The sequence below is a fragment of the Ornithodoros turicata genome, chromosome 4 (assembly GCF_037126465.1).
Source record: "Ornithodoros turicata isolate Travis chromosome 4, ASM3712646v1, whole genome shotgun sequence".
NCBI classification, from domain to species: Eukaryota; Metazoa; Arthropoda; class Arachnida; order Ixodida; family Argasidae; genus Ornithodoros; species Ornithodoros turicata.
In genome coordinates, this window is record NC_088204.1 from 54,570,488 (window position 1) to 54,714,666 (window position 144,179).

Here is a 144,179-nt window from a genome sequence, read left to right on the forward strand (position 1 = left end):
AACACCACACAAAACCAGCAAATCACATAATCGTAGTTCAAAGTGCAAGATTGGAACGACGCGCGCTCACACGAGTACAAAATAGACAGGAAATAACACGTATGTGACGGGATTTCACACAAAAAACGTAAGGAACCCAATCACGAGGGATTTCTGCAGCGATCCCCGGCAAAATTTTAGCGAAGCAGCAAGGGAAGCGCTCACAAGCAGCAAAACTTGTCACAGCTTACATGCATTCCTATGGGCTGTAATCGCTCTTTTGAGCACCGCAATATGGCGGCCGGTTGTCGTACCCTTTCCCGCGATACCCTCACCCATCCGCTATCCAGCCTTTATACATAGAGATCAGTGTTCCACGGAAGTCGCTAATTGGATTATCGCAGTTATAAAACTGGTCGTAGATTTCGAAGTATATACATACTTTTTATTTCCGCAGAAGCAGCACTCTCGTCTCGGAACCGGACCCGTATTGTTCTGCTCAGAGGAGACCGCCGTTCAATTCTGCGACGTCTAGTGACACCCCTGGCTTCCCGCCAACGGACAACCGACATTCTTCCCCCCTCTATGTTGAACAGAGTTGATCCCATGCTCGCTTTCCGCATGCCACGAAACACATCTCGTCAGGATACTGCATTAATCCACCGCATGCGCCTCGATGTGGCCTTTACAGCTCAGTGGCGTTACCGCTTGAGACAAATTGATTCTCCCACCTGTTGCCACTGTGGTGCTCTTGAGGATCTGGAGCACATTCTTCTTCATTGCCCTCACTACGAACCTTCCCGAATCACACTCTCCGAGTCTCTTCGTCAGCTGGACTCTCGCCCTTTCTCCCTACCGAAATTGCTTGGTCCCTGGCCCAATCCAGCCCAGCAACGCTCTGCGCTCAAAGCTCTTCTGACATTTCTGGACACCATCGGACTTCGATCGTTATTGTAAAGGGGCTCGTTATTTTATTCCCCCCATTCCACCAAGCACTGGGGTAGAGTATCGCCTGTTGCGATGAAACTCCCCACTCTCCAAGGCCGAAAATAAAGTTGTTGTTGTTTTTTATTTCCGGACATTGTGACAACAGCATATCGGCGTAAAAATGCTGGTTCTTGCTGAAAGTTGTTGTTGTAGTGCTCGATCACGTGACGGCATTCGGCGCGCGGATTGCATGGGCGATTGACGTCATCCCAGTGGGATGACCAGATGAGTTTTCTATATATGCGTACGTTTTCTTGGTTTGACGCTAGGTGTGCCAGCGTCGGCGTGAACCGCGATGTTCAAATTTCGAGTTTACGAAAACTACGAGGTGTTGAGGCATGCATTTTCGTATGTGAAGTTGCTTTTGTGTATTCTATCGGTAGCCACTGCGGAAAAGGCTCTCCAGCTTCTGGTCAGAGACCCTTTAAGGTACCTGCTCACATACAAACTCTCTCAAGACCACCTTGAACTTTTCTTTTGTGCGTTGAGGGGTAAAGGTGGGTGGTGCAACAACCCGACGGCAGGACACTTCATGGCTGCATACAAGAGGCTCCTTGTTCACCATGAAATCGAGCCTACAGCACGAGGTAATTGTATCGCCCAAGACTCCACACGCATACTGACTGTGACAGCAGCAGCAGGAGCTACTTCCCTTGACGAACTTGACATTCATGCATCACGCTATTTTGGTACTGCACAGAGTGAATGTGTTGAAGACCACGACTACGCAGATGTACCTGATACAGAGCAACTGTCAGCCTTTGTTGAAGATGTTGTGGGGTACATCGCGGGGTACGTTGTCAAGATGGTGACAAGGAAGATCTCCTGTGCTGACTGCATTGACGCTCTCACAGACAGAACTTTACACAGTGCTCTTCTTCGCCGAAAGTGTCGAGGTGGTCTGATTAGTGCGTCTCAGAGTGTCATCGCCATTTGTAAAACAACAGAAAAATGTGTTCGTCAAATGCATCATATCTCAGAAGGAACCTTGACATCCAATGCTCAGCTTGGGCAGCTTCTCACAAGGGCCGTCTTGCAGGACATTCTGTGCACGTCTGCAAGACTGGACATTTTTCCTACTTTGAGCCAGCACATGTTTGAGTGCAGTCCAGACGAAAAGCATGTCATTCGCCTTGCAAAACACGTTGCATACTGTTATGGGAAGATAAGACTTTATCACATTGCCAAACAGTACACGGAGAAGGTGACTGCAAGGCCACGTCTGCGAAAGAGGTTGTCAAGAATTATAGTTTTTAACAATCAGTGACTACTCACGTTCACTTCCTAAGTGATTCCAATTTTCATACTTAATAAGTACAAGGGATTATCTTACTTTTTAGTTTTACTTATACACAATTTTAGCTGGCATATGCCTTGTTCTGCATTTTCTTAAGGTGATTTTCAGCAGAATAATTCATAAACAAGTGATGTTATCAGAAAGCTTTCTTTGGCGGCCTCATAGCTAAGTGTAAGAGCGCATCGATACACTGCTCCGTCCAAGAAATATGTACGCCGAAACCAATTCACTAGAAATCATTAAAATGTAAATGCTGTGTTTCTTTGTCTGGAGCAGTTTTTGCTGAAGGTTCAAATCAATAAAACAGAATTACTGAAGGCATTCACAGTAAAAAGTTAACAAGCTTAAGAGTTTAAAACGAGCTTTATTCAATCAATGAGAGCATGCAAATGACTCTCCCACTGCTGAGTTCTCGGCCAACACCTCACGAATGATCAGTGAAATGAAAGCTTTTTGATAGCGCCATCTTGTTTATGAATTATTCAGCCGGAGGACCTTTATGAAGCACCTCGTATACATATGGCACATTTGTGTCAATCTTCGTTACTTGTACCATGTTACTTTCCTGTAGTAATTACTTTCAAGAGGGACAACTGTTAATAAACTAGTGTTAACCCTCTTCAGCACTATACTACCTCTTTCTGCAAAATAAATCAGAGCCCAAAGTTTAGGGTTTCATTCTAATGTTCCCCTTAATTGAAAGTTGCCTCTTAAGGGTGAAATCTGACTTTTCCCAGCAAATTGCCCTTACTGAAATGTCTATAGCGATGCACACCAGCTTGTTCGGCAGTAAACGCAATTACATCACAGTTTGTACTAAACAGCGCAGTCCGTTACAGTAATAGAGCCCAATCCCCCCCCCCCCAATTTAGCTGTTTGGAAGTAGAAAAAATTGTCCCATGCCTTAGGGGACAATTCTGGTGCCTTAAGTGGTTTAGGATTAAGCGTGTGGTGACGCATGCTAAAATAAAATAAGAAAAATAAAAAAATAAAACGGTGAGAGGACAATGAGAAGGCAGACACAATGACAAGTTGGTTGTACTTGTCGGTGTCCATGCACTGGGGTTTTTATGAGTTCCGAAAGTCATGCGCTACGTTTTACGGACAACTGAATTTTTCAGGAGTAGGACATCTCGTTGCAGGAAATCAGACGTGTGTAAGAAGTGACACATCGATATATATTCCAGGCTATTAGTTTCTTGCATGGTCTGATGCTGGGGTCTCCCAGTGCAGCCATGAACAATCATGAACAAGCTCGCATGGTGTAAGCAAGCTGCTGTCTGCAGAGAAAGAGGTAACACTTGCTTGAGCTTCAAACGGTCTTGTGTTGTCGTTATCGACTTATGTGTTCATCACATTCAAGAAAATGTTACCTCTTTCTAAGTAGCCCAACCTAACCCAACTGACGTATCCTAACTAATTATTTGGGTTGCGCTACTGCAAAAACGACTCTTTCTGTTGCAATGGTTGATAACTCATTCCAAACGCAAACACGTCTCTAAAACAAAGGTACTATATAGCCTGCGAATCTATGGGACCATTTCCTTTGTCTCATGACAGTAGAAAAATGTTTTTCGTTACCGCTATTTCGGAAACAATTTTTGCCCAGATCCCAGTATGAGAGATTATGCATGGTTGTTGTGGAACTGACATCGCACCTTACTGAAATATGGGCTGTGAAACGTGCTGTAGTACAATCCCCAGCGCTGCACTGCAGTGACGGTCTAGTTTCGGAATGCAAAACATAACGTAATTAAGAATCGAACGGCAGGACACCTGTGAAACACTGTTAGGATACACCAGTATACTGGCACCTTACAAAATTGTGTGATGACAAACAACGATCAATGCTAGCAGCGCAATAAATACTCACAATCTCTGTTACCTCCCATTGTTTTCTATGGGCACACACAGCACCTTAGGGCCCCCAACATGGCGGCCCGAAGGCACGCCTCTCCCCCACGAGCCCCTCTCCCATGCGCGATCCAGCCTTTATACATAGAGTATCACCATACATAGAGATCAGTGGGCCAGACTCCCTTTTAATATACGGCTCTGGAACGGGCCACAGCGCCCCCTATCTCCCTGGTTACTGACCTTCAGTACGGTGCGCTTGTCATTTTTTCCCCTCGTTTTGTTCTGTGATACCTCTGTCAGACGGGCACGGCCGTAAATGCATACTGTCATTAACTTCCTGCCAGACGGTCAGCAACAAGGCCTTTGCGACAAAACTGAGGTAGAAGGGCAACGGCGTTCCCGCAAGACAGTTTACGGCATCCCATCGAAACTGTCCAAGCCTCGTTACCAAGGGGTGCGTCCACTGATCTCTATGTATAAAGGCTGGATAGCGGATGGGTGAGGGTATCGCGGGAAAGGGTACGACCACCGGCCGCCATATTGCGGTGCTCAAAAGAGCGATTACAGCCCATAGGAATGCATGTAAGCTGTGACAAGTTTTGCTGTTTGTGAGCGCTTCCCTTGCTGCTTCGCTAAAATTTTGCCACGGATCGCTGCAGAAATCCCTCGTGATTGAGTTCCTTACGTTTTTTGTGTGAAATCCCGTCACATACATGTTATTTCCTGTCTATTTTGTACTCGTGTGAGCGCGTGTCGTTCCAATCTTGTACTTTGAACTACGATTATGTGATTTGCTGGTTTTGTGTGGTGTTGTATTTGTTGTGTTACGTTTCCTTTGTCGTCCGTCAGCGTGTTGCTTCCCGTGTTTCTCCCATTTCCTTTCTGCTCGGGGGTGCGGAATGCCAGGGAATGTTTGGCACGTTCTGACGAAGCATTTGTTTTTAAAATGTTTGCTGCAGACCAGTGATGTCGTCGACGGCGTCCAGTCCTTTCGCCTGACATTTACCGCACACTTTGTTTAAATGTTCTGGGCGGCCGTGAGGGAACCTGCATTGAACAATTTATGCCATCAATTACGGAAGGGATGACAAGGCTAATCCAAGCAAGCAATCGTCGATACCGTGACAAACAAACTGAGCCGTAGATATCACAGCTGACAAGCGCACTTCAACGCTTGCTGAGTGCCGAGACCATACCCGTGAACTGCAGGAAGGCTATACTATCACAATGACTCTATGCAGATAACGTACGGCTTAAAGTTTAACGCTTAGATCTTGAGATACGATTCACAAAGTGCCGCGCACATGCATCAACAGCAACGTTTTGTCACTCTGCTCGTGGACTAATAAATCACATTTATTTGTAAAACCATGTCACTTACTTGTGAAATGTCGTCCCCGGTGCCTTGCCAGTACGGTCAGCACACCCATAACCACAGCAGGCGGGCATGACACCACAAAAGTGCTACGCAAAGGCGCATGCACATAATGCAGCTGAGTGGCGGACGGCAATGTTTTGAGCTTCCCAAGATGGCGGCCGGCGACCGTACGGTTGCACCCTCAATCCGCTATCCAGCCTATTACTATAGAGATCAGTGGGTGCGTCCGAATAGTCTGAGATGCGTCACCGCATACCGCACACCGGAAGTGCCGCCATAATGGTGCGCCATCCGAATTCTCCATAGGCGCACATGTGCGTCACAGAAGGCGCACTTTGGGAAGTCTCCTCCGATGCAGACTTCGCGGAGTGCGTTTCGCGTTTCCCGCTTCTGCCGTGTCTCGGGGGAGGGCGCGTTCGTCGAACAGCTTAGCCACTGATCTCGACTGTAAAAGGCTGGATCGCGGATCGGGAGCGCGAGCGTGAAGAAACCGGCCGCCATCTTACGGTGCCCACAACAGCCGCCGCAGCGATCATGGCAACTTCTTGCAATTACGGTCGTACCAACCGTACTGGCAAGGTTACAGGGCCTAAACTTATACAGGTGAGTCACTCTTCATCAAGGGATAAATAGGCGTCCATTCTGTACATTTATTTGACCATTATGAAGTGTTTTTTTGCCCAAAACGAGCACTGGATGCAGGTTGCTTGATCGCTCTTCCGACGTTTAATCGAGCACACTTGCATTTTACCCGGCGGCAAATACGGTTTGAGTGCATAATATGCTTGAAAGAACATGTTACACTACACAGGTAGTGTTGCCATCAATATATGTGCGAACACTCGAGCGCTTTTTTGCATGCATTGCTAGCATGGCACACGGTGTTCTCTGCGGAAGCAAGTGCCACATTCATTTCTTTGAATTACCTTCGCGCACAAGTTCGGTATTACGTCATAATAAGACCACGATTGTCACATTTTTTCATGTATTGGTATTGTTTTGTGCCTTGGTTTGATTTGTGACAAAGGATCCTACGTAACGGTGGTGTGGCACGACTTGAATAACGCCTTTGTGTCTGAGCTGTATCGTCAGCTTGTTACGATAGTAATAATTTGTAGCGTGTAGCGCTATTTGTAGCAGTTTTTAAGGCAAAAGTGGTCTCTCAATACAGGTTTCGTCATGAGGGCTACCCAGTGAATAATCTGTGCAGTGTGATACGGCTGAGTGTACAGGTAAGTATCACGTTCGTCATCCACTGGTTTCTACTTTACAGGAAGGAACAACCTCAGTGCACGCACTGTGGTTAGCCTCTCTCAGTTTTGCATATTTTCTTACATGTTCACATCAGAAACACACCTTACACTTTAGGCTGCTTAACCCAGCAATATAATAATTAGAGATTATAATTCTTTTTAGAAGAGTTCCCCATATTCTTTTTAGAATAGTTTTTAATCTTTTTAATTATTAGAAGATACAGGGATTGTAAACCATGTTTTAAACTGATGTTTTAACATTTGTCCAATGCATTTATTAAACAACATATTCATTTTTAACTGGTTGCACCCAAACCAATGTTCTGATGTATTATTTCCTTTGTTGCCGATGCACCATAAAAGTTGGAATAATCATCATCAATGCAGGTTACTTCACAGCTGCCTCGACATACTCAAGAAATGGGTGCAGAACCTGCGTAATGCCCGCAAACTTTGACTACCACAGCATCTCCAGAAAGTAAAGGGATATGTGTCACATGGGATTTTTAAAGGCATTCACAGTATATAATACCTTGTATGAACTGTTGTAGATCTAAGCAGCTTCTAAGTACACTCTAAGAAATTAAAACTTGTCAGGGAACTGTGATAATTGTTTCGGTTAATAGGCATGCACATATACACTATAAGAAGACAATTATTTATTGAGAATGCACTTCTCTGGCTACTCATGTTGTTTACATCTACTGTTGATCACATTCATTTATCACATATTATATTCTTATATATTATTATTATATTATCACATATTCGATCACATTAAATTTAAAATTTAGCATTAATGAGAAAATATCAGTGGGGAAGTTGCTAACAACAACAACAACTTTATTTTCGGCCTTGGAGAGTGGGGAGTTTCATCGCAACAGGCGATACTCTACCCCAGTGCTTGGTGGAATGGGGGGAATAAAATAACGTGCCCCGTTACAATAACGATCGAAGTCCGATGGTGTCCAGAAATGTCAGAAGAGCTTTGAGCGCAGAGCGTTGCTGGGCTGGATTGGGCCAGGGACCAAGCAATTTCGGTAGGGAGAAAGGGCGAGAGTCCAGCTGACGAAGAGACTCGGAGAGTGTGGTTCGGGGAGGTTCGTAGTGAGGGCAATGAAGAAGTATGTGCTCCAGATCCTCAAGAGCACCACAGTGGCAGCAGGTGGGAGAATCAATTTGTCTCAAGCGGTAACGCCACTGAGCTGTAAAGGCCACATCGAGGCGCATGCGGTGGATTAATGCAGCATCCTGACGAGATGTTTTTCGTGGCATGCGGAAAGCGAGCGTGGGATCAACTCTGTTCAACATAGAGGGGGGAAGAATGTCGGTTGTCCGTTGGCGGGAAGCCAGGGGTGTCACTAGACGTCGCAGAATTGAACGGCGGTCTCCTCTGAGCAGAACAATACGGGTCCGGTTCCGAGACGAGAGTGCTGCTTCTGCGGCGCTGTCGGCCTGCTCGTTCCCCACGACACCACAATGGGCTGGAACCCACTGGAGAACTAGCCTGTGACCTGCGGCGTAGATAGTGTGGTAAGCCATTAAAGGGACTGTCGCATCCGGAACCGTGGTTACGAATCCAATACCAATGTGTTCGGTACACTACCACCGAGCTATTTGCCAAATTTTCTCCTTCCAAAACTGACCGGGTGATGAGGAATCGAATTTAAAAGATCCGGTTTCGTTTTGATCTTCGAAAGCGCCAGCGCCAACAACATCGCGTGACGCAAGGTCGAATCTGGCTAATCCGCTGTGAAGGACGCTGTCGTCTGCCGCCAAGTCTGGGGCTGCTTTGTTTTTTTCCGGCACGTCGCCCGTATTCACATGTGACACTTTCTAGTGACTCGGATACTATCGCTACGCTTGCATCCTTCGCGTGGGATGTCGTTTCGAAACCGACGCAGCGTTCCCGACTCCAGGAAAACTTCCTTAGAAAACCTCGATGTTTGATTTCGCACGCCAGCTACAGCTACAGCCAGACCACAGACGAAGCGAAAGTTGGAAGCAGCTACATCACTAGCGGGTATCCAGATGAAGCAAGGAGTGTTCATGCTGTCCGTGTATGCTCCTCGCATTTCACCGATAATGTGTACCTGGATGAGAACATCATGGAAGTGCAACTTGGATTGACACAAAAAAGGAACGAATTGAAACTTGACGCCGTTCCGACAGTGTTCCACGAACAAAGCGAGCCAGCAACTTCGACAGTAAGTCATAATGTCTATGTAGTGTCCCAATCGGGTCTGTCACTCTTGCGCGTGAGTAACTTAGCAGCAAAAGACAAAATCGGTACAACGTAAGATATCCCCTAACCTATGATTAATAACTAGATAAATAAAATACAATAAACAAGTTCAAGTGATGCCATTCATATGAACGTGATTGACTTTTCTCGTTGTCGGACGCGTTATCATGAAACTTTCACTGTTACTGAACCTGTGACTTTTGTGGAATGTGGTAGACATGATTGGTTTTCATGTGTATTACAGCTGCAGGCAGTTCGACAGGGTCAAGCGCAAGTGGTACGTATATTACTTAAATACATATAATGTGTTTACAATTTTTGGACACAGAACAATTCGCAAACTATGAACCCCGATCACTAAAAGGAAGAACTGACGCTGTTTGTGTGCTGGTGTTAGAAACAGGCACTATACAAACAGTACCTCTGTCCCTAACATAAGCGCCATAACCCACTTCCCAGTTACCTTTTATCTCTCTGTTTGTGTGCTATAGGGCAGCGGTTTTTGCGGTTGTCGTAGCCAACTTGAGGTGCACTTTTGACGTTCTGTGTTATAGAAGGACTAGGTGCTGCTGATCAAGTCCCATCCATCCATGAAACGGCATCAAACAATGTACGTGTGTGCACGGCAATTTTGCTGAGAGACCTGGTTTTTACACTAATGCCTTTACGACGCCTCTAACAAATTAGGATCTTCCAGAACAGTGCTTTCTTCATCCAAGTTCAAGAAGTAAAGAGAATGACTTCATGGCTTCTACTGACATCTCACAGCTACATGCCAAGACAAAATAACTTGACAGCAGGAAATGAAAAGAAAAAAAAAAGGTCTGTTTCAGGTCCACCCAAATCTTTGTGCAGAGGCTGACAACAACAACGCTATTGTGAGATGATGAATGATGCTGATGCAGCGTTGAGATTAAGCCCTTGTTTCCTTTTTTGCAATGCTATACATTACTGCTGGTTAAATGTAAAATGATGCACCTACCTCCAGACATTAAAGGGGCTACCAGAGATGTAGTGTCAATTCAACAGAAAACCTGCATGTTCTACGAGGCACTGTCACATAAGCATTGGCCAAATTTGCTGTCCTGTGAGCTTTGATAGGATATGCCGTAGATAGTAAGAGGCCTCTTACTGTAAAAGGGAGGTGCATTAATCGAGTAGTGGGGTCTGAGGCATGAGGGCCATTTCAGGATGTACTAACCCTTCTAAAATTTTACACTTACTGTCCAATCGTCCCGTTTTCATTGCAATTGAAGTACTTACAAAACTGTTTATTTTATTTTTTATTTTTGTGAGTCCCCGCTTCAGATCCCAAGGGACATTGCCAGTGTGGTGCACGCTGATAACTGTCTGTGCATAGCAAATAATAAATACCTGTGCGTGAAGAGTTGGATGTGGACTTGTGCAATGGCTCTTGAATGGACAACACTCAGTCAACACAAAGATTTATTCACATTTGCGTAACTTATTGCCTGTCATTATAATAATTATTATAATACATAGACAAGAGGTAATGCTCTGCCAAGGATCTCTGAAGTTACAGTCTTGAAAGCTGTTTTCAAGACAGTGGTGCTAAAAAATTGGATCAATGGCAGGTATCAAAATTTGTTTTGCTGTATCAAGGCAGAACAATCTTCCGTGGGAATGACAAATTTTGGACATTCCCAGACAGATGTATCACTTACTATGATAATGAGGTGTAACTGTACCATTAGTGAGTTATGAAACGTTACCTGAAATTATTTGACGTGTTATATCCCTCACATGCTATAATACTGCCAACGATAAGAAGCATTACACTACCATTAAAAGTATAACTGTCACTTATGGCCAGGTAGTTTATTGCTCCTGCCTATTCCTTTGCACTTCTCGGGATTACTGTGGTAACACAGATTCTGTTTCACACTTCTCAATTGGAAACTACGCAAGTCTATTATGGTGTAGGTGTGAACAGGAAATAAGGCACACTAAAGATGATAGTCCTGATAGGACCAGGATGGAAAAACGTTGGCGAATCATGCGGACGACACACCCAGGTATCTGTCGTCTGTTTTTCGGTCCAAGGAATCTCCAAACTCAGCTTGTAAACACACAATAAGCAGTGAACCTGACGTAGCTGTAAAAAGAAAGGACACTTTCCTAAACACGTAGCATAGTAATTTCCTGACAATCATTCTAATTCTAACCCGGCTCTTGAGTTGCACAGTTGGTTAGAGCCTTCGTAACTTTCATGGGGCATTCGTTGTGTGTGCAAACAACGACGACAACTACGAAAATAAGGATTGCTCGACGTGCCTATCTATCGTGGGCACAGTAGGCGAAGACTGTGATCGTCGCTGCAATACTGCGGTAGATACACCACTAGAAGTTCTGGCCGATGACAGGGAGCTGGGAACAGAGTGTGATGCGTGCGTGTTGTGCGTGCCGTCATTGCACAACTCTACCACTTCACCAGCACTGCAGCATATAGGTACTCATCCAGTTCCTGTGGAACACAGACGCCGCACAAACACTTGGATTGTTCCCTGCGTCGTAGTGTGAATGTCACGGGATTAAATATTGAGCACTCCGATCATGAACGTACCTAAAGCAGTGGTCCTGAGGCTCGTTCTGTTGCGCTAACGCAGCTGCGGCACGTACATCACCAGCGACTTGCAGAATAAGCGGATCCGTCGAATATGGGCCGTCATCAAACATGTATATTCATCACGGGAGCTATTACTAAAGGCATTTGAACAGCACGATTCGCCACTTCCGCGTTCCGAGTCCGCCATCTCCGTATGTGCCTTCGCCCCTTCGCCTTCGTCTCTCTGACCTTGCTCATGCAAGCTGCAAGCCGCGGGGACTCCTCTGGCTCGCCGCGTTCTTATTGGTCAGATTCCATGTGACGTTGCTAAAGATTCTCAGCAGGGAGTTCCGCTTGACGCCCGCTTCCGTCGTCTGCTGTAGCGCCGCTTACACACGAATTATGCAAAAAGTATTCCGCCGATCGGAACGGGACTTTCGGAGTCATGGTCAGTGAAGGACGGGGAATCTCATTTCACTGTGGTTTCGGAATCGACCTGTGGTCGATGCGACTGTCCCTTTAACACGTCTGTGACTAGGGGTGCGGATGGGCCTCGTATGCCGGAAGTTTCAATTGCTTGAAGTGCAGATTTGGAGTCTGTAAAGACTGCCCATTCCCGGGGTGGAAAATCAGCGATGTGTTGTAGAAAGAAAAGGATGGCATAGAGTTCCGCAGCTGTGGAGGAGGTTGGATGTGAAAGGCGTCTTCCGTGCACGACGCCTTCGGATGGAATGACGAAGGCTGAGGCGGACTTGTTGTTTCGGGACGCGCCATCAGTATATGCTGCCGTAAACGTAGAAAACTTCTCGTCTACCAGAGCATGAAAATGGGCTCGGAGGACTTGAGGGGGGTCCTGATCTCTTCTTTGCAGAAGGTTTGGGAGGCGTACAAAAGTGGGCGGTACCGGTAGAGACCAGGGGGCTTCCGGCGGTATAGTGTCCTTAGTTATGAAGCCAGTGAGAGTCTGGCGTGTCCTCTGCGCTACTCGATAGAAGTCGCTTCCAGGGCGGTATCGAATTTTCCTGAGTAGCGGGTGGCGGGGAATGTGAGCACGCAAACGAAGGTAGTGCCGAGCCGTTTCCCGTTCACGGAGAACTTCAATCGGGAGCTCACCAGCTTCAGCCAGTACTTGTCGTGTTTCAGCCATTCTTGGAACTTCGAGGCATCGACGAAGGCTTCGAGCAAACAGGGACCGAAGCGTATTCAATGAAGTTGTTGATATCCTGTGCAGAATAGGAAGGCTGTAAAGCACAGTTGCCCTCACCAATGCCGCGTGAACCGCGAGCAGGGAACGCTGATCACAGCCCCATCCTGGGCCAGAAAGATGTTGGATTGCGGGGAGCCATCGCTGCACTTTAGTTTCAAGGTGTTTAATGTGCCGAGCCCAGCGCAAGTCCGAGTCGATTACCACGCCAAGGAAGCGGTGAAAGCGTACTGGTTCTAGCTTCTTTAAACCAAGCCAAAGTGGGAAATTGGCCATAGCTTTACGCGTGAAAGGGAGCTCGACACACTTTTCGGGTGAAAGGTCCATCCCGAGGTGCGTCAGGTACGTATGGATATTGTTTAAAGCGAGCTGCAGGCGGCGCTGGAGAGCCAGGCGTGATTTTCCTACTGTCCAAAGGGCGACGTCATCTGCATACACGGAGAACGACACTTTGCGAGGAATTACTGACTGTAGGCCGGCCATCACCACGTTAAAGAGTGTCGGGCTGAGAATGCTTCCTTGGGGGACTCCTTGGGGAACAGGATGCTGAGGGCTTTGGCCTTGGGATGTACGGACAGCGACAGTTCGGTCCGTAAGGAAGTCTTGGAGCCAGATGAAGAGCCGACCGGATACTCCAAACGAGCGCATGGCATGCAGCACACAAATGTGCGAGACCGTATCATAGGCGCGCTTGATGTCGAGGAAGACCGATCGGACGATCCGTCGATGGGCTCGAGCATGTTGAACTGTAGAGACTAGGTCAAGAACTGGATCCATGGAGCTTCGGTGGCGACGAAATCCAGCCATTTCGTGAGGGAACGCACGTCGTTTTTCGAGCCACCAGTCGAGGCGATGCAAAACCATTCTCTCCATCAGTTTCCCCACACAGCTTGTCAGGCTCACCGGGCGAAAGGAGGATAGGGCATTTGGGGGCTTGCCTGGTTTCAGGATGGGAACAACCAAGGCCTCCTTCCATGTATGTGGTAAAGATCCTTGTTGCCAAGACGTATTATAGACATGAAGGAGAGCTTGGAGTGACCGCCCGTCAAGGTTTCGTAGGGCGGCATAGGTGATTTTATCGGGCCCAGGGGACGAGCTGGCGTTCACAAGCTTCAACGCTGCCTTTAGCTCGATTAGTGTGAAGTCGCGGTCCATAACTTCCGGGGGACGGGGCCAGTCGTGGTGAAGTTCAGCCGTCAAACTGTGGACAAAACTGCGGTGTAGGGGCGTGGTCGAGGCAGCCACCGGAGTCGTTAGTACCACACAGAAGTCCGTCGCAAGCGTGTTCTCGTCTACACGCTGAACGATAGCCAAGGCCGCGAGAGGATTCTTTTGAGGGGGCGCCTCCTTCAGAGATCGGATTGTCCGCCAGATCTTCGTGGCCGGATCGAACGGTGAAAGGTGGTGGCAAAACTTACGCCAACGCTTCCTCTCCTCGTTTTTAAGTTCTCGTGTTACTTTAGCTTTCATCCGGCGGTATTCCACAATGTCCGTGAGTTGCCCTGTCCGACGAGCCGTTCTTTCTGCTCGGCGACGTAATGCTCTAAGGTGATTAATAGCGGGGGAATGGCCGATATGGCCTGTTACCCTTTTAGACATGACCACCGCGTTCTGAATACCGCGGGTAATTGCTTGAGAGAGAGCCTCTGGGGACATACCGGTGTGCACAGATGTTCTGAGGCCCGCACGAAAACGTCTCCAGTTTGTGAAAGAAATCAGTCCAGCAGTTGCTGAGAGGGGCAGTCTGTCGTGCGAAATATATAGAGGAAAATGATCGCTACCTCTAGTGTCGACGTCCGTAGCGCACGACAAGTGGCGAATTATGTCGGTTGAGGACCACGAGAGGTCCAATACATCAAGTGATATTGGGGATCGCAAGTAAGTGGGCTCGCGGTTGTTCAGCAGGCACATGTTATTATTCTCCATTGCCTCTAACAACATCCTTCCCCTACTGTCCGTCCTTCGGCTTCCCCGGCAGGCCGAGTGATGTGCATTGAAGTCCCCTAGCACAAGCGCCGGGGCTTCCAGAGAACCAAGTAAGCGTTCCAGGTCACTCCACGGGACCTGTACCGCGGGACGGATATAGATACTGACGACCGTTAACAGCATGGGGCCAAGGCGGATCCTGCATGTGACGTAATCATAAGAGCGATGACAAACTGAGCCGATGGGTGCAGCAACGAGGTCATTGCGAACGTATAGCGCTGCTCTACTCTCAGGGGAATGATGAGAGCGATAGATTGTGTATCCACTAACACGATGTGTACAATCCATGCCGTGTTCGCATATAGCTATGAAAGGGAACTTGTACTGTTGGAGATGTAATTTAAAATCTGGGAGCTTGTTACGCAGGCTTCGAGGATTCCACTGCATGGCCAGGGCGTTTTTATACAATTCCGTCATGCTGATGCGAAGATAATGCCTCCAGTGCCAGAAGCGCTTGAACCTCGGGCAGTTGCGACGCACCAGGAAAAGCAGAGACAATGGCCTTAAGGGCAGCGAGTACCGCTGAGAAGAGTCCCAGAGGAGGCATATATTGGGGGGCTGATGAGGGTGCTGGTTCCGTCACACTGGCGTAAGTGTTTGTAATCTGTCCTGATGGACGAGGAGGCGGTGCGCTTGTGATAGGCGTAGCCGCGACTGTGTTCAGCGACCCTCGTTTACCTGGTGCAGATCGAGGTGGTAGTGCAGGAAATTCTTGTGCATTTGTACGAGACGGGAGTGTGGCACTAGCATCCCTAGGAGCGTCAGACGGAAGTCGTAGGGTTCGGTCTTGGTGCCTCTTGGTGGCGGCGGTCTTGACAGGACATAATGAAAATGATGCGGGATGGCTGGATTTGCAGTTAGCACACTTTGGCTCTCTTTTATTGTTGCAGTCTGATCTCCGGTGAGGTCCGGCGCAGATGCCACACCGTGTAGAACCTCGGCAATTTCGTGCAATATGGCCAAATCGTTGGCAGTTATAACACTGTATGGGGCCTTCTATGTACTCTTGGACTGTGAAGGTCTGAAACCCAAGGGCAATTCGGGGAGGAAGACGGATTGTAGGTTCAAAAGTCAGGATAACGCTCCGTAACGGGGTGAACACATCACTGCCATCTTCTGCTAGGGAATGCCGAACCTGTCGCCGTGCTGATAAAACCACTGCGTCTTTAAGATAGAGCACGAGGTCGTCGTTCGAATACTCTCTTGGAACAGCATATATCTTGCCCATATTTCTGGCGTACGATTGGGGTATGGATGGTATCACCGGAATGCCAGCTAAGCACTTAGCAGACAAAAGGTTGCGGGCGGCTGCTTCGGACCGTACGGAGACGAAGAGAGAACCATCTCGGTGGAAACGGTGGTGCATAACCTGTTGTTGGGTTAGCAGGCGTATCTCACTAGCGACCGCATTAGGATTCACCTTCCAGAAGGAGTAGTCAGTAGTTGCTGGTCGAAACAATATGGGAATACCGCCGGCTCGGTTCTTCTTGTAGGTGACAGTGGTGAACGGGTCATGAAGTGAAGTGGCAAGGTTGCTATCGTTCATCGCATCTGTCTGCTGAGGAGCTGGCGGTGCCGAAGTGTCCATGGTGTTATCGGGAACATTCACGATCTGTGGAATGTTGGGATCACCAGAGGAAGGGCTCCCTACCCGTTGGCGTTTGGCAGGGCTGACGGGGACCTGTTGACCTGTGGTAAGTGTCATAGAGACGTTGGACCTCCCGTCCAGATTACGGCGGGAGGTCCGTGATGGTTCGATTTCTTTTTCAACGGCTCTGAAAAAGCCTAAAGGCTAAAGGCTGTGCCACTTCACAACGACGGTTATCCTTGTTGCTGGGGAAGTTGCTATTCATTGCTCATTCCAACCTAAAATTGAGTGCTGCAAATATAGAGGGCGTACCTGACCATTGTCATTCCTAAAATATATATTGCCATTGTAGCAAGGTCACAAAACAATAAATGTAGCCTTTTGCGACCTCCCTGCACGTTCATTGTATCCTGAAACGCATAAGTGCAAGAAATAAATCTTGAACTTGAATAAACTTGATGTTGTATAAACTTGACATAAAATGTTGAAAATATAATGAATGATATAAAATATTGAATACACTTGAACTCGTATATTCTCTTTACTCATCATCAGTGATCTTCATTACAAAAGCATACCGTGTTAGACTTTATGTTTGCGTTTCACAGACTGGGTACACGAGGGCCAAAATGACAAAATCACAACTGTTTCAACGTCCAAATAGTCCTGTTGCAATTTGAAGACCAACGGCCACTACAGTCACCCGTGAGGAAGGAGCCGAACTGGCTCCGAAACGTCGGGTATCCCCGTCCTGTAACTTGGTTGGAGATTTTCGTTACTATCGTGGAGCTGGATTGTTTGGAACATGCTCCACATAACAAGCATGACAAAGTCAGCACTGGATAGCAGGACCCCGTCCCCAAGCAGCTTTTCTCACGCTGCAGTTGTATTCAACAAAAGCATGTGAGTGCTGGAGAAGGACATTCAGTTTGGCACAACCGCGCCTGCTAATAATCAGAACAAATAAAGGAAGAAGCAAACAAACATAGAAGGGCTGTACTTCAAAAAGAGATAAGTCCTGTGTCTCAAGGAGGTGTTACCACTTTCTAAGTAACTTAATTGATTAAGCTTACATCACTATCTGATTAACTGTCCTAACGAGCGTGATCTAATTGCGTGAAGTATTTAGGGCTGCTTCGGTGTGTCCATATTTGCGAGGCAAAGCACCGCTGTCGTTTACTAAAAGACTGTTTCTGCGGCGATGCTTGATATAAATCATACTAAACCCATACACGACTAAGACAACGGCTGTGATTCTACAGTACGATCTCTTTCTGCCATGCGAGTATATATCATCCCGGACTGTTCTTTATGGAACAATTTTTGTCCAGAACGCAGCACGGGATATTACATACATGGTTGTTGTTAACCTCACATCGTTTCTTATTGAAATATTGGCTGGGAAACGTACTGTAGTACAATCCCCAGCGCTGCACTGCCGTGACGGTCTAGTTTCGGAATGCAAAACATAACGTAATTAAGAATCGAACGACAGGACACCTGTGAAACACTGTTAGGATACATCAGTATACTGGCACCTTACAAAATTGTGTGATGACAAACAACGATCAACGCCTGCAGCGCAATAAATACTCACAATCTCTGTTGCCTCCCATTGTTTTCTATGGGCGCACACTGCGTTTTAGGGCCTCCCAACATGGCGGCCCGAATGCACGCCTCTCCCCCACGAGCCCCTCTCCCATGCGCGATCCAGCCTTTATACATAGAGATCAGTGGTCGTGACCGTGGGTGCGTTCGTTTATTGAACTCGAGCGACTCGAGAGTTGGAAGAGTCACCTCTTGGTGGGCGAAAATCCAGGAGGGCGGCTCCCGTGACGTTACTACTCTCGTTCTGAAACACAGGGGTGGCGTCCAATGTATTGCTCCGTAGACGAAAGCGTGCTGGGCGAACGCAATGCATCCTGGACAGGTCCTGGTCGCACGTCACAGCAAACGTCAAGGCACACGTGACCTTAAAGATGGCGGCGCCCGTGATCGGCGGCCAAACCGTTTGTAAACAATGCGGTTGTTGTTTCTGGACGATGTTTTGGACGTTTTTCGATCACGGTAATTATTTTTATCCGATAATCTCGCAGTAAAACGCGCAATTTTACACATAAAGCCTCGTATTGTTGACAACTTTCAAAGATGTGATGACGACCGCGCGTTAAGACTTACCGAGCCGATGCGATGTACCAATGGGCTACAGTGTTGCGGAAGAAGCACCGCATAGTTTACGCTGGCAAAATACGGCCATCTCTTGGTGTGATGACGGCGAAAATATGTCGGTAAGCGGCAAAACGACATGTAAACAAAGTCACATGAGCTCAAAATGACGTTTTCTATGACGTGCGACCAGGACAAGATGGCAGTTTTGCCAAAAGCACCCGCTTGAGGGTAGTTACAACAATGGCGGGTTTGTGTCACCCCTGTGTTCTGAAATTAGTGAGCCGAACACTACAGGTTTTCCCGCTCATTTTAATCCATTGGTCACTCAATTTAATCCAAGCGCTCCCCAATTTAATCCAGTGGTGAACCAAATTAATCCAGACACCAACCAATTTAATCCAAGCGCTACCCAATTTAATCCAAGCAACACAACCGTATGTATTCAGTCATGTCATGACAGAGACTTTCATGATTTCGTCAATGTGTCATGAGTTTGAGTACTGGTTCAACAACCCAGGGGATTTGCAGTGTCATGGGGTGTTTTATGACTTCTTTTTGTCATTATGATATTTCATGACTATTTTCATGTTGTGTGCCATGAATATTTTTATGGGACTGCCACTGCTTCAACCAGTGTCATACAGTGTTTTATGACTACGGAACGGTCATTACGGCATTCAATGACTATTTTCATGACTTGTGCCATGAATAAGTTTTATGGGACTACTGCTGCTTGAAGCAGTGTCATGCAGTGTTTTATGACTACCGATGGTCATTATGACATGCCATGACTATTTTCATGATACGTGACGTGAATGAATTTTCTGGGACTACCGCTGCTTCAAACAGTGTCATGCAGTGTTTTATGACCACCTACGGTCATTATGACATTCCATGACTATTTTCATGACACGTGCCATGAATCGATTTTATGGGACTACTGCTGCTTCAAACAGTATCATACAACGTTTTATAACTACCGATGGTCATTATGACATTCCATGACTATTTTCATGATATGTGACATGAATGAATTTTCTGGGACTACCGCTGCTTCAAACAGTGTCATGCAGTGTTTTATGACCACCTACGGTCATTATGACATTTCATGAATATTTTCATGACATGTGCCATGAATCGATTTTATGGGACTACTGGTGCTTCAAACAGTGTCATGCAGTGTTTCATGACTACAGACGGTCAGAACGACATTCCATGACTATTTTCATGATATGTGCCATGAATCAGCTTCAAGGAACTACCGCTGCTTCAAACAGTGTCACACAGTCTTTTATGACTACCGGCGGTCATTATGACATTCCATGACTATTTTTATGATATGTGCCATGAGTCTATTTTATGGAACTACTCCTGCTTCAAACATTGTCATGCAATGTTTTATAACCACCGATGGTCATTATGACCTTTCATGAGTATTCTCATGATATGTGACATGAACCGATTTTATGGGGCTACTGCTGCTTGAAACAGTGCCCTACAATGTATTACGACTACCGCCGGTCATTATGACATTCCACGACTGTTTTTATATTACGTGCCATGAACCGATTTTAGACGACTCATCCACAGACCGACCGCTGTGGCGTCGCTCATGATCTCAGCTGTCACGCGACGTAAACCCCCAGTTATTATTATTATGATCATTATTAATGCTGCTAGAAAGGGTGCCATATAATGCCTCATAACTACCGAGGGTCGTTACGATATTCCATGACTATTTTCATGATATGTGCTATGAATCGATGTTATCTGACTAAGGTTGCTTCAAACAGTATCATATGGTATTTTATGACATTATGGCATTCCATCTGCTATTGCTAGTGCAATTTTGTACAAAATATTCGTGGCTACTGCTTGTCATTGTGACATTTCATGACTATTTTGCATATACGAGTCAAACTTTCGGCTACTGCAGCTGGTCCAAACGGTGTCAGGTGATGATTCATGACTACTGCTTCTAGGTATGACATTTCATTTCAATTTTGCATATACGGGTCTTAAGTTGAATTTGCGGGATCACAGCTGGCTCAAACAATATCTCGCGATGAGTTATATGTATGACTTCCCATTTCAACGTCTTTATCCATCACACTAAATTCCAGTACGCTTATGTTTCCATAGACCAACGATCATAGATCATATAGGTTCAGTTATGTCTTTGATGTACGTACTCAAGTTCATAAAACGTTCAGTCTGTAGGCACAGCCACGTCATTGTCAACTTTATAACATGAGATACCAGCAGCTGAATCTACAGGAAGTATGACAATACCGCTAAGTTTTCTTGAAGCGGTGTTATATGAACGAAGAGAACAAAAGCGGAATCCTTGCACTTTTTTCTTAATTCCTACATGTCAGCGCCTTAGAGAGCTTGCTCAATATAGCTGAAGTGATTTCTGTTATGCGATGCACAATCCATGCGGTGTTTGCACTGCATGGCGCGCTGCGCCGCATCGAGCAAAATAGCACGGCGGTGCTCAGGAAAACACGAATTTCAAGCTTAAATTCGGATAAGATTTCCTCAATCTGATTGAAAAAGGTGCTATACGGTGGCGGAAATTTCACGCAATGTCCATCACAGTGTGTTGCTTGATGTGATTGCTTGTGCAGAGGGGCATTATTCGTTGCCAATACTGCCACGACCAGCTCCCGTGGCGTAGTGGTGCCTTCTACGCCGGGACTAGAAGGTGACACGGGTTCGAATCCTGTCACCGGCTGTGCTGTCTGAGGTTTTCCCTGGGTTTTTCGAAGACTTTCCAGACGAATGTCGGCAGAGTTCCCCCTGAAGTCGGCCCGGGACGCACACTAACCTCGCCTGTCCCCCACTTCTTCCTGCTGTCCTCTCTCCACCTATCCACGTCTGTACGCCGCTCATAGCCACAGTTGCTTCGCGGCGCCAACACGAAATTTCAAAAAAATACGGCCACGAGACCATATACTATGTATTGCACTAGGTGAGTCCTCCATTTTAGCGCATTTGTGAAGAAAACGCCGCGTCGGTTCTAGCCGTGTGTCTTTCACGCAGTGTCGTCTGCTGCGCTTTTGTCGGCTTTGGGCGGAGCTTCAAAACACCACCGAACAACTTAGCAGACGACACGGCGTCGCACGCCGTGTCGTCTGCTAGGCTGTCGTCTGCTAAGTTGTTCGGTGGTGTTTTGACGCTCCGCTAAAATGGAACTCGAGGAGAGCTCACCCAGCGCAAGAAGAGAAAATCAAGTGGAATGCGAGCGGCGGCGACCAGGGCGTCCACGAAAAGAACCCGGCGAACCTCTGCAGCGGTACGCAACATTATCGCAACAAGATAGAGATCGCTTGCTGGATTGTCACAGGCGCGGTGGCGATCTCGTTTCGCTCTCTGCCACCTTGGGGATCAACATTAAAACTGCACGTTCTATAGTGCGTACCGACAGAGACGTGCCTAAGCGAAGAGGAGGGTCATCAAAAAGATTTGGCACGGACGTCGTCCAAATATTGACCTCGCTGGTTGACGCTCATCCCGACTATACCTTAACTCAACTGAAGTGCGTGCTCACCGAGCGTGTGCCAAATATACAAATTAGCTTGTCGTCGATTGACCGCTTGCTGGATGGGCACTGCTACAGCTTTAAACAGCTGACTTTACAGCCTGCCGACCGCAACAGGGAAGACGTCAAGTCAGTCCGAAGGAATCATGCATTGTGGCTGCAGTCTGAAGGACCACAAACATTGCGGTATTACATAGACGAAACCAATTTCAATATCTGGTGCAGCCGTAGATATGGCAGAGCAAAAAAGGGCACTGCAGCCGTTAGGAAGACTACAAGCAGCAAAGGCCCCAACATTAACGTAGTGGCGTGCATGTCAGGAAACGGCCTCCAGCTCTGGAGTACATTGGAAAGGGTGACACACCTCACCTTTAATGAATTTCTGGAGGAGGTGTCGCGCTCCATTGCGGTCTCAGAGCCGGACCAAGAGGCCGTATTGATAATGGATAACGCCCCTGCACACAAGCGAGCCCATCAAGCAACGCTCTGTGAGGGACACACTATTAAATTTCTGCCGCCGTATAGCCCTTTTTTCAATCCTATCGAGGAGATGTTCTCGAAATTTAAGCTTGAAGTTCGTGCTTTCCTGAGGGAAAAATGAGACGAAATAGTAGGACACCCAAATGGAGTAACGATCCGGGAGCACCGCCGTGCTATTTTGCTTGACGCAGCGCAGCACGCCATGGAGAGAATCCACCGCGTGGATTGCTCGTCATATGATAGAAATCACTTCCGCTATATTGAGCAAGCTCTCCAAGGCGCTGACATGTAGGAATTGAGCAAAAGTGTAACGCCGGCCGCGCTTGTTGTTCTCATTTCCCAACAATGTTTCGCGACATTGTCATATTTTCTGTAGTTTCCGCTGTATCTGATGTAATAAAGTTGACAAGGACGTGGTTCCACTTCGACTCACTTTCTTATCAAGTTCATTACAGTACAACACATATACATGAAACACATAATGGAATGTACGGTTGATCGATCAAAGCATAGGGCTACTGAAACTTCATGACATGAATAAAGAGAGGTAGGAAGGGGAGCTATACTTATAAATCGCTGCATGACATAGTTTGAACCAGGTGCAGTCGGGCAAAGTCTAGTTATAACCCCTATATCAAAAATAGTCATGAAATGCCATAATGACAAGCAGTAGTCATGAATCATCGTTAGACACCGTTTGAAACAGTCATAGCCCCACAAAATCAATTCATGACACATACTCTGAAAATAGTCATGAAATGTCATACGTGACCATCGGTAGTCATAAAATATTGTATGACACTGTTTGAACTAGCGGTAGTCCAATAAAATTGCTTCATGTCACATCTTGAAAATAGTCATGGAATGTCATAATGACCATCGGTAGTTATAAAACGTATGATGCTGTTTGAAGCAGCAGTAGTCCCATAAAATCGATTCATGGCGCATATCATGAAAATAGTCATGTCATGTCATAATGACCATCGGTAGTCATAAAACGTTGTATGATGCTGTTCGAAGCAGCAGTAGTCCCATAAAATCGATTCATGGCACATGCCATGAAAATAGTCATGGAATGTCATAATGACCGTAGGTGGTCATAAAACACTGCATGACACTGTTTGAAGCAGCAGTAGTCCCGTGAAATCGGTTCATGGCACATATCATGAAAATAGTCATGGCATGTCATAATGACCATCGGTAGTTATAAAACGTATGATGCTGTTTGAAGCAGCAGTAGTCCCATAAAATCGATTCATGGCACATACCATGAAAATAGTCATGGCATGTCATAATGACCATCGGTAGTCATGAAACACTGCATGACACTGTTTGAAGCAGCAGTAGTCCCATAAAATCGATTAATGGCACATGTCATGAAAATAGTCATGGAATGTCATAATGACCGTAGGTGGTCATAAAACACTGCATGACACTGTTTGAAGCAGCGGTAGTCCCAGAAAATTCATTCATGTCACATATCATGAAAATAGTCATGGCATGTCATAATGACCATCGGTAGTTATAAAACGTTGTATGATACTGTTTGAAGCAGCAGTAGTCCCATAAAATCGATTCATGGCACATGTCATGAAAATAGTCATGGAATGTCATAATGACCGTAGGTGGTCATAAAACACTGCACGACACTGTTTGAAGCAGCGGTAGTCCCAGAAAATTCATTCATGTCACATATCATGAAAATAGTCATGGCATGTCATAATGACCATCGGTAGTTATAAAACGTTGTATGATGCTGTTTGAAGCAGCAGTAGTCCCATAAAATCGGTTCATGGCAGAGATCATGAAAATAGTCATGAAATGTCGTACTGACCGTCGGTAGTCATAAAACACTGCATGACACTGCTTCAAGCAGCAGTAGTCCCATAAAACTTATTCATGGCACAAGTTATGAAAATAGTCATTGAATGCCGTAATGACCGTTCCGTAGTCATAAAACACTGTATGACACTGTTTGAAGCAGTGGCAGTCCCATAAAAATATTCATGGCACACAACATGAAAACAGTCATGAAATATCATAATGACAAAAAGAAGTCATAAAACACCCCATGACACTGCAAAATCCCCTGGGTTGTTGAATCAGTACTCATAAACTCATGACACATTGGCGAAATCATGAAAGTCTCTGTCATGACATGACTGAATACATACGGAATACATTTACAAGTGTTGCTTGGATTAAATTGGGTAGCGCTTGGATTAAATTGGTTGGTGTCTGGATTAATTTGGTTCACCACTGGATTAAACTGGGTAGCGCTTGGATTAAATTGAGTGACCAATGGATTAAAATGAGCGGGAAAACCTGTAGAGGCGCCTGAGAGTTCACTCTCGCCGACTCTCCCGCGTGTGCGGGTCGCTCGATTGATGACGTAGGTGTCGTCTGCAATTGTGCCGTCTGCAATTTAGAGCGCGCTTTGCAGTCAAGAAACTTTCGGTTCAATCTTCAACTTTCGGTAATGACAAATCAAAAATTATTATGCCCTCACTTACCCCACAGCTCGATGCGATCTTATTATGTTGATATCATCGTTGTTGTCGACGCCAAAGAAAATATCGGCGACAATTTGAAGAGCGGAGAAAAGAACACCTCGTCGCGAGAAGCCTCGTCTGCTACCATGGCGGCGCCAGCCACCACAAGCTCTAGCAGACGACACGCGCTGTTCGCATATTCAAGAGTCGAGGCGAGAATTCAGGGTGAAACGTCATCGACTCGCCGACGTCATGACTCCGGCTCTCGAGTCGCTCGAGTCCAATAAACGAACGCACCCCGTGACACATGCGTCTAGCCGCAGATTTATTCCACTCTCCAATTGGATGCCAATGCGCAGGCGCACTATGCGCCATCGAGCAGACGATTCTCTCCTCTCCCGGTCTACACAATGGTCCACACCTCTTTTCCTCCCTTCTACGTTGAAGAGGCCCATGCCTCCACGCGTGTTTCTGGTGTATTTTACCTGACGGTGCCCTAAAGACAATTCCTGATGGGAGTTACTTATAACGCTATCGACTGATAACCGGTGAAATGATATAGCGAAGTGTATCGGGGTTAACCATGTGATAGAGTGTGATCTGTTGATTTTGTTTGCTGATAAGAAGCCATGAGGGTTGATAATGAGCGATAAAGGAAATCTTTTTACCCTGTAACGGCTGACAAGATCATTGATGCAAAAGATGTGCCGATCGTGACTGTCAACCTGTGTGCGCAAAGTGAGGGAGGACAATATATCTGCTCTACGTACCGCACAATCATTCTTACTTTTCGGCACACAGCCTAAATGTGAATGCCGAAGAGATAGTATAAGTATGATAGCGAGACGCTCTTCCTTTCGTTATCAGGTTGGAAAGGAAAATAATTATAAGCCGCCAAATGCAAAAATTAGAGTATAGTACTATAGTTGTGAATGCATGGATGGGCAGGTAATTGGTCTATGCATGCTCAGGGAAGCTGTGCTCAGAGCCGTGTAAGAAACGGAATAAAAATTAATACGAAGTAGAGCACTGCACGGGCTAACCCGAAAACCCGAGGCCGGCACAGTCTTCCTTTTTGCGGGGCTGGGCTCGGGTATGGCCATTATGGGCCCGGTTCGGGAACGGGCCAGAACCTTGTCGGCCCTAGGTCAGTCTGGAGTCTCCTATGTTACCTTAGGTACACCCAGTCAAATTTTACAGCCTGATACACTGGGCCGAGTATCCTATATTTCTTGGGCTTGGGCCGGATCAGGTATGCAGCCGTCAAGCCGGGCCCGGCCAAACATCCTCGTAGACTAACTTCGTCCGCTGCAAATAAGCACTCCTAGGCAAAACCATGCAGGACAAGACAGAGCACTAACAGAACCGTAACGCTTTTAGTTCATGCATGCTTATGATTTTACAGTGCACGTACCTTCTTCGTCCTTGAACTTTAGTTCTTCAACGTGTGGCTGAAATCCATGGTAGGTTACATGGTAGGTTACATGGTGGGTCAAAAGGTCCTCACGAAACGGGAAATTGACGCCGGAGCATTGGGGGGGGGGTCAAACCAAAATTTTTGCGAAACGTCTGAACGACGCCGTGCACGTTCTTCAAATGCTTCACTAAATTGAACTTTGCACTGAACGCTTTAGAGCAGAAGGCACAAGTGCGGTCATCGGTACCCTGCCCCCGAACGCTGTCATCGTGCAGCGATGCCATTCCAATCACACACCCTTTGGGCACCGGCAGGGAAAATGCGGCAGAGACACGCGTGGACAACGCATGGACCACGGTGGACGATGCACGACATCAACACTGCGTGTGCCTGCCGAACTACACCAGAGGACCGTGCAGACTGTAAGCGACAAAGAATAGAACTACCCAAGCCACGACCCAGTGCTTTTACCTAGTGCAGCTGATGTAGCATCCGCGCTGCGTATGACAGTGCGCTATTTTTCATCTGAGGAAAATGCAGACGCCACGATTTAACTTGTGTTCAAATCTAAAACGATAACAGTCTCAACCCAGGAAACCGTTGCAAGAGCAAACTACTGACTGCTTTCAGCCCTAACTCGCTTCATAATTACTGTAAATGATTTTTTGTGAATATAGAAATCCTGTATTTCCTTCAAGGTCGTAACAGCCGCGATAGTTTCTTCCGCTGTAGCATCGGTTAGGCATCGGGTACTTAACGTGGATGACGTGGATAGTGATGGAGTTTCGCAGCAGTAATGATTTCAAGTACACCAATGTCATTTAAATGTGTCTTCACCATACCACTAACGCATAACACAACGGGAGGTGTATCGCAACGTGTCACACGGGCCCCACAAGAGAGAGCCTCCCATTAGTTCGCACTCCGCTTCATTTGAACATTTCAACACGTATACCAGCCCCCTTGCGTTCAAACCTGACAAATACGCGGAATACTGACTCATAGTTAGCCTGGATTTGATTTGAACTTTTGGTACGAAAGTCAAAGCACGCACATGAGACAAACCATTTTAGGGAGAGTTTTTCACTGTTGTTGCGGACAGCTGTCAGGACTACCTGACTACCTTGCTGTACGAAGCATCTTTGCCAAATTTAATACGAGACTTTTGTCATCAGCACCTGTGGAGAGGTGTTCTCCTTTGCGAATATGATTCTACGGCTGAACATTGAAATCCGACAAATAAACGCTATCGTTCGTTGCTGATTTGCTGTGATGATCATCATTTCTTCCCTAATTCGAATTACATCTTTCTCACAGTATTCATTCTAGTAGACACGGTATTTCAATACTCGTATTGAAAAGTGTTTATGTAGAGTGTTTAAATTCCTATTTCAACAAGGGTATTTTGTATTTATATTTAAATACTCAAACAAACATTTATGCCCATTTCCACTACTAAGTAACTTCCTAAGAGTGGTTTGGAATTGTGGCTCTGCGAACTGAGGATCTGTGTATGTGAGGTTGGTTCCTGCGGCTACTTGAACGTGATACTGTCAATCTCCCGTGAGTGAAAATTGGGTGCGTACCAATTCTCAGCCAGCCTCAGTATCCAACCTCATTGGCATAGTGATCGGAATCGAGATGAACAACGGTTCAATAAGTCCAGCAATGGTCAGGCAATAGCAGGAATCCCACTGATATCAGTGCTACCCAGAATCTCCACACTGTCGCAGGAAAATGAATATTTTTCACGTATGAAATCTAGTTCACCTGACCTACGTTGCATCCATCATTGTGTAGCAGTGCATTTCTTGAAGTCATGCTGTGACGATCGAATAACTTAAGTTGAGACCCACTGGTTTACAGAAACGTCACGCAAAAATCTGACCCCTGATAGGTGTGCTACAGCATTGTCAGCAGTGACAAGATGAGCAGAGAGAGAACATATATGTTGTTGTTTTTTGTCTTGTTCTGGGAAAAACGTTGGACACAGACAACCGTCACTCGGCAGGCTAATGGCACCTCCTCTCATGATGTGTGTACAGCAAACTATATTTCAGATGTGCTTCTGTGCTCCTTCAAATGGGGCTATACTAGGTACTATTCTGTAACAAAAGATACTAATAAAATTTGTGGAAAAGCGAAAGCCAGCATGGGCCAAAGCTTACAGAGGAACTAGTTGTTTCTTTGACAACAAAGACGACTTGTTTGTGAATGTGTGTTACACATTAATATGTAGTTTCGTTTTGCTGCCAAATTCAGAGCAATGCAGGGCATCTCCTTTATGTGGAAACTTTCATATTTCAAACTTTCATTTCATAACTTTCGCATATTGTCCCTGCCAAGATATTTGTAACACCCAGATGGATTCTATGTTCATCGTCAACAAAAAGCGAGACACAGCTGCATATAAAGTAGTGACACTTTGCCATCAGAAGTCATCTGAATAGTCCAAGGAACAACTTGTGCGGCATGATTCAGGGAGCATTGGGAGAGAATAGGATCCGCCACAAACATTTCCAGAAACAGCGGATGAGATGATTGTGGACGGGAAGGATTTACAGCGTGTGTTGCAGCACGATTAGTTACTGCATGATTTACTGACTGTAGCGACAGTGCAGACACCTTCCGTTAGCAGTATGACACATGGGTCATTCCACAAGAACCATCCCAACATCGTGGCCCGACCCCCACGGACTTTGACAATTTTTTTTTTTTCACTGCTTTGTATCATTGAAATATCAATATCAGAAAAATATTTCAGCGGAATGCCACGCGGCTTTCACACGAGGCTGCGCCAAAGTCTGTGGGAGGGCCAAAAAGTAGGGTGCGTTTAATGGCTTCTCCGCAGGGAACGGCTCCAGCTATTTCAGGTTTGTCACTTCCAGACTGATCAGGAAGCTCTGCCCCTTAGTTCTAACTGAAAAAATTCGGATGATAACGTGTATTTAAGGCGCGCCACAGGGTATAATTGTTGCGTTTTTGTCGCGTGTTTGGCATTTTTTTCCCATTAATTGGAAGCACGCACAAGTATGAAATTTGGTGTCCTGATAGATCTGGACATGGTTAACACGTAGAAAAAAACTTTATTTCTTCAGTTAAAGGAGAAGGCCGCAAAATATTGCGGACAATATGCAAATTTTCAAAAATTGCCAATATTGGAAGGCATAAAAGGTGAAGTTGCCATCGTACACCTCAAAGATGGCATGCAAGCGTTGTGTCGAACCCCTTGGACAGCACAGGAAGAGAGTGCGCGGAACTAAAATAATATCGTCAACTCTAGCAAAGAACACAGCAAGGCTGGGGCTAGTTCCTCGGGGCAGATTGTGCCCCAAATGTTACATGCTGTGCATGAAGCATCAGTCTGATACTTCTAGTGAGACAGCGCCACTGTCCAGCCCAGATCGTGACCTGGCGTCGTTCAACGAGTCGCTGGAACTTATTGGTGAAACTCTGTTGAGAAGGAAAAGAGCTCTACCCCAGAGACAGAAGTATGCACAGGAGAAGGCCCGTAGGATAGAGTGCAAAGCCAGGAAAGCCGTGAAAACTTGGTTGGCCGTACCGATGGCATCCACTTCAGGAGAATCATGTCCTATAACCGCGGAAGATTGTGAATCCCTGCTTCAGGAGCTGAGGAAGAAATATTCGGCTAACAGAGCCAATCAAAAACGGTCATGATCCTAATGTTGGCCCCATCGTCGTGGTCGAGGCAACAAACAATGCAATTTTTTTTTTTAGCTTCGGAACGTCTTGTTCGCCAAGCACGAGAAATTAGAAACACGATGGGCGTCCTGAACGAGCCATCTTCAGCGAGAGGAAGGGCTCCGTTGTCCCTTGTGACCGAGGAATCAATTGAGAAGTTTTACCAAGATGACTTCATATCCTACTGCATGCCAGGACAAAAGGATGTTCTCAAGTGTCATCAGAAGAGGCTCATGCTTACGGGCTTGAAGGAAGCTTTTCTCATATGGAAGGCAAGCAACCCAACTCTAGGAGCTAGATTTTCTACATTTGCATCCTTGAGGCCCCCCTGGTGCATGCTTGCTGGAGACCCAGGAACACATTCAGTCTGCGTGTGCTCTTATCATCAAAACGTGAAGATGATGCTTCATGCTGCGGGAATCCAGGACAACTACAAAGACCTTTTGCGACTAATGGTCTGTGCCATCGACAAGGAAGAGTGCATGCTAGGACGATGCACCCAGTCCCCGGGGTTGGAACCTCTACGTGCCAAACTCACTGATAAGCTCAGCCATGCTGATGAGTTTCAGGGCACCATCACATTTCAGCAGTGGGTACCTGGCGATAGAGCATCACTTCAAACAGTACTTCTTCCCATAGAGGAATTTTCCGAGAAGCTGATTCTTGAACTAAATTCACTATCGAGACATTACTTCACTCAGCTCGTCGCAGTCTGCTTACTTGCGACAGCTCAAGGCTGACCTTCCCGTCAGTGAAGCGATTGTTCAGCTGGATTATTCAGAAAACTACTCCTTTCTGTCACAAAATTCACCACAGTCCTTCTACTGGAATACTTCCAATGCAACTGTGCATCCCATAGTGGTGTATTTTCGCTGCCAATCTGACCCAATCCTGCAGCATGTCTTACGTCATTATTTCCGAATCCCTGACTCACGACAATGCACACTTGTACCAAAAGAAGTTCCTCCAGCATTTCCTACCCACTCACGCACACATTAAAAAGTTGCATTATTTCTCAGACGGCGCTGCTTCTCAATATAAGAACAAAAAGAATTTTGTGAACCTTTGGTTTCATGAAGAGGACTTTGGAATATTGGCAACATGGAACTTTTTTGGTACGTCTCATGGGAAAGGTGCATGCGATGGGATTGGTGGAACTGTTAAGCGGCTGGCAGCAAAGGCGAGTCTGCAGAGGCCTTTTGGTCGTCAAATATTAAATCCGCGGGATTTATTCCTTTGGGCTGAAGAAAGCCTTCAGAACGTATTGACCATATGGGTGTCCTTTGGAGATGTATCGGCGGAGCACGCTGCATTGCAGGATCGCTATGAAATGGTTCGAGCCATTCCTGTAATGCGAGAACTTCATTACTTTCAAGTCGTCTCAACTAACACAGCGAAGGTACATGTGATAACGAGAAGATAGAGAGGTAGCAAGTGAGCTGGTGGTATAGATCTATCACTTAAAAACCCGAGACTAGGGGACAAAGAAACGACAACACCTTGTCTGTGTTGTCGTTTTTTTGTCCGCTAGTCTCGGGTTTTTAAGTTATGGATATATTGTACATGTGATATCAGCATCCACCGAAGAAAAACTTCACACTTCACTACGCCAAGTACAAGCGAGCGCACTTTAGCACGTCAGGAAAGACTATATCACACGTGCTGGTTGACCATTAACTGTGTATTTTGTGCGTAACATAACACTGTGTGTGTTCTGTGTCCCATATTATATCAAGATTACTTTGAATCTGTCACAGTTTGCGTGCGTATTCTGAGAGAGAGAGAGAGAGGCAGCGCAAAAGCGTACCTGATTTTATTACCCTTTTGCTGCTTTATTGCGGGGAGGCAATTTCCGTGTCGCATTAAGAATTTCTACCCACATGCTCAGACAATATCAAAATCAGCACGTCTCGGACAAATAAACAAACACTGGTAGCGTTTCAAATCTTACAAGTTGAAGAGGGTAGGCACGCGGAGCGTGCGCCCGCTTGCATCAGAGACAGAGATTTGAAAAATTATTACAAAAAAATATAAAAAAGCAACCTGGAGATTTTTTTATATTTTGAAGTGAACAGGCTGAGCTTCATTTTAGCTTTGACGGCATGTCGGTATCACGATGGCAACTTCACCTTTTATTCCTTCCAATATTGGCAATTTTCAAAAATTTGCATATTGCCTGCCATATTTCGCAGCCTTCTCCTTTAACTGAAGGAATGAAATTTTTTCTACATGTTTTCTACATCTATCAGGACACCAAATTTCATACTTGTGCGTGCTTCCAGTGAACGGAGAAAAAATGCCAAACATGCAACAAAAATGCAACAGTTATAGCCTGTGGCGTGCCTTAAAGGCACATGGTCATTCGAATTTTTTCAGTTAGAACTAAGGGGCAGAGCTTCCTGACCAGTCTGGAATGACAAATCTCAAATAGCTTGAGCCGTTCCCTGCAGAGAAGACATTAAACGCACCCTACTTTTTGGCCCTCCCACAGACTTTGGCGCCGCCTCGCGTGAAAGCCGCGTGGAATTCCGCTGAAATATTTTTCTGACATTCATATTTCGATGATACGAAGCAGTGAAAAAAAAAATTGTCAAAGTCCGTGGGGGTCGGGCCACGATGTTGGGACGGTTCTTGTGGAATGACCCACGTGCTAGCAGATGGTACAGCGAGCCCATGAAATGTACACTTAACAAGTCCTGCATGTAGACACTGAAAGTTTGCAGCATGGTTTGCAGCACGGCAAGCAGTTATTATTTGGATATAGAACAAAGATACGGGTGTAAAGACTATCCAACTGCGGCACACTCTGTGTTACAACACTTGACGCAGTACAGTACGTAATACAGTTAGGGCCTTGTGTTTTCAGGTTTCAGGGTGTCTACCAAATGGCAGCCTTCAAAATCCCGACTTCTCCAGGTTTTCACCGACTATTTCAAGACAATTCCCTGACCAAAACTTCCTACTGCTATGTTCCAATACACGTCCCACAAAAAGCAGATCACTTATGAAGTACTATTGCGGCTGCCCTACTTTCCTGCCTCTGAGCTTGTCATTTTGCAAAACTGCTACTCACGGCAATGTGGCCGCACAACCATTCATCGTCACGTCTGAGATCTTCCCTGACTTCAGCTGCTTTTTGGCAAATTCCACAACAATCCCCTGCTTTTCCTGTCGTATCAAAATTCCCAGCAAATTCCCGATGTTCTGAAAATGGGGTGGGTGGATGAAGGTTGTGTTTTATTTCACGTGCCATAAAACATGGTACAATTGGGTGGAAAGTAAAGGAAACAGTGCTTCTCGCATTTGAGAACGAACACGTCAAGTGTGCAGTGACCGTACTGATGGCTGAATTAGTACTTTGCAAAGTTAGTTTGCAAAGCAGTTAGTTGTATCCTAAAACACAAGGCCCTAAATATGGTTTACTACGGCTGCAATGATGTTGCAGCTTTCTGTCAAACGCATAGCCATAACATTTTTTGAAACACAGCCACAGCAAGAAAAGTAGCTTAGGTACACATATATTGCTAGTTAGGTTCGCATAAAGTAGCCTTGTACAACACAAATCACTTTTATACCCCAGTCACACGGCAAATTGAATGGCATTCCCAGCTAATGACAGTCTCACCAAATGGCATTCGTTTGTATTGCATCGAGATACATGAAGAAAAATAATGTCATTTGCAAATTATATAACTACCAACCAAACATATGAAGCTACAGATGGGTACATTCATTATGAGTAAGGGTAATGAATTGGGCTGGTTGGTACATATGAAGAGCATTGAAATACTGTACTACAAGGAAGCACAAAGCACAACTGATAGGTGAGGAAGGGGCACGTGTGTCAGTGTTCCTCCGGTTTCTTTTCTAGGTTGTATACAAAAATTTCTATATTAGAAAACACAGGTTACAGTGTCCCAGGACATCCCTCACTAACACTGTATACGTATGTATAAGAAATCTTTCACTGGGTTCAAGTTCAGTGCTTGTGTTGAGTCTTCTTTCTCGTACTTGTTTTTTTAAAATGCTTTGTCCAACATTGGGGTAGGTAACACCTTTATCTTCATTATATTATTTATTTACTTATTTTTAACTAGCAAAACATTAGATTACTTCACAACGTCGTTGTGTTTTGGGCAAACCTCAGTTGGCTAAGTATCACAAGCCAAGCCAAGCCAAGGCGAGGCAAGCAAGACTCCTGTATGAGATGTGCCAATCGTGTGGGAAGCGACCGAGAGTGAGGGTAGTTCTCCGAAAAAGCTGTGTTAAGCCTTCCTTCCTACTTTCCTGCATGTCATAAGCTATTAAATTTGTGACAAAATATACGGAGTCAACTTTTCATTTGTGTTTAATTTCTCCTAATGGTTTATCATTGTTTTTGCTACCTCTCTACTGACGCGTGTATGCAGTCGGTGCGAGAGGGGGAAGCAAATGAGCTCCTCCAACTCTTGCTGGGCGAATGCCACTCACACATAATACTATTTAGTTTCACTGTATAAAATGTCCACACATGTAATACCACACGGAACAAATGTCATTCAATTTGTCGTGTCACGGGGAATTACATGCAACACGTGGGCTGTGGCCGTCGATGCAATTTGAGCATCTAGAGACGAGATGCGAAGCCAGTCAGACAACCCACTATTTGTCTGCAGGGGAGGGTGCATACACTAGTACGGCAGCTGGTACAAGTGATTAAGTTCATTGCCAGAGACATGCGATATAAGGAAGTGGTATCACTCTAGAACCAAAACGAGAATCCGCGTCCATGCATGTGTACACCCTCCCCTACAAACCTATAATGGTTTTCCCCACTGACTTGATAGCTCATGCCCAAGTGCTCAAATCACTTGAGATGCCACAGCTCACATGATTTGATCACATATGCCTTGTGATGTGGGAGGCGGAAATTCTTTCCAACAGGTGCAAATAGCATAAGATACAACTACTAATGAACCACACAACAACACTTGTAACAGCTTAAGTGAGTCCCAAGTAGAGACACATTCTGAATTGTGACCATAGTGACAAACATTATGTACAAACTGATACATTCTCTATTAAATACTGAATCATGAGATGCCCAGAAATAAATACAGGATTCTCAACAAGCACACTTTTGACGTAACAATAACAGAGAACACATAAAATCCTTCATTTGACAGGTGCCCTTAAATAGGACACCAATTAGTAGTAACATTAAACCGACCATGTTAAAAGACCTGAGTATCTGTCAAGTGGGTGTACCCTCATTAAGGCACAAGGTATTTGGTATTTGGCCACATCATATGCTGACGCCACCTGGCTTGAGTTCAAGGAACTGGTAAGGCACATGGTACGTTTGTCCCTCATATTCCACAAGAAGGTGTCCTCGCCTGGGTGACGCTCCCAGCACCCGCACTGTTTCACTTTTGAGCAGCTTCACTTGTGCGTCTTCTGAAAGACAAAATCATTCAAACCTCTTTCTATGCAACTGTTTAGACAGCTGCGTTGAACACAACACGCAGTCAGCTACCAATGTTCATGTGTAAAGCTCCCTGGATGCTGCATCAAATGCATAGTATACTTAGAAACTGCAGAAGAAATCAAAGCTGCACAAGTCAAGCTGAGGTTCCACGTAACAGGTTCTTGTGACAACAGGACTGGTCTTAGAATTATTTCAGAACCGGTTTTACTACATATAAAACGTTTATAAACAACATATACAATGCCTGCTTTAGAGCTGTTGCCTCTTTCAATGTAGTGCTACAGCACTGACCCCAATCATGGAGGGAACCCTCACATTCTTTCAATTATCTACATTTATTCCAGAGTTCCATCTTCCAAAGAATTGACAGAACCTTATACGTGTCTTTAAAGTATGTGATTACATAAAACGAGCTTTGTAACGAAATTGAAGATGACGACACTCCAACTTGTTAGACAGAATAATTTCTTAAAGCGTCCAGATGTCCAGAAAAAGTTTCCCAAACGCCGACCCACACAGCTCGTTCTAGCTTGGTGTCATAAAACCAAAGTAAAAACACTAAGGGAACGCCTATTCTTGACTGCCACGCAATTTTCATTGAGTACAAACGTCATCGCCATATCAGTCATTCAGGAGCGCGCAAAATAAGTTTTGCAAAAACTATATGTTCTGATGTGGCAAGCACAAGTACACCATCATCATCAGTCGCAACGTAATTTTTCTTTTCGGTCATGGACACAGCAGTGATTATCGGGATTTCCCCATCAAGTAAAAAAATATTCCATTTCAGGACCGCACTAATCATAAAACTTGGCAACAAAAGAAAATGAAAAAACTAATGTAACTGAGGGGCGAGTGTGTAGTTCCCACAGCAAAAGTGATAAATGCCCGATCCTCCAATTACTTGACAATGCTAAGAACCAATAAGAATGGACTACACACACTTCTGTGACGTTACTTCTCCCTCTCTCTCTCCCTCCCTCCCCTGGAGAGTGGGGCTCCTCCTCCCTCGTCTCTATCCTGCACATGGGGAATGGCACGCACGACGCCACAAAGAGGTGTCTATAGCCTACGGGCTTTGTTAAATAGAACATGTCGAACGAAAACACTTCATTAAATTGAGTGCAGAAATACAACGCCATCTATGGAATTGTACGTGGAGCGTTACCAAGCATATACGTCAGCGGCCTTCATCACGTGGCTAAAAACAATCTGACGAATCGTGAAATTTGAACCACAGCAAAAATGCTTCTGCCAACGGCCACTACAGTCGCCCCTGAGGAAGAAGCCGAACTGGAAGAAGTCAAAACGTTGCGTATCCCCATCCTGTACCTTGGTTGGACATTTTTGTTACTATCATTAACAGAAATACGTTAAATAGAGGATTTCATTAAATCGATGTCGCTTTTTGGACGTTCAACAATATTTAATTTCATGGACACTGCATCGCACAGCACACAATCTTTTCCCGGCACCTAAAGGTATCCGCAAATTTCCCGTGATTTCACGCGTATAAGCCGCACCGCAGATAAGCCGCAGGACCCTCTTTTAGGAACGCTTTGAAAATTTTCGGACAGATAAGCCACACTCGCAGATAAGCTGCAGGCAATACGGCGCGACTGAAGAGACCATAGAGAAGGCCATAAACCCAGTGGTCCATACTCTGGGGTCGACATGGTGTACAACAAAGGAGGCCAGTTCCAGTGTTCTACCAAGATCGGATTGTGCCCTTGTTGGGTATTTTTCATTGATCGACGGGTCAGTGGCCTTCCAGAAGGCACGAATCACTGTCATCACTTTGGTTAAAGCTGCTTGATGGAAGGCACCAGGAAGGTCAGTCTACTCGAATGTGGACGAGCGTCTGTTACGCATTGTTCGTGCTTTGGCAAGGTGGTGCTGTTCCAGTGACACTGTCGGGAAAATAACCGTATGGGGGAAAATACCAGGGAAAAATAGTCATTAGATAAGACGCACCAGTGGATAAGCCACGGTGCGCCCGTGAGAAAAAAAAATTTGCATAAGCCGTGGCTAATATGCGTGAAATTATGGTAGTTGCCCAAAAATTTAGATTTCGTAGCACACTTGGATAATTGGATGGCTTCCATCACTTCTTTGTGCTGCGGTATTACTCACCAGGATAGTTCATCTTCATGACTCTCGTCTGTGGGTAACCCAGCTTGGTGTTTCCACTGACTGTGTATGAGCGGCTTGGTGGTACTGGTGGTGGTCTCTCCTGAAGAAAACACACAGGCAGTTACAGCCATTTCGCTTCCTGGGAACGGTACCAAGACATCCAAGACCAGCAATATTTCTTAACCAATGTACATGAAAAACCACCAGCCAGACAAGAAACCAGGCAGGAGCTTGAGCTGTTGTTTCATATTCTATCCATCTTCCAAAGTTTCAGGTGCATGTTTCATCTAACTTTGTTTACCAGACATGTGACAGTTCGTGGTGCAATCACAAAGCTATCACTTTTACACATGAAAATGGAAAAATGCATACCCAATGTCAGGGTATCAGAAAAGTGCATCCAATATTGGAGATGATGGGAGAGTTTCTGGGTTCGTCACAGTCTATACAGTCGAGCCCATTTATTATGATCTTCGATAACTCCGATATTACGACAAAATTGCTGGTTCCCGTCAGCTCAGCCATTGAAGTACATGTAAACAAGACATCGATATAATGATTGCCGTGAAACCGTTAGTCGCTCAGGTATAGCGATCAGAATTCTCCCGGCTGCTGGTAAAACGCGTGAAAATGGAGACGCAAGATTCCATTTTTTCATTGAACACAAATAAAGCCTGCATTTTCAAGAACTTTAACCTCCGTGAGCATTAAAGTGAGACTGCGTTGAGTTTATCCGCACATAACTGACAGATGAAATGTGTGCTTTGCAAGGCCCGACTTCGAAGGAGTGGATGGGGCTCATGAGAAGTCAAGGAAGTTACTCCCTCTCCACATCGTTCTCTCACTCTCAAGGGTTTGTTGGATGCTGGGATGGCATCTGCGATATCAGGACGAGTTCTGATGAGGAAGGGCACGTTGCTCCATTCAAAGTTACACATGCTCGACGGATTTTGTACTTGGCCAAAACCTCGTTGCAAAGTACCCTGCATTCCAAAATGTAAGTTGGCAGACAGTTGCGTGTCACCACATAGACACGCGTCGACAAATTAGACGTGGACGAGGCGCATTCTAGTGGACAGTGCTGTTCCAATGAACAGCGGATGATATTATCGATCTCGCTTCACGTGTTATCGGTAGTTATGTTGTCCTCAGAAAAGCTTTTGACACAAAGTTGCGTTTGATAGATATTTTGGAAAAAGTCTCAAAACCATGTAGCGATGGGAATTTCACTAAATAAATTTTAGAGGTGACGCGAGGTCTAGAGGAATTTCGAGGAATGTCTAGAATTTTACAAGTATAGAGGAGTGCGAACATTCAAAATTGCTAAGAGGAAACGAATATTTGCAATATGTGGTACGTATTTAAAAAATTCATATTTAAAGTTTTCGAATACTGTATAAGTAGTAATTTTCGCGGGGACCTATTTTTCGCGAAATTCGCAAACGCTCTTTTTTCGCGAATTTAAAGTCCCGCGAAATATTCCATCCAATGACAGAAAACAACGTGAACGAAATATGTAAGAAATTTGACCCAGGACGCTGAGGCAACTTATGTATACGGAGTTTCTTACGCTGTTACACTGCATTGCCTCGCAAAGTGTTCAGTTCGACGCTGCAACTGGAGACTGCAGTCCCGCCTTCACGTACGAATCCCGCGCGGATGTAAGCCTCCCGTGATTCCGGTTCCTTGTAAGCCCGGATCATCCAGCAAGCGCATATACACTCTGCCACGCGTATAGATATTTGGAAAAGTTGTCGCATCACTACCAAGTGCCAATCGCACCTGCTCGATGCGATGACAGGAATGACGGGAGACAGGGCAATTGGGCAATGGCACAGATACGAGCCGAGTAGGACCCCCTAATCGCATCTCTTGCAGTCAGAAGTGCTCAAAAGCAAGACAAATTGAACGAGTTACCCAGTTGTGATACCCTTTATTAGCTTCTTCCAGGAAGTTCAAGGTGGATGGCCCCTAAGATGCGGGGTGGACGCAGCGCGGTACCGCGAATTTAAGGTTCCGCGAATAATTGCTTGATCCTGGCTCCTCACAAATTCGTGAATTATTGAGCCCGCGAATTTAAGCACTTATACAGTATGCATTCATAAAAGCTCTAATATTCGAATTTTTTCGAATATCATAGCAGCTTACTGCAAAACTACTGCGGGCCGCACGCTGGAATTTGTATGTTGCGGTAGCAGCGATGAACATGTAGAACAGCTGCAAAGCACCATGTGGAGCTGCAATCGAGCACAGTAGCACAGTCGAGGCCTTAGTGGATTGCAAACCAACTCTGAACATTTGTGTAATGCCTACAGTTCAGTGAAATTCCGGTTAAATATCGGAGGTTTGTTGACGGTGAGCCACTGTGCCACTGCACACAACCGTACCATTGCATTCACAGCCAAAACCCATGTCCCTAATGAGTTTTTTCCTTTCAGGTTTCGATTTGAATACGTAGTTAGCAATATACAGTTAAACCTCGATGTAACGAACTTCAGTATAACGATATTCTCGATGTTATAAAGCATTGCATTTTCCTCAAATCCATCTCTATAGAACCCCATGTATTAGAGACTTCGACATAACGAAGCCCATTTGCAGCAATTATGATTTAACGAAGACGCACTGAAGAATATGCACTGCGCCAGCATCCAGAAAACGCGGAGCAACGACATCGGCGTGCGGCGATGCCATCTAGGAGAGGACCGGAGAGACTGTAGCTCGGTGTATGCACGTGAAGGCGTAAGGGGGCCTGTGTCACATGTGTGTAGAGAGCACGTGGTATCTCTCTCTCTCCCTCCCCCTTCCCCACCTCCGCCGCGGCTGCACACGCTACACTCACGTGTTCTTTTGCGACGGGCAAGCATGGTAAACGGAAAGTGCTTTCGTTGGAGGACAATATTTTGGACATGATAGAGACAGGCGAAAGGCAGAAGGACGTCGTTAGCAGATATGGCACACTCAAGCGTTCGCTCTCAACGTTCTTGAAGACAACCGCTGTGTTGAAAGAATGAACGAATCCATCGTGAAAGAAGTCATCGGAAGTCTTCCAGAAGATGATGAGGAAGTGCCATTAGTCTTTGGCTGACCACTCTCACGCCTTATCAAGAATAAGAAGAAGAAGCACAGTTCCAAGTGCCAGTAATGTGCTCATGACACCGACCCTAGTTTAAAATAAGGTACAAAAGAAGCTCACGGCCTACTTCAACAGCAAATAAGCATGGTGTAGTGTCTACTCACGTCTGGAGCTAAATTTCTGCACACTATGTGGCCATTTTCGATGTAACGAAATTTCAGTTTAATGAAGGAAAGCGCAGATTTTATTGACTTCATTATATCGAGGTATAACTGTACAGATTCCTTCTTTATTTGTTACAATTTTTTTATAAAAAAGCTAGGAGATCGACAAGGATGCTGCTTTTTCAGTTGGGTTATGCAGCAAGACAGACGTCCTCCCGCAGAGAGTGTGTAACTTCTAGATGCCTCATTACCTAATGTTCACTAATTAAATCTTTAGTGACTGGAGATAGGGTAAAAGCAATCGTTCAGTGTGAGACAGTGGCAGTCCCCGGGGGGGGGGGGGGGGGGGAGGTCGCCCCCCCCTAACCCCACTTCAAAGCATAGCCTGGTCCAGTTTTCATCTCTTTCCCTGTGATACTCTCAAGGAAAGCGACGAGGGCACACCCCCAAACTTGTTACTCATAAGACTTCCCATCGTCTACCATACCAATCCTTCCCGCTGACCGCAACACATAACAGATGGGATCCTGCTACCAGTATAGTAATAAGGAGTATCAACTTGTGCGCCTTCACTTTTAATACGGTGAAGCTACGCAATATTTACCAGTATTGTTTGTGAAATGTCACAAAGATGTCAAACAAGTCGTGTCCGATTTCGATATTAGTGACTAATGATGGCTCGATGCTAGCTAGGTAGACATGAATGCGGTCCAGGTAGCGCACAACAGGCTTTATGCTAGGCACTATACCTAAAATCGGTTACCAGTGATAGGATTTCATGCAAGAAAAGGGTTGAGCCCGTGTCCAGAACCCCTCGCACCCAAATGGATAGCGACTGGCTAAAGGCTCGCAGACATCGCCCCCCCCCCCCACCAAAGTACTTCGCTGGGACTGCCGCTGGTGTGAGAGACAGCCCTCAATGAAAGCCATTCCACCATCTAAACACCCTGAAGTGAGCGCGTACATTAAAATATTCGTCGCTGAACATGCTATACAAATGAGGCGAAAACGAAACTGGTCGCCTGAGAAGTGCGTGTCCTAGGTCCTCACAGCCTTATCTGGGCCGCAAAGCGGTTCATCTCGCCAGCAGATCAGCACCTGCTCCAATCATCTACATCTCTCCAAAGTATGTGGCCCTCTGATGTGGATTGAACCCTCTTTCCCCCACGCATCTGGTTTGCACACTTTCGTTTCAAAGTTTTTAGAATGTGGAATGACTTTCATCGAAGATTCTTTCACACTCTGAACGCTTGCTTTTACCCCAAGTCCCCCAATTAAAGAGCTAATTAGCAAATTTGAGGTAATTAATTACTCATTTATCATTACACAACTGCCTTCGAGAGCATGTCTCCCCTGACGTGTTACTCAATTACAAAAATGGAAGCTCTATCTATCCTAGCTTTTTTTATAAAAAATCTGTAACAAACAAACAAAAAACACCATTTATAATAACCAGGGTCGAGTGCGATGACTGTGAAAATCAGGAAGTAGGACGTGACGGTATTTCCGCATATTTTCTTCAACTCCGGTGCTGTTCAACCACATATTAAAAGTGCAAACAATGCTGCAAAGTCATTTGAAGTGAACTAACTGCTGTTAGACATGATAGCGAGACACATATGGCCTTAAGCCCGAACCCCATGAAGCGATTTTGCTCGCGACTCCCCGTGTTGGCGCGACAAAGTTTTCAGGCACGCGCAGATTTTCGCCATGAAATGAAGGAAGCGCTGAACACAAACGTCGCAGAAACAGTCACACTTGATAAGTACAGCCATACAACATCAAGGATCGTGGTTTTAGTCGCTAGTGAGTGAGGCTGTTCCAAACTATGCACTACCGTCTGGAATGATTGCACAACGAGAGCACAGTGAAGCCGTGCAGTTTCTCGCCTACACGACAAATGCAAAAGGCATTATTGTCAGTGCAAGAAGAGAGCACTTGTTATCAGGGTGTCGAACCGCTAAAAATACGGGTTCGGTTCGGGTTCGGGTTCGCGTTGTTTTGATTTCGTTCCGGTTCAGTTCCGGTTCGGCCACGCCAGAAATCGAACCGGTTCGCAAACCGGTTCGCAGCCCCGAACCGGTTCGCGAACCGGTTCAACGCTTCCGTTTTATATGTTCCATAAAACTGCTTTTATCAGGAAATGCGTGGCTAATAGCTTACTGCTGTTGTCTGCATTGACGTCTCTAGCGGTGAGGTAGCCCTTTAGCGAGAGAAATGAGAAATGGATGAACACTTTTGCAACTAGAGGCACGCTGTTCACGCTGTTGAAGCGGTGTAGTCCTGCTACTTTCTGTTCCCAAAATCTCTTTTTCACACGCACAGTGCCAGCAAGATACACTTAAAGGAAGCCTAATAAGATGGACAGCGTAACATAGACGACAGTACTTGACACTGCCTTCGCTGCGTGAATCGATCTAAAACCGTACTGAAGCATGTCGAAAATAAGCCTGCCAGCCTTACTCTGTCCGAGCTCACAGCAGTGTACTAGTTAATCCACAACACAACGGCAATGTGTCACGACACAACTGCGCTACCAATAAGCAGAACCAGATTTACTTTTCAAACCACGACCAATCAAACAGGCACCGTTCTGCGTACGCTCCTTCTCCACTTCTCATGTTTCTGACTTGTTTAATTTGTACTGCTCACGTGTAAAGGGAAATCTTGGGCGCTTATTTGATCACATATTCGTCCTGTAGAGCTATATAACTGGCCTACTCCATTCGTGTTTCATTCGTCCGCGTGGCACCTCGTCTCTGAAGAGTAGACGCCGCACCGCGTGCGTGGGGCGCTAGCCGCGGCGCTCACAAGGACAACTGCGCTTCAACATGTTAAAAAGACGCTGAAAGTATACTTACTATACGTCGTCGTCTGACTGCTAGGTGAACATTTCTGAAATCCATAGGCGCGTGATGATGATACCAATGTGTCTTCGTTCGGGGATAGAGAGGAACTCTTATGCTGACTTCTTTTATGTCCGAACCGTTTTGTTGCGAACCGGTTACCGCTATTACTTTTTACGGTTCTGCTCCGGTTCGGGTTCAACAGTGTCATGAAAATTTCGGTTCGGGTTCGGGTTCGGTTCCGGCAAAAATAACGGTTCGGGTACGGTTTTCGGTTCGGGTTCGGGTTCGGTTCGACACCCTGCTTGTTATCTTTATTTTCCTTCTGAGATGTGCACATCAGTAAACAATCCCACATTCTGAACATGTCCTTGCCATTTAGTTCCATTCTGTCTGTTGCACTTACAATGCCAACAAAAGTCTTCATAGTCCATGAAATATTTTTCAAGTGCAAGTTTTTTATGGTTTTCAGCTTGCCTCATTATTTGTATTTGATTAGTATTCGAAAATTACAACATTTGCACGAGTCTAGTAAATTTGCAAATGCAACGTCCCCCAATAACTACTGTTAGACACTCAGTAGGAAAACAGACACAAGTACTGACATATTCGTGAAACGTATTCACAAAAATGTTTCTTTGTTATCCTTTTCATCGAGTGCAAGATTGTTAAAATATATCACTGAATTGGCAAAACTTACTAGGTCCAGCCCAAAGAGGGAGCATGTCTGCCGAATAGTCTTAGGATCACATCGCTCTAAGTCAGGTGGCGGAGTACCAGAGATGGGCTGTGGACGTGGCCGCCCACCGCATGTCCTATCAATAGATATACACCAAGTTGCCGTTATCATACATGCAAGAAATACATACTAAGAAAACACAGACATATCATGTAAATCACTGCCGACATCTTCATTTTGTTTGCCTTTTCCTGCAGTAATACCATTTATCGCCAGCAGAGCCACCACATGTGCTCCCTAATGGGGAATTCGGGTGGTCATTTCGTGCATATTTTGCTAGATTCCGAGCAGTCATGTTCGCTTGGTGAAAGCGCAGCAATCTCACGTGTTCTTGTGGCGCTTTCCGAGCGCCAGGAATTTGCCAGCGTGCACTTTTTTTTTCGCCCGATCTCGATACGACCAGGCAGCGGGTTGCCCAACTATATCCAGTGTCATCACATCGACACTGCGAGGTCCCACACATCTAAGTTCACTTGGGTTAGCAGACGACTAATCCACAAGACTATTCCAGAGACGAGCGACCGCGATGCTCCTACAGCGTGATCCAAGTGACTAGAACCACTATAGCTAAGGCTCCTGGTTGTCTGCTGCGGCAAATTCAAAATTCTGTGGCACCAACTTGTAAACTCCAGAATTTTCCGCGACAAGTAATCAACAGCTGCTTGAAATGAGAAACACTATTTTCTGGATGAAAGATGAAAGTCACTGAAAAGGTTAGCCAGCTGTAGGGATCGAACCCACATCTTCTGGATTGCCGGTCCAGGGCTCTACCAAAGACTATTTTCTTGACTTTTTCTACAAAGACTATTTTCTTGGACAATGGGCGAACAAAAACATATTACAAAAATTACAGATTGAAAGCACTGTTGTGGCTCAGCTTTACATAATCATATCTTGTGTTCTTCTCTGACAAAAACCAATTATTTTATCACATGCAATCATTTTATACCTGCTGAAAGATCTTTCAGCATCTACAGAGTTTACAGGAACTTTATAGGAAGCTTATAGGAAGGATCTTACAATACGTGCCCTGTGAAAATTTTTTTTGTTTCTCGGCTGTAAACATTATTTAAGAGTCTCTAAAGGCAAACTCCCAGACATCAAATCAAAGTCCCCCACTGCCTCTGCTAAACTGCACACGAGAGGGACGCCGCCCCTTCCTCAGGCAAAGTATGCACAATAAACTTGGGCTAACGTTATCTTAAGCTAAATTACTTAAGTCTGTGCTGGTCCTGCAGCATGGGCAGTTTTGTAAAGTAGGCTTCACCTCACGCAGGTAAGCTTCAGGCGGAGCCCACTTTCAGGAGGTGTCGTCCGTATTTGGCGAATAGTCAGATATTCAGAAATCCGAATATTGGGTATTCGATTCGCGAATGAAATGCTTCGAGTGATTGATATTCGATTCGAATTCAAGAACTCTAATATCCGCACACCCCTAAAAATATGGGATTCTGTGCAAAACGAAGGATTCCGCGGAAAACCCTGGGCCTTAACTATAGCCAGTGACAACCTATGTCCTACAATTGGGACCACCCACTCATCTGTGGAAGGCTCCTGTGATTGGCTATCAGCCTTTGCATGACGCTTCTGCTTGGCGATGTAGTGTTGGTTCCCTCTCTCCCCCTGTCCCCACTTCGCTGCACCGCACTACATTCACATGTGATTCTTCTGTGGGGGCACGGTCAACTGTATGACTTATGTTGTCACTGGCTATATATACTTGGCACTCATGTTCAGGTGGCAACTGTCACGTGACCCAGCACGGGCAAAAGGCTCGCAATTTTGGAGCGCTCGGCCATTGTGCACCATTTTGACCAAGCAAATTTGCCACAAGTCACTAGTTTGCACTGGAGATGGTGAGACTATGAGGCTATAAGAAACTCACAGGTGACTCTCAAGAACTTGATTCTGATGATGAGGCCTGCATGGGCTTTGAAACATCAATGATTTTACTGTTCCTTGCGTTTTTATTGGTGCGTAAAGTGTCTTTGACATTTCAAAAAAAGATGGCTTTCCAGGTGGACTGTTTCCAGGTGTTTTCAGGAGGCCAAATGTGCTGAGAACTTCACACCCCGTGGCCTAGCTCAAGGACAGCATAAATACAACGAGGTAGAGGAAGTGCTGTCACACAGTGGTAGATGAAGGTAGTCATCCACATGCTGTGACATCACTCCCCAATCTGATGTAGACCAGTACTTTCGTCCTACCACAGAGAGGAAAATGAAGATCGCACTGGGACGAGAGAAGGCTGGGCGCACGGGTTGTAGTTATGACAGTGGGTACAGCAGCAGCATAATGGCGTGTGCAAGAACAATGTGAACCTGGTGAGTGACAGCAAGGAGCTGAAGCAAGTGTGAGCACTGAGCATGGACTGTTGCCAAAGAAGCGCTGAGGAGGACCAAAGGTGGACGCATCTCTGTGGGTTTTTAGTCAGCACAGTACAGTCAAACTTCGACATAACGAAACACTATACAACAAAATTCGCGGTACAGCAAAATAACTGGTATTCCCTGCCACAAATGGCTGCCATATTTCATCAGGCTCGACACAACTAAATATTCGGTACAACGAAAGAAATCATGTTCCCTGTGAGTTTCGTTCCATTGAGGTTGAACTGTAGACCCAGTGCAGCTCATCTGCCGCTCTGTGGTTGGCTGCCAGCTTGTCTGCAGAAAAAGTGGAAGGCCCATTAAGAATGCCAGGAGGGAATGCCACCAAAGGAGAAGGTGTCATGCAGTTGACAAGCAACGTATCACGACCGTCGTACGTGCATCAGGAAGGTGCGAGGAGGATTGTCGCGCGAGGCAGCGAAGGAAACCGTAGTGAACGCGACTGGGGTGGGACGGGTGCGTTGCCATGAAATGATTGAGCATGCCATTGAAAAAGCATCGCTGGTGGCCATGCTTTCCAACCAATAACTTCACTCTAGGATGGCACTGATAGAACTGAGCAGCTGCCTAATCGTCCAGACGCTGCTACAAGCTCTTACAAAGAATATAAGAAGGCACTGAATGAGTATGCAACATAGGCCAACATACATTACTACAGCCTCTTCACAGTCCTCCCATTCAAAACTTGTGCCCAACTTAGTTTAATGGGTTACCGCAATGGCGCTCGCTCCATGGCCCAGAACGGTGGCGATGTCATTGGAGAGCAGGAAGTGTAAAATGTTATAATACGAGAGGTGTTCAAGTCAAGTCACGGGACTTACTGTCTCCTGAGTGTACAAGTGGCTCTCGCTACTTTTTTTCGTCATTTTCACACGCGACAGGCCTCCGCATTCACCAAGTGGTGGTCCAAAGTTTGCGCAAAACAGAAGACACGTGCTGGACGAGATGGCCGACAACAAGGTGAGCACGCACATCGAACAGCGAATTGTCATGAAGTTTCTCGTGAAGGGAGGCGTAAAGTCATTTGAAATTCACAGAAGACTTCAGGCTCAGTATGGCCATGATACAATTAGCCGCAGCAAAGCGTTTGAGTGGTGCAAACGGTTCCGAGATGGCCGAACATCAGTGCAGGGCGATCCCAGCCGGAGCGGCTCAGAGCCCAGTGTCAAAGAGAACATCCAACTTTTGGAGTACCTGATCATCAAAGACTGATGGATAATATGTCCTGAACTGGCTCGAAAGACTGACCTTTCTGTGGAAACATTGAACACTATCATTCATGAACACCTCCAGTTTCGGAAAGTTAGTGCCCGTTGGGTCCCGAGGCAGCTCTCCGTGTTTGACTGGCAGAGAAGACTGGAAATCTCCCAAGAGCTCAGGTACCGTTTCGACACTGAACAACAGTCGTTCCTTGATCGGATTGTGGCAGCCAGTGGACAACAACGAGGATGGACACGGGATGTTCACCGCACCCCGGCGCTCCTTCACTGCCATCCGTGACCCTCGAGCCTCGCGCTCACCTGTCGGTCGCGTCAGTCGCGGCAGCCAACGCCTTGACACGCTTCGCGCTGGCGACTCGGCATCTATCAACGGCTCGCATAGCCTCACCCTCTCCTCCCCTGGGACTCTGAGCTTTGGCTCCTGTGCCGGTAGCTGCACCCCAGCACCACCACTTCGCCAGAGCCTCACTCTCTTCCCCGCTCTTCTCGGACTAACGGATCGTGATGCCTCATCAGCTGTGATGCTTCGCCACCGTGTGCCGTGCCGTCATCCTGTTCAACCGTGCATGTTAACCACGGTCGCCCTCGCTGCCTTCCTCTAGTGAAGTCGTGGACATCCTCTGCTTTATCGCTGCTCCGTGTGTGTGTGGGGAGTGATGTGGAGGCCGGTGGACAACGACGAGGATGGACACGCGCCTGGAGCACCCGCTTCTCAGTTCCACCGGCGCGGCCATGGAGATAGGCCACCGTCATCGCCGTGGCATACCATCACCGTCGGTCAGGGCTCAGGGACACCATCTCCTCTACAGGACCATCACGTGCGATGAAACGTGGGTGCACCATTTCACTCCTGAGTCTAAACACGCATCAAAACAGTGGAAGCATCCGAGCTCGCCAGTTCCCAAGAATTTCCGAAGCACCCCGTCTGCGGGTATCATGGCCACGGTTTTCTGGGACAAGGCTGGCGTTGTTCATGTTGATTTTCTGCCCAGCGGCACCACCGTCAATAGTGCATATTACTGTCTCAGGGATGTGCATAAGGCGCTGAATCAAAAGCGGACATGCCTCATCACATAAGGAGACCTCCTCCTACAGGACAATGCACGCTCCGCACATCTCACCGCACATCTCATGACATGCACCTTACAGAAACTTGGCTGGGAGTTGCTGCCAAATCCCCCGTTACAGTCCAGACCTTGCCCCCAGTGATTTCCACCTCTTCGGGCCACTGAAGGCGTTCCTTGGGGGCCGCCACTTCAGCTGCGACGACAAGGTCAAGAAGGCGGTCCGATCATGGCTGCTACGCGCTGGTAAGGATTTCTGTGCTGCTAGCATCCAAGCCCTCGTGAAACGCTGGGACAAGTGCATTAGTGCCAGCTGAAGATTACGTTGAAAAATAAAACTAATTTCTCACCTGTAAGTTCACTTTACTTTTGCGAAAAATGAAAAGTCCCGGTTTGACTTGGAGACCCCTCGTATAAGAGTAATGACATAACAGTTTATAGCACACATTTTTTAAGATTCAATTATAGCAATAATTGCAACATATGTGAATGTTTATATGAGCACATAATAACAAAAGTGCGCTGACTACAGTTCACGTCGTGTGCTATGATAATCCACCATCACAGAACACAGCGAGCATTTAACTTACTTCGAATTGGCATCCTTCCTCGAATTTCAGCACATTTATTCGAAGTTTATTCGACGGCACAGCAGCAACGACTTTTGCATGGGTGATGTGCAGAATGCGTGAAACTACTTTGAGGAGAAGCAGCAACATGAAAGTGCCGGGGTCGAGAGAGGAACACTAACTTTTCCCGCAGCAGATTGTGTTCTGCTTAGCAGACATTTGGGTCATGTAGGCAGCACCAATGTGGCAAGCTGGTGAACTAAGCGTGGCACAGCTTTTTGTGCAGAGTTTTCAGGCATGTAGTAATACATGTCGGCCCAGATGTAACTATATTAACCGTGTGAGATTGTACAGAAAACAGTATATATGGCCTCCCATACAGTCGTTGAGCATTCTCGTTGGAGAGTTCATTGGTAGAAACATACAACAGCTGCACTGACGGCAGACCACGATAAAGCCGCAAGTTCAGCATGGCAGTTGAACCGTCCCGACAAAGTGTCTTAATGCTCTCCATCAACTGCAAAGAATGTGAGGATGTTGTGCAAAACTACATCTATGCATGTGTGTGAAGCCTGCATCTACTCGACATAATGCCAGACATCCTTGTTTCTCTTCATATTCAATGGTTTCACCTCACTGGTGGGATGGCATTGCTCTTTTCCTCATCAAAAAGATGCCTGACACAAGAGCTGTGGTAGCCACTCATGCTGCAGTGGCTGGTGCTGTGTGAAACAAGTCAGTAATGCTACTAGGGCATTACTCTATGAGCATTAAAGTAATGCTTTAGTCCATGACTCTAGAGCGTTACTAGAGTCATGGTGCGTTAAATGTGCACGAAAAAATGAAGCACCAACGTTTGAGTGCCACAGTTGGGGTGCATTATGTGTAGAGCCTGAAGTTTTGCCACCCGAATTTGCATGAATTAAGAGCACATGTTTGTTTATTTATTTAGCATACCCTCAGGGCATTTATTTCCTCGATTTTTGCTCCCTGAAAACTTCAGGCTCTAATTATGTGGGCGCATCAAAGTACAATACCATTTTAAAGCAGTGTGGTGCTTCAAAATGCTCCCAAAGCGTCAGTGAAACACCTCATTTCGAAGCCATGCGATGAAAGTACAATAACAGCACCTACATGGAAACATTATTGCTGTAGGAACTAAGTACAATACCTGGCATGAACAGGCTGCAGGGAAGGCCTGTGCCACCCACGCCACACAGCCTGGATGAGAGTTGCAGCTGCCTGCCGTCGCCTGCCCCGTAGCGCTTCTAGCTGTTGCCGAGCATTCTCACTGCAAGGACACATTAGAAAGGTTACCATAGGGATAACTTAGTGCATTGGCATGAGTGTTATCTATGGAGGGTTTTCTAAAGAGTGCTATGTAGCGCCCTCTGGGTGAAGTGACAAAATGCCTGTTGTTGCAGAGCATCAGAGGGTGCAAACGGGATTCCCCAGGAGTGTTCGGGAATCTACAGAATATTTACTGTTGGAACACTACAGATAACTGGCACTGTGGTTTACAAACCTCAAAAAGATGTGTCTCTTGCCCAGAGCCCAGCTGATAGCTGCACTCGAATGCTTCACATTCTCAATGGCTTGCTGGAAGTATTCCAAGATGAGCTACAAGTAACAAAAATTCCAAGTCATTACAACTATATAATAACTTCATAAGCTCTTTTATGATAATTCTAAACAGTTGTCATGAATTTCCCTGCTACAGATGAGGCTCTGAATAAAAATGTGGATGATGTTTGTGTATAGTATATCAAGAATTTAGTAAACTCCATATCACTGGAATGTCTGCAACAAAGCCTGTTGCTATCATCAATTTGCTTCACTGGGCAGAAATTTCTGGACATGAAGCCTTCAAAATCAGGACAAGCTGTCTCTACACAACACACAACTTGATGTGGAGGTATTTTTTACTTCACGCATCATTTACAAGCCTTAGTTGTAGCATCAGATATTGTATGCTTTCTCTCAAAATGACATATGCAGGGTGTCTGTAGAGGAGGCGGTGTCCCTCTACATGAGTTCCAACCGGCGATGATGGTATGCCACGGAGAGGCGATGACGATGGCCTATCTCCATGCGCCGCGCTGGGGGAACTCAGGAGGGGGTGCTCCAGGCGCCTGTCCATCCTCGTCATCGTCCACCAGCCACCGTATCATTACCCCCCCTCCCCCCTCAGAGGCGTCAATAAAACAGAAGATGTCCACGACTTCACTAGAGGAGGGCAGCGAGGGCGACTGTACTTGACATGCACGGTTGAACAGGGTGACGGCACAGCACAATTTGGGGACGCATTACAGCTGATGAGTCATCACGTTCCGGTAGTCCGAGAAGTGCGGGGAAAAGAGTGAGGCACTGACAAAGTGGTGGTCCTGGGGTGCCGCTACCGGCACGGGAGCCAAAGCTCTGAGAGTCCCAGGGGAGGAGAGAGTGAGACTGTGCAAGCCGTGGAGAGATGCCGAGATGCCGGCTGAAGCGTGCCGTGGCGTCGAGTGCCGCAACCTGCAGGTGAGCGCGAGGCTCAAGTGTCGCGGCCTGCAGCGAAGGAGCACCGGGGTGCGGTGAACTTCAGGCCGAAGTGATGGAGTCGTGCTTTGTAGGAGAGAGTCAGTATTGGTCGTTATGCAGCAGTCCGCTTGCCAAGCTCAGGAAGCCATTCGGGAAGAGGACGTTGAATGCAATGCACGGATGAGAGTCGTGGCAGTGTGTCCAGACAGGTGAGGTTGAGGTGAGGATACATGGAGAGCATGAGGCTCCATCAGTTGCCGTATCACAGAGCTACCATAACGGTCCATTGTAGCGTTGGGCAGGAAATGGAAGAGGGCTTCTAGGCTGCGTACCGTCGGTGCCGCCACTTTTTCGATAAATATTGTAATGATGATGGAAATGTACACACAGATTGGAATTTGCAATGAATAAGTTCACAAAGTCAGGGGTCCAATTTATTTTCAACTGAGTGCTGTTTACTGTAATGCTTTCACCATTTTAGTGCATGTTTAACAGAGACCTGACATTGTTTCAGTCGCTGAGCATCGTCCCCACGCTCATTTTAGCATGATTCCATCATTTCACACTCATACCCGCCTCCTGAAAGTTGGCTCGAACATCAGCATCCAGTTCAACAAGGAAAACCTAGGCTCCCCACGAGTGTTGTGGAAGCATCAACAATTCCCAGCATCCTGCGAAAGCTCCAGGCTTCCAGCAATCTTACGTACAGGTTAAAACCCCAAAGAACATGCATAAAAATAGGTTCTGGAGAATATTCCCCCACAGTATGCCACTATTTGATCTGGGAAATTAAGATTACAAAAGAAACCACTTCCATGGCAGATGCTATAGGGCAAATGGAGCGTGAGGAAATCAAATGCGGCAACACATCATGCTGAACACATTGAATAGACATATAGCAACGTAGTACTACCTTGCAGTCCGTGACGGCCTTGTCTTCAGTCCTCTTAAGTGACTTGAAAGGGGCAAGTAAGCGGTAGCGCACATTGAAGGCCTTGAAGCGCATTCGGTGAGGAAGGCCTGAAGGAGACAGTTTCTAGACAGAGCTTATTTTAAGTAATTCAACATGACTCACCTCCAGCCATGAGGTTGACAGTCTCCAGAACTTGAAGGGCTCTGAGCTGCTTCATCACCACCGTCCTTTCAAAATGACCAGGTTGCTCGTGCTTGTTTGCCTAAAACAGCATAAACCCTTCAAAAATGTGCTGCAGTCAAGGAAACCGTGAAGGCTCTCATCCTTAAAGGGGTTGCTACATTTCATCCCAAGTTGCCCCAGATAAACATGAAGGACAGTTATTTGCATCGATGTGAACCTGTATTCAAAGTTTCACAGCAAAGCGAGTAACACACACAAAAAAAATCGGCACCACAAATACTAAAGCCGAGGCGGCTCTGATGTCACTGCAGGAGTCTCTGCCAGTGAGACAACATAAGAGAGGCTTACGGCCTCCTGTGAGAACTGCCGTAGTGCTCACGAGGGTTCCGCACGGGCTGAGTCCTTGTTGTACTGGGCTGAGCCCGGTACAACAAGATACAGTAGAATCCCTTTGACACACTGTACAACTCTGTCACATGACCAACTCCTACTCGAGAGTTTGTTTTGGAACGCAGCCGTAGTGTTCCTGCCCTGTATTTCAGTCATGCAAGTTGAATTCATTATCTGATGAAGTGTATCTGGCTCTACCAACTGAGCTAAGCTAACACACCTTCTCAGTGACTTTCCAAGGGCGCGTCATCTCAAGGAAGAAACCAGCCTCTCTCTCTCACTCATCCTCCTTTCACTCTTACATTTTTGCTCACCCATACACACATTCATACGACAGGGATCGACGCAAGCGGCAACTATTGAACACGAGAGAACTGATTTTCTGAGGCTGGAACAACATAGAAAGGACAAATACACACAAAGCCTCAAATTGCCTAAGAAATTAACGATGAAAGATGAAAGTCACTGAAAAGGTTAGCCAGCTGTAGGACTCGAACCCACATCTTCTGGATTGTGTGATTGTGATTGCGATTCAGTGACTTTATTCTTACATACTGTAGTTAATTTCTTAGGCAATTTGAGGCTTTGTATGTATGTGTCCTTTCTATGTTGTTCTAGCCTCACAACATCAGTTCCCACACTGTATTAGTGTCACGCAAAACGTGTATTTGTCCCTCCTTCAAATGTCTCTGAATGTTTGTGTCTGTCCTCATTCTACTTGTCTCTGTATCCTTCCTGGAAGCCTTTACAACGTCCTTTTCCTCCACTTGGTCTTATGTGGTACGTTTGGATCGTGCCCCCTCTTTTTATTCTATTTAAGTCAGTCTGTAGTGTCAATTTTCTATGTATAGATATTCTCAGCTACCTATATAGCAAGTTATACAACTCACATACCTGAACACAACGTACTTGCCGAAACCGTGATATTTGCACCAAACGGCACCACTGCAGAACCGTACAGAAATATTGTGCCACAGATAACGAGCAAATTCCGCCACGTCCATAACCCATAAGCAGTTCTTTGAAAAGAGTGTCGGCTTCTGCTACCATGTTGAGAGTAACACCCCAGTCACACGGACACTTTCGATCCGCATTGAGCCAATGCTCATCGAGCTCAATGTGGATCCGGCACTGCTACACAGACACGTTCGAGTAGGATCGAACTCCGATCCTGCTTAACCCAATCCAGTTTGTTAAACGGGATTGAAATTCTCGAGATGAATTGAAGACCGTCATTGGCATCCTCGAACTCGGCAAATTTGTAGTAGTCAACAAAAACGTTACATTAATTTGCAAATGTTCCTATACAAGCCCATGGAATTTCACTGTTACGGTTTTAGTCTAGGTATGACGGGCGACTGCTTTTGCTAATTTGTTTAATCTCGACCACTCTCGACACCGTGCCCCCGTAAAGGCTTAGTAAACACCACAATGCGGAAGCGAATGCAGTTATTCTTGACTTTTTAGGAACATATTTGTCAATCCCAGTGTACTGCCTAGGGGCTGTTAGCGCCGCCTGTCGACGAGCCAACCTTACAATACGCATTGAGTTGGACCATGTTGCAGCACCGAACGCTCTTGAAAAATTCAATGCGGATCGGATTCAATCCACATTGAAACTGCTGTGTGACAGGGGTATAAGCCCTGCTGAGCAAAAATTCTGCTTGAGAGTTACCTACTAGTCACCTACTTGCCCGAGAGTTACCCAGGTTGAATAAAAAACATGCATCCTTACAGTATCAGAAATGCACTGAAACACAGCTGCATGTGTGTGCAGTTGCAGGAATAGTTGAATGTAGGTCCTTACCTTGATGCAGCGTACAAAGTGTGGCTTAGCATGCACCAAGGTTCGCAAAAGGTTGTCCAGGCGAGAATGAAAGTCCTGCGTCAATGTTGACACAGGTTCATCTCCATTTTGTCTGTAAATAAGCAACGGATACAAATGTGAAACAAATGGAAAATTCAGAGAAGATAACACTCTCTCAATATGCATTTCACTTGAGGATCCTTAATGATTGGCATTACTAATGGTGCATTCTATTGGCAAGGCTAGGGCAGAGTTTTGCCCTGGGAACAGAAAAAAAAAGCTGTTCCATTGGCAGAATTGGGTCAGGCACTGAATGTTCCATTGGTGGAGCAGGCACAAAACATTTGCTCCAAGGAGCAATAGTTTTTGACCCACATGATTTCCTTGGGGTAAAGCAAGCGGAACACGACAGAGGAGAGAAGATACGTAAGCCGGTCATGTTGGAGATTTTTTGTGTTTACTTTTGTCTCAAGTGTTGCACAGGCCGTCTAGGAATACGTACTATTCTGCGAGACTAGATTTCCTTTTTTTCTTATATTACACACGACTATAGTGTGTTAAGTGTGCTTGAAGAAAATGTATCTTATCAGACTGTATACTCAACTTCACGACCTCACAGTGCCATTCCATCGATGCTGCCAAATTGAGGGAAAGGTACGGTTGTTTCCTTATTTTCACTTTTGTAAGCCCAGAAGATAGCGGGTGTTTTTCTCTTTCCCAGCGATGTATGTGAAAGGCACTAACTCACAAGTTTAACACGAAACTGTCTTTGGTCTTCGAATACATATCACCAAATACCATTGGATCTTGCAAAAAGAAGTAAAAAGTACACAGTAAGGCTAAACTATATTCAGAATTTAATTATCCAATCAGGCAAGACGATACTACTATAGCAAAAAAAGGCTGGTGTACAAATAACAAGATGCAGCTTGCATAGTTAATGAGTAAGGCTCAGTCGCAGCAAAGGCTGCAGTTTTCACTGCTGCAGTTGAAATTACACAAAAAAGGCCCAGAGCATTGCTGCGCGCACACAGGGCATGCGGAAGTACTCTTCAAAAGGATATTCTTTTCAAAATTACGAGCCCATTAGAGTATCAGGTGCAGAAGGTAGGCACTGTGTGAGATACAGGATGGGATATTCAGGGATAGGTGAAGCATCGAGGCATGTCATTCATTTTGGTACTGTTATTGTAATACGTATGTTCGCTAAGCTTGTCACAACTGCATGTTCGACATTACTGCGGGAACCAGAAGTGAACTGTGTGTATCCCTTTCCTGCACAGTTGTGGTGACACTGTCAGATCACAATAATCTGCATTGCCTACTACCGCAGGCTCGAGCTCCAGAACTGCACATTCCGCCGGCACATTAGACATATCAAAGGGCCTGTGTAACAATGCGCATTTAAAAAAAATGCTTCCTTGTGTCAATCACGACAGCAAGAAGGACATCTACCACTGCTAAGCTTGCATCAGTATGAAGTTAAAATTTTGCGCTATTAAAGCACTGCAACCAGTCTACAGTAAAACACAAATACAGTAGAGCCCATTTATAACGATACTGACGGGAACGCGAAATCTGATCGTTATATCAGAACATCGTTAAAAATGAGCTTTCGAGAAATTGCCGCTCGGGTTAGCGTAAACGAAGTAGGTCGCCACAAGTAGAACGCCGCTGAACATGCGCGTTTGTTGTGAGCGCAAAAGCATTTTATCTAGCTCTACATTGACGCAGCTGTGTGTCGAAAGCTTTTGATAACATAACCACCGATATTGTGTGAGGTGCCGCACCTTTTGAGATCGATGACCTCCTCCATTGCTCATCATCCAATGCCGTAGTCATCACCATTCTCACGATCGGGACTGCGTGGTCCATCAGAATGCATCTCCGCCACGGGTAATCCATCGACACGTGTTTGGGTAGCAACACGCTGTCTGCCAATATACGTTTTCGAAAGACGTGGTACTTTACAACGCGGTTTTGCACCGGTACAGAACCCATAGAGCGCATGCAACTTCGGGTCGAGCCACGCATCCTTCCTCGCCAAACAGCGTCTTGCAACCGCGGACGCCATTGTAGCAAGCACGTGGCAAAACAAGAAAAAAGCTTGAAGACGAGAGAACGATGTGGAGAGGGAACAACATTCTCCACTTCGTGCGACCCCCTTCCGCCCCTTCGAAGTCACGTGCCTTGCAACACACGCATCTAATCCCACATCGAATAAACGCACTGCGTTCTCACTTTAGCGCACACGGAGGCCAAGGCCCTCGAAAATGCCAATGAAATTTGTTTTCAGTGAAATAGTGCAATCTTGCTTTCAAATTTTTACGCGTTTTACCAGCCGCTGGGAGAATTCCGATCGCTATATGCGAGCAAGCACCTTCGCGGCGATCGTTATATCAGTGTTTTGTTTACATGTAGTTCAATGGGAGAGCTGACGGGAACCAGCAATTCAATCGCAATGTCGGAGTTCTCGTTCTATCGAAGATCATAATCAACGGGCTCGACTGTAATATGTTTGAAATATATGATTTATTTGCACAAGGTATGCGCTCCTGTAATTAACGCAGCCCCAACTTCGGCGACTCAATGTTACTTTATTTCTCCCACCATATTTAACGCAACACAACTCTAGCAGCACTGCCAGCTCGTATCGTCCAAAACCCCAATGCCACAGGTAGGAAAGGAGCGGATCCCAATGTAGCAAGTCATGGTATCTTCCACTACAGTCGCCAACTGAGAATTCGGACTGCAAAAACTCACTTCCCAATTTTCAGGACAAAAGTGTTGGTACACCATCGAACGCCCCACACAACAAATGTATTTCCGCATTAATAATTTTAACCGTTCCTCGGAAGACTTGCTCGATTACTCGTACCTGCATTGTTTCGGAGATTTACCGTCTCTCAAGCACGATAAATACAGCAGAAAAACACACTCTGCACGCAATATTTCATGCTGCTTTTACGATACGATGGAACGAAGGCCTTCGCCATTCCTGACATGACAAATGCGTAGAAGGGTAGCGCGTGCACGTGCACGAAGCTTATTTGCACGCTACCAAAACTGAACGTTGCGCTTCAGGTGTATTGCAAGAACTTATATTTTAACACGCATGTTCTTAGACTTTGAGTATCGGAAATACTAAAGCACCTACCTCAACTTAAAGTGAGGATGTCGATCATGTTACTACAACAGACGTGTTTGGTAGAGGAGAAAATGCAAATTCATCTGACAATCGAGACTAACGTCTCTGTTTGACACTGCTGTAGTGTTTGTGTCAATGTCGCCTTTGGCTCTGACAACCTAAGAGAAAATGTAAAAACGAAGGCAGCAGCGAGGATGTTGTTGATGCACCCTCGTCCACAGGGGGCACCACACTGATGATGCACTCGCTAAAATTTGCCTCGATACAGTGCTGTAAAGTCTTTAGAAATAAGTAGATTGATGCCATACACTAAAAATTCAGGCTGCTCTATAATTCGAGTCGATTTGGTGGCTTTTAGAAGTCCGAAAAATCAGTTGGCGACTGTATTATAGAAAAGCTCCAAGACAATTGAAATTTCTGCTGTGCTCGACAGAATGCACAGTGACCTCATATAGAAAGGTGGGGATTCAAGTGACAAGAAAATGCATGTTGACACTCTCACATTTTGGAACAAAATTGTAGTTTGGAACCTGCAGTTTTGATTTTTTCATTGCAGAAGTAATGCATTCCCTTTGTTGTTCTCTACATTTCTTGGTTAAAAAGTGGACTACTTATGCGATAAATTTGCTACTACATATATGGCCAAACATTAACCAGCCCCTGTGCTCAGAAGTAATAATAATAATAATAATTGGGGGTTTACGTCGCGAGACTGTGCTCAGAAGTAAAGAGTATCACTTACAGTTGGGTGTGTGGAGCAGGAGAGACCCTGAATGACACCCCTCGTGGCACAGTGGCCCCTTCTGCGAACAGAGCTTTAAGTTCACTTCCAAAAAGATGCGTGGCAAAGCCAAATGTACAGGTGGTCTTATGGAAGACAGAAACAATATCATCTGGCACAACGTCCCGATTGGTCTCCAAGAAATGGCTTGTGTCATATATTACACTTCCTGCATAGTGTCGAATACCAAATGTTCTCCCATCTGGAGGCTTCGGGTCAAAGAACCTATAAAAGATCAATACTGTATGAAAATCTTGCAATGTGGGACAATGTGGGACCTCATGGTAGCTTTCTTAGAAACTCAATTATTGGTAGAATATATAACCTAGGTGCGTCTTTCTAGAAAAGGTAATTCGGGTTTTTTAGGGGTGTGCGAATAGTAAATTTTTCGAATACAAATCGAACACAAATAATTGGGGCTGAATACAAATCAAATATCGAATCGTCGGCATAGAGGATGTGGATATGCACACAGTACAGTAGTAGAGAAGAGCACTTATGAACAATTTTATTTTTCTTTACTGAAAGGCTGGCATAACATAAGCAAAGAATGTAATGTGTAATGTATGTAGTGTCTAGTAAGTGACAGAACCCCCGCTATGGCGCTCAAACTTGGAAGGTTCACCCTCACGCAAAGACTAGATAAAGTACAAGACCAGAGGAGGTAGAGGTTGCAGTTTCACAAGTTATTATGCAAGGAGACAAGTCGTTCCACATGGTCAGGTAACAGACGTTCCCTCCGCGCGCATACCACAGACCTAGCTGAAGAGAATGCCCTCTCACCAGACGTAAGCTAGCTGGGATTGCAAGGTAACAGTAGCAAAGTTTTGCAAGGTTGGGACCCAGTGGGAATTTGCAGACTACCAATGATTGGTCGATCGTAGGCAGTTGATCAGCAAACGACTTCATTGGCAAAGAATGCCTGAAACAAGTGTGGGCCAATGTCACTAACAAAGCATGTTGGCCAACAGACGCTGGCCCCACAGCACACCCTGACACCTTGTTGACGTGTCGTTAAAGCCGCGGCATACATGGTCTGGCCAACATTGGGTGGTCGTCACGAAGAGATTCACCAAAAAGAACGCACAGCCGCCCTTTTATATCAGCCGCTGTATATAAGTGTGCGAGGTTCAGTGTACATGTATGTGTTGCCTGCAATAAATATCTGCCATTTTATTCCGTCCTGTTCCTTTTAATAACTTTACCTGCTCCGAATTCATGCCAATCTTGTTTTTCCCATTGGCGATACCTGTATTCACCAGTTGTCTGCCACCAGTGACAAGGTTTAAGGCTTCAAGTACCGTTTTAGCAGCACATCATTTCATGTTTCAATTTCTTCCTCTGGTTCAGTAATCATTTCGTCTACAGCCGACTTTGCTAGGGTGTCAAATGCGTTTCATACCGTGCCGAGGTGGCCGCCAAATTGTTTGTTCCTCCAGTATGAGTCGCTTTAGCCACTTGAGTTTCTGTATGTCTTTCTTGAAAATGGTTGACTTGAACCGCGAATCCAAGAACATTGCGAGGCGTCCCTCTTTATCCTCCTCATAAACTGAGAGCCTTGCTCTGATACACCTTGCAAAATTCGTAGAGAACCTGCATGTATCACTCATATTGTCAAGATAGCACAGGATGCCAAAAATCATGGGTACCTCAGACGACAGTGATGGGTATTGCTCTGTGCTTGCAGCCTCTGTGGCATCTAACAAAGGCTTCAGTGCTTCCACCAGCTCTGGAGCACGTTTCCATTCAGATGCAGTGAAACCGTCGATGGCACTATTAGAGGTAGCAAGCTCAACAGTGATTGCCTCCCTCAGTTCGAGCAGGCGAGACAACATAAGATACTGGCTGTTCCACTTTGTCACAACATCTTGTACTAGCCTAAGCACCACTTTGATATTCATCGAGCTGTTTCTGAGCTGACCAACTGTGCTTGGCGCATCCTACAATGTGTCTTGCCCACTCGCAGAGTTGATCGACAGCCGGCGTGCACGTTCACACGTTCACACGTCACTGATAGCAAGTTGAAGAGTGTGCACAAAACACGCCCTTTCGCGCCAGGGAATGTTCCGGCCGTTGTCCGTAACAATAAACTTGTTGCATGCCTCTGGAATCTCCCACTCCATACACATTTCTTGTAATGCAGCTGCGATGTTGCCAGCACTGTGAGTTCCAGACATGGGACGGGTAGTTAGCGTGAAGCATTCCATCTGAAAGTTTCACATGAGCAGGTGGCAGGCGAAGCTCACGTAACTCTCGTTAATGTGCGACTTCCACATGTCGCTGGTAAACGCAATGCTCACGTGACCGCCCTCCAAGGCTTTCCTGAGTTCAGACCTTACCTTGTTTCGGGTATCATCATAGAGCCGCGCCAACATATTTCGAGACAGCCTCTGACATTAGTTCCTTGAGTCCCCAGTCTTCCACGATACTGTATGGGTGACCATCAAGGGCCATCGTTGCTGTAAGCGTGCCATCAAGAGTATGTTTCTTCTTCATCGGCAGAGGCTTCGCCCCACGGAAGTAAGTCTTTGATCGTGGGCTGATCTTTCTCGCGTGCATTGGCATTGGTCCCTTGTTCATACTTAGAGCCAGAAGTTTTCGGGAAATATTTTTTTCTAAATTCGGGGGGTAAAAATCGGGTAAATGAACATGTGCACTAAATTCATGCGAATTCGGGTGAAAAAACTTCCATTACGCTAAAATCGGGGAGAAATCGGGCTCAGTTATTCAAACTAACTGTAGCGGTTTGGTACAAACGGTGATGTAACTGCATTTTTCTGCCAAACAAGTACGTTGGTACATTCCTACAGACATCCCAGAGAGGGCAACTTGCCTGGTAAAAATCGGGTTTCACCCTAAAGAGGCAACCTTCAATTCAGGGTGCAAATTCGGGGAAGAATCAGGTAAAACCCTAAAACTTCAGGCTCTATTCAAACTCCCTCAGAAGGGCAGGATGACGCTGAAGGTGGTTCATGAGATGTGTTGTTGTGCCTGTCAATGTTTGAAATCCGAACTTGCATGCGTCACATTGTGCCAATTACCACGTAGATCTCCGAAAGTACCTCCAAATTCTACTGCGTTCTTTGCGTTTGATAAGTGTCCCCACAGCGTCCCGTTGCGCTACACGGGGCTCAACGTTGTCCTCGGTGTCGGAGTGATACGACACGTCTTGAACGGCAAGCGAAACCGCGTTTACCACACCATGGCAAACGACGACATGTTCAGCGCGGGAAAGAGGGGAGAGATAGTCATGCTGCCATGCCAGTGCCGGAATGTTGATGGCAATTCGCTCGAAACAAAAATGAACCTATGTAGAAACTGAAACTGCCGAATATTTGGTTCCATTTTTTACCTCCGGGACGTCTGAAAACAGTTTCGAATATTTGAAAATTATCGAATACCTATTTCTGAAATTGAGTATGAACAATTCAAATTTGTTATCGAACTCTTATTTAAAATTTCGAATATCTGCACACCCCTAGTTTTTTGTACATAAGGAATGTCAACGTAACAAGTTCCTCAACGCAGCAAAGTTTTTTGGATGACCTATGCTTCTTCCCACTGACGTGCAATCAGGGTGTCTACCAAATTGTAGCCTTCAAAATCCCTGACTATTTCAAGCGAATTCCCCGACAGAAACAAAAGGGAACTTGATGCCTGCTCCTACGTTCTGATACAGATCCCTCATAAAATATTATTAAGTATTAGTGAGGCTATCCTACTTTTCTGCCTCAGAGCTTATCTTACTGGCGAACTGCTACTCGTGGGAACGTTGATGCGGCATTGCCGCTCAACCACCGGTCGGCACTCGCAATCCGCTGCGCATCATCACGGCACCTGTCTGTGACTTTCCCTGACTTCAGCTGCTTTTTGGCCAAATTCCCTGGCAATCCCCTGACTTTTCAAGTCACATCAAAATTCCCCGACAATTCCCCGTTTTCCAGGTTGGTAGACACCCTGAGTGTATTTACAGTGGGCGGCACGTAAATATCCATCCGAAGCAAAATATGCTTTCACAAGAAATGTACGATTATCATGGAAACTAGGGGTGTGCGAATATTCGAGTTCTCGAATTCGAATCGAATATCAAACGCTCGAACTATTCAATTCGCGAATCGAATATCCAATATTCGATTTTTCGAATATTCGACTATTCCACGAATTTTGAACGACACAACCCGAAAGTGGGCTTCACCTTATGCTCCCGTGCATGAGGTGAAGCCTCCTTTACGAAATTGCCCATGCTGCAGGACCAACACAGGCAGGACAGTGTTTAGTTTAAGATAAAGTTATCCAAAGTTAGTTTTGTAGACATCGTCTGTGGAAGGGGTGGCGTCCCTCCCATATGCAGTTTAGCGGTACCGACGGGGCGATGTCTGTGAGGTCGCCTTTAAAAAGTTAGGACTCTCGAATAATGACTACAGCCCACCAACAAGAAGGGTGCCCTAAAGATGTCCTTTACGTTTAAAATTTCAGTAGTGCAACTCCCTAGGGCGAGTGCAAAGAAACTAAAGGGTGTTCATGGCAAAGCTGAGGCAGGATGCCAATGGCCTGTGCTTTCACAAACACTGGTCTTTGTTTCACAAATGGCCTGTGCTTGTCTGAAACAATTACAGCCTCATCTGTATAACATGCTACTACCTGACATAAAATTTTGAAATGAAGGTAACCACTCCAGTAGCCCAGTAAGTTGTAGGCTTACCTGAAAAGCAGGAAGCACTCTCATGTAAAATTAAAGAGTAGGGGCTTTAAACAGAAGAATTGCATGTCTATCTTGTGACAGTTAATGCCAGAAAAATTACAGTAAAGCCATGGGCTACAAAATGGAAACTTTTAGTGCAAAAGTCACATATCGTAAATTTTGCGCGAATATTCGATATTCGATTCGGTATTCGGAATTTTTTCTGCCATTCTATTCGATATTCGATTCGACTTAAAATATTCGGATTCGCACACCCCTAATGGAAACTCATTAAAACGCACACTCAGAATTCCCAGCAATGGAAGATTGTTCCCCCTTGGAAGAGCTCTAAGGGTTTCCACATACCTGGGACTAGTTTTGTGTTGTAGGCGAACTTTCTGGACATAAGACTCTGGAGTTCCACGCAGCGAGCATTCAACGTCCACCATACTCAGGAGACCAGTTCTCTGTGGAAGGCAGTGGCAATGAAAACATCATCAACATGAGAAAGAAGATGTAAACAATAAAGAATATGTACATTGAAACAAACTAATTACAGCCAACCATCGTTAATATGACCACCACCGTTCCCGCAGATTTTGGTCATAAATCGTATTGTCATACTAACGAGAAACGTGCTCTCCTCTGACCGGACAGACCACTATGGAAAGCCAAAAGGCAAAATAACACGAGGACAAAACCCTACGCAAGCAAGCATGATTATTTATTTCTTGAAGTAGTCTGTTACCAATGTCTCTTTGTGCAACTATCAATAACCCAGCAGTTAATTCAGTCTGCTTCCGCTTCATTCCGGTCATTCTAACTTCTACGAAAGCAGCAGCACAGTGTGACCTGGCCCCGATGTCACTTCCCTTTTAAGCACTTCAGCAGTCCGAAATGTGCTACGAGTAATCCCGAAGTCCGAAAATTGGGAGCCATGCGTGACCTTGGCGTCCTAGATTAGCTGTAGTGGGTACCTGTGATTCAGAGTCGCTTAGTGACCCTGCAGTGTGACCCCCTTTCTCGGGCTGCTCCGACGAATTTGTGAAACGGTCATAATAACGAGAAACGAGAAAAACACATGTGTTTGACCATTCCTTTGACAAAAATCTCTGTCATTGTCGGATAAGCGGATTGTCATACTAATGAGGTGGATTTACATGGCGATGAAGCGGTTTCCAAGGACAATGGTCATAAAGCGAACGTGTCAGATTATCGGGGGTCATACTAACGAGGGCTCACTGTACTCCAAAAAATAACGAACTGTCAAAACAGTCTTTTTTTTTTTTTCCAAAGGTTCAAGACTGGTAAGGCAGGGTTCCTGCAAGCATCCGAAGTAAAGTTTAAAAGTTTGGAACTTTATTTAATTAATGAGCGTATGCAAATGAGCTGTTCACTGCTCAGTTTTTGGCCGATGTCTCGGGGATGTTTACAAAGAAAGAAAGTGATCCAATAGCATCAGCCGTTTCTGAATTATTCAGCTGGGGGATTTTTCCTGAAACACCCGGTAGAAGGAGGATGACCACAATGTTCAGTTGTACCCCCTCCATGTGCTGTATACAGTCGCCGACCGATTTTTCGGACATTCTCGATTATTCGGACTCGTTCGCGGAACGGCGGCAGGTCCCATAGAGTTAATGTATAAGAACGTCCAAAATTTCAGACGCAGTGCAGCTCCGTCGCTCGATGTTTCGGACTCTGTTTGCCCAACCCGCGAATTTCTCTCTTGGGGTGACGGAAAGTATTGGTATCATCCGAAATTCGTATCAAAGGAAATCACCAACTAAAATATTGAGGCAAAAAGTAGGCAGTGATGATTGTTCATTTGCCATTCCTCTGAGTAGAAGAGGTCTGTCGTAGCGCTTTTGCGTCGTTGTTTTTGGCCAACGGCAGAGCACGTGCTGTCCGCCCGCGAGTCGCGCGACAGCGCTGTCAAGCGAGCTTCACCTAAAGCATGCGTGCGTTAAGTGAAGACGCCTTGCGGACCTGATGACGGCGGTGCCTCTGACAGTGTACATTGACAAAATGTCGCTTCGGGAAATAGAAGCTGATGTTATCAGGCAGAGCTAGAAACGCGTTAGGAAAGCATCGACAATTTTTTCCAGCCTACTAGGGCTTAGTAAAGTTTATTTTGAAGCGAAATTCGTTTTTCGAGTCCCCGCAGATCCCCGCAGAGTCCGAAAAATCAGACGCCGACTGTATTTGAAATGTGATTGATAGGTAAGTATGCAAGTTACCAGCAACCAGAAGGTAACAAGATGTATATCTTGTATGGAGGTAGCTCCCTCCAGTTCAGCTAGTACACTGCTAAGTGTTGTTGGCAGAGAGAAAGAGGACAAACCCACCAATGAAGAGATGAGATCGATGCAGGGTACGTTGTCGGCATAGTCTACTTCCAGGTCAGTGAAAACCCCTTCCTCTCGACAAGCCTCTAAGCTGCTCTTGAAAACGTGGGTGTTATAAAAGTGCTGCATCGTCTCCGCACACAGGTTGATGCACAACTGCTCCAGTTGGCTCGGCTGAAAGAAGCAGTAATTAAAAAGATTTACTCCGAAATATGACACACTTTGAACAAAGTTGACAAAACATTAGTACAGTTGCCAACCACTTTTTCCAAGCAACAAAATCAGTTCGAATTATCGAGCAATCCAAAGTTTGGGTGAACTGCCTAAATCCACTTTATTTCAAAACAGTTTAACTCAGAACATTCAAAGTGTTGAAACAACATCTTTGTGTGTCTGTTTCGCAATGCAAACATGCACCGTGGCAAATTTCGGTGAGTGTAGTACCATCCTGGAATGCATTCATCAGTGGAGTCACTGCAACAAGCATTGCCACTGTGGATGGGAGTGCATCAACGACATCCTCATTACTGCTGTCATTTTCACCTCTTTTTCTTAAGTTGATGCTGAAGATAACGTTGATGCCAACACTGCTAAAGTGTCAAACAGCGATGCCACGTTAGCCTCGATCGGCGATAAATTCTGCATCTTTTTCGGAGTCTGAATTATCAACTGGCAACCGTAGTGCAGAAACACTGGAGCACTGACATATTGAAACATATCATATTTTGCTATGCAAAACTACTAAATCACATGCAACTCAATGCGAAGTTGATTTTTTGCATTACTATAGGAGAAAGTTTACAACTGTGTTCCGACAGATGCACCAAGACATGGCAAGTAAGACACAGTGAAATGCTTTAATGATTAAACGCATCATGTGTGAGCATAATGTCACAGTGTTGCCATGCTTTTGCTGCACCACTTATGCGTCCTCAACATCAAAGACACTGATGAGAGCGAGCAGAAATATTTAACCCGCTGATGCAGATCGCAGCGGAACGCCACCAAAATCACTGCAGCGAAATGCAAAAACTAGTTTGTCATTGGGATCGATTGTTGACGAATAAGCCCAGAATGCGGAGTGCTAGAGAGATTGCACACGGCCATCTAGAGCTCGTAAAGTGCGGCAAGAAAGCAGGTGAGCTAGGGATAATTGAACTTCATAATGAACCCTGAGACTGGGGAAATAACACACAATACAACTTCTTTTTTTTTTTTCAAACTTTTTTCGTTCGGATCGCTTAACCCCTTTCACTGCTCAACCATTGCCATGTAAGAAACACGAGTCTCCTTTTCTTCCCCGTCAAAAGGCGGTTGTCTATGAGGTCCCGGCCTGCGGGTTTTGCTATGTGGGTCAGACTTCTAGGTGCATAAATGACTGCTTACAGGGGTACTTCGGAACGATTGGTGAAAAAATTGCTGCACATCGTAGTTGGTGCATAACATCCACAGTATAAATGCCATCAACTTTGTTTCTTTCTCGTGTGACAAATTATGCCTCAAATAAGCGAGCAATCAAACCGAAACAGGAATGTGGAGAGGAGTCTCAAAAACTTTCCCTTCCGAAAACCAACACGTTACGTCACCCTGCATGGAGCAGACAAGCATACCACGCTGGTCGTAGTCGCAGCGTTACTTTCCAGGTAGAAAACAATGGACGAAGATTGGGGATCAGATCACTCATACACAGATAGAAAGAAACAACGGTTATCTGCTTCCCTGGGAGCCAGAGAACAGCGTAGGAATGGTATGACTAATGCACGGTGACGTCTGCCGAGCAGAGAAAGGAAGAAGTAGTACTTCCCTCGCCATTCGGAGCCAGGCTTTTTCAAATATCAAAAGTCGTTTTTATGATTCCACCATCGTTTTCAAGTGAGATATTTCACAACTGTGTTCAGTTCGTGTAAATGACTGTGGGAATACTGCAAGCTTGAAATCCATTTTGTTCCGAACTCCGCCTTTAAGGGAGCATGTGGCCAATGTAAAGAAAGCTGATCCCCATTCAAGTTCGTCGAACGTCTCCAGGAATGCAACAATTGTGAGTCGGGTTAGGAGGAGGCCAGGGTTGTGGTCAAAGAGGCTGACACAATGAAACGAATTCTACGGGATACCTTAGAGATATGTACACCAGCGGCATGGCCGAGTGGGCTAAGGCGTCCGCTCGTTGGTGGTAACCAAGGTCGTGCTGTAGACTGGGAGGTGGTGGGTTCGAATCTTCCCACCGGCTGTGCTGTCTGAGGTTTTCCCTGGGTTTTTCGAAGACTTTCCAGACGAATGTCGGCACAGTTCCCCCTGAAGTCGGCCCAGGACGCATACTAACCCCCCTGTCCCCCACTCCTTCCTGCTGTCCTCTCTCCGTCTGTCCACATCTGTACGCCGCTCATAGCCACAGTTGCTTAACAGCGCTAACACGCAATAAAAAAAAAAGAGATATGTACGTCTGGGAATGTCATTAGCAGTCCTTCTAGGGTCGGAGTAGTACTTGCGTAAAATAGAAATTCTGAAGTGTGTCTTACAGAACGAGTATGCAGCCTATATACGTTTCTTTTATATTTTTTTAGTGTAGAGTGCCCACGGGTCGGAAGAAGAATAAGTGAAGAAGAGGTTAGTTAGAACTCGGGCAAGGGTCTAGAATAAAACGAAGGTTCTTGTGTTGGACATATTACAAAAAATAATTGCAATTTTCGGGGGACGCGACTTATACAAAGGTGCGACTAATAGTCCGAAAAATACAGTAATCAGAAAAGGCCCAGTATACAGTGGTTAAATATTTTGTGGTGTTGTGCTCATTAGATGATGTTCTGCTCCAAAATATGTGAACCTTTTCAACTAGCATAATATATCGTGGGAGAAGGACCCCTCTAGGACGTGTATGGTAGACCGCATTTGTTGGACGAACTGCATTGAGAGGTAGTCGACATGTTCCATGCAGCCTGCTTTGTGTGCATCTCCTCATTTCTATGTTTACATTGTGAATTTCCTCCACTTTTTTTTTTAAACTGCACACGTTATTTCTATCTGTTACTGAACAGAACTCTCAAAGTGGGAAGTACATTTACTGGAACCTACATTGGCCAGAGTACAGCGTTGACCATGAGCTCACAAAATTTGTGAACTTTACCGTGTATTCACACGAGCGACATTTCCCTAGAAGCGCAAGATGCGAAAAACGTCATAGCTTTCTGCTGTCACATGAGCGCGAGCGTTCAGCGTCGTGTCTTCACGTACACTGCTAACCATGGGGGAATAATATATATATATATATGTGACCTTTGCCATAGGATTAATACATTTTTAGTATTTTTCTGAACTAAAACGCCTGCAAACAAGCACCATTAAGGCTATTTTCGGCACTAAGATGAAAACTTTGAAACCACGATTTTGGAGTTGGCCCACGCGAAACCCAAGGCCGCGGTACGTTTCATACATCGTCAGCACAGTCGCAGCTTTAGTGGATTGCTAACGTGCTCTGAACGTTCGTATGTGGCCTACAGTTCGGTGAAATTACGGTTAAATATCGAAATTTTGTTGACGTTGATCTGAACACCGCTGTTCTCCGTCCCATTGCGCGCACAGCCAAAACCTGGGTCTCGAATGCGTTTTTTCGGTTTCAATTTGTGGTTGTCAGCGATATATGATAGAATCGTGGTCGCATGCGATGACGGCCATCGAGGAGTGGGACGTGTTGATATTTTGACATAGTTTCTCCAACTCTGGCGCTCTGCGACCATATGAAAGTGCCAACTAGGATGACATTAATGCTGCAGTCATTTGAAACTGCACTAACTGTTGTTACAGTTGAGGGCAAGACGCATAGATAGCCTTAAGCCCGACCTGCATGGAGCGATTTTGCTCGCGACTCATGCGCGTCGCCGTTGGCGCGACACAGTTTTGAGGCGCACGCCCAGACTTTTGCCGTGAAATGAAAGTGGCGCTGAACACGAACGTCACGGAAACAATTACGCGTGATACAGCCATACAACATGGTCGAGGATCGCAGCTTTACCGCACTATAATGCATGAGGCCGTTCCAAACTATGCATTAGCGTCAGTAACAATGTTCTCACGTGTGACGTCACGCGTGAGAGCAGTGAAACCGTGCAGTTTCTCGCCTTCACGACAAATGTGGAAGGCATTGTCAATGCAGGAAGAGACCACTTGCCACCTTCATTTTCCTTCTGAGATGCTTATCACTAAACCATCCCACATTCTGAACCTGTCATTGTTCTTTACTTCCATTCTGTCTGTTTCACCAGCACTTTACAATGGAAACACAGGTGTTCACTGTTCATGAAAGGCTTTTGAAATGAAAATTTCTTGTTACAGTTTTCAGCTTGCCTCATGAGAACAGCACACTGCTTCATTGTAAAAATAATTTTACTGTACATGTGCATATAAGCATGTATGCCCTATGCTAAGCCAATACATTAATACATATTCCTCATTAGCACTTGGGACATTTTTCTAAGGATCAGCAGAACACAACTGTGCCTACGCTTGTTTTCGGGGCTTAATTAACTTAATTGACTCTTAGAAGCCGTTATCCTATGACGTGATATTATATATTCGATTCGATATTCGAAGGAGAATTTTGTAGATATTCGTATTCGAAAATTTCAGTATTCGCACACCTCTAGTAATTAGTCATCTAGCAGTTATACACTTTCTTTGAGGGGATGTGCTCTTGGCTGTGTAACTCAACTGCAAAAACAGCATACATATTGCTCTCATAGCTTTGGTGCAGCTAAAAAAAGATGCACCATGTATACATCAAGCACTCACCCTGACATCTTCAAAGCCGAACATGTCCAATATGCCAATGAAGCCATCAGTGGCATGCCGGACAGCAGAGTTGAGAACGGTCATGGACTTTGATGACTTGGCACCACTCGAACCCACTGTTGATGCATGCTGGCTGCCAGAGTCTGTCAAAAGGAGTCATACAACACTAATGTGTGGCACTTAAATATTTCATGACAGCAGTGCACACCAGATACCATGGCAATTAATGCATATTTACTGCCTTCCAGAAAACTTTGCGAACTGCAGGTAACACTATCATATTTTTTGTGGAACACGCTCGCATACAGCACCCATACAAGTGTTCTAGCATGCACTCAGTGACCACGAAGAAGACACTGGTGAACCATTATTTGTTGACACGCTATGCCAGGGGAATTCAAAACTTACGCATTGTGGTCATTTAGGTATGAAACGAAAAAAGTAAGATCAACATAAGCAACAAAGTCGTAATTAGAGCCTCTAGCTTTGCGTGCCCAATATTGGGATACCCATTATTCGGATTTCCGAATATCCGTCTATTCACAGAATATGAACGACACCATCTGAAAGTGGGCTTCACTTGACGCTTCCCATGCACGAGGTGAAGCCTGCTTTACGAAATTGCCCATGCTGCAGGACCAACACAGATAGATTGTAGTTTAGCTTAAGATAACGTTAGCCCAAGTTTATTGTGCATACTTCGCCTGAGGAAGGGACAGTGTCGCTCCCGTGTGCTGTTTAGCGGTGGCAGTGGGGAAGTTTGATTTGATGTTTGGGAATTCGCCATTAATGACTCTAAAATAATGCCTACAGCCCCGAAACAAAAAAGGGCAATCTAGAAATGTAACTTCCACAGGGCATGTATTGTAAACTGCTTCCTATAAAGTAAGATAAACGCAGAAAGATCTTTCAGTAGGTATAAAATGATAGTAGGCAACAGACGGCATTCTTTGTCAGAGAAGAACACAACATATCATGTATGTAATGCTGAGCCACAACAGTGCTTCGAATCTGTAATATTTTACAATATTTATTGTTCTCGCATTACCCGAGAAAATAAAGTGTCTCCCATTTCAAGCAGCTGTTGACGTCTTGCCATGGAAAATCGCAGAATTTACAAGTTGGTGGCGCAACATTCTGAATTTGCCGCAGCAGAAAACCACGGGCCTTACTAATAAGACAACTGCAATGAAAGTGTCGACTGCACATGCATGGCACTTCCTCATTGGTGTTGTGTGAGTTAATGCTACGACTTCCGCTTTGGCCTCGTAATCGGAGACTCAGGTGACAGAGCCTTTATCATAGCAACAAGCACTGTATTTCTAATGATGCGGGGCACTGGTGAGCTAGATAAAATGCCGTACTTGGCGAGGTTCTACAAAATATGAGAAGAGGACGACAACTCAATGAACATAAAATTCCAATCCGTGCTTTGTGTTCCGTTGAAGAAGTTTAGCAGGGCATTAAAGTCATCAACTGCCAACCTAAGGAAACACATAAAGTTTACTTTGTCACATTGAAGATTGGTGTAGTCTTGATGTATCAAAGGAACTGTAAAACAGTCTTGTACCACCCATTGTCGCATCAAGATCTGAACTAACTACACAAAAGGTCAAGAACTAAAGAGCGTGTATTAGGTAGCAAGTAATTTGGAAGTAACTTTTTAACTTTTCCAAAATAACGAGCTCCATTTGTTGAGCAAATTCGCAAGTCGAACCCAGTTTTTTTTTCAAAAAAAAGGAAGCGCTCAACACGGGCAAAACCAATTGTAAATTGTTTACACTCGCATCCCACATCCACGAGTAATTTTTAGTTGCTCCTAATTAGTCAATTCACTTTGAATACCCATTAAGTTTTTAATTATTGCTCTCGGAGTAAAGGTGTAAATTAGAAAGCTGTACAACATGCCGAGAAACATGCAGCCCAGGCACTCCCACCACTATTCCTCTGGCGCGGGCTTTTCATTTTTTGGGGTGAAAAAAGAGTGCGCAAAATTCAAAATTATTCCGCATGACAACAATTGTGCACTACTCAAGTGTGCCTCGACTGCACTGCCCTTAGGAGTACGCTCAAGGAACCACCCTCAGCTAATCTGTACAGCACTTGCCTTGAAATGAACAGCCAGAACAGCCTTGACATGATTAGCCAAATGACACATCGGGGAATCAGGAACGAGCTCAGTCCCCTTCTTTTTTCACAATAAGAAATGAGAAGGGGGACAGAGCACCTAGGTTAGATGTTGCTCGCCATTTTGCTTAACTTTCCAATTTACACCTCTGCTCCCAGAGTAATAACTAAAAAGCTGGGTAATTATTCAAATTAAATTGACTAATTAGGAGTAACGAAAATATTACTCGTGAATGAGGAATACAAGTGTAAACAACTTTCGGTTATTTTTGTTCCATAGAGCATTTCTATCTTTTTTTAAAGCCTGGTCCGACTTAGTTTGGACACCCTGTATATATGTACTGACAACCAGAAAATGTTCCTGAGGAATGTTAAAGAGGAGCACACTATGAACGAATGTAGAGATGGTTTTTCTTACCCATCTGATTATGAACTGATTCATTGGAGTCAGAACTCAAGGTTCCAGAACCCATTCGCTTGAGGCTATTGGCTCGTCTTACAATGGTGGCCACCGTGCGACAGTACAGTGCTTTGGCCAGAGCATCACGTACCTGGCTTGCCTGAAAAGCAAAGGCATTATATTATCAGGGTGGTTAAACTTGTTTTTAACAGTTACAGGTGAGTGGGCTTGAAGGTTTTTAAGTTACACTTTCAGATACCTCATGAAAAAGATACACTGATACAGTTGCAGATACTTCCAAAAATGTACTAATAGTTTTATTTTCATCTTCTTCAAAAATTGAGACATGTATCAGGTACACACGTATCAAGTAGACATGTATTAATCATGTACTAAATAATGTGCTTCTTATTTCCATATGAATATTTGAGAATTTTCTAAATATTCTTCGCATATATACGAATGATAGCAACATCATGTCTATGTGCATCATTTGCAAACTTTTTCTCCCAAAAAAGTCTGAAAGGTTGTGGGTGTGCAAATTGCTCAGGAATATTTGTAACAACATTCAAACAATGCTATAGTCCCAAAATTAAATACGTATACCAGTCATGTGGGATCCCGGTAAAGCCGGTATAGACGTTGTAGAATTCCCCAATGAGAGGCGGAGTCACAAGTGCACGCAACCATCCCCAACCAGGTCTCATTCTAGAAGACTTTTATTCCTCTTTCGTTTTCTTCCCCCACCTAACACAGTCGGCCCTTCTTCCTCGTCCACATTACTCCCCCGCTGTTGAATCCATCCCTCCGTGGATGGTACGGAACGATATTCTAATAACTATTCGATAGATATTCGATATTCTAATAACTGTGTATGTTATCTGCAAATCAGATAATGGTATAAGGTCCTTGCAACTCGAGAATATCGGAAGTATACCATCGTCTGACGTAAAGACAGACTGAAAATATTGGTTGAAATGATTTGAAGCGCCATTTTCCGTAACGCCTTTTTGGATACTTTTACTCGTGTGTAATACATGACGCCAGAAGGTAGAGCAATTTTTGCAATGAATTGATGTGTGATCCACTAGAATTGTAATCTACATGATGCAGTCGCACTACCCCCAGTATAGCGTGAGAAATAATTCGCTCCACATCACCCTATCCTCACCCCCACATACTGTACCAATCTTTTACCTCCAGTCATAATGAAACAGAGAGGACGAGATGTCATGCCTGTTTTCAAGATGGCATATTCGGTTCACACATCCCTATTGACATGTATTAATACTCCATCATCTCTGTATGTCACTTTCCCTTCAGCACAAGTCCAAGTTGCGTGCCAGAAGTCCGATTATCCTCTGCCCGTAACTCTCTCGTCACTCGGTGTTGGATTCTTTGGGGCTTTTTGGATTTTTTGTCATATTTTACTTTCATATATGGGTAATTCCATTTTAAATTGACTAAGGTGAGAAATCAACATTTTTTTAAGTGAATGAAAAAATATATATGCTGGACAGTATGTCAAATGATTGAGAAAGAGACATGTTCGAGGCCCAAGCAATGAGCCGTTTGCTAACCGGAGAGGGGGATATCTCTGATGTCATTTCTCGCGCTGTAATTTCTACCGTGTTTAACAGCCTCCCAGTGCGCAGTGGTTATATCTACGATGCTCCAAGCTGGTACACGAATAGTACACCAACCTTGGTACATGCTGGAGTAGTATTGTTGTTCCTGCACTAACGAAACGCTGAGGAAAAATCACCAAAAACTGCCACTTTTACCAAAAGTTTCGCAATTTCTGCACTTCATCACTTAAAAAAATAATCAACATACTAGCTGAAAGTGGTGTCATCAAGATTGTCTAGGCGTGCTCTAGCGATTGATATGTTGATTTCTGGCATATCACAAACGGTAGTGCCTTGAGGTGTCAGCAAACACAGGTCCCTGACGAAATTTCTTCATGTCTGACACACTGTATCTCAGCCACTGCAATACTTATCATATTCATTTTTGGGCTGAGAGCTTGACATATATACAGGGTGCATCACTTAAGACTGACCAGAATTTTTATAAAAAAAACATATAAGAGCAGCATACATGTTGTTTTTGGAGTTGAGTTCTACGGCCAGGTGCACATTCTTTCGAAGAAAGCGTGCAACTACAAAATGACTAATTACCTAAAACTGAGTTTTTAACTGAACTTTTGACTGGGGGATTTCGGGCAAAATCGAGATGGCAGATTGAGAGACTATCCTAGTTCCAAGCCATTTCACGTTTAGTAAATCCTGAAACCTGCACATGCGTTAAATATCCACCCCCAAATTTTGATCGTATGCAAGTGAGCCTAAACAGAAACCGCGGCGACCAGAAACACGGGGTGTACAGTGCTCATTGCACGTCAGAGGGCCACGTGACTTGGAGCTGTGAAGATAATTGGAGTAGGTGCCGCTTAGCTAGCCAGATAAGCCTTCGTCGGTGTGGGTGATGTGTTCCTCAAGCGCACTTTTTCTGTTTCTGATTCTGTTATCATTACTGTTCCCTGGTGCAGTAGAACCTCGTTAATTCACCTGGACGGCAAAAAAAAAAAAATTCTAATTAAGCTAACCTCGGCACATAGTAAAGGAAAATATATTTATTTGCCAAAGAACACACTTATCATTGTGTGCCGCTTTTTAAAAATGATATCGCACATCACTGTTCGTTCAAGATAGGTTATGAAGTCCATCATATCGCAGCACGTGCTGTTGGTATAACAAGCTTCCGAAAACGACGACACACGTGCAGATTCATCGCCACTGTCAGCGCACTGTTCATTTGCGTGAGCCGTGTTCAGAACAATGCCCCTGCAAGGGTTACGGCACTGTCCTGGCATATTCTTCGAAAAACGCCAAGCCCTCCTCAGACTTTGTATCACCGGCAGGAGCTTACAGCACGTTGCAGATCTCACGGCTGCAATGATCTACACTTTTTCTTTCATCGTCAGCGTCTTGTACATCACCCGTGGGCTGTCTCCACAGCCCACAGGCAAAAAGTAGACTTCAAAGTGGGTCTCAACAGAAGCACGAAACGAAAGCAAGCCAAAACGTGGTTCACGTAATCCATAATGGCAGCTGGGAAAGGGAAGTCAGCAAAGGAGCAAGCACATGGTTTCTGTGGCAGGTCGTCGTCGCATGGGTTAAAAGCTGATGTTAGATGATGAAATTCAGTAGGAAACTTATTAATTCAGCGGTATAAGGGCCAGTTTTCTTCAATTTATCTGGCCAGAGTGCAATGCACGAAGACGGGACAGCAGCAATCCTTCTAATTAACCAGAATTTCGAATTAAGCTATATCGAATTAGCGAGGTTCTACTGCACCTAGTTTTTGAGGTAAGAGCAAAACAGAAGACTCACAACGTGGGGATCGCTAGGTGTCTTCACCAACTGGCCTCGCACTTGTCGTGTTCTCGTTGTCAGTCCTTGAAAGAGGGCAACACTTGACACGCCCAAAAGATCTGCAACTGCATCAGCACTGCCTCCCTCTGATGGGGTGAACTGGACGTTGCCTAGAAGCAGCACTGCAGCAAGCACACGCACCACATCCGAGAATGGGATGCCCAGCACAGAAAGGCAGGACTGCAAAGGAAGTGCCAACACAATGGGTCTAATGGGATCATTAAAGCCCAGACTTTCCGGCAAGTCCACAAAAATGCGCAGAATTAAAGGTGTATTGCAGAATTTGGGGTTTCGTACAGAATTTCACGAAGCTATGGATCCTGACTAAAGAATAAAGCTTTGGTAGCAGAGATGGATGTCCCTATGGCTCGCATCACCCTTTCATGCGCCACCCAACTATGATTCGAATAAGCGTGTACCATGCATCTGATGTTGGCAACACTGGTTAAGCTCGCATCCGTCCTGTCTTTACTACTTCTCTTTTGTTCTCATAGGTGATATCCCATCTAGTGTATTCCTCACGATCATGTGTGTGATGGCTAAAAATGTTCTCACCTGGGTAAACAAGGGTGCAAATGTTTGTACAGTATGGTACTGAGGAATTCTACGCAGGCACCTGATTGCTTTTCTGCCGTTACAGTGTTAACTATGCCATGCTAGTGTTAGAACAGCACAAAGTAGCATGTAATGCTTCACCATAGCTGTATTTTGAACACTTTACTTCTATGTCATGCAAGTTAATAAAGATTTCGTATTCGTATATCTCCATCAGCTTTGATGCGCAAGCACTTGTCGTGGAAAATTGCAGGATTTCCGATTCCCTGCCGCAAAGTTTGACATTTGCCGCAGCAGAAAGACCAGGGCTTTAAGGATAATAAAAAAATTGCACGTTCACTATAGACACAGAAGTTAGCCAGAAATTATGGATTACTGAACCCTGCAAAAAATGCAATACACTATTGAAAGAATACGGGTCATTCCGGCTCAAACGTCCCAACCGCGTGGCTCGACTGTCGCCGATTTTTGGGAAAAAATATATGTCCTTCTCACTGACGTACATACGTTGTGTGTGAAATATTTCTTTCAGGATCCGCACGGAATCGCCGCTAGGGGGCTTCGAACTTCCGCTCCGAACCCAAAACTGTAATGCGTTTGAACAGGCGCAGAGGGTGAACGGCTTTACGTATCTGAAAAATTCAAACGGGGCGCGTTTCCGAAAAGTTCAAACTAGTTATCATCAGAGTTGCAGTCGCCTGCAAATCTGATGATAACTAGTTTGAACTTTAAAAGAGCAGGGCGCCTTGCGGCGCCCTTCTCCTTTCCGCACAAATGTCAACACAGAAACACTGGCCTTCAATTTCAAGCCGTTACTCAACTCTGAAGCACGATTAAGCATTTGTGACACTGACAATGGACCTGACCAGGGAATAAAGCAAGCAAGGTTTCCCCAACACCCATTTGCAGCCCTCATAAAAGGGGCTTTGACGGCTAACCGCCCGTTCCAAAGCTGCGGAGCGCTATCTCTGTTAACCCTCTCATAGGAAAATGAGCATGTTGCCGATTTCAGTTTCTTTTTATTTATATATTTTCTTAGCCCAAAGTCAAATAACAGATCATTAGGAAAAAGAAAGGGAAAATAATAGATAATTCACATTTCAGCGTGATTCTGCTTAGAGCAGGTGGACACCACTCATTCACGCAAGAACTGTACAAGGGTCCCACCGTTCTATCAGAGGTGTCTCCGGATATTCGCTTGTCGCCGAGCATCTGTGTACCTATGTCGGTGACATCAAGCATGAAGCACTTATTCCGAGCTTGAGGAACGTGACGTACGGTATTCCTGTACGTTTGGACCTCAGAAGTGCATAACAGACCAGGAAAGACCATGCCGCAAGTTTTCGGAGCTTCAGGAAGACGAACAGTTCATTTTATCAAAGATCACGACGTGACGTGAAAACTATCACCAGCATATGCAAGTACCATTACGACCTGTATTTTCGCAAGTACCCTCATTCTGTGGCGTCAAGAAATTGTGCTGACCACATTTCTTCCCACCGGAAGAACGTAAAGGGAACAAAGTACATCTCAGTCACTTTGGCCCGAAGGCTGACGTCGTGGGGCATGGTGCCTGGTGATCGCTTTTGTCCAACGTGCTACAAGAAGTGCTTGCACTTGAAAGATGAGGGGTCTACTGGGAATGTACAAATCGAGAGTTCTTTGACTTCGGCCAGCCCTGATGATGATGAGTCTTTCCATCTTAAACGCTTCACTTGAGGTACTGGGCGAGACACCAGTTAAAAAGAAGAGGTCAATGGCTCAACGTGAAATAAATAAATAAATAAAAAGAAACGGAAATCAGCAACATGCTCAATTTCGTACGAGAGGGTTAACAGAGAAAGCGCTCCGCAGCTTTGGAACCGCCAGGTTAGCCGCCAAAGCCCCTTTTATGAGGGCCGCAAATGGGTGTCGGGGGAAACCTTGCTTGCTTTATTATTATTCCCTGGCCAGGACCATCGTCAGTGTCATAAACGCTTAATCGTGCATCAGACTTGAGTAACGGCTTGAAATTTGTCAAGGCCAGTGTTTCTGCGCTGACTTTTGTGCGAAAAGGAGGAGGGCGCCGCAAGGAAGCCCATCCCGTGCCGCGCGTCGCGAGAGGCGCACCAGGGTGAACTTAAACATTCGTCGCGGTCGTATAACAAAAAACTACCTGGAGAATTTTTTTTGTACTTATAACTGGGAAACTATGCTACATTTGTGCGGAAATTTTGTTCCTTTAGCGCGTCCGTCAATGACACTTTTTCTTCGGCGAAGTTTTCAATTTTTCCTAAAACTACCGACGTTCACATTTTTTTACAGCCTAACAGTTTAATTTTCTGGCGTCAAACTTTTTCGGTGGAATGTACTGGTATGCCCCTACAAATAAAAAATATAACTTAGCAATTTCTGGTCATGGTGTTTTATTAGACAAATGTTGAATTCGTTCGATATTACGCCTCTTTCGCTGAAGCGTAGCTCACTAATTCTCCACTCGCGGCGACTGCAAATCTGAAGATAACTAGTTTGAACTTTTCGGAAACGCGTCCCGTTTGAATTTTTCAGATACGTAAAGCCGTTCACCCTCTGCGCCTGTTAAAACGCGGTACGGTTTTGGGTTTGGAGCGGAAGTTCGAAGGCCCCTAGCGGGGATTCCGTGCGGATCCTGAAAGAAATATTTCACACAGAACGTATGTACGTCAGTGAGGATAGATTTTTTTTTTTCACGAAAATCGGCGATGGTCGAGTTACGCAATTGGGACGTTTGAGCTGGAATGACCCATACCATATTTTGGCATCTCCCCATAATTTATTTTTTGAAATCTTTTATTCTTGCAATGCTATACAGTACCAGGGGCATTAAATTACCTCTAAGCCTAATACGGAAGCGAGAGCTGTAGGACCAAGAACACATTTCTATTTTTCAACCTCACGCTAACATCATGAGATTCAAATCAAAATTATCTTCCTCATTTATGACTTATGAGCTTATTGTTCTGTAACTTACCCAATTTTTCAACAATAAAATGCTCCGAGAAAGCTGTCAAGGTTTTTCGCACTACGTCACTTGATGTTCCTCTATTCGTTAAGTACACTGAAACTTTAGCTAGTATTTTAAATGCAGCTGTATTTGATAAGCACACCTTCAAAAAGTGTTTATTAAACCAAATTATTAGTTACACCTTCAAAAAGTGTTTATTAAACCAAGTTATTAGTTACGTATTTAGGTAGAAATTACACTTCATTTGCGATACTACCACTCCTGGCCATGATAAGGAACATATAAGAAAGTGAGTGGCAGAATCGGAAGAAGCTGACATGATGCCCATAGTTCGTATGATTCACAAAGAGACTTTTCATAGTTTTTCTTTTCTTCTGGCACAGGGGAATACAAGAAAGGGCAACATATGAGAGGGTCTCACCTTCCACGCTTCAAAGCGAGTGACATCTTCACTTTCATTTTGTGAAGTGTCCCCCCGGCTTAGGTAACGAAGGTTCTGCACTGAATAGCCCTTAAGGTGCAGTTTTGCTGATGAAGAAAACAAATATAAGCAAACAAATGGGAATGTAACAGGGAAGGTCACAAACCTCTTTCTTCCTGGCTTAATCCTGCCAGCATCTGATAAAAAATGTGGTAATTCTTCTCATTTGGGAGTGGCTGCACTACACGTGTCTAGAGGAAGAAAAGAGGCTATCACTGCCTTATACCATCCTAGGTAAAACCATGAACTTTCCACTGAATTTTGGAACAAAAATTCGAGAGTTTTTCAATGACCTTTTCAGGTTCAGATGTCATTTTGTCTGTGATGTAAAACACAGTATATGACCAGTGCTGCAATATTTTGCAGAAATACTTATAAGCTACAGGTATCACGTGAGAGAATGGGGACTGCACAATATCAGTTCACAAACATGTCTGACAGCTACTGAATTTTTAAAGATCATAGTACTGGAAGAAAAATACATTTATTACTAGAATAGAGGGTGCTGCTCATTTCTTGCTGCTGATTCCTATTGCAAAGAGTGCTAACTCCTGTGGTTTCGAAGCTACAGCTTGTGCTCCGGAAAAGCGTAATCTGCACAAGCAGCTCGATGGGGACAAGAAAAAGGTGCAAAATCAAGGGTCTCCAAGGACTGTAAATAAAATTTCTGGTTTTCCAGACCCTGGAAATAACATTTTCAAATTCCAGGCTATTCAAGGGTTTCAAGGACCATTCGAAACCATGCATAAACAGGCAATAGTTAAGCAGGAGACCCAAACCTGAAGAAATCCTCTCACAGGCCTTCTTAGCACGTTCACTGTGCAAACTATTCAAATTTATTGTCTATCCTACGTAGACGTTATTTTAGGTGATAAGTGGATTGGATAGGATTGAAATTATACTTCTTGCAATTTGCAAAACTAGTGAACCTTTGCACTAAGTTGATGAGCACCGCCACCTTGGTGACGTAAGGCACAATGGGAATTGCCGTCTGCCATCCATCATTGTTCCGCTTGTTCTGCTGCCGGCAAAAACACCTGCTGGTACACATCCGGTCGTCTGTACAATTTTTTAAATTAAACATAACTAGTTTTTAGAATAAAAAAGGCAAGAATGTTTATATTCATTTAATTCAGCAATTAAATTTGAAATTGTACAGCACAGTGCCATTTTTCTTATTATTTTGTTGTGACCTCCGTGTTCACAAGGCCTAACAAAGACAACAAAACATACGACTAAGGCCCTTCGTTTTCCGCGATTCCATGATTCTGCGAAATTTCGCGGAATTCGGAATTAATCGCGCTTCGTTCGGCACAGAGTTTCGCGGAATCCTTTATTTTTAAGGGCGTGTGGATATTGGAGTTCTCAAATTCGAATCCAATATCAATCACTCGAAGTATCCGATTCGCGAATTGAAATACCCAATATTCGGGTTTCCGGATAATTTGACTATTCGCCGAATACGAACGACACCTCCCGAAAGTGGGCTTCACCTGACGCTTCCCTGCATGAGGTGAAGCCGCCCCTACAAAATTGAAGTCTGCTTTACAAAATTGTTTATGCTGCAGGACAAAACAGACAGATTGTAGTTTAGCTTAGGATACTATTAGCCCAAGTTTACTGTGTATATTTCACCTGAGGAAGGGGCGGCGTCCCTCCCGTATGCAGTTTAGCGGTAGCAGTAGCGGATTTTGATTTGATATCTGGGAGGTTGCCTTCAAGATGTTAAGACTTTTAAATAATGGCTACAGTCCAAGAACAAAAATGGGTGTACTAAAAATGTAACTCCCCCGGGGCATGTATTGTAAACTCCTTCCTACAAAGTTCCTATGAGCTCTGTAGATGCTGAAAGATCTTTCAGCAGGTATAAAACGATTTCAAGCGACAGACTGCATCAGATGAGAACACAAGATATCATGTATGTAATACTGAGCCACAACAGCGCTTTGAATCTGTAATTTTATAACATATTTTTTGTTCCCACATTATCCAAGAAAATAAAGTGTCTCCCATTTCATGCAGCTGTTGACTGCTCGCCGCGGAAAATCGCGGAATTTACGAGTCAGTGCCGCAGAATTTTGAATTTGCCACAGTAGAAAAGATAGAGCCTTACATATGACAATCAAACTTTGATATAAAGAAATGCTATACAACGAAATTGGTTGTACAGTGAAATGGTTTCTATTCACTGCCTCAGTTGGCTGCCATGTTTCATAAGACTCGACAGAACAAAATGTTTGGTACAACGAAGTAAATTTTGTTCCCCGTGAATTTTTTTTTATATCGAGGTTTGACTGTATTGGTTGGATATCGATAGCTGAGCACAAGGTGAAACTGGTTTTTGCTGAACTTATGAGAGGATGTACATCTGCAATGCAAAATCAGAGTAGTTTGTGAAAATTTTTTGTCACAAAATCCCTACATCACTGTGTTTGCCTTTTTGGGTGGCAGTGAGGTGCCATGGTAAAAAGCAAACCAGTGAGGGGCGTGTAAGTGATTGACAGGTCGAGCTTCCTTTTTAGGCTCCTCTCCCAATGGCCAGACACCCTTTTAATATACAGCTCTGATCCCACCGATAAATTTGTGTATAACGAGGAGCTGTCAATTATTCAAACATGATGCAAAGCTGGAGTTCAGGACAGTGTTACGAGAGCACAAACGCAACAAAATTGGCTCCACTGCACTGGACGTTCATTTTTGAAAGTAAGGAACCAAACAAATTAAAAATCATGACACACACCTGATCCAGAGAATAACAGTGAATTTTGGTCCTGTACAAGGCTCCACCAGTAACTTGCACTTCTATGAAGTGACCCTGCAATAAAGACCACATGGTAGGTCTTTAATATTCACGCTGTAACTATTACACAACAAAATTACAAGAAGCCTAAGAATAAACTTACTAGTGTACACAGATGTTTCTTTTTGCATTCAAAAATACAAAAATTCCAGTCTGTTTCCATAAAGCAGCACCATATGTTTGCAGAAGGTAGCAGGGTAGGTAGCAAGTAATGAGATTTTTTACACGTTCTATACAAAGGCTGGTTCCACTAATTTTACAAAATCTCCTCCAACCTCTTTGTTGCATATTTTCTACATATTCCACATTTAATATAGGCTATTTTGCTGGAAATGCTAGGTCTGTACGTTTTTATTGCAAGAATTGTTCCATTTACGGTTCAGACATTTTTAACTGTTTCATTTTAAATTCTCCATACAATCCAGTATCAGAAGAATATTCATAAAAATTGCCAGTCATGATTTGCTGGCAAAAAAACTCGAAACAAAGAAAAACTCCTTTTTTTTACGGCTTCCGCAAGCACATTCTACTTAAGGAGGCCACTAAAGTGCAAAGTGCTTTTCACCCCCTTTTTTTTTTAGCAATATCTACAACTAAGGCAGTTTTGACTTACTATGCGACTAGACTGGGCATTGACGGTTGTCTTCGCACAGCCCAGGGACCGGAGTACGGTGAATGCTGCTGCCAAGTGTTTGAAGGCATCCGTCTCGGAACCTCCACCAGCCACATCAAAGAGCTGCCGCAGTATCAGCATCGATGCGTATGTCTTCCCACTGCCATTTTCACCACTGCATTCGAGTCACTTTGCATAAGTGTACAATACAAGCGAAACAGTACAAGCGATCAAGTAGAGCTCCAAAATGGTATCGACTCAGTCGTTGCTTGGTGTACTAAGTGGCAGATGAATGCGGCAAAGAGTGTGAACATTAGCACCACTCGCAAAAAGAAATCGATATTTGACAACCCTTACGAGATAAAGGACGAAGTACTCGCTTCCACCAGAGAGTACAAATATCTAAGGGTTATTGTACAAGATGATCTCCGTTGGGACAGTCATCTTCACACCGTAATAGGTAGGGCTAAACACAGGCTGTTTTATCTGAGAAGGACCTTGAAAGATTCCAACTGTACCTCTAGGCAACTTGCTTATGTTACACTTGTCCGCTCTGTCTTAGATTAAGCATCGGTAGTATGGTTTCCCGTAACTAACAGCGCAATAAAGGCCATAGAAAAAGTTCAGCAAAGGGCTGCTCATTTTATATTTAACCAGTTTTCACGTAGGTCTTCTCCGACTGAACTCTTAGCTGCGGCAGGTCTTCCCTCCCTCGAAGTGAGAACCAAAATTCAGCGCTTAAAGTTACTTTGGAGCATCTGCTGTGACCAAACCTGTATCCAGGCGAATGAATATGTACGTTTTTTTCAGCGGGGTAGTTCACCCTGCCATCTTTGGTTGAGTCTGATACTTGAGCCTGTTTTTTTATTTTTAGGTACACAGCAACTCATAAAACACAGTCATTTTTTAGCAACTAGTTTTATATAATATTGAGTGTTCCTTCTACTCTTATGTATTTCTTCTTTATTTCCTTTTGTTCAGGATGTTCCAACGATTTCTATTTTGGGAATGCCCCTCCTTCTACAGCATTATGCCAGAAGTATCACAATAAGTAAATAAATACTACCTGTAAATACAGTAACACAGTGCCTTTTAAACTATGCTACACAGCCACCCACCAAAAATATGAAACATCGCGTCGCAACCCCCTTTCCCGGCTTTTTGCCATGCCACAGGCTTTACGATTTCAGTGCATGAACAGCAGCACACAAAATTGACAGTTAATATAGCCAGAGTGAATCAGCTGCGCTAGAAACCACCAACTCGAAAGGGGGAAAAAAACGTGTGCCAGCAGGAGTGACTGTTCCTAATGACTCAAGTGACCTTGTTTGTTACAGTAGATACTCTCAAGGCGAGGGTGGACTTTCGAAATAGCAGCTCTCAGTTCCGGCTCCATGCTAAGCTGTGACCAGACTTGTGCGTAACGCGTTACTAGTAATTGCGTTACTTGTAATCAGTTACCTTTTTGAGTAATTTTTCGAGTAATCAGTTACTTTAGTGTCAAAGTAATTTTTCGAGTAATCAATTACTTTTCTGAGTAATCGATTACTCAGTAATTGATTACTTTCCGGCAGAGATTAGCTTATCTTTCAGATGTTCTGCCCCATGTCAAGCACCTGGTGCCATCAGCCTTTGTTGGGCTGTTCTACTATAGCAAGCGGAGGCCATTGTAATAACGCTCTGGAATTTCAGAGTCTCTCTCCCTAATCTCTTCCTACACCAGTGTGATGGTATCTGAAGATGTGGGGGTTTAGTGAGTCATGGGGAAGCTTCACGCAATGCTCTTCCACAATCGTGTCAACGTCTTCTCGGGCGTACAGTCAGATCTCCTTGTCCTACGTGTTTTTGTTTGTCTTGTTATTTCAGCTGTTCCGCTGTTGAACCTTTTTTTTTTTTTTTTCTGAGGCACACAAAGACGGTTATAATTTGCGTGAATGTAGAGTAACGACCGAAGTAACGCGTTACTTTTCTACTCGTTACTCAATTACATTTGAAGTCGAGTAATTGGTAATGGTAATCAATTACTTTTTCCACAGGAGTAACGGTAACGGTAATCAATTACATTTTTCGAGTAACGGGCACAAGTCTGGCTGTGACCTGTACTTTGCTTTCACGATGCAACCACGGAAGAACTAAGTTCGCAACATACATCACAGCAAAGGAAAGGTGACTTTAAAGTCTTTAGTACTCGAGAGCAGGTACTGCTCTCCTACAAAACGGGCCCAAAATTTGGGAAGTGCCTTCAGCATTAACTACAGTCCCAAACCCAAGCAACTTGCAAGCCACTTCGGAACCCCGTGCTGAACCTTCCGCAACCCTCCTGGGGGTCACGACCCACAGTTTGAGAAACACTGCGTTAGCAAGCTACGCCAAAAGGGTAGCAAATGATACACAAGGAGAACAAGAATTGGAGCTCATCGTAACATGTGAAGCCAATGAATTATCGGGATGTAGCCGTCTGGGGAAGATCATAAAAGAGTTGAAGACAGATGGGTGTAACTAACCTCAATATGATTGCTTGCGGATAGCCCGTGTCGCTCTGCTGTCGTGCTGCCTCTTGGACGACATGCCTGAGCTGAGGACAGCGTGCAGCAGCTGCACTGGCACTGCTGAGGGTGAGGGGATTTCCCACGTCTTGGTACGGGTTGACGCACACCAAGATAGGTCCAACATTGGTCTGAAAGTAGACTACAGTTGCACTACGCAGTTGTACTATCTCGTTCCAAAACTGCACAGATTTTAGTAAACGTTATTTATTAAGAAGCGAGAAAGCACCGAAAGTAAGACGCTGCTGACATCATCCGGTACCTGGTAGGGGAGAATGCAGGCTTCGTAACAGGTGACAATGCTGGGTGACATCACGGAATCCTCCTCTAGACGAACCACTGTAGTATAGGACTCTGTTTCCGGCTTTTCGCATTTCAGTTTTGGTTTGGTATTGTCATCACTTACTAATTAGTCGCGCAAAATGAATGTGAATGTTGTATTTGGTATCAAGGGGTGGTTCGTGTTCGGCACGATGCTCGCCTCATTTGTTTTCAAATCCTTGCAAAGTCTCCCTTTAAGGGATTAGGGGACAGTGGAGGAGACAGCGGCCCTTGCCCACTGCCTGATGCTGGCACATTTTGTCATTTGTACGAAAATACTTTATGCAACCGACAAAAGCTCAGGAAAGCTGTATCAGCACTCCTGGAAAGAATGAGCGGTGCACTCACTTATCAGTGCAAACTTCATTACTAGTGGCACTGTAAGCACCTAAATGCATTGCATGTCCGCAAAGAAATAGAGGGGCAACTCACCACAAATAGAATGAATACCTGCCAAGCTAAGAAAATGAAGTACGGCAGCATGAACAGTTAGTTTACTCCAGAACCATGCATCATACGCTGGTACAACGTTCAAACCTGTGGAGCTCGGACAGGCTGTCACTCATTCAAACAGGGAACCAATGCATCAAGATCACTCATTTTCAATCCTTGACAAACTCCACAGAGCTTTAATTGCAGCGGTAGGATCGGAAACTGTAGTTGTTCAGTACTGATTTGAAATGCCTGGACTCCATACAGACCATAAGACCGAGCATTCAGGCTTCTTCAGTACGAAGTATCTCCATTAGCTATCCTGCATTTATGCCATTTTATCAGTTAAGTGTCTGAAGTTTTGTTTGCAGAAACGGTGTCTGTGTCCCACTTTTTGTTGTGTCAAAAGAGAGAAACACATTTGACGTACAAAGTACTCTCGATTGAAGAAGCGAGCATGAAGTGTCCTGAGGATGGCATCCTCTGTCAGCGGCCCAGGCAGGTGGATGAGGTCAGGAACCTCGGGACAAATGGCAGGTTTCAGGTGCACAGTCGCCAGTTTGCAGGTATCTGTGCAAGAATACGTGCATAATAGATAGGTTCCGTTGTGGGGCAGAAAGTGGATAACTTACCAGGTTGCGCATACAGGTTAGGCGGATTTGTGGACCCATCACCAGCATGCAATCTGTGCCTTAACGTCACCAACTCCGAGCTGAGCGTTTTTAGGCACTGCTGCAAGTGCACCGCCTCATTGGAGGACGACGCATCTGCAAAATATACACTTCAGTCAATCACAATTTGATACTATAATGTTACAAAAATTACGTTACAGTGGAATCTCACCAAATGGAAATCGCTTAAATGGAATTACTGCCTTAACGAAACAACAGCAGCAAGGTTGTTTGGATTCGTATTTATGCAGTGCAAAAATATTCCCATTAAACGGAACGAAAATTTTTACACCACTGGGTAAACAGAACTACATTTTAAAGCATCATTGCTATGCACATCGCAGCTTGAGCTCTCCTCTTCCGGTACGGCCACGATTAGGACTAGTACGTTAGCAGTAGTAAATGCCATTTCTAACGGCATCGCAGAAACGTGCACATTATGCTGTTGATCTTCAAAGCAATATCGAAGTTATCAACAATTCTGAGAGTGGTTGCTACACAACAACGGCGCTTGCAGTGAAGTAAGGGATGCCAAATACGCTAATGAGAACTCTTAGCGAAAAGGACAAGCTGCATGATGCCTTTAGTGCTTCATGATTTGGACCGCAAAAAAAAAAAAGACTTTGACTCCGTGACTACGAAGAGCTTGAAGAATGCTTGCTACTGTGGATAAAGCATGCCCAAAGTCTGAATATCCCAATGAATGGGCCAATTGTTTGTGTGAAGGTCCCAATGAGGACTGGAATAAAGTTGAAAATTGTGCGTGTGTGTTTGATGCAGCAATGTGCATAAAGACTGCTTACAGCTTCTGCACTCCTGGAAATTACACCATTTGACATCTCACACATAACTCAGTAAATGGAACTCCTGATAACCGGAACAGATTTTCCAGGTCCCTTGAGGTTCCGTTTAAAGAGATTCCCCACTGTGGTGATATGAGCAATTATCCCTAGTTAGAATTATTAGGTGGACAACATCTTAGTACAGATAAGTACAAGGCATAAAAGAAATATTTAAAGTCAACTGCAACTAAACATAACTACACTAATGTATAGGGTAAATGTAGCAAGGGTTACACGTTTTGATCACGTCGTAAAAATACAAAAAGACGTTTCTGGCGCCTCAAACCGTGCAGACTGATAGTCATTCGCCTGAAGTTTCATCCATGTTTTTTCTTTTTTTAAACAAAAATGCCATAACTTTGCTGGAAAAAAAGTTAGAAGCAAAAACAAATTCTCGCCCCACGCATTTCCTATGGCATATACCGCCCGCAAACCGCTATATTTTCCTCTATCTGTTTCACATTCACATCACCACGTATATGTCGTGCTGTCTCGAAGACCCTGCATCTGGTCCATCTGGTTGTTGGTCGTTCCAGATGTTTTGGTTTTGCTTCGTCTCCAGGCAGCACTACCTGGTGATGTGAATGTTAAGCAGAGAGAGGGAAAAATGGCGGTTTGTGGGTAGTAAAGCCCTAGGAAATGTAGAGGTTGAGAATTTGCTCGGCTTCTAACCCTTTTTTTTTTTTTTCTAGAAAGTAATAGCATTTGAAACAAAATATAGATAAAACTTGGGGCAAATGACTATCAGTCTGCAAAGTTGAAGCACCAGAGACATTGTCTTGTATATTTATGGCTCGATCAAAATGTGTAACCTAAGCTAAATTCACCCTGTATTTGCTTTTGACGAAAAGCGTGTATTTAACAGGAAAACTCTGAGTGAGTCCAAAAGGATGTAGATATGCAATGGGAACAACCATTGTACTTGAGGGTAATTGGTATAGAAGTATAGACATTTTCTGCTAAGCTGTGAGCATCCCGAGTCAGCAACGATAAATGTTCTAAAATGTTCGCATTTTGTTTCCTTCAGTACCTTGGCATGCTAGAAGGGGTTCATGTACATTTGATCAAAAGATGCGACTTCTCTGAGCCTTTCAAGATCTTCCAGGGCAGAGAACTAAAAGTATTCGATATAGCGTGGTTCCAGGCCACCTCAGTATTTGTGTACCAGATGTCAAAGCTTGTATGGTACAGTAGCCTTTAAACGAGCAAGGTTTCCTGGACGGAGCATTCTGAAACAGCAACAAAGCCAAAGAGCGCACTAGATTAACGCGCACATTTTTGCATTTTATTGCCTATTTTGGTATTTTTGAGGGCCTCAATGCGTGCCTATTTCCATCGTTTTTAGTGCCTAAATTTCCGGGCCCTAGTAATTATATATACCCTTACTTCATTAAATTCACAAAGAGATACTTACATAGATCATTTCATTCAGAGAACAATTTGGTAAGTTTAGTAACTATTTGATGTCCCAGGGAATAAATTTTGGGGTCGGAGGGACTAAAATTGGAAGAATTCAATTTAGGGAACTAGAATCTTCAATAATTCTAACGCACCAGCTAACGATATATACATAAACAAAAAAGCTTGCTTTTCAAGTCCCATGTGGGTCCCATCCTCAGAATGAGACAAACCTGGTTGGCACCAACCTATTTATGCACTAGGGGTATGTAGCAGTCAGGAAACACACCTGGATGTTTTTTGCGAGCACCCTTTTTTCTCTTTATGTGCCACGATTCAAGCTGTTTTTGTACTCCCCAATGGTTTTCACGAGCAAGAATGGAGGGTTTGTCGAGGTTCAATGTGTGCCCAGTCTCACGTGTGTGTTCACATAGCTCGGTTTGATTCATTAGAATAAGTAAAGATGACTACTCGCGGCCTCTGGACTACATTCAGGAACTAGAATCTGCCATTACTCTCAAGTTTCCTCCTTTTTTTTTCTTAGTTCTCTCTTCACACCCTCTTAAATCATAGGTGACGGTGGTGCTGATTTTGAGCAGAAGGTGATGGCCTTTTGATTCATAAGCAGAGCATCACTGTTTAGTATGCTCAGGACCAATCACCACGTAGGTGAAGGCTACATGTTATAGGGGTGCTTGCACAAACAGAAAGGATCAAAGTTATGTTTATGATTGGCTACGAAAGCAGGGTGTACGTATTTCACTTACAACTGAGCCTCTGTATGCAATAAGGGGATAAGTCGATTTATCCCCTTTTTGCAATTTTTGCTGCAATGATATCTACATACCAGTATGTACCTGGCAAAGAAAATTTAGAACCGTATTGCAATCTAATGGCCTGCTACAGGAGGGTAAGAAAGGGGAAATGCATGTGTGTCAATGGGACCGACAATCAGATCAGGCCTCTTTTCTCGGTTTGAGATTTTTCGACTAATCCTCTTATTGCATACAGAGGTTCAATTAAACTATATGCAGTGTCAAATAATGGTACAGCCCCTGTTCTCAACTTCTCTGATGAAATTCTAATTGGCAGTTAACTCTGGCCACGATAGGAGGTGAACATCCGATTTAACTGTGCTTGTTCCTTGTCCTCCGTGTTAAACCATCCCAAATATCCCACCTCATTGCAATCTCCTGTCTCAGTCTGGCACAGAAAGGTAATAATAAAAAAAAGTAAGAAAGCTCTTGCAGTGCAATGCGCGTATCATGACTAATTTCATCTACAGCGTCATTTCAATGAAGGCAAGTGTACCGGTTCGTGAACTGAATCATCTAGAATTAACCAGTTTGAACTTCTATTTGCCTTCTGGAGATGAACCACAACTGAACCAACCACAACTGAATTCAAACCAACCCAAAAAATGTTTTGGTTTTTTGGCTCTCTGGACAAAACACACATTCCAGCACTGTTGTGTGTCTGTCCGTGTCTCACTAATGGTGTGTTCTGTGTGCCTAAATGTCTCAGTAATCCGCTCAGTGTTTAACACGCTTCAATATCAATAACAACCACAAGAAATTTAGCTGACGGAGAATGCTGTAATGGCCCAATGACAAATGTAAGCTTATAGAGAGAAGGAAAATTGAAAAGAATGGAATTTACTTCAGAAGAATCAGTGGATGTGATAATCCAGCTGTTCTTGGATTTATAAATTGAGTTAGGAAAAAAGGGTATATGTTGAGAATATAAACAGAGATGTAAAGAACCTTTAATCCTGTCTGATTCGTACATTTTAAAAAAGTAAAAGATGCCACAGCATATAATATGATTTTTAGTGCTGTGAACAAGTCTTGTGAGCATCGGATTGGAACAAGTTGTAAAAATCAATTAGTAGGCTAGAAGAAGCGGATGTTTAAACAAGTAAATGATGAAAAAGATAAAGGATTGGCAGTAGAAAAACAAAATTTGAACATTTTACCATATGTACATAAGGTTTGCCATCGATTAATGAAATTTTCATAGCATTATGGGGTAGATGTACTATTTTTGCAAAACGAAAATCACTCAGTGGATTGATGAGGAAAGTAAAAACAAATAAAGTCAAACAATTTGCCAAATTAGTCAGGAAAATAAGTATTAATTGTCATGAGGGCAGAGCTTAAAGATTACCACTACAATGTGGTAAAGTTTACAGAGGCCAGACAACAAGGTGTGTTAACGCTAGGCTAAAAGGACGTGCGGCTAGTTTGAAGGAAAATTATAGCACATCAGGGGAACATATTCAAACCTGTGAAGGATGTGAGCCGACATTTAAAGATACCACAGTACTGTTTAAAAGCAGAAAACAATGAACTTTGCTGTTCGTGGAAGGGAAAGAAATCAAAAGATTAGGAAGGAACTGCATTAGTAAGGCTTCCACACAGTTACATAAGAATGTTGAAAACTTCATATCAAGAAGTAAGTAATTAGGGTAAACACATGGAAGGACGAGGAGGGTAATGTTTAAAATGTTATGTTTTGATGGAATGAACCTTTGGTTGGCAGTTCAGTGCAGGATGGCTTGGCCGCTACAAAATCATTTAAAAGCCTAACCATCAAGGAGAAGTAAAAACTACAAAACCGAGAAATTTTAAAACCAAGTTACTATTTGAAAAACTCTAAACGATTCAAGTAAATCTGAAAGAAGCCACCAAGAACCATCTACCACCCATGAAATCAACTGCAGTGTAGTGCCCAGCAAACCACGGCATAGGTACCATTAGGTGCCACAGATACGAGACTCAATGTTTTTGCTTACTAGTAGCAACAGTACATTGGCCTAGAAACCAAAGTAATCAAATGTTGCACAAGAAACACAAGTAATCGGTACTTGTAAAATTAACATTGGCTGCATTTTCGGGAATTGTTGTAGTGTTACAGGTGCATCTTTTTGAAATGCTATTCAACTTTTCAATTTTTTTAGAGAGTTTTGTTATACACTGGATATCAGTGTTTCACAAGCACAGTCGTGCAATCATGTGGTGTCACATAGCCCTATAAAGCCACAGATGGACCTACAAGGTGGTTGTCTCCAAGGATTAGTGCAGGGTTTCCATCTCGGGGAGGGCGGTATTTGCCAGATAGTATTTCAGGGGTAGGTGGGTGGGGTTTTGTAAGAACGTTAGGGGGAGTGTTGGTGGAGAGAGGGTGCTGAGAAAATCCATGGTTGGCCCTATAGAGCAACGTATTTAATTATTCATTGATAACGATTCATTTCATCGTGAAAGGTGAATTACACTTTTGTGCTTAGATTAATTTACGTGGCATTTAGGTTTATCGACATGGCACTTAGATTAAAATCGTTTTAAAAACATGGAGGCATTTAATACAGGTTTCTTTTTTTTTCTTTTTTATCTGCAACTATTTAAAAAAAAACGCTGTGACAGCAGAATGGATGCCATTTTTGCAGTTTTGTACGGCCAGCAGGACATCTTTTCGAAGACAGTATAGGGTAAGGTGGGACAAGATGAAACACGGTGGAAGGCGCAACCTTTTTTTATTGACGCCGCCTGTCTCGGAGACTCGTTGTTCCATGCGCTTGAAGCTTCACCCATAGGTGGCTCTACATGTCCGCTTTATTCCACGTGAGAATTGTCTGGATAGGTGTATGTGTTGAAGAGAAAAAAAGTCAGTTCTGCCAAAAATGTGGCGACCCGCCAAAGAAGCATGATTTTCTGTAGTCCTTTTTCTTATTATCGGTGCAGCATTGTTTCGCAGACTTATTCTTTCAATGTAAGTCCACATCCTATTTCCCTATTCATTCATCTAGATATATGCGAAATATGGGCTCTCTTGGTTATCCGGTGTTGTACAGAAAAATTTAATGCATCTGAGGATATGCACCGGGCAAGACGCAACAATTTAATGTGATTTAAATTTAATATCATTTAGAAACGAATAAGTTAACTATTAGTTGGCTTTAAGCTTGTTCCTGAGACATTTCTCTTTTGCATATCGTCCAGGATTTTCGAGCAAATTTTCCTGTTTCCTAGGATATTTCCAGCAAAGCAGAAGCGCGCGCAAAAGCGAGCGACGAGCGACACACCAGACTGGCGATGCCTTGCTTGCAAGGGACAGTGTAGCAAAATAGACGGGTTCTGTGTGGCTTTATTGCACATTGTGCGGGCGGTGGGCCCACGGGCTTGATATTGTCTGCTTGGAATGCAAAAACTAATTTGTATAGCTCATTACCACGGCGTGTCTCGTCTTGCCCTGAGGGTTGGGGCAAGATGAGGCAAGCTGCAGTTTTGAATTTCTTGTTCTATGTTTATTCTAGACTGACTATGTCCATTCTGCATTTACAGATCAGAAGCTCTAAACCCCTGAGAATCTGCCTATGGCTAGTTTTTTTTTTGTAAAACACGAAAAATACAAATTATAAGATCAATTGCAAATTTCTGTCCCATCTTGGCCCACCTTCCCCTATAACTACCGAAAGCACACAGATCAGGAGCGTAGGGAAGACACGTGTACGTCAGAGGGTCACATGCGTTGCAGCAATGAATATTATTAAGTAGGTGCTGATGTGCTGGCCAGATCAACTGTTTTGCGGCGCAAATAAGCCCCCGATGGCGAAGGTCATGCGCTCCTAAGGTTTCAGCTCACTTATATAACAAAATATGGCAATGGATATTTTAACATACATGCTCATTTCATGATTTTTTTTTTAAACGGAATGCCTTTCAGTAAGGATTGTCCCCCATTCTGCTGCCTCACTTTTGTCCAAAAGCCCTTAATTGAAGAGTTAATAATTTCAGTTAATTAGCCATCTAGCAGTTACATAAGCTCTTCGATGTCTGCCTAGCCATATAAGTCAATTGAAAGCAGCATCCATGCTGCTCTTCTGCTGTTTCTGTTTCAATCTGCTGCAGATGAGAAGGCAGAGAGAAGGGAGAATCAAATGTACAATGTGTTTGCAGCACTGAACTACCACTGGACAGAACGTCTGGGAAACAAACCATTATTGTTTAATGTTTATCATATGCTGTGATGTCATAACACTCATGACACAAAATAAACAGGCAGGGGACACTTAATGCTTCTCTAGGAGCAGAAGTTTTAACCCCCACTGTGGCAACCCCAGCCTATGAAACGCCACAATTAATATTTACATAATCGGGAAACTAAAAACTACACTGAAAATGTAGTTCCTGGTAGTTTGCTAGCTGTGCCTATTACACCCCAACCTTACTGGCTGACTTTCGCTACTAAAATAAGCAGATCAGCCCCCCCCCCCCAATCCCAAACTCCACGTTTTATTCGCGATTCCCTTTTGACCCTCTGACCAATGAAACGTCAAAGCAGTTAAAATATAAAAGAAATATTTAAAAAATAATAATATGCTAGCGGCGGCGGCGGCGCGTGAAGTTCCGGGGTATTTTCGGAGGATTCGCGGTGAGCCTGAAACGCGGATCAAGGCAGCTCAGGGTACTGCTCAAGGTGAATAAAGTATTGCTGCAGCATCGCTATGTATGAGAAAAATGTTTTGATCCGAAAGACGACGCAAAACCGCAAAGCATGTCGATTTTCGGGGAGCGAACGTTCCACACGATATGACGGTGCACAGTTCTTGATTAGCAGCATCATCTGCCACTGCAGCAGTGCAGCGGACGAATTTCCCGATGTCGCCGGTGGGTGTGACGTACACTTCGACATCGGCGCGGACATCACATGTGCGAGCGTCGAAAAGAAACAAAAGACGACAGTATCGTACGTAAATTGTAATATAAATAAAAGTCAGTCTGCAGATGCGTTCGATGGTGTCGCACACGTACATAAGTTTCGATGCAGGAACCCGCTTTCGGAGACCGATCATTTTCTCTTTGCGCAGGAAAATGACCCGCCTGGCGCGCGAATCCCCGAGTGGCCCGCCCTGGGGCCAGTCCATATTTCCGGCCTCCGGAAGAACAGGTTTTGCTTCTTCTTCGACTCCTCGCGGAGCAAAAAAGACCGCCTCAAATTCACTGTCAACAACAAAATATAAGAGAGAAACCACCGCACGGGATATCTTGCACCGCTCATTCCAAACAACAGCTGAACCGTGATATGCGAACACTTCAACAATAAAATCAACAGATTTTACGCAATCATATTTTACTCCCAACGGGTCACCACGGGCGGCATCTTTTTTGCATCCCTTTGTGTGTGCAAGGCGCGAGCCTTGGAGAAATCATTATGATCTTGGAGGAACACGAAAAGAGACGATAAATATTTCAATTATCCCGTTTTCGAGTATTTCCTTACGATGCATGCAGTGGAGATCGAACGATACCGATCCCAATGTCGACGTTATCGAGGTTTTAAAAATATCGATATCGTTCATATGATCGATTTCACTGATCGATATCCATTTCATTGATCTGTACATTGGGACAAATATCGATATTTTATCGTTTTGTGTGCACTGTGTGTGTATTGGTTGAACTAATCGGGATAAATAGCTAAGTTTTCTCGCAAATATTGATATACATATTTTAATTGATGTGGAGATTCTGTTTCACACATCGACAGTCATTTATATTCAAGCTTCCGATATTTCTGCTCCGCTAGTATGCAGCAGTTTCATAGATATGGGACAGTGTACTGCTTTTATTAATTATGCGTGGCTGAAATTTCTGATTTGAAGGTTACCTTCCAGTGCAGCAAACTATGGCAGCACTTGGGTTCAGTACAGCCTGCACAATAAATAAATGAATATTAAGCATACAAAACTTATGTTGCGAGTTCCACCAATGCCTAGTCAACTGAAAAAAAAAAAAGAAAAATGCACAGGTTGGACACCAAATCGAGGGTCAAATGCCGTCGGCCGCTCATCTTCCAGATCATCCAAAGCCGCCTCACTGCACCATATAAATTACTGGCACTAAGAGTAGAATGACCACTTCTTACTAGGGAACATCTCCTTGGACTACACAGGCAAACTGGAGACCTCCATAACCAAGACAGAAAAGGATGAGGAAAGGGTTACGCAAGTGAAGAATCCCCTCTGCATTTAATTATGTCACAACAGTCTCCTTTGAATATCATAGAACTGCAGAAACTGCAGAATGTCTACTGTCTTTCACAATTGACAAAAAAAAAATATATATATATCCATCTGCTTTGTACTCAAGATATGGAATAGATCTAATTCCACAGTTGAAATCCTCCAAAGTCATGGTTTTGACTGTTCTTTTATTTTTATTTTATTTTTCCTCTCAATTAACCACAAGATGAAGTTCAAGAACATCTTGCCAAGAAAACTGAAACACAATGTAAACCACAGATGGGAAAAGCATAAGTAAGCCTTCCAGATGGTGTTTGCAATAAATCTTTTGCAAGCATTTGATGTTTCTGGTAATAGTGGAATATTCCAACGCTTCCAGCCTTTGGGAGTTGCTTTCAATGGGCAATTAGTGTCAAACATAAAAGTAACACGGTATTGTGAACTCTTGAGAGAAAGACAAGCTTTCTGTGCTGGGCCTCAGAGATATGTTGTCAACGTCAATATTGTCAGCAGCCCCAGTCTCCCACTATGCTGTAGAGTTCCAAATTGGAAACACATACCACAAAGCATAATAAGAAAAATGTTTGCAACTGTCTTTTTGTTTAACCTGTCTCGAAGCTGAACAAAAACAGCATGATGTCCCATGTGGGCTGATGAGGGCAACACTGTTGCAAGTTTTCTAGGCAAGATGATTGTTGCCCCACCTTGTGAAAATAAAAGAACAACTTCCGCAATATTCAGAAACCAGTAACGGAGAAGTTAGTATGTAGTTGGAAGAATACGTTATACCAATTCAACTTCTAGGAAGAAGGCCACCAAACTCAATAAAAGCTCTTGGGGTCACTAGCCTAGCACTCACGGAGATAGCTATATATGAAACTTGCAGTGCTTGTGGGAAAGAGATCCTGACCTTCCATTCTCTTTGGAAAACGTCGTGAAGAAATTGGTACTACCAGACGTGCAACTGTGATCCTGCGTAGCTCAATCATGTTACTGGGAGTTACATGTCGATCGTGAGTTGGGCACGCACCTGCTATTTTCACATCCATCACATGGTTCCCATCCAACCTCACATCGTGACATCTGCTATGCACATGTTCCTTGTATGAAAATGTTACATAGTGATTTAACACGACAAACAAAAGAGGGAGGCCCCACCTCTAGCTATGCTACGGGGCCCCCACTGTGTACTATGTATTGCAAATACTACTAATAAAATTGAAAAAAAAAAAAAAGCAAATTTTATTTTTATGGCCTCGCACTGCTCCTTTAAGTCGCAGAAGACTATTCGCTGATGGCAAAGCACACTTCCTGGAGCCATTGACTGAATCTGAGTTCCAATTTTCGTTCAACTGTACGTTTTACGAGTAGATGCCAACTACAAGATTTCATTCAGCAGAGTAACATAAACGAAAAAAATAAACCAAATAAACCAACTTTTAGGTACAGCACGAACTGTCTTAGCTAGGCAGACATCATAAGTATATGCGATAGAGATAATGGTGATTGAGGACTGCTTTGAGACTGATTGATTGAGACTGACTGATTTTACGCCGACAAAACGTGAAGTAAATCATGCACAATAGGGTGTCATGGTACATAGAGCTGATTGGTGTATTGATGCCAGTCGTGCTGACTGCTGCTAGAGACATGCTGAAGTGTGTATGGTGTGTTTTCTGCTTCGATGAGCAATCTGTAATGTGTGCGTTATACACTGAAACATTCTCCTCGATGGTGAAAATCGACGGGTGCATATTATACATCAAAAATTGTGGTAATTCGTTGCAAATTCAATTGAAATAGTTTGCACAGGGACTCTGAGCATCATCATAAGGCATGTGATAGCATTTCTTTTGTTTTCGTCTGGGCTGTCAGACAGTCATTGTTGGGAAAGAATAAGAGGCACAATAATAAAACAGGTGAAAAGCAACAATTGAGAGACAAAGAGCGGTGATGAGGCCGAAATTTGCTACGACACCGACCCTGTCAGACAGTTTGGTTGCCTAAACCAAACGTTGCATCTGTGATAGATATTTTTTCTTTTAATGTTCATAATCAACAATTTTTTTTATTACTGTGGGCATCAACGGCGATGTATTTTCACTTACGTGGTGCTTGTTACGCATCGATGTACGCAGGAAACATGAGACCTTTTAAATTCTGCTAATGTTTTAATTAAATCGGTGTTCATTTACACGAAGAAATCTGGTACTCATGTGTCTCAGCTAAGGGTACCAAAGAGAGAAAGAGGAGTACAAAAATGAATGTTTTACTAGCACCTTCGTGCCCAATAAGATGCACACTGGCACATCTATGAAAAAAGATTCAACCGTAACAGCACTGAGGGGTACTGGAGTTTGCCTCCTTGTAGCAATTGCATCAGTGCATAGTAGGTTGTATCCCAATTTTTTTACCTATAGCTTTATGTATGTGCACTTTTGATGCCTGTGCACAATGAAAATGTGCCTCAGGACTGGTGTCCCTGGCCTGGGTCCATTTCACTTTCAGAAAGGGCAAAATAGATGTGTACATCGAATAGGGGAATCATTTCCTTGAGCAAGAAGAGGAATGACAAAATCACACAAGACCCAGTGTGTCTCATGCGGTCCTGGTTGTCGTTCTCCCTCAATCTCAACAACTGATACTCCTGAATGACGACGCGTATTCTTATTCGCCAACGAGACTGATGCAAGGTACAATGTCACCTGCTGTGGTGGTATATTGTTGTATGCACGCTTATGTTATGTTATGTTGTGGCTACCAGGCTGGAAAATGTTGTTTCGTTGTCATTGTATATTGTTATGTACATACAGGGTGTCCCAGAAAACGTGTCATTGAATTATATTTAAAAAAACTATGCCACGTAGAATCATGCAGTCAACAGCATTTGTTCTTACTAGGTTTTTGCCACCTCCTAATGTGAATGTCATGTATCGTAAGTTTAATTATATAAATATTTGCGAACTGAACTTGGAAATTTGCTAAGTAAAAGTAACTTTCTTACCCCACCAATATGTAGAGTGTGCCGAATTCACTCAACTTCATGATAACTGACAGTGATATTCAGTGATATTCACGAGCTATCCCATCGGAAAAATAGCCGAACATCATGCTTTTCTGAGCACCAGACCATAATGCGCTATGACTTTTTGAGCGCAATTGCTGTCAGTCTGACAAAAGGAAGTTCCAAACCCAGCCCACAGAGTAATAGTAGAAAAAGTGACAGTTCCTGAAATTGGGAGGGGGAAGGCATGATCCCAGCGAAAGCTAGACACAACGAGCCATGCCTGTGTTATCCCTTTCTGTGGGGTTTCCAACCTCCTTTCGTCGGGCCGACGACTACGTGGAAAAATTTGTCACGCGCTATCCTCTGGGAGCTCAGTAGAGCATGATGTTTGGCTATTGTTTCTTAAGGGACAGCTCTTGAATATCCCTGTCAATTATCATTAGTTTGAGTAAATTAGACACGCTCTTCACATTGGTGGGGTAAAAAGTGACATTTACTTGGCAAATTTCTGACTTCAGTTTGCAAAAATTTACATAATTAAACTACGTTACATGACATTCATATCCGGAGGTGGCAAAAACCTAGTAAGAACAAATGCCGTTGACCGCGTGATTCTAGGTGGTGTAGTTTTCTTATTATAATTCAATGACACGTTTTCTGGGGCACCCTGTATCCATTGCTTCAGAAAGTTTACACACAACATTAGCCAGTGTTTCGTAATATATTAAAGCAAAATGACAAAACATTACACAAATTACTTTACATACATTGCTTGATTACTTGGCTCTGTCAACATAATGCATCATAACAAAGCTACAGTTCATAGAAGTTCAAATTGTACGTGTGTTCAAAATTCACCCTGTTTATGCTTGCACCACCAAAGTATGTCACTCCTACACTGAATTAAATAAGAAAATAATGTGATACGTGACTGTAACGCTATTCTCTTACTTCATTGCATTGCATTTATTTGTTGTTTATTAGCCACCCAAAAGAGATATAGCAAAAAATACAAAAGTAAAACAGAGGGGAGAAGGGTCAAAGTCCAAGAAACTAGTCTTGGGCAATAACTTAGTTAGAAGTAACTAGTAATTGTAACAAATTGGTCTTCCTACAAAAGTAACTGTCAGCTGTTACTAGTTACATTTTTCAGTAACTAGGCACAGTAATTAGTTTCTCTCTGATTGTAATTTTTTATCAATAATTTCAGGTTTTCAAATTTTCTTCGTTTCACTCGTTGCTGCCTGTTATGCATGGCTCACACAACTGTTACTAACCAGTTACTATTTGTGGAGAGTAACTGTACTTGTGACTTAGCTACTTTATTCGCGTAATAACTGTGACTCAAACTCAGTTACTTTTTCTCGGGGGCTTGAGCCATGTTACCTCGTTGCTCCTTTAACAAGGCAAAGTGAGTGACACAAAAGGTGGGTAAGTGCTTATGATAAGCTTATGATAAGTTTGTAGGTACCTGAAAGAAGTGACGCTCGAGCATGGCGAATAATCGTGGAAACAAGCAACACAGTTCTGAAGCTATTCCATGTCATTTGAAAGATATTCTTGAAGGGGATCCCATATTGATCAGGCATATTATAAGTTGGGGTGAATGAAGGAAAGATAATATGTTTAAGGTTGGGAGGAGTATGTGGCACGTGCCCAGATATATCCGAGGCAGCAGCTAACATGATATGCAGCTATGTGTTGGTGATATGCATACTCCAAGAAAGCATGTTAGGTGAACTCCTCAATACCTGTACGAATGATTTGTTTGGATAGCTGTGCCATAGAGTAAACCAAGAATAACTGTCATTAACGTAGACTTGCAGCTGATGGCTGTTGAGAAAGTTGTGCAGCCATCTGATGATCAAAGTCTACATTTACTCAAGCAGCAAAATGTACTGAAAGTCGAGTGCAATAGGGGCGGACGGTGTGTGTCTTATCAATGTTCTTTAGTTTCACGAGTCTGTTCAAGGTCTTCCACCTACCCGCCCACCAACAATATTGTAGGTTCCTGCATTGACGCTTTCCATTGGCTTTTGTTAATAATAATAATAAAAGCTGCGGAAAGTATTATTGATTCAACATGATAAATGATGAGGTAAATAGAGAAGGTAGAATCTCAGGCAGAAAAACAAAGGGAAAACATGAATTTTCTTCTACATGCTACTGATATTCAATTCAGATATTTTATACCACAGCTTGTGAAGCGTTTTACTGAAAGCTTTTGGAAGAATGATAATATTCCCCTTTGAAAAAAAAAAAAAAAAGATAAAGAAATCAAATGTGCTGCATTAGTGTACCTGGGCACAAATAAAATGCACATGCCAGGAAAACTAGAGCACAACACTGCACGAGCACAGAGTGACCTAGAAATGTAACTCAGTCAGGTTCAGGCCTCTTGGGCCAGGTATGGGTAGAGAAGGATTTTGCAACCTCACTGAAATCATGACAGCTGAGTCGGGGAATTGTGACTTGGAGCAAGGTCCTGCTCAGTACGTCAGTTTGTGAGAGTCCTCTAAGGTGATCACTTGAGAAAACGAATTTGCATAAATCACAGCTTCCCACAGACCACACAGGAACATCATGGTTCAAATCCACGATGGATTACAACTGGGCTCTAATATTTTAGGCGAGTGCTGTTGATGCTTGGGAAGCTTCGACAATTGTTGCATGCCATCCGTGTAATCCAGACCAGTGCCTCGTGACGGTACGTTAGTTCAACATTTGCCATCAGGTGTCATCGTGTACATATGAGTCGCTTCTGCCTCATAAGAGCAAGTGGCAGGAGGGGCTAGAAAACACAGGTTAAAATGTCACTAGATGAAAGGAAAGCAGCCTTCTCTCGACGATTTATGCAACGCCACTTCCTATTATATACCAATTCTGGCAAATTTTGCAAATTCTAAGTGCCGAGTATTGGGCAGGTTCCCTGTCACTTTGTCTGATAACTAAGCAGCCATTTCTGCACATATCAGTGTTATCCAATACACACACGTTGATACATCCCTACACCAATAAACATTTGGCATATTTTTGGCAAAACACACCCATTCTCGCAGAACAGATGCTAGTTTGCTGAAGGATACAAACATCATATCCCCCACTTTCTCGTCAACTACAAACTGAAATATTAACAGATTCAGCAGCACCATTCTGTCACTTTATTATTGTGCTGTTATCAAGCGGCCCTAATTTTTTGCGAAAAATTTGGCTACATAGAGCATTTTCTGAAACATAGTCTGTAATAACACTTTGAAACCTACAGGAAAAAAAAAAAAAAAAAGAATTCCATCCATCTCTGCCACTGAGTGTGGTCAAAACCACCTGTCAGAAAATTAGCCGCAGTTTGCTCATCAGTACAACAGTACCGCTCCTAGAAAAGGGGTCACTCGTGCTGTGCACGTCCGCTCTCTTATAGCACCATGTTGATAGTTTGCTGGCGCAAGTATTCCGATACTACAAAGCTATGGACTTAAAAAAAAATAAAGATAAATAAAGATAAATAAAAAGCAGCAGCCAGTTCGTTGTTGCAGGAAGTTTGAAAACAACGCGCGTCCACGACTGTTTGTCCATTTCCAGGTTGCCCAGCTTCCGTGGGTATAATCATGCGCCAGCTTTACACCGGAATTCTCCAAACGCTCCTTGCCTCCTATTTGACCGAGTCTCGACGTCAAGTGTGCATCACACGCGGAGAGCGCAAGCAACGAGGAGGATGGAACCCCCTGAGAGCATCAATATCGGGCCTAGGGGCGCTTTCTGAGGGTTCGGTGAAAATGAAAACATCAAAATACGAAGAAACACCACTCTTTTGGTTTGATGTGGGATGGGCACCCTGCACGAACGGTGGATGACAGCAAATGTACCTTACTATATCTCCTCTTTCTCCTCTCTCTCTCTTTTACTTTTTTTTAGGAGGAGGGGGATGCACATGCATGCACATGTATCCAGTATTCACAGTGCTGCTGTAACTGTCCACTGTACTGAACTGTAAGTATCACTGAGGGCAGTTCGATGATCTTGTGTATTATTCGCTGAAGGAAACGTGACACATGAAACGAGAAAACTATCACAATGTCTTTCTCTAGATTTTCAGCTTGTGTGGTTGCAAACGTTTTCAGAGCGAAGTGGATGTCTTGTGTGTGTATATTGGAGAGCGGCATGCGCGTTCCGAAAGGAGTTTTCACGTGTTGTTTCTGAAAAGCGATCATTTCCACCTCCCTCTTGGTTTATCTGTGACAACCTCAAGCATGTCAAAAGTGCAACCTGTTGCAGCTCGCGAAGAACCGTTTATTGGCGCGGCCTACCGCTAACATGTCTGACACTCACCCTGCAGCTTACGCTCAGTTTCCCAGAACTTCTGCAACTCAGCAAAGTACTTGTCCAGTATGAACACCTTGGAGAGGCCTATCGTGGCCATGTCGGCTCGCAACACACGGACCACCCAGAAAACTTTGCCGTACGATCCAGCTGCATGCTCGCCACAAAGCAAGGACGACCACTGACGACCCCACGGTAGCCCAAAGGGTAGCTACTCCCTCATTGGTTCCTTTCAAAAAGAACGCCAGGTAGGGCGCGTTCCATTCCGCGCGACAAGGGGTGGACGGATGAAGTTTTCCTCTGTAGTGGCCACAAAACCGCGCCATCCTCCTCCTATGTGGCTGTGCTGATCGTCTCGAGGTGCACGTTAGGTATCGGGGGCCGGCCCGAGCTCCCGAGTGTACTTCAACGCTAGTTGGAAGAGCGGTCTGCATGCCTGCCGTATCGGCAGCAAGTTGCTCGGACAGAAAGGCACAAAAATGTTGCAAGCGAAAAACGAGTCTACCAGCGTGGTGTAATAGATGCTCTTGACCGTTAATCAAGCCCGATAGTCTTTTGCAGAAAAAAAAAAAAAAAAAATCACGACAGAAATGATGGCGTTGGTGGTGCCGTGGAGCAGGCAGCTCTGGGAACAGGAATGGGTTCGTTATCGCGAATTGTGCATATATCGCCAAAGAGGAAAATGCACACGCGTGTTCGGAAGGTCCGCAACCAAATCTCACTACCGAAGTCAAAGAAGCTGCAAGGCAGAGAACTCCCAACAGAACTGCACGGGCTTATCCAGAAGCCCGGCCTGTTGTCGTCCGGGCCGGGTTAAGCTTTTTATATTACCGGTCTTGGACAGGGCCCCTACACTGACGGGGCCCAGTGCCACGACACTGTAAAGGCCAACCTGCATGGAGCAACTTTTTTGCAACGAAGTTCGCGCGGGAAACTGCCCGCGCGTTCCGTCGCCAGCGGTTCGCCGGCACCGGGCCCGATTGCATAAAACTTGAGAACGAGTCCCTTAAAGTGCAGCTCCGCTGCTGTTCCGAAAGTATGAAGACGTTGTGATATTCAGAACCGTGGTCCCAACTTCATTCATAAACGCACATTGCTTTCCAAATTTCCATACTCCTTCGTGAGAAATTTGAGAAAAACTACCGGGCGGCGGTTCCACTTGTGACGTCATACTTGGAACTGCGCGGATTGGATAGCCACACCTAGCCAGCTCTGCCTGGCAACCAGTTTGTGTTTACACCGCTGTATCGTGCTGAAATAGCTGTCACGAGCTATCGGGGACCACCGCACCGTATTATCATGTTTCTTATAAGGAATACTTCGTGTTCGAGCACGTTCTCGTTCTCAATAGCTTTGGTGGTGCTTTCTGCACGCGCAGCAAGTCCGCGCATAGTGCGCTCCCAAAGCTATTGAGAATGCGTAAGTGTACGTCACACGTTAGGTGTTAGGTCTTGTTGGTAGCATGAAGCACAGTGCGGGCACAGAATGTCCGCTCACGACGGCCGTCGTTGCACAACGAGGCCATCCTGTAAGGCTTGTTAAAGAAGACCGGCAAAACTATCTTTGAGGCTATTAACGACAGCAATTATCACGGAACACACCCAAAACATTCACCTTCGCCCATAGATCTCCGCCATCGCATCGACGATTTGGCGCTAGCCAAGCCACGAGCGCAGCTAAGCCAGGACGAAGCCGGGATTGGTCAGGGTTTGCCGACCACAGGACCGCCGTGCCAGGGAAATTAAAAAAATTGTTTTCTTAAAAACTACAAACAAATGGGTGAAAATTTTTCACATGTATGCTCCCTGTGCGGAAACGAACGCACAGCCCAAGCATGGCTCCATTCTGTCGCAGTCGAAAATCGGCGGAGCTGAGCTTTAAGTTTTGGCAGCGCTTCCCGCGAGTTGAGTACGAGTCTCGTACTCAACTTTTATGCAAACGGGCCCAGGTCCATGGGACGAAGTACTAGCAGACGGCGTCGGAAAGTGGATTTGTGGATGAATGGATGGATGGTCTTGCTCTTATGTTACTGTTGCCAGGGTAATGAAAGCTAAACAACTTTTGCAACTAAATCCAACATCTGCTAAAAAAACTGCGATATATTGAGTATTGAATATGTCTTTGGGCATATTCAATACTGCGAAAGGGAAACATGCTTCTTGACAGAGAACGCCTTCTACGCCTCTAGAACGCGTTCTAGCGGTGCAGTAGCCGAGACAGCAAGCAGACGCGATTGCACCCCATAGCAAGAAGGCGACGACGACTCACGAGAGCAGACGACAAGGTGGACGACACCACCAGCTCGCTTGCTCCCTAACTTTCCTTTCGTCGACAAGGTGGTGCTTCTGAAAGAGCTCGCCTCATAGAGGTGGCAACGTCATGACTAACGCTCTGGGAGAGTGCGCGTCCTGGGCTGACTTCCAAGAGAAGTCTGCCGACATATGTCTGACTGGAAGTGTCTGAGGAAAAACCCCAGGCAGCACAGCTGGCACCGGGATTTGAACCCGGGTACCTCCCAGTCTCGCCGTGACATGGCCAGCAATGCTGAACCACTGAGCAGACGACAATTAGGCAGCGTAGCTGGGTGGCGGAGGTTGGTAGCGGAAGAGCCATCTCGGCCTCATATGTTCATACGCAGTTGACGTTTCCGTGTTGTCTGGGTTTTTTCCTCAGACGCTTTTAGACATATGTCGGCCCAGGACGCACATTCCCCCAGGCCATGTGACGTTGCCCAGCTCTATGGGATCCACAAGGGCCTTTCACCAGCACTACCACGCTTCCGGAATCGTGGACGCTGGGAGATTGCTTGCAGACGCTCACATGTTTGACGCCTCGTGCAGAGCGTCCGACGCTAAGCGAAGTTCGTCGCTTTTTTCGCTGTACATTCGCTCCATTGAGGTTGGCTGTCGAAACCGCAGCGTTTTTCGATGAAGGCTGGCTGAGCTGAGACCCAAAAGAAGAAAGTAATGTTCACGAAAACAATGGATGACCTCAGCACTGAAGGGCATATTTGCATGAAAGTCAGAACAGCGGAGATGAAAGAAGCATCCTCCTTTCTTTGCCACATCGGAGCAACTAATCCATAAATACATCGACCAAATAGAACATCCATTAATGGACTAAAAAATCTTAGTCGGTACTCTGGTACGGGCCGTGTAGGCCATGAAATTTTCGAGTTCGGTTCAGCCCAGGTCGGGCGTGGAGCCGCGTGTGGGAAAAATGGAGGGAATAAGAATACGGAACGTGGCGGAGCTCTTAGTTTAGGGTCAGGCTTTCAACCCAGTGGCAGGCACGGAGCTAGCAGAGTACCACTCATTCCCCTCTTTCTCTGCGGGCGGTGACACCTTCTGCGAGCAAGTGATTCTTCTTTTTTTTTTGTCTGTGTCTTGTGTATTGATGTTATTTATGGCGTTGCCCCTGATATGGAAAGAGATCCATTATTGGAGGGGGGGGGGGGGGTGACGCTACTGCGCATGGGGACTTGACGCCGATCACTCAGGGTGGGTAAAAAAAATGGAGACATGTACAAATTGAAATGTGGCAGTCGTTGAAAAATCCAGACAACGGCTGGTCTCAACTGCCGGTCGATTAACCAATTACGCAACGCTGGCATCTACTCCTTTCCAACGACCTATCAAGGGGCCTTATTCAACTAAAGGGACACTCTGCACATTCTCTCCCACGTTTCGTCTTATACACACATACATGCACAACACACCTCGTACGTGTGTTGTGCACGTATGTGTGTATATACGAGGGGTGTTCAAGTCAAACTGGGACTTTTCATTTTTCGCAAAAGTAAAATGAACTTACAGGCGAGAAATTAATTTTATTTTTCAACGTAATCTCCAGCTGCACTAATGCACTTGTCCCAGAGTTTCACGAGGGCTTGGACGCCAGCAGCGTAGAAATCCTTACTGGCGCGTAGCAGCCATGATTGGACCGCATTATTGACCTCGTCGTCGCAGCTGAAGTGGCGGCCTCCAAGGAACGCCTTCAGTGGCCCGAAGAGATGGAAATCGCTGGGGGCGAGACCTGGACTGTAAGGGGGATGTGGCAGCAACTCCCAGCCAAGTTCCTGTAAGGTGCGTGTCGTGAGATGTGCGGTATGCGGGCGTGCATTGTCCTGTAGGAGGAGGACTCCTTTGGTGATGAGGCCCGGACGCTTTTGCTTCAGCGCCTTATCCACATCCCTGAGAATCTGGCAGTAATATGCACTATTGATGGTGGTACCGTTGGGCAGAAAATCATCATGAACAACGCCAGCCTTGTCCCAGAAAACCGTGGCCATGATACCCGCAGACGGGGTGCTTCGGAACTTCCTAGGAGCTGGCGAGCCCGGATGCTTCCACTGTTTTTATGCACGTTTAGACTCAGGAGTGAAATGGTGCACCCACGTTTCATCGCACGTGACGATCCGATCAAGGGACAGCTGTCCTTCAGTGACGGGACGGTACCTTAGCTCTTGGGAGATTTCCAGTCTTCTCTGCCGGTCAAACACGGATAGCTGCCTCGGGACCCAACGGGCACTAACTTTCCGAAGCTGGAGGTGTTCGTGAATGATAGTGTTCAACGTTCCCATAGAAAAGTCCGTCTTTCGAGCCAGTTCGAGACGTGTTATCCGTCGGTCCTTGAGGGTCAGATGCTCCACAAGTTGGATGTTCTCAGGAACCCTGACACTTGGCTCTGAGCCGCACCGGCCGGGATCGTCCTGCACTGATGCACGGCCGTCTCGGAACCGTTTGCACCACTCAAACGCTTTGCTGCGGCTAAGTGTATCGTAGTCATACTGACCCTGAAGTCTTCTGTGAATTTCAAATGACTTTACGCCTTCATTCACGAGAAACTTCGTGACAATTCGCTGTTCGATGTGCGCGCTCATCTCGTTGTCGGCCATCTTGTCCAGCACGTGTCTACTGCCTTGCACAAACTTTGGACCACCACGTGGTGAACGCGGAGGCCTGTCGCGTGTGAAAATGACGAAAAAGAAGTAGCGCGAACCATTTGTACACTCAGGAGACAGAAAGTCCCGGTTTGACTTGAACACCCCTCGTATAAGAAGAAATGGAAAGAGAATGTGCAGAGTGTCCCTTTAGTTGAATAAGGCCCCTTGATAGGTCGTCGGAAAGGAGTAGATGCCAGCGTAGCGTAATTGGTTAATCGACCGGCAATTGAGACCAGCCGCTGTCTGGATTTTTCAACGACTGCCACATTTCAATTTGTACATGTCTCCGTGTTCTTTTCTTTTTTTTTTCCCACCCTGTGCTCGGCGCTCCTCACACATCAGAGCTTTGTACATATACGATGATGGAAAGTTTCCATCGTTGTATGTACAAGCTCTAATGTCAGAGGAGCATCGGCTATTCTGGTTGGCTCTCGAAAACACGTGACCCCGTCCTCCTGTCTCTTTAGATGCCTGCCTTGATGTCATAGACCGGGTAAGATTCGGTATCTGCGGTGTCGATTTTCTACTTGGAAGACAGGTTCACACGGATGCATTTCATATTTACATGGCATGACTTGGGGCCGACGCAGGGGACTCCCCCTCCTCTTGACTGAAACCCATATTTGATGTTCCACCTGCAAAGCGGGCCTTGCTATCGGAAACCGAAATATCTTCCTCTCCGTTACCAGAAATCGTAACGCTAGACGTGGGCTTACCTTATCGAGTGTCACATCAGGGTATCAGTGATTACCCCAAAAGTTCACTGCTAGGGGGGGTGCCGAGATTTCAAGGGGGGGGGGGGGGGGGTATGCTTGGCGAAGGTTCCATCTTACGGAATTTTTCTTAGACACGGAAAGAATCGTGGCGCAATGGTGACATATCTGCACAGCTTTCCCGTGTTATTTGTACATGTTATTACGTTAGAACACAGTACATTAGAATACAGATTCATTATGAACGGCATTTCAACATTAAAGGTACTGTAAAGCAGTAGACAAGCATGATATGCCGGTGATGTGACTAGATACTTTGTTGCTTCTAAATACCATATGAGGAACCATACGACCGACAGCGCACTATAAATATTTTTAATTTGCCATGAAAGATGCGGCGTAGTGCAGCGGTGCGACGCCTGGTGTCAAACAACCCCCTGTACAACGTGCAACACTGAAAATTGGAATTACACACTATTACATCGGAACTTCGTTATTTTAATAACCGTATTATTAGTTTTCCTGTTTACCTGTGCATTCCGAAACAACAGTGTTTTTTGCGAAGTAACCCAGCGCTGGCCGCTGTTCGATGGAGGCTCTCCCTACTTCTCTGCTGCGCCTGCGCGCTCCTTCTGTTCGCGGCCTCTCTCGAACGAACAAACTCTCTCTGTGAACCTCTGTGAACAAACAAGTCCCGACGCTGTCTGGCTTCTTGAACGTCTGACACATTTTTTTCAACGGCTCAACATTTCATTTCAGTTCGCTTATCCGTTTATCCTGATGTGGATCGTTGTGTGGATTGCAGGGGCGGATTTTATGTCGGGTGTTATACGCATGCAATGTGGTTGCCCCCGTACGTGTCAGGAGTACGGATTCATTTCCAATACCTAGTACAGTGTTCTCCGTAATCTTTAATTGTAATTTTCTAATTAATTGCACCGTCGATTGGAATGAAACTTGCGCAGTTTTTGTCCTGGTGGCTTGGACTATCGAATAGCCACACTAAATGACATTTGATCGGTGCTGCTTTACAGTACCTAACATTAAGATGCATAATCACACGACCAACAAAGAAAAAAGACTAGCACCTTGTCTCACGAAGCGCAATGAATACCATGCAGCAACGAACGGTGAAAAGCTAAGACGAAAAAAGCAGAATACCTCGCTTGATTGAGTTGGGCGCAAATGGTTCTTGATGATCCACATTGAGTACGCGTGCCCGCACGCGTTTTTGCTCGTATATGCGCGCAATACATGCATTGAACAGTCACTTTCAAATGGTTTTGGACAAATGCATGGTACGATCATCTGCATGACTGTGGTCCTACAGCCCAAGTTTGACAGTACAGGATGTAATTCGCTGCGCCCGACTCACTACCAGAACGTGTTGGTGGCCGAGCTGGGTGGGGTCACCTCAGAAAGTTCAAGGGGGGGGGGGGGTGCAAAAATGCAGGGAGGGTGTAGGGAAATCCCTGGGGTAGGTGGTCAACGGATATTAGAACTGAAAATAGCAAAAGACAAGGACAGAGACAATAAGTTGAAGCTACTACTGAAATAAAGAAAATTTTATTGCACCACGCCGACACAACACAGAAGGGGGAAGAGTTACCTTATCCACACACACACACAAATAGAGATACGATGATAAGATGGGGCTGATGCCGGCTTACCTTATCCAGCCAAACCCATACCCCGGCAAAACTCACGCAGGAGGATGCTCACTCATGCTCAATGTGGCAAGTGAGTGAGCAAACGGAGAGCTGTGCCAACGCCACCTACATACAGAAGGCTTGCTTATTACCTCCTCCCTCCTTCGCTACGTGGACATATAAAGTCAGAATTCGTCTGCTACAGCGATTCGCCGTTCTGCGAATTCAAGAACTCGCAAACTTGGAACCTGTACACTCGAATTAATATGTGAACAAGAAGTGCAACACACGTTCCATAAAACCAATCTTGAGAAAGATATGGGACCGTTTACAACGCGGGGACATTCAATCACACCTCGCAGACGACGGTGGTTCGTCTCCATGTTTACGACTTCTGAAAGCTCATTCGTGATTCGTTACCACTGTTGAAAACACGGTCCTGATTAGCTGGCTCATAGTTGTTACCAGGGAAGGGTAACAGACGTATTTTCGTTGCCGTTTTCGTTACCGCTATATTTTCGTTTCCGTTATCCGTTTCTGATGGCAGCCTTTCTATTTCGTTTCCGTTACTGTATCCGGTAATGGAAAGGCTGTTACAGAGCAGGGGAGAACAGCCGGTCCGGCTCTGTCAGCACCCTGTTTCGCCCAAGTGCTGCTTCATGCAGTGTCACACGTACACACTACACGAGTAATTTTACGTCGCTGGGACGCGCACATTTTGCAAGATTTGTTTTAAAATGTAGGAACATGTCTTAGTCACAAGTCACTCAGAGGCCAGCAACTCAAGATGGGCTAACCTTCATCCAATGTCGCAAGCGGATGCTCTCAGTAGTAAATAATACTGCCATAGCCACGGTGAAATTCAAAAGAAGTAAAAAAATAAAATAAAATCATACGCTTTCATCCTCGTGCTATGGTGGAGTCTAGTCATATGTTGATGTCATAGAGTTATGAGCACTGGACCGAGGTAAGCGAGGGAAGCACCGTCGAGATCCAATGTTGCGCTTTGTCTACATGCTCATGTGTAGTATTTAGAGCATTACAAGGAATGGAGTCATCGAAATGCAAAAATAAAATGGAATGTCACTCAAATGTCATCGCACAACAGGAATAGCAATTACCCGAATTCAATACCGGTAACCGGACGATAATTTTCGTTTCCGTTTCGGTTCCCGGTAATGGAGAATCGTGGTATGTGTTTCCGTTTCCGTTAGCGTTACCATCTCCAATTTCTGTAATACCATACCATTTCTGTTTTCGTTACCATTACCTTTCCCTGGTTGTTACGTCACGTCGACGAGTCAGCAGTCTAGGTGGTGTTGGCGTGGGCCGTGTGGGTGTTCGCCTGAGAACGAGACTACATTGCAATACTAGATGTGAGCTTTCTGCGTATTATACATATGGCATTACCATAACTGTGGGCACTGTTTACTGCTTAGTAGTAGAAGTAATTAACTGCTAAAAAAGAAAACAAGGGGGAATGACTTGGAGCAGGGTGGCTGCCCTAAGGGCGCCTGCAGCTCCATCTCATTTAGCTGGTTTTGAGGTATATGATATGTGGCTGCTAGTAGCGGCTTTCTTTTAGGTAGACACACTGTGCCTTGAGTGGCTTCGTGTCTTGTTCTTTTGTGGGCCATCTTCCCATTACTTTACAGTAAGATAATGGTCTTTTGTCCAGTGCTTGAAGTGCCCGGGACAGTCTTTCCCTTGCGTCATCTTGTTCTGGGCACTGTATAAATACGTGTAACGTGAAAAAATGGCTAGGAAGCAAGCGAGTTGGTGAAGATGATGCATAATGTAACAACCCCGAGACTAGGGAACACGAAGGGAAGGGAAGTTGAGACTTCGTGTTGTGTCTGTCCCTTCGTGTTCCCTAGTCTCGGGGTTTTTACATTATGCAACGTGTAACGTGTCGGCACTTACTTCGTCGTATACAGGGTGTCCCAGAAAACATGTCATTGAATTATCATAAAAAACTACACCACGTAGAGTCATGCGCGGTCAACGGCATTTGTTCTTATTGGGTTTTTGACATTTTTGCGAGCTTAAGTCCGAAATTTGCCAAGTAAATGTCACTTTTTCACCCCCACCAATGTGAAGAGCGTGCTTAATTTACTCAAGTTAATGATAATTGACAGGGATATTCAGGAGGTCTCCCATCGGAAAAGATAACCGAACGTCATGCTCTACGGAGCTCTCACAGGATTTTTCAGCGCAGTCTTTGTCAGTGCGACGAAAGGAAGGCATCGCAGAAAGAGATAACACAGGCATGGCTTATCGCGTACGACTTTCGCTGGGATAATGCTTTCCCTGTCCCAATTTTAGGAGCTCTTACTTTTTCTACTATCACTCTGTGGGCTGGCTTTGGAACCTCCTTTCGTCGGACTGAGAGCGATGCTCAAAAAGCCATCACGCGTTATGGTCTGGTACTCAAAAAAGCATGATGTTAGGCTATTTTTTCCGATGGGATAGCTCGTGAATATCGCTGTCAATTATCATGACTTCGAGTGAATTCGGCACGCTCTTCATGTTGTTGGGGTTAGAGTCACTAAATAAGCTTATTTAGTGACTCTAGTTGGGGTAAAAAAGTGACGTTTACTTGGCAAATTTTCAAGTTCAGTTCCGAAACATTTACATGATTAAACTTACGATACATGACATTCACATCAAAAGGTGGCGAAAACCTAATAAGAACAAATGCTGTTAACCGCTTGATTCTAGGTGGCGTAGTTTTTTAATTATAATTCAATGACACGTTTTCTGGGACACCCTGTATGTGTGGCTAGTTTGGATTATGTGCTGCTGGGTCGTCCTATATTCTTTCTGTATTTGTACGAGCGTCGCCTTCCAGCCCTGGTTAGAAGACACATAATTAAAGGTACTGTAAACATAGAGTTAATATAGGAAGACTCTAGAGAACGTACTTGACGCGCCGTCAATGGGATTCTCCTATCCCCGAGCGTGACCGCCAGGGCGCAGCCATCCGTTGGTCATGGACAGTGTTAGTGGACGAATTTCAGCCCCCTAACTACAGCGGAGCTGCTCCGTTTGTTGCCAACGCTGTGCAGTCACGCTGTATGACAAACAGGGGAACGAGCCGATGGAGGCAACGGCGTCCACCGTAGGAAGCGAGGCCAGTCGTGTAATTGCGTTGAGTACGCACGAATCTTCGAGATACGTGCAGAATTGAGTAGTGCTATCGGAATCACAAGAGAAACGTTGTCATATCAAACGTGAATCACATCCATGAGATTACCTGCGACACCGGCAACTCTTTGCATTCCACCTACACGAATGAATATGTTTACCATCTATGACGTGTTGAAGTGGCGTTTGTATGCTTTGCGAGCGAAATCAATAAATCGTTACCCATCGTAACAAATGTAGGCATGTATTTCCGAAGGCAACAGAAATCAAAAGATTAATACACACGATAATCCGCCATTGTAATGCTGCTCTGCGAACCAACGGGCACCGGAAATGGCAAAAACGAAACCACCCGCCATTACATGCTCTGGTCTGGCGAGTTTCGTAGTAATAAAGTGACGAACGAACGGCAGCACACAAGTAAGTGATGTGTGGGAAAATAGTAACTGCTTATTTGTTTAACGAATACATATGAGATACGCACATAGTACGTCGAATTTAGATAGCAAGTCATGAATTTAGGAAAACGAGCACGTCAAGTTTAGCGGAATGAAGCAGCCAACGGAAGGCAACGCCTTCCATGACCAACGGATGGCAGCTCCCGTGTGGTCACGCTTTTTTGAGCGAGTCGACCCCCCCCCCCCCCCTGACTGTAAAGCAACAGGCAAGCTGTTAATATCGGCAGCGGCATTTGAAAGCTTATGCCGAGAGAAACCCACAGTCGAAATTTTATGTGCGACAGAGAATTCTAAATATTTTTTAATCACTGCCGAAATTGCGGTGAAAGGACGCGGTGCGACGCCTGGTGGGAAACAATCGCCTATTCGTCGAGCAACATTGTTACCACTGATCTCTATGTATAAAGCACTGATCTCTATGTATAAAGGCTGGATCGCGTATGGGAGAGGGGCTCGTGGGAGAGAGGTACGCATTCGGGCAGCCATGTTGGTGGGCCCTAAAACGCTGTGTGTGCCCATTGGAAACAATGGGAGGCAACAGAGATTGTGAGTATTTATTGCGCTACAGGCGTTGATCATTGTTTGTCGTCACGCGATTTTGTAAGGTGCCAGTATACTGATGTATCCTAACAGTGTTTCGCAGGTGCCCTGCTTTTCGATTCTTAATGACGTTATGTTTTGCATTCCGAAACTAGACCGTCACTGAAGTGCAGCGCTGGGAATTGTACTACAGCACGTTTCCCAGCCAATATTTCTATAAGAAACGATGTGAGGTTAACAACAACCATGTATATAATATCCTGTGCTGCGTTCTGACAAAAATTGTTCCGTCACGAACGGTCCGGGAAAAGATATACTCGCATGACAGAAAGATATCGTTCTGTAGACTCTCAGCCGTTGTTTTAGCCGTGTATGCGTTTAGTATGATTTATATCAAGCATCGCCGCAGAAAGAGTCTTTTAGTGAACGACATGGGTGCCATGCCTCGCACATATGGACACACCGAAGCAGCTCAAATAATTACTTCACGCAGTTCGTTCGCGCTCCTTAGAACAGTTAATCAGGTAGTGATGTAAGCTTAATCAATTAACTTACTTAGGAAGTGGTGACACCTGCTTGAGACACAGGACTTCTCTTTTTGAAATACAGCCCTTCTATGTTTGTTTGTTGCTTCCTTCATTTGTTTTGCGTATTTGCAGGCGCGGTTGTGCCAAACTGAATGTCCATCCTGCACTGGCTTTGTCATGCTTGTTATGTGGAGCACGTTACAAAAAATGCAGCTCCACATCTGAAACACCAATCAGTATCATCGTCATCTAAAAGGGGCACCGTTGTGAGACCAGACACGCTTTCTGGAGATCTTCTATGGCACTTTCCGCAGTTTGCACAATTTTCTTCAGCATCGAAGTCTCTCATAGGAACCACTTTCATTAATGACTCCCATCTTACCCTTTGATGTGCAGGGGCCCTCTTGCACTACACACGTATGGTCTGCAAATTGCAACAGAACGATTTGGAGCTTGAAACAGTCGTGCTTTTGTCATTTTGGACCTCTTGTATCCTGTCTGTGAAGCGTAAACAAAAAAGTCTAACACGATATGCTTTTGTAAAGAAGATCACTGATGATGAGTAAAGAGAGTATACATTTTTCAAGTTCAACATTTATTTCTTGCACTTATGCATTTCAGGATACAATGAACGTGCAGGGAGGTCGCAAAAGACTACATTTATTGTTTTGTGACCTTCCTACAATGACAATATATATTTTAGGGATGACAGTGGACAGGTACACTCTCTAAATTTGTAGCACTCAATTTTAGGTTGGAATGAGCAAAGAATAGAAACTTCCCTCCTGATATTTTCTCATATATGCTGAATTTTAAATTTAATGTGATCAACGGTAGATGTAAACAACATCAGTACCAGAGAAACGCGTCCTCAATAAATAAATTTCTTCTTATAGCATATATGTGCATGCCTATTAACTGAAACGATTATCACAGTTCCCTGACATGTTTCAATTTCTGAGAGTGGACTGTAGAGGCTGCTTAGATCTACAACAGTTCATACAAGGTATTATATACTGTGAATGCCTTTAAAAATCCCATGTGACACATATGCTTTTACTTTCTGGAGGTGCTGTGGTAGTCAAAGTTTGTGGGCATTACGCAGGTTCTGCACCCATTTCTTGAGTATGTCAAGGCAGCTGTGAGGTAACCTGCATTGATGATGGTTATTCAAATTTTTATGGCGCATCGACAACAAAGGAAATAATACATCAGAACATTGGTTTGGGTGCAACCAGTTAAAAATGAATATGTTGTTTAATAAATGCATTGGACAAATGTTAAAACATCAGTTTAAAACATGGTTTACAATCCCTGTATCTTCTAAAAATTAAAAAGATTAAAAACTATTCTAAAAAGAATATGGGGAACTCTTCTAAAAAGAATTATAATCTCTAATTATTATATTGCTGGGTGAAGGAGCCTAAAGTCTAATGTGTGTTTCTGATGTGAACATGTAAGAAAATATGCAAAACTGATAGAGGCTATCCACAGTGCGTGCACTGAGGTTGTTCCTTCCTGTAAAGTAGAAACCAGTGGATGAGGAACGTGATACTTACCTGTACACTCAGCCGTATCACACTGCACAGATTATTCACTGGGTTGCCCTCATGACGAAACCTGTATTGAGAGACCACTTTTGCCTTAAAAACTGCTACAAATAGCACGACACGCTACAAATTATTACTATCGTAACAAGCTGACGATACAGCTCAGACACAAAGGCGTTATTCAAGTCGCGCCACACCACCGTTACGTAGGATTCTTTGTCACAAATCAAACCAAGGCACAAAACAATACCAGTACATGGAAAAAGGTGACAATCGTGGTCTCATTATGACTAGGGTTCGTGGTTTTCGGCATTTTCCGAAAAATGCCGGAAAACACCCCCCGAATGATTTTTTTCAGATTCGGAATATTCCGAAAAAATCCGAATTTCTCGTATCTTGACAGCTGACATTCCTGGAACCGCAAAGGGAAATCCCCTTGGAATCTCCCGTTGTCGACTATTTCTCGAGCGTGGTATTATCTTCGGGCTGTGCCCTGGCCTCAGCTCTGTTGTGCGGTCCGTGACCGCCTTTTGGCAGCACACGTACTTAGTGACACACCTATCTTTAGTGAATTTACTATTCAGAACCTTTGTAGTCTGTTGTTGTCCGGTTAAAAAGGGATCACGCGTGTACGGAGCTCCCAAACGGTTTCAAAAGCCGATCGCTGATCCCCTGCCCTAGCCTTCTAGTTCATTTTTGTGTTCTTTGTATTCCTCTATCTACTCCCTTCCAGTTACGACTTGGAGTGACCCTTGTTTCCGTTCGTGAGGCACTTCAAGGCACTTCGAGGCACTTCACTGTATGAGGACTTATTCTTATTTGTTCTACGAGATGAATCTCGTATGGAAAGCGCGAGTTTTTCGAATATGCTGTATGCCCTGCCCCTCAGGCGGATATATCTCCTATTCAGTTTTGGACGGCCCGTTCCAGCACATGGCCTTTGTTATCGCAGTGCGCCTTAAGCATACTGGCTATTCCTGTTTCTAGCGCTAATGTTGAGCGCGCGTTCTCTAAACTGCGTGTTATTAATCGCAAGGAGCGAGCCGCTATGACAGATGCGAGCATGATGATGTACGCTTGCATCTATTACAACAAGAGGTAGTCTCCTTGTTTGCTGGTTTGGCACAGGCAATAAAAGACATTGTTAATGAAACCATGAATCGATTCACTTCTTTTCGGTTCGTTGTTACCTTCGCGCGCAAAATAGGCTTTCCTTCATGCGAAATAAATAGATGCCCGTATTCGGACATTTATTTTTTGGGCGGAATATAGATGCCGAAAAAATCCGATTTATAGTCCCCCATATAATTGCCGATAAACACCCCCCGAATTGGGTTGAAAATAAATGCCGAAAACCACAAACCCTAATTATGACGTAATACCGAACTTGTGCGCGAAGGTAATTCAAAGAAATGAATGTGCACTTGCTTCCGCAGAGAACACCGTGTACCATGCAAGCGATGCATGCAAAAAAGCGCTCGAGTGCTTGCACATATATTGATGACAACACCACCTGTGTAGTGTAACATGTTCTTTCAAGCATATTATGTACTCAAACTGTATTTGCCGCCGGGTAAAATGCAAGTGTGCTCGATTGAACGTCGGAAGAACGATCAAGCAACCTGCATCCAGTGCTCGTTTTGGGCAAAAAAACACTTCATAATGGGCAACTAAATATACAGAATGGACGCCTATTTATTCCTTGATGAAGAGTGACTCATCTGTATAAATTTAGGCCCTGTAACCTTGCCAGTACGGTTGGTACGACCGTAATTGCAAGAAGTTGCCATGATCGCTGCGGCGACTGTTGTGGGTACAGTAAGATGGCGGCCGGTTTCTTCACGCTCGCGCTCCCTATCCGCGATCCAGCCTTTTACAATCGAGATCAGTGATTGTTACATGTCCCCAAACAAGCGGGAGACTCTTTTCGGCTGTACATGAGAGAACTGATGTTCTGAGGCTGGAACAACATAGAAGGGACAAATACATCTTTCATCGGCTGTAGTTCGAGTATGGCCGCCATAGTTCGAGTCACGGGCTCCGCCTCTCGGCGAACGTCATATGTCCAGGAACCAGAGCAAATAACATCAGCGTTGACCAACATAGGGAACCAGTGGCTGGAAGACCACCCAAACGGGACCATAGGAATCTGTTCCATCCCATTTACGAAAGAAAGAGGACAGGAAGTACAAGCAAAAATCCGACAGGTGAACAAGAACATGCAAACCGTGTGCCACTCAGCGCCCCGGATGCTCTTCTTGAATAATTACCATATCCTGAGGACAGCAGAATCGTCAGGAATAGTGGATATACACTTCTCGCCGGAGGGGAGTGAAAGGGTGGCGCAACTAATCGCGCAAAAGATTGATGATTTTTTAGAAGTAGAAATCACCAACGTAAGAAGCAGACAAATGCGGCGCGAGTACTACCAGCCACCTCATATGCCAATGCAGCGAACCAGCTGGACCCCATACCACGCGAGGAGGTGGGGACCCCAACAGTGGCACCCAAGGAGAACAATCATGGACGCACGATATCGCCAACCCCCACGACCATACTAACAAGTCACAAAAACAGAAAGAGAAGAACTCGGATACCCCCTAACAGCATCCACATCGCAACGCTGAATCTACAAGGAGGGAGCAGACTAAAATGGACAGAATTGGAGCTCAATGCCGGGAAAGAAGATATAGCAATATACACCGTAACAGAAACCCATCTCCGAAACCAGGACGAACCACTCCTCGACCCTAAATGGGGCTGGATAGGAGTCAACAGGCAACAAACAGAAAAGAAGGGTGGAGGAATCGGGATCATGTATAGTAAGGACATCGCCGAAGTAACATCCAGGCAGAACTGTTTCGAGCACATGTGGGCAGAATTTAGGATAGCTCAAAAACATACAATCTACGTCGGAGTGGTGTATATGGCGACGGCCAATGAAGACCCAGAATGGAATCAGCATATTTGTAAGTGTCTCATACAAGACATAGCAACATTCAAACAGGTGCGCCCTGATGCTCCAATAATGCTACTTGGCGACTTCAACTGCCACATCACGGAATTAGATGGTAAGGAAACCAGAGCAGAGCATCTCCGGGCGATACTAACCAAGCACGGCTTGGAAATATTGAACCTCCATGAAAAATGCCAAGGACGAATAACGTGGAGTAGGGGCCTCCAGGAAACAAGCATTGACTACGCATTGGCCTGCGATCGGTGGCAACAATCTCTTTTACCCATCCAGAAAATTCACATAGACGAAGAAAAACAACATAGCTGTGCAAGCGACCATAACCGGATCAAAATAACCCTGCAAACACCCAATCAGCCCACACAAAGTCGAACGCCGACACGAAAAAGCGAATCAAGATGGAAGACAGGGAATGAAGAAAAAATGCTAATGTTCACCAAAAAACTAGAGGCGACACTCGAAGCACAAGGACCCGCAGATTACACCGATTTTATTCGACTCATTGAGAGCGCCGCCGAAGACACGTTAGGGAGGACACGTGGAGGACTAAAGGGGACCAAAAGAAAACGGACCCAACCGTGGTGCGACAAGGAAATTTTAGAAGCCATACGGGAAAGGAAACGGCTATGCCGACTATGGCGAAGAGCAGCCAAACTGAAGGACAATACTCAAACCGAACAGGAAGCGTATGCAAGTCAACAGGCAAAAACCAAACACTTGATAGCATCTAAGATAGAACAGCACTATAAATCAGTAGAAATTGAAATCAAATCATCGGGAAGAAAGGATGGGAAAATGTTTTGGAGATATATAGAAAAATTAAACCCCCAACAAGAAGAAAACGCAGACGTCACCCTGCGAAACAGTCAAAGTGGACATACCCTGACACAAAAAGAAGATATGGAAGACTACATGACAACATATTTCACGCAACAGCAAGAGGAAATGCATAAAAGGACTATCGACCAAGACAGCCTCACAGTAGACCAACCACACCAACTAGACCACAGCGAAGACATATTAAGGCCAATAGGGGAACAGGAACTATCAAGACACATCGGCAAGTTAATACAGGGGAAAGCTCCCGGCCCCGACGGAATACCGAATGAAATGTTGAAGGCTATGGACCGCAACGCTAGGGAAAACCTAAGGAAGATATTCAATAATATACTAGAAACTCAACTCATACCAGAAGAATGGAAGCACAGCACCGTGAAGCTGCTTCACAAACGGCAAGGTAAACCAAAAGAAGACTTGAACTCCTATCGCCCCATCACACTCCAAAGTAATGTCGCAAAGCTATTTGCAGCCATCATAAACGAAAGACTAGCAAAGGTATGTGACAGCAAATTAGGCGAATCGCAAAACGGATTCCGGAACGGCAGAAGGGGTAGCGATAACTTGTTTATCCTGACCCAACTCATGGAGCTCTTCCAGAAATCGGGAGACGAGCTATATCTGGCCTTTCTTGACCTAGAAAAGGCGTATGACGCGATCCCTCACGAAAACCTTTGGAAAAAGTTACGAAAGATCGGACTCCCGGACAGTGTAGTATCACTACTCAGGGATATGTACACAGGCTGCTTCTGTTCGTATAAATTAGAGAACATCCAATCACAGAAAATACAGCAAACCGTGGGCCTCAAGCAAGGATGTCCACTATCTCCAACGCTCTTCAACATCTTCCTTGACGAACTCCTGAAAGAACTTCAGAACAGTAACAAAGGCATCAAGATATCCACTATGAATACAACAAATCAACTGATCGAAACTAACATCCCAGTACTTGCTTTCGCGGACGATATCCTGCTCATAACAAAATCATCAGAAGATTTACAACACCTCCTAGACATCTGTACAAAAGAAGCACGGCCCGCCGGAATCAAATATAGTCAGGTAAAGACGCAATGGATGAAGATTGGAAGAGAGAGTGACGCTAGCGAATCCTTCTCACTCCAAGGTTTCAAAATCTCGAAAACTAAGCAATATAAATACCTGGGAATAACTCTACAGAATCAAGCAAACTACCTAGAGGAACATGAAAAAAGGATATTAACAACGAGCAACAGAAGGAAAGGCCATGTCTGGCACCTCGCTCGACACTCCTATAATCCGTACACCGTAGGGACTCTACTTTGGAAAACGGTCGCCGTCCCGAACGCAACTTACGCCAATGAAGTGTTGTGTTACCGTAACGACACGATCAACTCATTGGAACGACAGCAAAGGGAAATTGGAAGGTGGATTCTGGGAGGAAACATGGCAACAGCGAATGCTGCGATTGAAGGAGAAACAGGATGGTCCAGCTTTGAATTCCGAGAAGCGCGCTCAAAGACCAGATATCTTGGACGCCTCAGTCACCTACCAGAGACCAACTACGCCAAACGTATCTTCCACCACGTGCGATACAAAGGAACAAAAACAGAATGGATTAAAAAAATAAACCGTATCGACTCAAAATATAGCCAGGGCACCAATCGGCATAAATTCAATACCATCATATCGTGGCATGGACAAGTAAATGAAGAAATGCGGAAAACAAAAAACGAACATTGGAAAAGACAAACCCAGAAAAAGCAAAGTATGGATCTATACAACAAGTACAAGGAAGAACCAGCCCCATATAACCAGTATAGAGGCGATCATCAAAGTGGCCTCCTGTTTCAGGCACGAACAGGCGCTCTCCTAACCCGCTCAAGGCTATCAAAATTATTCGACCACCAAGACGACACTTGTATCTTATGTGGGGAAGAGCGCGAGGACCTCGAACACGTAATGCAACGATGCCCAGCGACACTGTCAACCCGTCTAAACCAAGAGACACCAACGGCACTTGGACTAAAAGCCCCACCAAATACAGAAGAAGCCAGCGACATCGGTGAAAGATGCAAGCGCCACCTGGCTAACTGGGAAAGGCGAACAAGGAGCGCCCTGCGCAATCGAATCGACCCCAGGCAACAAGCACCACAAGCCTCCCCTTCGTATGGACGAACGGAAGCGGAAGCGGACCCGACGGATTCCAAAACCCGGAGAGCCCCGAAACATCCCAGAGGCAGCCCTGACTACAGTCTGGACCGTTCCTGACGGCCCTGACCCAGCCTGTGGTATCCTAAGATACCTGCCCTGACTCAAAAGGGAATAGGCAACCCTAAACCTAAACCTATGTCACGTGAGTGCTTCTACCCGCGCGCCGGTCGCTGGGGATTCTTGCCGCGGAGAGATGGGGAATATGCACATGTGGACATGTGCTCGTAGTTTTATAAGGTAAATGTGTTTTACGCGAACTACTGCATAGCCTTGCTGGATAGAGATGAGATGAGTTTGTGTAAAACCGACAGCGGTTCGCTACACAGAGTGCATTCAGGTGGTTCTTCATCTCGAGCGAAACTGGGAAGTGTCTGAAGTTTCACCGCTACCCCACTCCCCCCCCCCCCCCGTTTTTTCCATTGGTCTAATAAATATACCCCCCTCGCTTCCCCGGGCCAAAGCCGTAATACACGGCACTGGCACTGCCCCGGCCAAAATAGGGAAGCCGATCGGAGACAGCGCTGGGTATCTGGCACTCAAAATAATTCGTACGGCAAGGAAAGCTTTTGTTCGTTTGTTAAACCAAGCATATCATTCCAGATTGCAACAAGAAGAGTAACTCGTTCACTAGTCCTTTCTTCGCAGGAAAGATGGAGGGGGGGATATATTTATTAGACGAAAGAAAAAAAAAGGGGAAGAAACGCAAGATGGAGATTAGTGTTTGTCGAACGGAAACACAAGTGCCTGCTGCTGAACTTCGGAAAAGTTTGCGATCAACAACTACAAATCACAAGGGGACTGTTCTGAACTCCCTCAACTTTCGTCTTCTGCAGCATAATACAATTTAGACTAAGTGCGACAGGTGTGAGCTAGCAGTTGTGCCTGTGATGTGTGATTCAAATGTGTGGTCAAATCGCTGGAAACATAAAATAAAAGAAAATAGCAAGTTAAGAATAGACTGAGAGCAATACATATGATTAATGTATTGCATTTAATGAAAGAGTTTCTCTGTATATCTCGAAATTCGGAAGCATGTACGACAACAACAATAAATAGAGAAGTTATGATGAGATGGGATGTTTACCCCTGGTAGCCAAAGGACCCAACCCTACTTCACAGAGGTTGATATGAGGAAACACAAAGTTTGTACAAAAGTTCTACATAGCTATGATAATCTATAAGTAGGGTTTGTGGTTTTCGGCATTTATTTTCAACCCAATTCGGGGGGTGTTTATCGGCAATTATATGGGGGACTATAAATCGGATTTTTTCGGCATCTATATTCCGCCCAAAAAATAAATGTCCGAATACGGGCATCTATTTATTTCGCATGAAGGAAAGCCTATTTTGCGCGCGAAGGTAACAACGAACCGAAAAGAAGTGAATCGATTCATGGTTTCATTAACAATGTCTTTTATTGCCTGTGCCAAACCAGCAAACAAGGAGACTACCTCTTGTTGTAATAGATGCAAGCGTACATCATCATGCTCGCATCTGTCATAGCGGCTCGCTCCTTGCGATTAATAACACGCAGTTTAGAGAACGCGCGCTCAACATTAGCGCTAGAAACAGGAATAGCCAGTATGCTTAAGGCGCACTGCGATAACAAAGGCCATGTGCTGGAACGGGCCGTCCAAAACTGAATAGGAGATATATCCGCCTGAGGGGCAGGGCATACAGCATATTCGAAAAACTCGCGCTTTCCATACGAGATTCATCTCGTAGAACAAATAAGAATAAGTCCTCATACAGTGAAGTGCCTCGAAGTGCCTTGAAGTGCCTCACGAACGGAAACAAGGGTCACTCCAAGTCGTAACTGGAAGGGAGTAGATAGAGGAATACAAAGAACACAAAAATGAACTAGAAGGCTAGGGCAGGGGATCAGCGATCGGCTTTTGAAACCGTTTGGGAGCTCCGTACACGCGTGATCCCTTTTTAACCGGACAACAACAGACTACAAAGGTTCTGAATAGTAAATTCACTAAAGATAGGTGTGTCACTAAGTACGTGTGCTGCCAAAAGGCGGTCACGGACCGCACAACAGAGCTGAGGCCAGGGCACAGCCCGAAGATAATACCACGCTCGAGAAATAGTCGACAACGGGAGATTCCAAGGGGATTTCCCTTTGCGGTTCCAGGAATGTCAGCTGTCAAGATACGAGAAATTCGGATTTTTTCGGAATATTCCGAATCTGAAAAAAATCATTCGGGGGGTGCTTTCCGGCATTTTTCGGAAAATGCCGAAAACCACGAACCCTATCTATAAGTAGTAGGAGGCGGGGTCGATGCTTCGGGCGGTCCAAACTACGGCGCCCCTGCCCTGAGCCCTGCGCGTATTTTTCATCGCGCGGCGCGTGTGCGGAGGGTTGTCCCTGCGCTTATCGGCGGGTGGGGGGTTGCGTGCGCGCATACCCTCTCACATTTATCAGCCTGGGCCGACTTCTTTAGACATTTTTGAGCCTTGGCCGACTTTTTTCGCGAGTTTTTCGTGTGCGCGGGAGGCGGCGCTCGGGTGGAGGCTCTTACCAGTGGGCGGAGCGTGGCCGGAGGGCTGCGTGCGCGTTTACCCTCTCACATTTTTCAACGTGGGCCGACTTCTTTCGTCATTTTTCAGCCTGAGCCGACTTGAATCGCTAATTTTTTCCAGCAGGTGTGCAGTACAACAGGTGTGCAGTAGGCTGTTTACATGCAAAGGATAGCCATACACAAAAGTACAAGTGAAAATATATTTATTAGAGTCAATAGTGCAAGGAATTATGCTGTGACTCTGTGTAGAGGAGAGAAACCCAGCCAAAAAAACCTGAAGCAGAAGAAACACAATACACGTAACAAAGAATATACTTATTACAGGCATGATGCAATAGCATTGAATAGGTATCATGGATCAAACGCAATATTTTTATGAACTGTAATCACACAAGTTTTCAATGAATCAGAAGGGATAGCACATTTAATCAAAGAAGATGTTCTTAATCAATACGATTACAAACAAAATTACAAGTTGTATCCTTTGCGTATTTTTTCCCGCGCGGCGCGTGTGCGGCGGGGGGGGGGGGCTGCGCGTGCGCTTATCGTAGCGTATTTTTCAACCTGGGCCGACTTCCATCAGAAATTTTTCCGGTACAACAGGTGTGCAGTGGGCGGTTTACATGCAAATATAGACATGCAAAGGATAGCCATACACAAAATTTATTATATTCATTATACACAATATTATTTATCAGAATCATTAGTGTCAGGAATTATGTTATGACTCTCCGTGAATGGGAAAAACTTCTGATGAAAAAATCTGATACAATAGCATTGAATAGGTATCACAAATCAAACACAATATTTTTTATTAGTGGAAGTTTTCAATGAATCAGAAGTGATAACACATTTAATCAAAGAAGATATTCTTAATCATTACGACTACAATCAAAATTACAAGTTTTATTATAAAAGCCTGAGTGTGAGAACCTGATAGATCTAAGTAATTTCGAGTACAATATGGAAGCTAAGTTTAATATTCCAATATGACACAAATTTAATTAATCAATTTATTATCCCGTCTTGGCCTGCCTTCCAACTTTGCTGGCGTGGATTGCGCACTTTCTTAAGGATCGACAGCAGTCATGCTTTGTAAACTCGCAAGAGTCTGTTTCGAGCCCTGTCACTTCGGGCATACCGCAAGGCTCGGTGCTCGGTCCTCTTCTTTTCCTCATTTTCATTAATGATCTTCCGCATAACGTATCTTCCTGCTTACGACTATTCGCTGACGATTGTGTTCTATATCGCCATCTTCACTCCTCATTAGACACTGCCATTCTGCAGGAGGACCTTAGTGTCATTTCATCCTGGTGCACTGAATGGAAATTTCAGCTTAACGTAGGTAAATGCTGTTACGTGCCCTTCTCTCATAGCACCCCCGTTCGATCAAACGTGTACCTCCTCTCCGGCACCCCCATTATTATGGCTTCGTCATACAAGTACCTAGGGGTGACTCTTTCTTCTGACCTATCTTGGAATGAACACATTAAAAATATCACATGATCCGCTAATTCAACCCTTGGCTTCATTAGGCACAACCTTAGGTTATCTCCTCCTTCTGTCCGACTGCAAGCTCACACCACCCTCGTGCGACCGAAGCTGGAATATGCTGCCTCAATCTGGGATCCACACCAAGCATACCTTTGTGACATGTTAGAAGCAGTTCAGAATAGAGCTGCACGGTTTATTCTTAGCGATTACTCTTTTCACTCTAGCGTCACATCACTAAAGCGTTCCCTCGACCTGGCACCACTTGCTTCGCGTCGTAAATTCTCCCGTCTTTGTCTTTTTCATAAGTTCATACATTCTCCACCATTGAGCAGCACATACATCTCACCTGCTTCACACATCTCTCGGCGTCGAGATCACCCTATGAAAGTACAGCTGCATGTCGCCCACACGTCATACTTCCTGGAACCTTTCTTCCCCCGCAGCAGCAAAGATTGGAATGACCTTCCCAAAGCCTTGGCCATCCTCGATAATACAGACACATTTCGAAATCATCTACGTACATTTATGTTCTCCTGATGTTTGCTGTGCATCATTTCATTTTTTTCCATATGCCAACAATGTACCCTCATGTAATGCCCGCAAGGGCCCTTGAGGTATTATTAATAAATAAATAATAAATAAATAAATTTCTATTGAAGTGAATAGCACAGACATAAGGCAATAATTCGAATCTACACATAGCATTAATATAGAACCAATCATCCAACATGTAGGGAAATAATAGCTACACCATATCAAAACAAGAAACGATCACCACATTTAATCAAAGAAGATATTCTTAATCAATATGATTATAAACAAAATTATAAGTTGTGTTATAAAAAGTCTAATATTCCTATACGTGAGAACCATCAGTGCAATAGCGGGAAGTTCTGATAGTTGTATGTAATCAACTGTGAACAGCAGAGACTCTGGAAGACTATGGGACACGAACACAAGAGGAAATAAAATCTATGCCACTACAAAGAAGGTATTCCTGATCAAAACAACAGAGTAATCTATCATTCAGAAAATCAGAAGAAAAAATCAAACTCATCAGAAAATAGACATGTTAAAAATGAACTTCACCACATAGCACGCTCCTAGCCAACAAACAGAACAAAGAACGACACGAACACAAGATGAAATAAAATCTGTACCACTACAAAGAAGATATTCCTGATCAAAACAATGTAGTAATCTATCATTTAGAAAATCAGAAGAAAAAATCACTCATCAGAAAGTAGACATGTTAAAAATGAACTTCACCACATAGCACGCTCCTAGCCAACAACCAGATCTAATGATATCTGCCCTGATTTGTTGAAGACAGGTGCCGATAGATGTCTGGAAGACCACGGAACACGAACAACAAGAACACAATGGGAAATAAAATCTATACCACTACAAAGAAGATATTCTTAATCAATACGATTACAATCAAATTACAAGTTGTATTATAAAAAGTCTAATATTCCTATACGTGAGAATCATCATTGCAATAGCGTGAATATCTGTCATAACATTTCGAGCGCAATAGGGAATCTCAGTTTCATATTCCAACATTACTCAACTTTTAATTTCTTATTAAGTGAACACCATAGACGTAAGGAAATTTAGAGAAATAACACAATCAACAGCTAATAGAGAGCCAAACCTGCGCACCATCCAACACATAGAGAAATAATAGCTAATCAATCTATCAAAAGGAGAAATATTACAATATAGCACAGACTTAACGCTGAAGAACAGGGGAACACTCTAAGCGGTGACATGTAAACAACAACAGAGGAAAATAATCTATCATTGAACCATCATAAAATCGACCAACATACAATTTTCATTCTAACAAACACTACGAACCTTGATGAAGGTACCCAACACGTAGAAAATATGCACGGTTTTCACTCTTGTCCTCAAAGCCGGGAGACTTTATGTCTCTATCTATATGGCCAAAGCACTGCGCATGCTTTATCACTCAAAGGGTTGGGGGCTATATTCCTTCGTCCAGCAAACGGGGCGCTCTAGAGGTCAGATAAGAGAGTTCAAAGGCGATATGTTTTATTGTGCAGTGCAAATAGATGCCGATATTACTCGTTGGGATCATTATGTTTTCGCATCCTTTTCTTGAAACGGAAACCTTTTGTCAAAGTGGTTGACAAGTCGACTAAGTTTGTAGAGATGCGATATTGTTATTGAACATGTAGAGAAAGTCCAAATTATTAAATGGTAGCAACAATACTCAATCAAAAACGAGAAACAAATTTAATCATTTTTTGTAATATCTTGCAACAGAAATTTCTAATGAACCACACAGAAATATCAAATGTGAAATGCAACTCAGAAGTATGAGGCATTCCCATCTTAGAGGTACTTACTTATGTTAATCGAGTGAACAATTGAAACAAATACAAGACAATAATTACTTCAGGCAGTGACTTCACAACGTATAGAATATCAATCGAGTGAATACTTGAAACAAAGTCAAAACAATAATTCTCACGACAGGTGGAGATTATAGCATTCTAACCAGTTAATAAAATTTTAATCAATAAAATAAACATAGATATGCTTTTAATTAAGTGTAGATGTGCACTTGAAAACAGAAGAGACAATTGCTCTACATTGAAAGATGGACAGATTTTGTACTCGCTGCCATAAATCATTGGAAGATGTGATAAAAAACTGCTTCGAAAAGGAAGAGCCGCGAAACGATTCCATTATCGCTGCCTTTCAATACGTCCTAGACATGGTCGTATTCGGAGATACCGTACAAATTACAGAACTGAAGGTGCAAGAATTTATATGCCGAATCTACAATACTTATAAAAATATCTGCACATAAACGTCGGAAGGGCCACTGGGATTGATGGCGGAGTTTTTGAGGTTTGCTAACGAAGAATTGAAATACACTAGACCAGATGTAATTGTAATCATTGCAATGGGCATTGCGTTCATCAAGAAAGCAGTCAGATCAAATTATCATATACAAGCGGTCTATATCACACGATTCATTACGGATTTGTTGAAATTACACATATCTGAGGTGGAAAGTACTGTAGGCACTTCTTTCTTTTCGTTTTTGTTTATTCGCCGCAAGGTGGCGAAGGTGTGAGTGACGTAGGAGAGTGCGTGGCGGGTGAGGGGGGTATAGGCACACGCACACGGGCGCGTGTGGTTCGCGTGACTTTGTTTTTACCAGGCTGTGCGGTTGGGATCACGCCTGTGTGACTAACAAGGTATGAGATAAACCTTTGTTGTTTGTTGTTTGAACCTTTTGCTTGCTATGTCTTCCTTGGTGACGGAACGGACGGGCTTGCGCCGCGAGGTTGTGGAAACACTGGTTCCCACAAACGGCGCCCAGACGTGGGGCTCGAGCTCGTTCGTTCGATGACGTGGAAGACGCAGCACGTTTAATATACTGTTGTTCTATTTGGACGTTTGGAATTTTTTGTTCATTGTGATACCGCTGGATTGTGCTGCTTGGATCATTTTGTATTTTCATTTTTCCGGCGTATCTGGTTTTGTCAGGGCAGCACTTTTGCAGCTCGTTTTGTTTGAGTATTGTAGTTGTGCCCGGTGTACGAGCCCTTACAGCTAATGGACCGTACGCCTCCACGCGGGTACAACCTCCGGAGCGGAGCGAAGGCCCCGGTACCCCAACGGTCCCACTCGGAGGAGCGGCCGGTACACGTCGCCCCGGCGCCTACGGAGCCTAGAGGACCGGCCGACGATGAGAAGGCACCTGCCGTGCCTCCATCCCGAGGTACGTCGACTGCGGTATCTGCAGTGCCGCAGTCAGACACCACAGCAACGGCAGAACTTCTGTCACGTATGGCAGAGCTGTGCTCGTTGATGACGCGACGCCTTGATGCCGGGTTGGTTTCGCCGCCGCAGGCACAAGCGCCCGTCCGACTGACAGTCCCTGTTCCTACGTTCTCAGGGTATACCGATAGAAAGTCAGTCGCAGACTGCTTGGATGACCTTACCGCCTATCAGGCCGGTATGGGAATCTCAGACGAGGTCTTGATCCTACGCATCCTGCAGGTTGCTTTGGTAGGAGACGCCGCCCGCTGGCTTCGACTGCAGTCGAGGTTCACGTCCTTGCAGGACTTCAAGCAGCGGTTTAAAAACGAATTCCTTCCCCCGGATTACGAATATCGTATCCTGGAGGAGCTGCACAACCGTGCTCAGCATCCAGATGAGACGTTGGCAGAATTCGTACGGGCCCTGCAAGAGCTGTACAGCAGAGCAGAACCAACTGCAACAGGGCAGCAGCGAGTAGCACGGGCTATCCGTCAGTGCCACCCACGCTTCCGGCCCTACCTTCGAGCCCATCGCTTTGATAGTCTTGAAGCGTTGGCGCAGGAGGCTCGTACCATACAGGGCGACCTCCCAGCCGAACTCGAATATCGGCCCCCGCCGCCGCCTGAATGGGCGTTAGTCAGCGGGAGCAGCCTCGGTCGAACGCCTACCTGCAGTGGGACAGGATGAGCACCACCGCAATCCATATGCGGAGCCATCCCGCCGAGCAATTGATCCCTTCCGTCATGGACAGATGGCGATCCCCGCAGGAACGAGCCATGACAGACCCGTCCTGCCTAATTATCGTGGTCAACCCGGCAATACAGCTGGCGAAACTACCGACAGGCAGCGGGAACGCCAGCGTCTGCCGCGCCCACAGCCGCAAAGGTCCGTCGGCTGTTGGAATTGCGGCAGCCCCGAACATCTCCGTCGGGACTGTCCGCACCGAGGGCCGAATACCCGTAATGTGCCAACGGGAAACGGCCGCAGCCGACGTCCATGAACGTTCGCTTAACGACGTCGGCTATCTGCCGAAAGAGCGAACGAACGGTCGCTAGCAGCGGCCTTGATCATGCAAAAGCTGGCTCTGCAAGCAGCAAGACAACCAAAGGAGACGCATTAGCTCCTTTTGCTCTCTCTGTTCGGAATGGCATTCAGGACAGAGAACCAAATATCGCAGTTCGCATTTTGGGCAGAAATTACATCGCCTTTATCGATACGGGAGCTACACTCTCTCTCATCGGCGACTGTGTTTACGAGCACTGCCTGCAAAGACAAGTAGTTCTGCAGGCTACTGAGGTCACCCTTCGTCTTGCTTCCAATGACGTCATTCCAGCACAATCTGCAGTTGTGCTCTGGCTCCGTTTCGATGGGAGACGGCGAAAGCAGCGCTTCGTTCACCTTCCTGGCCTGGCAGTGCCCGTTATCCTGGGCAGGGATTTCATCATCCGGCACAAGTTGGCGCTGGACCTGCCCAATAGAGGATACGTATACCACGGTTCGACAGGGTTCTTCCCCTTCGCCACGGCAGCGGACGATTGCACATCACAGCAAGCTGCAGCAGTCTCCACCGAACCGTCTGCACTCCCGACTGTCTTGGGGTCATTCCATGGTCCTGAGGAGGGCCGCCGTCAGCTTCAACAAGTATTGCGGCACTACGACGGTATCTTTACGGGAAAACCCGGTAAGACGTATCTGTTACAGCATAGCATAGACACGGGTAACGCTAGGCCCTGGCGTTGTAATCTAAGACCTTTGAGCGTACATAAGCGTGCTTTGTTAGACGCTGCTCTAGAAGAAATGCTCCAAACCGGTGCAGTTCAGAGATCCCAGAGCCCTTGGGCGTTTCCTGTCGTCCTGGCTCCGAAACGTGATAATACGGCAAGGTTATGCGTCGACTATCGTCGACTTAACGCAGTAACTGTAAGGGACTCTTATCCCTTCCCGTCCATCGAATCAATCATGTATTCCCTGGGCAACGCTGCGGTGTTTTCAACGCTTGATTGTAGCAGAGGGTTCTTGTAGATCCAAGTTGCCCCGGAGGATGTCCCGAAGACAGCCTTTACCTGTCATAGGGGTCTGTTCGAGTTCGTACGGATGCCTTTCGGTCTGTCTAACTCACCAGCCAGTTTCCAGCGGTTGATGGACACCGTACTAGGAGATGCGAAGTACAATTTCGCAATGGCGTACATGGATGATGTCGTAGTGTTTTCCAGAAATTTTCAGGAACACTTGGAACACCTGTCAATCGTCCTTGCAAGGACAGGCGGGGCTAACCATTAACCCCCGCAAGGTACAGCTGGCATCGCCTAGGATCAGCCTTCTCGGCTTCGTGGTGGACGGAGGCACCATCAGTCCTAGCGATGACAAGCTAAACGCGATCATGGAGTTTCCGGTTCCCGGTAACGTAAAAGCCTTGCAGCGTTTTCTAGGTATGGTTGGTTTTTACCGGCAATTCATTCCTAATTGTGCTCAGTTAGCGCAGCCGCTTAACCAGTTGTTGCGCAAAGACACACGCTGGCATTGGGGAGAACAGCAGGAACAATCCTTCCGAGCTCTATCTCATGCAATCGCTAATACGGCCAGGCTATATTTGCCTGACCTAAATAAACCGTTTGTTGTGCAAACAGATGCTAGCGATTATGGTGTTGGCGCAGTTCTCTTGCAGGAGCATGACGCTATTCTCTGTCCAGTGGCTTTTGCAAGTCGCACGCTGAATCCGGCAGAACAGAACTATTCCGTCACGGAAAAGGAGTGCCTGGCGATCATCTTCGCTCTCAGGAAGTTTGATCTCTACCTGGATGGCAGCACTTTCACCGTCCAGACTGACCACCAGGCACTCTCATGGCTACAGCGGCTCCACAACCCAGCTGGACGTCTCGCCAGGTGGGCCCTGAAGCTACAAGGCTACTCCTTCAACGTGGAGTACAGGCGGGGCTCCACGAACGTGGTAGCGGACGCACTATCCCGTGCGCCTCTACCGGAGGGGGAAGAGGTAGGCACCGAGGCGCTTTCTCAACTCCTGGCGGCAGCACAAGTGGCACGGGACGGATTCTCGTCCTGGGGCACGGTCGTGAGCAGAGAGCAGCTCCTACACGCTCAGAAAGCAGACGGCCTTTGTCAGCGGGTGTCTCAATGGTTAGCTGAGCAGGTCTCGGCAGACACCGAAACGTCTGACGGACGGCACGACTCCTATGTGCTGGGCGAGGATGGCATCCTGTTCAGGTACATGCCCCAGGCGGATGACGACGACGGTACATCCCCATTCAGAGTCGTGGTGCCACGGAAGCTGCGTAAGTCTTTCATACGTTACTTTCATGACTCGGCCTTGGCAGGTCACAGCAGTGGCAGGAAAACTTATGAAAAGTTATGTCGTGTTGCGACATGGCCAGGAATGAGGCAGGACGTAACTAAGTATGTTCGTACTTGTCCGATATGCCAGAGAGCAAAACCTCGCGGTGGTTTACCCCCCGGACGCTTACAGCCGGTTCAGAGCAATAGGCCCTGCCAGATAGTTGCTTGTGATGTGATGGGACCTTTTCCTCGTACTCCTAGAGGTAACCAATACCTGCTCGTGGTTACTGATCATTTCACAAAGTGGGTTGAGCTGTTTCCTCTCAGGACGCTGACTTCCCAAAGAGTATGGGAACGACTACTCGACACCTTTTGCCGGTTCGAGTTTCCCGCTCAGCTGATCACTGACAACGCAACCTACTTTACAAGTAAGGTGTTCTCAGATTCTTGCGCTGTCTTAGGCATTCAGCACAAGAAGGCTTCCCCGTATCACCTTCAGGCTAATATTACCGAACGTGTTAATCGGAATCTGAAGATGATGTTGGTTGCTTTTACCAGTCAGCACCACCGTGATTGGGATCTTCGCCTGACTGAGCTGGCGTTCGCTACACGGACGACGGTCAACAGATCTACAGGCTTCACCCCGGCGTTCCTGAACTTGGGACGAGAGGCTCCTTTTAGAGAATGCTCTACGCCTCCGGGATTGCAGTACCCAGCCTCCTTATTCAAGGTACGCTGAGGACCTCCAGAGCCGACTGGACGTCGCAGCTCGGACGGCTCGGGAGAACTTGGACGTCGCAAGGTTGGACCAGGCTCGCCAGTACAACCGTGGACGACGGAATCTCACCTACAGCGTCGGTGATCTTGTCCTTCGACGGACTCACCCGCTTAGTGATGCGTCACGTGGCTTTGCAGCTTCGCTCGCAGATAGGTGGGATGGCCCCTTCGAGGTAAGTGCGTGCTCCTCCGGCCTCATTTACAGGCTTCGTCGTTGTGACACGGGCGAAGAAACTGGGCCAGTACATATCTCGGACCTGAAGACTTACCACCTCCGAGACCCCGAGAGTGAAGAAACAGACGGTCAGCTTCCTCCTCTAGACCTGGACCAGGATCCTGTTCCCGGACCTTCCAGGCGCTACAGTTTGCGTCCCCGCAGGCGGCCCACGTAGCTGCAACTATCCTAGTCGCTAAATCCTAGTGCTCTTGAATACGTGGTCTTTCTTAGTGGGATTTCTGTATCGCAGTCTTCAACTATAATCTTCTGAGGGAGAGCCTTTTCAGGCTCTCGCGGTTTGAAATACCTTTCTCACCGTATTCCCCTTCTGCCCTCTCGCAGGCGCAATGTCTTCTCGTGGGAACACGCGTGGTCGGAAAGCCTCTGGCCACCCAAGATCCGTTGCTGAGCTTGGTGGGTCTTCAAGACGGTCCCGTTCCCCACCGAGGCCGGGTTCTGGGACACTTTTCCGAAGATCGGCGTCCACGTGGACCGTGGTCTCCGCTGGACGTCCGGTAGGATGGGCTTCCCGGTCCAAGTGGCAGTCGCAGCCTCGCCCTCTTCGAGGTGAAGACCCCAGCAGAGTGCCGCTTCCCTTCTGGGGGTTAACGTTGGCAGATAGGCACCCCAACGATCCCCCAATCCCTCTCTCAGAGGATGAGCGTCGACAGTTGTGCCAGCTGTGTGGCGTTCCCGAGTTACACCGTCGCACTCATCGTCGAAGCCAGCTTCATCTCGCCAAACTGGACGCTACCCGGTGTCCTGTTGACATTTTCTCCGCTATCGCCACCATTCAACGTTACCGCCCTGACCTACCCGTCAACCCCGGACCTTTTGGCCCCAATGCTGCTCCCGGAGCCCCAACCCGGACGACACCCGGTGTCTTCGTAGCGTCCTTCCCTCGCAGGACAGATGAGGACGTAGTCCTGGACATGCCGGACGACGAACTATAGACGAGTGGACACTTTGAGGGTGGGGGAGTGTAGGCACTTCTTTCTTTTCGTTTTTGTTTATTCGCCGCAAGGTGGCGAAGGTGTCAGCGACGTAGGAGAGTGCGTGGCGGGTGAGGGGGATATAGGCACACGGGCGCGTGTGGTTGTTTTGACGAGGCTGTGCGGTTGGGATCACGCCTGTGTGACTAACAAGGTATGAGATAAACCTTTGTTGTTTGTTGTTTGAACCTTTTGCTTGCTGTGTCTTCCTCGGTGACGGAACGAACGGGCTGGCGCTCCGAGGTTGTGGAAACACTGGTTCCCACAGTACATAAAATCTTATCACGTGATATGTTCCACTACCACGGCAAACGCAAATATTTTATTCTACCAGTCAGTGATGTCGAATGAACAGAAGTTCAATATTGTTGTACAAGGTCTGATGTATCATCATTTATTGAAACTCAACAAACATATCAATTGCGGTGGAGCACCGAACGATTTTCATCTAATACTCTCTTGTACGCCATTCAAGAATCTTCATACAAAGAAAGGAAACATCAATAAGAGACTGTGCAAGTTCATCGCGACAACGTGCAAGTTGTTGAAGCAATACAAACACGGCGACAACATATCACCTGCGTTAATCAACGCTGGATTCAAGCGCCTAATAATCAGAATAAACTACTTAATGTCTTCGGAATTCATGAATCAAGACAACAAACGAAAACTTCAGAGTTTGGAATAGAATTGTAGTTTATCGGAATAAACAAGCATATAATTGAAATAATAATTAAATTCTTTGTCATCATTGTAATGTATTCTACACATTGCAACGAAAACAGCTTATGATTAGATTGAAGATTGCTAAGGAGACGAATATTCCACAATTTGTGTAAGAATTATCATATGGAATGAGACCTGACCACCAAATAGGTTTTACTGGACTACACTCTGTACAAGTTCAACACCCGAAGGATAGAATTGCCGGAGAAGGATCTGTCATTGAAATTTAGAGACATGATACATCAGTCAATGATTACAAAAGGATCACTAATCTCATGTGAAAACTTATCATATTTCTTGAATTAAATTCCACAGTGCATGTATATTTCTCAATCAGTTGCACTATAGCCCAGACGTAGTAAAAGGAGAAGAAAAGGCGTCTTTGACAAGCAACCCGATTGGAGTGCGGAACAAATAAATCTTTCAATGTACAGCAATTGTCTCTTCTGTTTTCAAGTGCACATCTACACTTAATTAAAAGCATATCTATGTTTATTTTATTGATTAAAATTTTATTATCTGGTTAGAATGCTATAATCTCCACCTGTCGTGAGAATTATCGTTTTGACTTTGTTTCAAGTATTCACTCGATTGATATTCTATACGTTGTGAAGTCACTGCCTGAAATAATTATTGTATTGTATTTGTTTCAATTGTTCACTCGATTAACATAAGTAAGTACCTCTAAGATGGGAATGCCTCATACCTCTGAGTTGCATTTCACATTTGATATTTCTGTGTGGTTCATTAGAAATTTCTGTTGCAAGATATTACAAAAATTGATGTAATTAAATTTGTTTCTCGTTTTTGATTAAGTATTGTTGCTACCATTTAATAATTTGGACTGTCTCTACATGTTCAATAACAATATCGCATCTCTACAAACTTAGTCGGCTTGTCAACCACTTTGACAAAAGATTTCCGTTTCAAGGAAAGGATGCGAAAAGATAATGATCCCAACGAGTAATATCGGCATCTATTTGCACTGCACAATAAAATATATCGCCTTTGCACTCTCTTATCTGACCTCTAGAGCGCCCCGTTTGCTGGACGAAGGAATATAGCCCCCAACCCTTTGAGTGATAAAGCATGCGCAGTGCTTTGGCCATATTTATTTATTTATTTATTTTATTTTGAGGGTACCCATCAACGACCGTGGGGTCTAACGGATGGTGCACCAAGACACAGGGAACACAATACAAAGCATAAAACAACAAACAGCAAATAATGAAATGTTAAGGGTTAAACAGTTCTCGCGTTGCTGTTAGGAAGAGAAGATTTAAATGACGAGAATGAGAAAAAAAAATGTCAATATCATAATTCTGGCATAGAGTATTCATGGTGCGCTGCAAGCGAGATATAGGTGCACAGTAATGGGCCATATTTTCATGAAAAACAGGTTGGGATCGCAAGTTACGCAATGGTAGATGAACAGACACCGAAGATAACAAATCAGGGCAGTCAATGATGCCGTGCACAAGCTTGAAAAGGAAATGACAGTCGCGCAATGTCCTTCGATGAGCTAAGGTGGGTAGGTTAGGTTTTTCAAGAATGTGGTCGTAGTTATAATACATAGTTTTACCAATGTATCGGTCGTGGTAAATAGCAATAAATCGTCTTTGGACTTTTTCAACATCAGATGTGCGAGATTTGTTCAAACAATTCCATACAACAGAGGAAAACTCGATGAGAGGGAGAACCGTGGAAAAAAATAAGCGAAAGAAGCATAGGGGGTGCGAGAAGTTTTTTGTAAGTCTCGAGATGACACCTAGTTTAGAGAATGCAAGATTTGTGATATACGTAATGTGCGTTTGAAAAGAGAGATGACTATCGAAAGTGATGCCCAAATCTCTTATACAGTTAACACGATTAATGGTGGTTGACGCCATAGAGTAGGTAAAGTGGATGGGGGTAGTTTTCCGAGTGAAAGTGATTACATGAGATTTAAGAGCGTTGAGTTTCAACATGTTCCGTGTAAACCAGGACTGTACACGAGTGATGTCATTTTGTAAATCCAAACATTCGTCAGCATGACAACAAAACAACTTGAGGTCATCAGCGTATTGAAGAATGTTACTGTGTTGCACACAAGTGGAAAGGTCATTGACAAAAACATTAAACAGTAATGGCCCAAGGATAGAGCCTTGAGGAACACCGGAGGTCATCAAGTATGAACGGGATTGGGTACCTTTGTAAATAACAACGTTGTTGCGGTTACTTAAATAAGAAGTGAACCAGTTGCATAAGTTTGATGAAAATCCATAGATGGATAATTTATCAACAAGTAATTGATGACTCACAGAATCGAACGCTTTCGATATATCGAGGTAAACAGAATCTACTTGCATGCTTTTACCAATATGATGCGCTAGAAAATTCATATATGTAACAAGATTGGTTTCGACAGATCTGCCAGGTAGGAAGCCATGTTGTGTAAGAAAATGTTTACAGTAGAAAGATAGTCGCGAAAACATAACCTTTTCAAATACTTTCGAGAAACAGGGTAACAAGGATATGGGCCTGTAGTTTGAGACTTCAACTCGTGAACCACCTTTGTGTATAGGAACTATGAGAGATTTTTTCCAGACCTCAGGAAACTGAGCGCTTTGTAAGGAGCGGTTAAAAAGGGAAGTCAGCACAGGCACGAGGACATTGGCACAACCCTTGACAATTAAATTAGGGACATTATCTATGCCAGAGGACAAGGTTGATTTTAACGAAGAGATGGCACGAGAAACCTCCTGTTCATCAATAACTATGCTCGAGAGGCTAAGATTAGATGGAGAGGCTTGAGCAGTGATTGTGGGGGCAGATTTAGAGAAGGCAGAAGAAAAGAAATCGGAAAACAAGTTCGCAACTGCCAAAGGCGCCGAGACAAAATCGTCATTGTGTTTCAGCATAATGTCGCCAGCACGAGAGGTTGTTCTATCCTTAACAAACCTCCAGAATTCCTTTGGGTTAGCAGATAGAGATGCTTGGACGAAGTCCTCGTGTGTTTTTCGGTCCCTTTTGTAGATAGTTTTGACGAGCTTACGTGTTTCTTTGAATTTGAGATACCAGTCGTCGCGTTTAGTCCGCACGTACTTTCGATGAAAGTGCAGCTTTTTCCTTAGTAGTCCTTTAAGTTCATGGGAGAACCAGGGAGGATACTTAGGCGAGTGAAAATGTTTCTTTGGAACAAACTGTCCTATAGCGGACTGCACAACATTAGTAAAAAGCGCAGCAGCATTATCAACGTTAGCCCATTCTATCACAGGGCGCCAATCTGTAGAGCAGAGGCAATTGTATAGCGCAAGGTAGTCACCACGGGGATAATCGTACCGCGGAGAGACAAGACGTTGATTGGTATGTCGTGAAGATAAGGTAGTGACTGGAAAAGTAAGGTAGAAAGGTGGGTGAAACTTATCAGAGGGAACGAGCGAGACTTCGACACCCTGAAAGATATCGGGTGTGAAATTAGATAACACCGGGTCCAGCGTGTTGTCAGCAGAATTTCTTAGTTGATTAAGCTGCAGGAGACCGTGGAAACTGATAAAATTAAAAAGGAAAGATGCCTTAGATCTCATCAGACCAGAGGCGCGAGAGATATCAAGGAGCCCCCAGTCGATGTTAGGAATGTTGAAATCACCGTACAGCTGAAACAGATGACTAAAAAGGTGGGGAACACTCCCTATTGTCTCCAAAAAGGAAGTGAAGTAGGGAAGGTCGCATTTAGGGGGTGGAATGTAACAGTTACTTATAATGAGGGGGGCGTTAGGACCAAGGGTTATTTCTACCCAGACGGCTTCATGTTGAGTTGCCAAGTCAAAACGTTGATGAGCAACAAGAGAAGAACGAACGGCAGTTAGCACACCGCCACCAAAGCGAGCCCCAGAATTTTCGTAATCGCGGTCACATCGAAAAACAGTGTATTCGCAAGGGAAATATTCACTGCTGTGAAAGGAACTGTTGAGCCATGTCTCCGTTAGGCAGATCACGTCATACTCAAGTGAAATTACATTGGTTAAAAATTCAGCAGACTTTGTGGATATAGATAGAGACATAAAGTCTTCCGGCTTTGAGGAAAAGAGTAAAAAAAGTGCATATTTTCTACGTCTTGGATACCTTCATCAAGGTTCGTAGTGTTTGTTAGAATGAAAATTGCATGTTGGTCGATTTTATGATGGTTCAATGAGAGATTATTTTCCTCTGTTGTTGTTTACATGTCGCCGCTTAGAGTGTTGATAGATTGATTAGCTATTATTTCTCTATGTGTTCGATGGTGCGCTGGTTTGGCTCTCTATTAGCTGTTGATTGTGTTATTTCTCTAAATTTCCTTACGTCTATGGTGTTCACTTAATAAGAAATTAAAAGTTGAGTAATGTTGGAATATGAAACTGAGATTCCCTATTGCGCTCGAAATGTTATGACAGATATTCACGCTATTGCAATGATGCTTCTCACGTATAGGAATATTAGACTTTTTATAATACAACTTGTAATTTGATTGTAATCGTATTGATTAAGAATATCTTCTTTGTAGTGGTATAGATTTTATTTCCCATTGTGTTCTTGTCGTTCGTGTTCCGTGGTCTTCCATACATTTATCGGCACCTGTCTTCAACAAATCAGGGCAGATATCATTAGATCTGGCTTTTGGCTAGGAGCGTGCTATGTGGTGAAGTTCATTTTTAACATGTCTACTTTCTGATGAGTGATTTTTTCTTCTGATTTTCTGAATGATAGATTACTACGTTGTTTTGATCAGGAATATCTTCTTTGTAGTGGTATAGATTTTATTTCCTCTTGTGTTCGTGTCGTTCTTTGTTCTGTTTGTTGGCTACGAGCGTGCTATGTGGTGAAGTTCATTTTTAACATGTCTATTTTCTGATGAGTTTGATTTTTTCTTCTGGTTTTCTGAATAATAGATTACTCTGTTGTTTTGATTAGGAATATCTTCTTTGTAGTGGTATAGATTTTATTTCCTCTTGTGTTCGTGTCGTTCTTTGTTCTGTTCGTTGGCTAGGAGCGTGCTATGTGGTGAAGTTCATTTTTAACATGTCTATTTTCTGATGAGTTTGATTTTTTCTTCTGATTTTCTGAATGATAGATTACTATGTTGTTTTGATCAGGAATATCTTCTTTGTAGTGGTACAGATTTTATTTCCTCTTGTGTTCGTGTCGTTCTTTGTTCTGTTTGTTGGCTAAGAGCGTGCTATGTGGTGAAGTTCATTTTTAACATGTCTATTTTCTGATGAGTTTGACTTTTTCTTCTGGTTTTCTGAATAATAGATTACTCTGTTGTTTTGATCAGGAATATCTTCTTTGTAGTGGTACAGATTTTATTTCCTCTTGTGTTCGTGTCGTTCTTTGTTTTGTTTGTTGGCTAAGAGCGTGCTATGTGGTGAAGTTCATTTTTAACATGTCTATTTTATTTTCTGGTGAGTTTGATTTTTTCTTCTGATTTTCTGAATGATAGATTACTATGTTGTTTTGATCAGGAATATCTTCTTTGTAGTGGTACAGAT

The 144,179-nt window shown here is 44.8% G+C and overlaps 1 protein-coding gene and 2 long non-coding RNA genes across 3 annotated transcripts; all 3 read right to left on the reverse strand.

The window, feature by feature from the left end:
- Positions 1-31,942: 31,942 nt before the first annotated feature.
- LOC135391563 (myosin-I heavy chain-like) lies at positions 31,943-105,630 on the reverse strand. Its single transcript, XM_064621858.1, has 22 exons — positions 105,323-105,630; positions 88,690-88,824; positions 88,488-88,627; positions 87,263-87,435; positions 84,759-84,933; positions 84,086-84,160; positions 81,452-81,536; positions 81,286-81,392; positions 77,285-77,506; positions 73,908-74,049; positions 71,363-71,505; positions 66,581-66,754; positions 64,602-64,702; positions 59,516-59,779; positions 55,626-55,737; positions 53,408-53,507; positions 53,246-53,352; positions 51,338-51,432; positions 50,984-51,103; positions 44,531-44,645; positions 37,745-37,844; positions 31,943-35,580 (listed from the first exon to the last, which is right to left on the reverse strand). The coding sequence occupies exons 1-22, from the start codon at positions 105,411-105,413 to the stop codon at positions 35,429-35,431; spliced, it is 2,928 nt and encodes a 975-aa protein (XP_064477928.1). The 5' UTR covers positions 105,414-105,630; the 3' UTR covers positions 31,943-35,428.
- A 5,816-nt stretch (positions 105,631-111,446) lies between these two features.
- LOC135391565 (uncharacterized) lies at positions 111,447-115,085 on the reverse strand. Its single transcript, XR_010422046.1, has 3 exons — positions 113,891-115,085; positions 112,642-112,746; positions 111,447-111,648 (listed from the first exon to the last, which is right to left on the reverse strand). It is a non-coding gene; the product is annotated as an uncharacterized LOC135391565 (long non-coding RNA).
- Positions 115,086-115,350: 265 nt separating this feature from the next.
- On the reverse strand, positions 115,351-116,069 carry LOC135393201 (uncharacterized). The gene is made up of 3 exons (XR_010422528.1): positions 115,877-116,069; positions 115,545-115,816; positions 115,351-115,473 (listed from the first exon to the last, which is right to left on the reverse strand). It is a non-coding gene; the product is annotated as an uncharacterized LOC135393201 (long non-coding RNA).
- Positions 116,070-144,179: the final 28,110 nt, after the last annotated feature.

Coding starts and splice junctions, on each gene's coding strand:
- LOC135391563 (XM_064621858.1), bottom strand. CDS start 105,413: ATGGCCACGATAGGCCTCTCCAAGGTGTTCATACTGGACAAGTACTTT. Junction 71,506..73,907: donor ATCAGTTCATAATCAGATGG/GTAAGAAAAACC, acceptor TCCTTTTGACAG/ACTCTGGCAGCCAGCATGCA. Junction 55,738..59,515: donor CCTGCTCCACACACCCAACT/GTAAGTGATACT, acceptor GCTTATTTACAG/ACAAAATGGAGATGAACCTG.